This window comes from Trematomus bernacchii, unplaced genomic scaffold, assembly GCF_902827165.1.
Source record: "Trematomus bernacchii unplaced genomic scaffold, fTreBer1.1, whole genome shotgun sequence".
NCBI lineage: Eukaryota > Metazoa > Chordata > Actinopteri > Perciformes > Nototheniidae > Trematomus > Trematomus bernacchii.
In genome coordinates this window covers 4,614,864-4,759,042 of record NW_022987513.1, presented here as the reverse complement: position 1 = coordinate 4,759,042, position 144,179 = coordinate 4,614,864, and the positions used below count along the sequence as shown (strand labels likewise).

The window sequence follows — 144,179 nt, the reverse complement described above, 5'->3', positions numbered from 1 at the left end:
TTGTTTTTGAATTATTTTATTGAAAGAAATTCTCTGATATCATCTAATCATTTTTCCACTCCTCTACGACAGTAAACTTAATATCTCCAACACGTTTGAGGAGGTCCTCTTGGGCTTTGGTAAAAGACCAATTCATATATTTGTTTTGCCTTTTTCTGACTAATAAACAATTAATCATTTGACAGAATTATCAACATGACAAGAATCTGCAGCCCTAATTAATTGGCTAAAGAATTCACTTCATTAAATTCAAAAATGTTCACCGTTTCAATTCCCCATGTCACACTGCGTCTGGAAGGCCACCAGCCGGGGTGATGACACTCACAGCTGACCCTGACCTCTGACCTCTCTTAAAGGGGGAGGTGAGAACAGGCTTTAACAATATTAAGAGTGACACAGTATTTTATTATTCAAGTAACTGCTTCTGGCAGTTTTTTTTTTATTACATTAAATCAAGAAATGTTTTATTTTTGTTATAGGGATAACTTGCATTTAAATGAATATTCATATATTATAATATATGGTTAAAACCCAAATGTTAAAGAGAAATACCGTGAGACTTTTAGGGCTTTAGGAAACAGTAAGGAATGTCTCTTATCAGTAGTACACTAGTTACATGTATGTAAATGATACGTTAGATTAAAAATACATTCAATCTGAAGTACAACTATACAAAATAAAGTAAGAGGGAAATGAGCTGAATTATGTTGTCCATTGTCACATCTTTTGTGGATGATGTTTGAAAGTGTTTTTAGAGCGTGAGACCTAATGCTAAAAGAGCGTTGAACTTAAAGAGCACAGCTGTTATTATTAGATGACACAAAGTTAGACGTAACACTTTGCTAACCCAGAGCACCGCGCTCTGATCCTCCGTATGTCGAGGTTCTGCTATCAGAGGCAGAGGCTGCTCTTCTCATAACGTCATCTGCTTCATCTTTATTTTAGGCAAGATAAAATTAGCAATGCTTGGCCTTCCTAGTAACACTTGGCACAAAGAAGCCTAAAAATAATAAGGGTGAATATCTTTTACACCGAAAAACAAACTTTGATCCTGTTCTTTGACAACAGACAAAAAGAAAACGTCTGTCCTGTGCTGAAGGTTAAATCATGATTGAAATATAAAAGGGAATCCATTTAATTTAGTTTTGGGTTTGGGTACATTTGCATAATTTGTCAAACATCATGTTGTTAACAAAGAAGAAGTCACATCTTTACTTCACTTACTTCAGCAAAGGTAACAATACAGAAATGGACAATACAGTTCTAAAAGTTAAATGCATACTATAAGTACATGTTTTAAATCTGCAGAAAGTTTCCCCTGTGGCTGCTTTTATACATTATATATATATGTTAGTTTTAATAGCTGAATAAAACGTTTGGAAGTTGGAGTAAAAGTATATGTTGGCTCCTAATTGTAAGTGTAGAAGCAGAGAGAGAGGGAGAGTGGAAAGTGTTGGTGGAATGCATGAGACTGGCGAAACATTGGGATGTTTGGAGACGGGTGGTGATGTCATCAAAGTGCCCAAAAGGCATCAGTGACTTTTTAAGTTTCACCACTTCTGTACATGTTGATAAATGCTAATCAACATACTGCATGTTTGTTTGAGAAATGATTACAGATCAATCATTAATGTCACATGATTTATTTCTGGTTTGCCTTTGTACAATTACTTGCGCTTGAGCTCTTGAGAATGTGAATCCAAATAAATAATGTGCAACTCAAAGATGTAACTTAACAGAAAATGATTCAAATAAACCTGCACTAAGCTGTTATTCCCAATATCCTATATCTGAGAAAACCTTTCGTCTAAGATATTATTCACTCCGGAAACATATTTTTGTGCAGTGACTGGAAATGTAGCAGTGGAGACAATGAAAGCTCTGATTTGAATAGTGATTGTGATTCATGACTTTACAGAGCTGGCTTCAGGGGAGATAAATATGAGTTCACTGTTGTGAACTATTTGTCATCTTGCACAGAGACCTCCAGAGTCATGGCTAAATAGTGGGGCTACATTTTAGGGTTGCCTCTCATTTAAACTGTTCTTCAGGCAGACACACACAGAGCAGACACATATTGGTTAGTGTCTAGCTGGGTGTTTCTACAATTGATCACGATTGCAAAAAAAGCTGCCTCATTATCGCACACAGAATTACATTTCATGGTGAAGAGCTAGACAAAATAACTGCCTCAATGCAGCCAGATTGCCGAGAGCCCCCCCCCTCTCAGAGACTATTCACACAACATCTCCCACAGCTTTCACTGCAAAAAGCCACCTCGTAGCCTCTCATCACTCTAATTTCCCTGAGGCCTTTATGTATGAGGACGTTTTTAGAGATGGGTACAACACGCACTCAGTACAGTACAGCCATCCAAACACTTGTGCCGCCGCGTTTGCTTCCTCGCATTTCAGCGGTCTGTCTGTGATAAAAGCCTGTCCTTTTTCTATAGTTTGGTATTCGCAGCTGCCGCCTCAGTTTTGTCACTTTGGTTATGATGGCAAGTCGGTCAGAGAGCACTCTGTGCACGCTGTCTTTACGAAGGACACCCACCATTTAAAATCTGCGCATAAAACGGTCATTGGCTCTTGAAACATTATTTGTGGCTCTTTTTGCACCCACAGGCTGGTCCTACATATTTTGTCTTGTTAGACTACATAAGGCACTCCAATCAGCTAAACGGGGAGCGTGATTTACATTCACTGTCAGGTCTCCTCTCCTGCATCACCACTCCAGACGTGGCCAAGGTCACTTTGCACCCGAATCCGACAGATAGTCTGTCCAGCATTGGCTGTTAACATTAAGAGGAAGAGGCTCCATGCTGTCTCTGTGTATGACGTGCATGACATATATATAAATATATATATTACCTGGGACTCTGTCTGCATAGCAACTGGCTATTTGGGTAACTTTCTATGATGCCCATGTCTACTATGTATTATACACATACTAACAAAGCATTGTAATTTGCCCATACATAGCCCCATGCAAATATTCTAAAGGCTTAATAACACTAACCATAACACATTTTGTAATGACTTAAAGGGGCCCCTATATGCTTTTTGGGGTTTTCCCTTTCCTGTAGTATGTTATATAGGTTTTAGTGCATGTAAATGGTCTGCAAAGCTAAAATCCCAAAGTTCCCTGTCTTCTGAAACGCCTCCATTGGACTCCTTTGGTTTATTCCGTAACACAGTATGCAACAATTGCGCTTCTACTGGCAAGCACTCCAATTAATTGTACAGTACGTAAGAGGCTAAGGGGCGGGACATCTCTAAGCGGTTGACCAATCACAACAGAACCAGACAGCTAACCAATCAGAGCAGACTGGGCTCTGGTTTCAGACAGAGGGTGAAAAGAGACATTAAACCATGGAGACATGTCACAGTAGAGGCACAGAATACAAATATGAACCTGAAAATGTGCACAATAGGGCTTCTTTAAAGTTTCAGTTGGCAACTTCCTCAAAAATAAAAATGTGTCCTACTTGCTGTGACTGTTTTTATATCCTGACAGGAGTGCATGAGACCATAATTTGTGAAACAAAACCTTTTCCTCTGCCTCCAACTAGTGCCTCATATGTTTTCAGAAACCTAACTGGCATACTGTGTTTAAAATGAGATGGTTTGTGACTCTGTCGCCATGTTGAAAGCAGAACAACCAAAACCAAACACTGCTCACCGCCAGAAGCAAACTTTCACATTTGATATCTTAATAGTAGATTGAAACAAGTCTGGGGAAACTTCTGATGTGAGAAATAGGCAATGCAGCAGTCTTGATTCTTTTTTGATCCGAGCTGCATAGTGTGACAGTTTGTCAGCGTTTGGCAGTTTGATGGGAGTTCAGAGATTGACGCTGCGTTACAGACTCTCGGCTCTGATCGGATGCTCTATCGTGCACGCTGGAATATTGCAAATACTGTTAAGAGCACTGGGGGAGATAGAAGAACATTTATTTTCACAGATTATCTGTCTCCTGCAAGACTATCGAGATATAGTGACAATTTCCGCAAATATGTCAAAGATTTTGTAAATTGTTTTACTTAAAACCAACAATGAGCCGTATAACAACTGATAATCACATTATAATGAATCCTATTCATTGCAAAATGAAAACATTTGAATGTATTCTAACTATGGGAATGATAATAAACCTTTAGGAAGTGAGCAGCAATTGTAAAATAATAGGACACTTGACCTTATAACACATTACATCATCATTTATAATGTATTAGGATTATTGTAATGAAGGGTTATTCATTTTTAATGCTTATACTTTTTCGGTGCTATGAGTAAACTAAAACGTATGTTTGTAACGCAATATAGACACAAAAAATCACTGCTATTTGTCTACATGAATATTCCTCTGCAAAATAAGCTACGTTAAAGCATTCATTATGGAATAATACCCTTACATTTTATGACTCATTACAGTAAGACTGTGATATTTACCAGCAGAGCAGACAGCTGAAAAGGAAAGCACTGTGATCAGAAACATTAGCATGAGCACTTTTTATTTGTCCTAGATACAAACATTAAAAAGACATTAACAAAAAAACAGAATGACTTGTTTAAACCAAAAAATAAGATGCTAAAATCTGAATTAAGAGCACCATATGACATAAGGAGGAAAATGTGGTTTGTGAATTGTGTTTTGATGACAATGTTGTGGAGAGATAACGAAAAAGGATTTTAGAGACAACCTGTTGTTGGACAGCGTCAGGTGTTCCCTTTGTCCAGGCAAATTATCCTGAGACTCACTGATGAGTTAGCAAAAGCAACGCCACATTACCACCATTACTCCTGAGCTACAGGTCTGCACAACAAGTCTGACTGCAACCACCTAATTATTTTTTCATTAAACTTTTCCTAGCCTTCTTAATTAATCTATTAATCATTGAGTCTGTGACGTGTCAAGGAGTAGTGAGAAATCCCCCAGAGGAGTGTGATCAAATGTGCTGTGACCACCTGTGAAGATGGAATCCAGCGGGGTTCCTCCGCCTCCCAGCGAAGGGGTGGGGGAGCGACTACCCTGAGGCCCGCTTATTGCCCGCCACCCGCTACTTCCCCAGCGGGGGGGCTCAGGGGGCCGTCGGCCAGGAGGTCGTTCACCTCAGCAGGTGTGAGGGAGGTCTGCATGCCATCTAAGGTCCAAAGCGACTCAATGGATTTCATCTTTCACAGTCCTATTTATAGCCTTCTGTATCTGAACTAGCAACATCATATACAAGGTTAACAACAGGCTGATACATGCATGTGATGTTTATATTCCACTTAGTCATTTATTAGCCCTGACAAGAATCCTTATTAAAATATATTATTTGTATTAAGACATGTCTAAACTTTAAAACCACAATTGAGCTTTTTTTATGCTTTGAGCTTCAAATCACCAATAAATGCTGGGATGTATTGTTCGTGAATATTTATTTGATTTATATTCCGTTTTTGCAGCCCATTTCTATTAAATTAATAGTTATTTTAAGTCAAGAAAAAGTCTGCATAATGCCACGGTAAAGGAATCATTATGTCTTGATTAGTCCAGATATTCACTCTGCAGTGATTTAACAGAAGAGCAGCAAGTCCTCTTTGTAGAATTCAATAAGCAAATATTTGGTGTTTTGTGCTTGACTGATGATTGATTAATTATTTATACAAATCCAGATGCAATGAATACCATGAATACAGCTTTTCTAAAAGGTGCTTGTGAATGCATCAAAGCCATGCAAACAGCACAAGAATATTCCAGAACCTCAAATTCCTCTAAAACTGTGAGAGAGGCCCTACGAGGAGTTGCTGTCACACCAGCTGTCCTAACAAGAAAAAAAAGCAGACTGCGCAGAAGCTGTTCCCCTAATTCAGTTTGGATGTTAGCTGCTGATAGCGAAAAACAATTACCGCAGCTATACGCAGCGATTTCACCGAGTGCTACAAGAGGACAAATAACAAGCCAACAAACCCAGAACGCCACCCCGGATTAAAGTGTGTAACGATGAAATGGCCTCTGATGGAACAGGACAGGCCAATCAACCCGAGTGGACACGCTATACTGTGATGAGCGCTTTACAGTGGGTGAAAGAAAAACTCACCTCTCCATTATATACTTTGTTATAATCAAAGCGACACTGGGTCATGTGAACAAAAATGTATTTAAGCACTAGAAAAATGGTAGAAGAATTGTATTGAAAGAAGGGCGCACACACTGAAATACCTTCAGCTTTGCAGTGGTTTAAATCAAAGCTTAGCATTAAAGCTGCACCACGATTAAATTATCATGTGTGTTGCGCGTCTGCAAGATCACTGAGGGTTGTGATACAGTGATAAAAGAGCAAAATAAAGGGGCAGGATGAGGAAGGGAAAGGCAGATGTGTGAAGCGCTGGAAGAGCTTCTGTACTGTAGTGAGAGTGAGAAGGAAAAATAGGCCAAGGCTAATCCCCAACATTACAGCTCAGCATATGATTAGGGGGTGCCAGAGTTATTTTGTAACCAAGAATGCCATTTGATCTTAAAAATTATATAATATTTCCCCAATTGTATCTTTCTCATTGTTTAAACACGGTAAAATCTGAACATTACGCAAACCCCTGAAACTTGAAAGATGAAGGCTGAATATTCATGTTTTGGTTGGTGATGTAAACTGGGACAAAGCGTTAAAGCTCACATTGACTATTATTATTATTTGATTCCATTAAAGAATGCCAAAAAAGGACAAAAAAGCTATGAGTTTAAAGAGAAGAAATACAGCACATGTAGAGAATAGATAAACCTCTTTAATATTAAATAAATATATTTAAAATAATTTAAAGTAACTTGCACTATGCCTTATATTTTCCCATCGTAATGCTATGTGGATTCAATCTAGTATTGAATATCTACAATATTAAATCCCTGCCAAATGTTTTAGTTGCAACACATCTGATGGAAAATCCTTCCAGAATGGCTGTTTATTTTCAACAATGAAACAAGCCTCTCTCCTGAGTTCAGCTGTTGGCAGGTGGAGGGGTTGTTCCAGTTAGATACAAAGAAAAGGCTAACATGTATTCTTACTATCAGCTGTGATTAGAAAAAACCATTTGGCTGGTGCTTGGATGATGCTTCTGGGATGCATTCATAGCTGGGGCTCCTCCAGTTTTGTGATGTGAACAATGGGATGTTTTCCTTTTCTTTGTTGTTGATGAAAACACACTTTACGTGATGCAGATACATGATGTGCTGTTGGAATGTGACTTTGAGCTGCCTCTTTCTGCCTTGTCAAGCTGTGCTCACTTTACCCGCTAAAACACCACAGCTACTCAATACTGGACAGCTCTCTCTGCAGGGCTTGATGGAAAGTAGAAAGTCACAGTAAGTCAATATTTTAGTGTAGATAGTTAATACCGTAGGTTATCGACCCTGTCTCCAAAATCTTCTGCAAGTTTCCTATCTCACTAGCAGTCATATTTTTCCTGATTTCTTTAACCATAAACAAGAGGAAGTAATCTAGCAAGGACTGATTTTACACTTTTAAATGTGTTTATTGGTCTTGGGAAGTACCACTGAATATGTTAGAAATAAGCAATAAAAACCTGTTGTGGCTCCAGTGGGAGCTATATTAACCTGCCTCAAGACATTTTAGTCTGTTTGGGCTAGAAGTCTGAAAATGAAAAATATCCTGGGGTGTGCAGTTATTAAAAAGTGAGGCAACAAAACTCTCCTCAACATTCTGTTTAGGGGCAAGCTCGTATATCTGACTGGACTATCAGCAGCTAGTGTTGCATTCTGTTCATAACATACCATGACATAGTCCTCAGAAAATGGGTTGTGGACTAACATTTTAATTTGTGTTTGGCATTTTGGCCATCTCTAACTTGATATGTGCCTCTTGACAAAAGAAAAGGCAACTCAAATGTTACAATTAGCTTTTATGAATAGAAAACACATTTTATAAAGGATACAATTCTAAGTGAAAACATGGTCAACACCCAAACAACACCATGGCACTGTCTTGTCAATGAAAAGGTCGCATTGTTCTAAAGCAGATGCTTCTTTAGTGTCAATTATTCCTTTTGATGTGACCATCATTTACATAACATACACAAATGTTGTATTTGCACTTGCTATTGAGACCATCATCTAATTAGAAATATGGTAAACAAGGTACTAAATCAAATACGAAGTAGGTTCACTTTTTCATAGACTTCTATGCAATTTGACTTCAAATGCGTATGGTAACAGCAAGCTCCACCAATCGTGAATGAGAACAACATAATTAAAATCCTTGAGTCAGAATATTAACGGGATTTCTACTACAGGGAACTCCCCGTTGAGCTCTATAGACCCAGGGGACTCTTCTGTGTACCCTGGGGTCTCCAACTAAAGAAAACCTGAGGTTGCACACAGGGTTAACAAGGCATTACAGGTTTAATTGTGGGCTACTATCTGAAGTTATCTAGAGTGGGGCTTCCATAGGCGTGATATGATCTTTACTCTGGTAATTGGTAAAAAGTACAGTGGCTGCATGTTGCACTAATTGCAAAAGTTGGAGTAGAGGATGAAATCAACTAATCTAAACGAGGAGAGATGAAAGCAACGATAGCTTACCTTAGGTCAGCAAGGGATAATAAAGGAGAAAGAGTAAGACTGAACCCCCCCTCTACATTTGATCATTAAAACAGAGATTGGAATGGCCCTCCTAGTGGCTTAACTCACTAAAGCGTGTACCATGAAAGCAGCATCTCATTGTTGCAGCCTCCATTTTCCCTCAATCAATTCTGCCTCTCGGCAAGAAAAGAAATGTCCAAGATTACTGTTAAAAAATGTATGACTCACCTTTTAATCTACCAAACAAATGTGTTCTAACTTATTGTTCATTATTAAGACGGTTATTCTTAAGGGGCTTCTTAAAGTACATAACTGTGTTGCAGCCTCTTCCCACTCCCAGGCAGAGGTAATAAGCACTTGCAGCTAGCAGTCCACGCACACCATCACATTTATATCCTAGCACAGAAACCGTACTGCTGTTTGTGGCAGGATCCCTGACAAGCTCTCACTATTTATGCTGTTCAACCATCTGCACTGCTTGGGAAGCAGCACTGACAAGGCAAGTGCACTCATGTTGTCAGATGGAATGCACTGCAACATGTCAGCTCTTACTCTGAACAAGAGAAACATTATGTAGAGAATATACTAAAAGAGGGAGACAGTGATTCCACGCTGTACACCTGTGTGCCGTCCAGCCATCAGGAACATTTGAACTCACTTTGTGTCAGGGAAAATGGGTTCTTCTGACATTATTTCCATCAATTGGCACATTTATTTTTTGCTGCTCAAATGTCCAATTTGAAACAGAGGATGGGACTGACCTTTTCTTTACGGAGAAGGTTTTGGAATCCTATAACTGCATATTTCACAAAAGATGGACTGCTACTCCTACACATTGGGAATCATTTGCCCTGTCTCAAGGTCACAACACATATTTTGCTAATGATGCAATCACACCCATACAATTATTCCGAGTGCAATTATCCATGTGGCAAATAAAAAAAAACCTTGAGGCCTATGCATCAGTGATAAGGGGATAAGGTAGTGACTTCCAAGTAAAAAAAACGTCCCCCCCCCCCCCCCCCCGTGCTTCGGTTACTGCCAACTCTCTGAAGATGCTGATGATTACACTCTAACTGTGTTTGGCTATTAGCCCTGATCTGGATCTTGGACTGTTATTGCAATGATGAAAAGGGACAGTTTTGCTCACAATGTGTGCTTTTCACCTCATTAAAATATGTTCAACAAAACAAGGTAGCACATCTACGCTGCTTTCTTTGGAGCCCTTTGCAGGAGCTTTGAGATTTATATGTTTGTTTTTGTCCTATTTGTCTATGTTTAGTGGCCGAAAAAGCTGCACAATCCTTTGTTTATCCGCACCTTAGAGTATAGAACACAAGCAGTAGATTATAGGGGCCAGGCAAGAGATAGAGGAAAACTATCAATAAACTACGGCATTAAGATATACGGTAGACACGTCATGTATGTGATCACTTGAGGGAAGAGAAGAACAGAAGACACAATTTGAAAAAGGCCAAACCCAAAAGCGTAGAAAGCTGTATTTAGCGTCAGATACAGATATGCTTCCATTTAATCAAATGTACAGAATTAATTCACACTGACTATAAGAAAAAATCAAAAACTGATCAAAAAAACAATGCTTACAGTATCTCTTTCTCTTGATGTGAATTCTCACGAGGAGTCAACATCAGAAGTGTAATCATTAAATATTAGATTTAGTGCTGCTTTAAGCTAAATGCTAAAGTCAACTTGCTAACCTTTTCAACATAGTGATTAATAGCATGCTGATTTTTAGCATGTACAATGTTATTTCAGCAGGCTCACATTTGTAAAATAGCTCTGATCACAAAGTACAGCTGATGCTGACGCATAGAACGTCATTCAATTTGCAGGCATTTGGCATTTATTATTTTGGACTGTTGGTGGACTATAGACTCCTTCTTGGAACATGAATATCAGTACCACATTTCATAGAAATCCTCCCAATAGCTGTTGAAATATGTCAGTCTGACCAGAAATGATTGACTAACCAACATTGCTATCGATGAGGCTAAAACAGTTATGTGACACAGCAGGGTAACCATTACCAACCGAACATAATTACAGCAATTACAGCCAGTCAATTCTTCCAATTATTTAGAAATTGTGGTTTGTGATATTTCAAGGGGAGCTAAACCAACAATAGAAGCGGGCAATAACATGCATTTGGACTGAGAGGAAAGCTGCTGCCCAAAAGCCCCACAGGCAGTGGAGAATAAGCACAGCTATAGTGCCAGGTACAGTAGACACGAATCAGCAATTGCTCCAGGTTTTTTCCTTTCTTTTTTTACAACAAATAATTCTGTTTCTAGTGTGGGTTTAATAAGAGCAGTCTTGACTCCTGGTACAGTAGAAATTCCACATTGTCAAACCTCTAAGGTAGAGTGTTACTCATCCCCTACTCCACACATATATTCCTGGAGAATCTGATCATTAGTGGATGCCTTCGAGGGTCAAGTCTGCAATTCCCACCTTGACATTTCAACTCCATGGCTCCAGCGATAGTGAATTAAATTGGTGGCAAAATAGCTTGATACAGTTTATATCTGTGCCAAAAGAAAACATGGGCTGTCGTTCAATTTGAAATGTGTTAATCAAAATAATGTCCTGCAGTGTGATGGCACAGCTACCTCATTATCAAAAATATTCATGCATCAAATTCAGAGGACGGAGAGTCCTTAAATGTCGGATCATGTGTACGGTCTCAGATGAGAAAAAATTGTTCCAGGGAGCTTTTGTGAACCAGAGAGTATAATTAGCTACAGTCTTTCCATTCAGAAAACAGAGCTGCATTTCCATAAGTACTGTTATCAGAGAAGTAAATGCATTGAGATCTAAACAAAATAAGCACTTTTGTTAAAATTCCAGCAACATTGTGAGTCTTTGTTGAAATGTAGCAGCTTTTCTTATTTACTTGTTCTGACAGGAAAAACAGTGGACCTACATGTAAAAGAAAATATGGTGAAGGAATATCTTCTAGAACGTATAGAAGGACTCAGGGCCGTCCCTCCCTAAAGGCCGATCACGCAGTTTGCGTGGGGCCTCACCCTGCGGAGGGGGCCTCACGTCGCGGACGGGTCCTCATGTTGTTGAGGGAGCCCCAACTGAGCCGCAAATGCAGTGCACATATGCGCTTATGCGGCGCAAATAGTGTGGCGCGGCACGGTTTCGCCGCTGCGCCTGCGAGGCTCCACTGGCACGTCCGTCCGTCCGTCCGTCGACGATCGCGGAACAGAGGGCCTCATCATATAACTTTGCGTGGGGCCTCAAGTTGGCCAGGGACGGCGCTGGAAGGACTAGCACTTTATTTAGGGAAATATGCTTATTGCAAAAAAAAGATGAATAGCACTTTTTATCTGTTTTGTTTACATGAAGCCACAACCAGCTTGGAAACAGGGAAAAGCTAGCCCTGCTCTGTTAAAAACTAACAAAATCGGCTTACCTCTAGAGCTTACTACATAACACATTGTCTTTTTTGTTAATCCATTTAAAAGCGTTATAAAAAGTGTAAAATTGACATTCCCATTCTTTTCGCCATGCTAAATTGGCTGGCTGCTGGTGATATTCGTACTTAGCCTACACACGTGTGTGGTATCAATTTCCTCCTCTGACAGCTTCATGTTTTCTTTGATGTACAGTTTCCTTTCCATCAGGCACACCTGAGCTGCATTCAAATCTGGCTTAGTGAAGCTGAATTCACAAGTTTAGTAACAGAGAAATAATATGCAACTTTTTTAATAGAGCTGTTGTAGTGATCACTGATTCATACACTGGGGTTACATAATTCAATCCAGGAACTACAGGTTGGGGGTATTGTTTCGCACGGACACATATCTTGACGGTACCTCCGGGGTACCTACTGTGTGTGTGTCTCTTGCACTTTCTCTTGTCTCCTGTGCCTTCGACCCGACAGCATGTCGATTTCTGCTCCTCAATAAAGTGGGATTTGCACCTCCGATGCACCGCCTCCGTCTCCCTTCTCTCGGCACTACATTGGTGACCCTGACATAAGTCTCGCGAAGGATCCGAGACTGAATCGAGCACGGCAAAAAGCGCAGCTTTTCTCGAAATGCCGGGGATTTTTGGAGACCTCCGTAGCTGCCTCGTGCGCTCGGACTGTGGCTCGGTGCGCCCCACGGAATGGACGCGGACGACGCTCGCCGTTTCCACGGCTTTTCGGCTCTGGGGGACGGCAAGCCTTCCATGGGGCCGGTACGCGACCGCCGGGTTTGTTCGGGACATGCGGCTGCATGTCCGGCCAGCGACTAACGGCCGCCGAGATCAGCTAGCCACGACTGCTAACGGCTAGCAGCTGGCAACAGCTAACAACGGCTAGCCACAGCAGCTAGCGGCTGACATCCGACTGTTTTTTTATTTTTATTTTTGTTTTTTGTGGTGCCGGAGAGGAGGTTCGATCATGTCTGGTCGGCCTCGCGTGGATCCTCTCGCTATTTCGCCCACCTGTTTTTGTTCGTGGACGGGACGACCATTTTTGAGTTTTTTTCTGGTGCCTGAGAGGAGGTTCGGCCATGTCTGGTCGGCCTCGTGTGGACCCTCTCGCGTTATCACCACCTCGACGGCGGTTTCGGACGTCACACGCGGCTGCTTCGGCCCGTGGGTGACGCGCTTCTGGACCCCGTCTCGCCTCTTCCCTCGCCTCGGCGGTTTCGAACGTCACCCGTGCCTTCATCGGCCCGCGGGTGGCGCGCTTCGCTTCGGCTCACGGTTCGCCTTGACGGCGCCCCGTCTGGCCTCTCCCCTGTCCACGTCTCCCTCCTCCCGGGGACATGGCTCCTTCCTCCCGAGGACTTCGTGCCCGCCGCCGCTGTGCCTTCGCCTGCGGCCGGGCAGCGCTCCTCCCTGCTGGGGACCTCCGGGTGTTTCACGCCTGTCCCCACGACGCGACCCTCTCCTGCGGCCCCCTGACGACGGCCCGTTCCATGGCCCGCCCTCCTCGGCCCCTGTGGTGCTTCCTCCCGGACGCGGGGATTGTGTCCATGGTTGAATTCTGGGGGGGCTTGTGTAGTGATCACTGATTCATACACTGGGGTTACATAATTCAATCCAGGAACTACAGGTTGGGGGTATTGTTTCGCACGGACACATATCTTGACGGTACCTCCGGGGTACCTACTGTGTGTGTCTCTTGCACTTTCTCTTGTCTCCTGTGCCTTCGACCCGACAGCATGTCGATTTCTGCTCCTCAATAAAGTGGGATTTGCACCTCCGATGCACCGCCTCCGTCTCCCTTCTCTCGGCACTACACTGTCAATATATCCCTAATTACAATGTTGTTGTAATATCTAACGAAAACAAGGTATTATCAAATGGGTATTATTAACATGATATTAACATTTCACGTGTTATAATGTATAATGTGACACCCCTAGTTTTAATAATAGATAATCATATATTATTTATCAAGATTCACTGATCTTTTAATTGAGGATTTGCTGCTTTTCTCAGTTTTATATCAGATTTAACCACATATTTCTGGGATTTAGACTGTTGATAGAACAAATATAATGCCTTTTATTAATGTTTTTCTATTTTATGAAATGTTCAAACTAGAGGATTCCTCCATAATCAAAACAAAAATATTATCTTGACTGATAACGACCACTGTTCACAAGTATTGCTCTGCTTTTGTTCGGATAGAAACCACAGGATGACTAAGACCTACCACAGAGTTGCTTTGGTGCATTTAATATGCTTCACTGGACTTCTCGCTGCTGCACACGGACACACTGGCTACTGTCAAACCCACGCATTCCTCTGTGACACAAACAAACAACATTTCTCAATCCAGCATTTGTCTGTGATCTTGCAGCGGCTGTGCTGATGTGCTTTGAGTTGTGACATTTGAACCGGGGCTTTGAGTCATACAAAAAGCTCAGTGTTGATTATTGCACTGTTAGCTCTGACAGGTCCAACACATTGTGCAGCCTGCTGAAGATGGTGATTGTAGAAATGACGCCATACTGGTCCATTGATCAAACAGAGAAACCTAGAGCTGACAAAGATAATTACTTCAGAGCCTTTCATTACCGTAACTCCTTCAGTGATGGCAAAGGTCATGGCCCTTTTTGTCAGCCTCTTCCTGCCACCTTGTAGATCAATGCTACTCATCACACAGCCTTTATTGATTGTCAGAAATATAAAATAATCAATCATTTTCTTAATTTAATCAATCAAAGATCCAAATGGAGATGTATGTAAACCTATGGGAATTACAACTAACAATTGGACCCATATATAAATGGAGATTAAAGAGGCCCTATTATGCTTTTTAGGGGTGTTCCCTTTCCTGTAGTGTGTTATATAGGTTTTGTGTGCATGTAAATGGTCTGCAAAGGCTAAAATCCCAAAGAGGGAGTTCCTCTCCAACGCACCCCCCCCTGCCTGAAACACCTCCATATCGGTGTGTCTGCTGGCTTCCTCCAAGTTTACAGTAAAACAAACTGGTGGTGTGACCAATGGCCATTTACAATTATTAATACTATTACTATTATCAGCATTAGTCTATATTTTGGTTGAAACTAAGCCAGGAAAAAAAAGAAAAACATAAATAATAATAAAAAAATATATAAATAAAATCGAATTTTAAAAATAATTTTCGATTATGGAGACTGTAACGAATATTCGAAAAATCGAATAATCGCTGGCATCCCTACTAAGCAGTTGACCAATCACAACAGAGCCGGCCAGCTAACCAATCAGAGCAGACTGGGCTCTGGTTTCAGACAGAGGGTGAAAAGAGGTGCTGCAGCACAGGCAGTATGAGAAAAATAAAGACCTTTTTGAACATTAAAGCATGAAGACATGTCACAGAAGAGCCGCAAAATACAAATATGAAACCTTGAAATTAGCATAATAGGGCCCCTTTGTCTTTCAGTAAGTGTGTTTTACTACTCACAACCTTCCATTACTGTATATTACAAACTTATACAGTGCACATTTTCAGACTGTGGGTCCCACATAGTTGTTTCTCTTCCATAACAGGCACTTTCTGCACTTTTTTTGAATCTGCCTTTGAAGATGCCTTTGGCTGTTGATGAAACCGTGGCTTCATTTGATTCAAGCTGTAAACTGTTCACTGTCCAGCCTTGGTTGCTCAGAGCCTTGGTTTCCGCCGGCTGTCCTTATGCTTTTTCTTCCGTGCGCCTGTTCTAAAGTGTTTACTGCATCTTCCTATGGCACATTGAGCTCTCCAAAGAAAACAGAAAGCTGAATGATGGACTGCTGTGGAAGGGCAGGTCTTACAGGCAGCTGTTTGTTTCCTTTGGCATGACAGGAAGTTGATTTTGTATGCTTGCATTTCCCATTCCCTTGTGTACCCAGGCTGACCTAACTTGTGCTTACTCAATAATTATTTGTTATTTATTTTCCACCTAAAACGCCATAATGATGTATGGTTGTCTCTCATAACACATCAATATTTAATTTCTGTTGGTTTACTTTGAATTACTACTTCCATGCTCTGCGGCAAATGGCTATGCTGACAGTGCCAAGCCTATCCACAGCAAAACAAGAGTTGCAGCCTCTCAGGACATGCAGTATCTCCTCTTTCTAGAAAAGCTTATTTTTCTCTTCATCTTTTGAATTCATCACATTTGTCCTACTTAACGTGGGAAACAGTGTCTACAACAAAACCTATATTGTACAGAATCATTTCAATAATCCTTTTACTTTCAGTTGCCTCACATATGACCTGCAATTTTTTATTTTTTTTTTATTTAGCCTTTATTTATACAGGTGTAAAATCTCATTGAGACACAAGGTCTCATTTCCAAGAGAGACCTGTCAGTGGTAACACTACCACACAAAGTTACAGACAGACAGGATACTAAACACAGAGGCAACAATAAAATACAACATCGTAAAAAAAAGTAGTCATTGAAATCCATAGAAAGTAGTCAGATATAGCAGGTGCAAACACCCACAGATGATTTCTCCAGCTTTTTTAAAATTAGTTTAAAATCCGTGATGGGTATCAAACTGGTCAGCTTAAGTTCCTGCTGAAGTGTGTTCCAGGTCGAGGGGGCAGAGTATGATATGGCTTTTTTTCCAAGCACCGTGCGAACTGAGGGGACGGACAGAGTGATGTAATGTTGAGATCGTAGGCTATAGCTGTACTGTTTGTGTGATATGTAAGTGGATATGTAGAGGGGCAGCAGTCCAAGCATAGCGGTATAGATGAATTTGTACCAGTGCAGTGATCTGCGCATTGATAATGATGTCCAGTTGACTAAAGAGTACAGCGTGCAATGGTGTGTGAGGGGTTTACAGTTGGTTATGAACCTCAGAGCCCCATGGTAGACAGCGTCCAGCAGATGAAGTGAGTGAGCTGAGGCGTTCATGTACACAACATCCCCGTAGTCCAAGAGCGGCAAAAATGTGGCAGCTACAAGCCGTTTCCTCGCACTTGTGGAGAAGCAGGCCTTATTTCTAAAAAAGAATCCCAGTTTTAATTTCAATTTCCTTAAGAGATTGTCAATATGTGGTTTGAAGCAGAGATTTTCATCTATAGTGATGCCTAAGTATCTGTAGGTGTTAACAGCTTCAATGGGGTTATGCTGTGCAGACATGATGCAGGGAAGAACAGTTGGTAACCTTTTCTTATTGGAAAACAACATGACTTTTGTCTTATCTGAGTTTAACACCAACCTAAGGTGGAACAGATGTGACTGAAAAGTGTCAAAAGCAGACTGCAGACGTTCAAATGCAAGGGCAACAGTGCTAGCACAACAGTACACAACAGTATCATCTGCATATAGATGTACAGAGGCATCAATGCTTTTACCCACATCATTTATATAAATAGTAAAAAGGGTCGGTCCCAAGACCGAACCTTGAGGAACACCTCTGGGCACATTAAGAAAGTTTGAGGAGAGACCGCTGAATTTTACACATTGCTTGCGATTCGAAAGATAGTTTGCAAACCAACCAACAGCTTGGTCAGACAGGCCTATATGAGATAACTTCTGGCATAGAATGCCATGGTCCACAGTATCAAATGCCTTGGATAAGTCTATAAAAAGGGCAGCACAGTAGCTCTTTGCGTCCAAGCTTTCGACAATGTCATTCACTACTTTCAAAGCAGCCGTTACTGTACTGTGCTGCTTCCTAAAGCCTGACTGGTGAGGCGATAGAATGTTGTTCAAGCTTAAATATTCTTTGATTTGATCATTCACCAGCCTTTCAAGTACTTTAGCTAAAATAGAGAGCTTGGAAATTGGTCTGTAATTATTCATCACCATGGGATCACCACCTTTCAATAAGGGGAGAACATTTGCAGTTTTCCAAACATCTGGAATGACATTGTTTGTTATAGAAAGATTAAAAACATGACACAGTGGTTTGGCTATAATATCTGCAGCTAGCCGTAAGAAATAAGGGGGGAGATCATCCGGGCCTGCTGATTTTTTGGGGTCTAGGCCCTTTAGAGCCTTACAAACCTCCCCAACATTGAAGGGGTTGAAGGAGAAAGTGTGGCTACTGGAGGCATGACTATTGGCGATGGAGGGAGATGATTTACCAAAAGATAATGTGTCAAACAATATCAAGCAATATATGCATAATGGCATTTTGTGAGACAACAAGTGGATGTGCACATAATATAATCAGACATGCAAGTTCATTATGTTTTAAATAACCAACATTTGGACTGTTTTCAACTCATGGCTTAATTCAAGGATCTTAAGTTGTTATGTCCGTCTGTGTGCTGCAGGAAATATTCCCTGGCAGAAGTCAATCTTTTTGGTTTTCTCCATCCCAAAAAAAACTTGAAAGCATAGTTTCTGCTTCGTAGTATCCACATCACAACTGCAAACTCTTTGAAGCCTATAGCTGACTGGCAGATAGATTCTTTTTCAGTTATGCTACATGAAGCTCAAACCACCAGGGGCTGCCTGCAGATCTAAGAAATAGTTACTATGTGTTCCGATAAAAAAAATCAAATGCATTTCAAACGCATTTCCTTTATCCTGTAATGTGACTTGATAGCTTTCAACTCCGCACACTGAGCTCTGATTGGTCAGCAGGCGGTGCTTTCACTGAGTCGATCTCTTATCCTGGAACCATGCCGTTCAGCATAAGTTACCATGGAGATCTACCCCGGTAAGAAGAGAACAAGCGTCGTAGGACCGGAAAGCCGGAGTTTACCCTGAAGTTACCTCGCTAAGCGAAAATCCGGCTTCGTAGTACAGGCCTCTGTAGTGCTATTTACCCTATTCAGATTGTTTTAATGTGAATTTACACGATGGTTGTATACAGGGGCGGACTGGGACAAAAAATCAGCCCGGGAGACTCGACCATCCGACTGGCCCAACTCGGTACCGCTAGTCAATTGTCAACGGGGGGAACCAGGAAATTTAAGAAGACATTTTTGATGAGCAACTTAACATTTGAGCATCCATTGTCAAACTACTATTGACAATAGGCTTTACAAATTAGACTTTGAAAATTGACTAATTATTTAGTTTCTAATTTTTTATAATTTAAAAAGCAAAATATGTTTCGGATGGTGGGCAAGTTATGTATGGGTGTATGACGGAACATTAAGTAACAACAGCTTTGTTGATATCATAGTTGGCACTGGGCTTTGGGTACTGAAATTGTCAAAAATGCTAGCTAGCTAACAAATGATACAACTCAGCCAAGGTGGAAAACTTTAGAGAGGACATATTATAATTTAATTTAATCGTTTACAATGCACGGTAATGAACACTTAAAACATTAAAATGTTTCAAGCGTAACAGTGCCAGATTTAGCTTTCAGCTCATTTCCATCCGCAGTCCCATGATCATTTACAGGTTCAGATTTGTATTTTGTTCCTCTGCTGTGACATGTCTCCATGCTTTAATGTTCAAAAAGCTCTTTATTTGTCTCATACAGCCTGTGCTACAGCACCTCTTTTCACCCTCCGTCTGAAACCAGAGCCCAGTCTGCTCTGATTGGTTAGCTGTCCGGCTCGAGGCATCATTGGCCTCTTGTCCATGGGAAGATGCACATGTGCAGAAATAGGTCGGCGTAGTTCAGTTGACAGAAAATGGTTCCTTTATGAAACTGCTTCTAAAAAGGTCTGTTGTTTACCATGATGCAAAGGTCATGATTTACCATGTACTTCCCTCACATTGGAGGGAACGGAGGCATCTCTAATGCTGACATCTCAAACACACTGCAACACGCACCAAAACGTTACATTGATAAATAAAGGTTTCCCAAATGTTTTCAAATACTTTTTTTAAGGATTCCCTAGTCCCGACTCTCTTAAATATAAGGACCCAAAAGAGCTTAGTTTGAGACACGGATCAAGGTTGATTACTGTTACTGAGAATTTGTATAATAAGAACTGGCAGGCTTTACTGAAGCTTACAGACAACAATTAAAAAGAAAGAGAGACTTGAATGTGTCAAAAGTATTGTGCTTGTTACACTGATGGCAGACTGTGGGCCCTTTCTAACCCAGCACAGCAACAATATAAAAGTTCAGTGATAGACTGACAATTATTCAATAGTTGAGGAGCTAAGTAAACTAACTTGTATTCTTGTACAAAATATATATGAATAAAAGCACTTCCAATAAGTCTATTTAAAAAAAAGGTAATCTTTTTTCTGCAAAATTCTCAATCTTTTAAGGATCTCAAGGTTCTGTGGAAACAATGTTGATAACACTGGTGGGGTAGGTAATTTTGGAGAAACCAGCTCGAGTGCGCTAGAATTTGAAAATACACAGCCGGAAAAAATCTGCCACTTCCTTACAGAGCCCCTCCTCCAACACACACGAATGCGCACATGACCAATGAGGGCACGAGATAAGTTTGTGCACAGATGGAAGGCTGACAGGCAGGTAGGCCATCCAGTTATTTTAGCCGGGCCGGCTGAAATGATTGGTCGTGCTTTTTACAGTATTACGGCTTCCACAGATGACATTTTTTAATGGATTTTTTGTCAAAGCGCTTAAAATATTCATTGCTATCGGGATGTTAAGAGCATTCCATGGAATATAACAAAAAGTGTATCTCGAGCCGGTTTCTCAAACTTACCTACCCCACCTTTAAGGTGAGAGAAAAAATGTGTTTTGTCAATATTGCCGTGAGCTGCCCCTTACAATACAGATACAAAGTAAATAGGTTCATGAAAACCTGCATACAGCCACATTGTGAGAGGAGATATTGCGACAAAAATACATGTTGACATTTGAGAGACCTTAAGTTACATAACTGGCGTTACAGTTGAAATGTGGACAGCTCAATGTTAAAATGTGTAACTTGCAAACTTCTCTCACTGTATCTGTGCTGCATGTCATCCTCCTAATCCTTCCAGTGTGTGGAGAGTGAACAAAAAGCATGAATTTAAAATATGTTTTCATCATGAGGCTACTCTAAAATCACATTATTAGAATATGAGAAATGCATCTCGTAGTTCCCTTGTGTTTAACAGAGGAATTTATAACGAAGCCCGTCTTCCAACACTATTATAATTTTATGAGCACTGTCGATAGTATTCATCATTGTATTAACACAGCCATCAAATTCTTAGAGGTTTTTGCTGAATTTATTTCATTTAATATTAACATTAATCGTGCATTATTCATCAACTACTTGCTATTTTATTTAACTTCAGAGGCGTAAATACTCGGGATAACTGAGAGCTAGCCGCTGAGATGGATGTGACTACACAGATAGAATACTGGGTTAAAACTGCAGCATTATACATTTTTACCCCATGCGGTCCTTTTCAAGTTCCTTTATACTAAAGTAACACCCCAGTTTTTTAACATTTAAAGACAATCTTAAAGCTATTGCCCTTTCTAAGAATATCTATACCCAATGGGTAACATTTTCTCTGACACCCTTGTCTACAATGCATTAACAAAAAATCAAGAACTATATTTCAAAATACATATTGAAATGTCTAAAGCATTTGGAGATGATAGAGAGGTCAAATAGTTCCAACAATTAGGAGCAAGTATAGCAGAAATGTCCAATCATGTGCTTCATAATATGTTATCTATTTGGAGTATTGATTGCATTGATTCTATTTAAAGTAGTTTATTGCTGTTTATAAAGGACGTATAATGCTCATTTTCAGGTTCATATTTGTATTTTGTGCCTCTACTGTGACATGTTGCCTTTAATGTTCAAATATGTACACAATTTACATGCACAAAAACCCATATATAACACTACAGAAAAGGGAACACTGCAAAAAGCATAATAGGGCCTCTTTAAAGGCTAATGGATGACTGATTATATGCACTACATATATTTTTTTAATCAATCTTAATATCACTAGACAGTTACGAAAGAAGTCTTACATTAAACTGTATCTTATATTGATTGACCTTTATTTTCCTGTCATGCACCCAAAGTGGCGATACCTCATGAGGTTAAAGTAATAAAGTAAGTTACGGCATTTCTCCGGGGTTCCCAGCAAAACCCTGGACAGGCTCCAGTACATCCAGAACTCAGCTGCCAGGGTTCTCACACGCACCAAGCGCTGGCAGCACATCACCCCCACTCTCTTCAACCTCCACTGGCTCCCGGTCAAGTCCCGCATCATCTACAAACTCCTCCTCGTCACCTACAAGTCCCTCCATGCCCTCTCCCCTCAGTACCTCACAGATCTCCTCCACCCTTACATCCCGTCCCGCACCCTTCGATCCTCAGACTCCGGCCTGCTCTCCATTCCCCATTTACGCCTCCGCACCTTCGGGGACCGTGCCTTCAGGGTCGCTGCCCCAACCCTCTGGAACTCCCTCCCTGCTGAAATCCGTAATGCCCCTTCTCTGAACATCTTCAAATCTACCCTGAAAACTCATCTGTTCAACAAAGCCTTCCAACAATAACTCACTCCCCCCCCCCCCCCCCTGCAATGTAACACTTCCATTTCTGCCCCCTGTTTTATGTCTTTATGTCTTGTCCTTATACTGTATGTTTCTTGTTAAGCGACCTTGGGTTAATGAAAGGCACTATATAAATTAAAGTTATTATTATTATTATTATTATTATTATTATAGCTAAAGATATTTTTGTTTTTATAAAATACAGTTTCTCTATGTGGTGGAAAGGTCCAGCTAGCATAAACTTGTATGACATCACAACTAACTTTAAAAATAACTAACATCACAGTCTTTTCCGAATAGTTGTGAATAAGGTTTTTTTCATGACAGCCTCCCTGCATACCAAGAACACCAAGTTTGGTTGCATCGTGAAGCAGCACAGGATCATGTTTGTTTGTCATTGCAGCGAGCATCAATTGGTTGAATTAAGCAGTTTCACGTTAAAAATGAGTATATCTCTGGCCCTCTTCGCCTGCTGTTCTCCTGGGAACTTTCTGCAAGAGTCCTTCATTTACTTCAAATATAAAGTTACAAATTATCTAAAAAGAGAATCTTAAATGCAACTGAATACAAAAAAGAGGGATAAACCATACACACAACTAAATAAAAAAAGGCTATTATCTTGATTAAAAGTCAAGCTTTTTTCTAGATTAAAACAATGTTTAAGCTTTTGGGCTAGTTTAAGTACTTAACGTACTGAACCATTGAGTTGTTTTTAGAAATGTTAATGCCAAATAGTTACATAATATACCTTGAAACCTCACATTATTTTGACAATTTAGAGAAGTCGACCCTGTGGAATAAACTGCACAAGTACACAATATGGACACAAAGTGGATTTGATCCAGATCTCCAGAGAACTGTTTTTGAGAACAAATATAAACTTGTGTTGTGTTCTCGACAGCCCAAAAGGCTACAACAGACTTCTGGGACGAGCGGTGTTCACTAGTCTCTGGAAGCTCACTGTGTACATACATCTGGGGACGGGCGCGCGCGGGGGGGGGGGGGGGGGTTGTCAGTTTAAAGACAAAATGCGTTAACATAATACGTTTTTGGCTTCGTTTCAGCAGTCTAATAAAGGCCTGATTAAGCACTGAGAGAATGCAATGAGCTTAAATTAACGAGGTGATGGGATAGAAAATCAGCAGAACCCAGAGTGCCAAGAAGTGGGATTGAGAAGCATTGCTATGTGGCGACGTGTTTGGCCATGGGCAACTCTCGTCCTCAGAGCAGACACACATCTTGTGCGGAGAATACCAGAGTCCCATCTGGGATTATTCTGAGCTAATATGGTCTAAATTCAGTTTGCTTTGAGGGGTTTCATTTGCACGGCGTGAAACAAAGTGATAGTCGTTGTGTCATTATACATCTCAATTGAATGGATGGTGATAACCTTGGGTCATTTCGGGGCACACTGCCAAATGACCTACTTTGTCTGTGTGTCTGCTGTAGTAACGAGGGCTCATGGGAGACAGGGGAAAAAAAGGGTTATGGAGAGCGGACGGATTGATGGATGGAGCGAGGACTTGTTAACAACAACAATATCTTTCAAAAGCAATTAACGTCAAGCTAACAGTGTTTATGTGCTGAATCCCAAAGCGCACTGTGATTAATTAAATAGTTGACAATGATTTGTGACGCTATTTGATTATCGCAGCACTTCCTTCATACACAGCAACATTTTTCTGAAGCAATACATAAAATGCAAAGTGCATATTTCAATCAGAAACATTTCTGTCGTGAAGTGAACACTATTATTGTATAAAAAAATGTACGCAGTTATATTTGGCAACACAGACTCTCTGCGGCTCTCCGTGCCAGAATCCACACAAGTGGAGATCAAATCGGCCCAGAGGTGTTCAGAGCAGAGCCACGTATCGCAGAGATGTGTAATGCAAGTTATTATGAGGGACAGGCCTACAGAAACATACCACTGCAAGTGTATGGGATCACTAGGGAACCAGAGGAGGAAGAGACTGTGGGGGGGGGGGAATCCACACAACGAGCAGTGTGGCAGAACCACTGAATGGCAGAGGAGCTGATGGCTTAAATGAAGAGCTGACAGCTTCAATGAACTGCCTGGCATTAAATACCGAAGGTGATTAGCGCTAATGAGAATAGGCTGATAGCCAGCTGATGTGGCGTGCATAACTTGTGTTTGCTGCCTGAACTTAAGCTTTGTCTGTAAATATATACATTCAGCACATCATGTTCATGACTATCTTTATGCATAGTGATGAGATTGATTGCTCATTAATTAAAGCAGCTATCCAGCGCTGTCACGAGAGGGCTCCACAATGTGTAGTATATTCACGGATGATTCATCGGGCGACACAATGCGCCCTTCTGCAAGAAAATAACACGCTGCCTTGTCTTCATAAAAGACGAAGCGTTACGTCTCCAAAACATCTTGCATTTATTGCAATCAGCCCTGACAACCCTTGCACCTGTGGCTCAGACCTTACCACACACACACACACACACACACATACACACACACACACATCCAAAAACCAAAGCATGATTGTGAACGTTGGAAAGCAGCTGCCTACTTTTTCCAAACAAAACAGAAAAAAGGTCAAATTCATTACACGCAGAAAAATGAAAATGGGAGAAAAGCAAAAAGCAAAAGTAGGTGGTTACAATGAGATTGTTCACCTTAGACATTCAGATACACGTGTTCACAACATTTTTGCCGACAACATTTCTTGAGGCCCATGGGTGTCACTTGGAGTGACCGACAGAAGTATAGGTGTTATCAGAAGATAATATTCCTTATTCAAATCTAAACTGGAAAGACAACCTCTGGGTCTTAAGTCCTCAAATAATTTGACGACTGAGAAGACAGCGTTTCGACGTGAATTTTGCAGTAATGGTCAGTTTCAATCAATTTGTGAGTGGGAGAAAGTATTTAAGTACACATACTTATACTTCTTTATATATACTCTACTAGATTTTGGTAGCCAATGTTGTACTTTTCACTCATCTACATTTATTTTACAGTTTTATTTGCTTGTTCCTTTATAAAATAAGATTTTGACACAGAATACTTGGGATTTTTTAAATATTATTATTTGGTAAAGATTAAACCATCCAACATCATATTTAAGTCACTAAAACCATGAGTGGGTCAACAGAAAACTAATGCAATTGAGTTGTTTTTTTCGTTCAACAATATTTCAGTTCCAGCTCTCTAAATGTATAAATGCTGCTTTTGCTTTAAAATAATTTAAAATATATAAATATATGTTGAGTTTTCCTGCAATGAGTACTTTTACTCCTAATACTTAAGAACATTTTCCTAATAGTACTTTTACTTAAGTACCATTCTCGATACTTTTACTTGAGAATAGGTATTTTTACAGTGTGATATTAGTACCTTTACTTTCACTCCACCACTGGTTTGTGAACTTGAGAAAAACCTCAGCGACTTAATTGTTCCCATATAGTCTGTTGTATGCTGCACTTATATTTATCAAGTCAATTATTAAAATGAGCCATGGCTTTTTCTGCAAACAGCGTTTTCAAAAGCCAACAATTCTTTGTCCGCAAGCTGGGACTAATTAACAAAAGCAGCCAAGACGTACACATACCTCAGTGTCAGTTTTCCTAGAGTTTATAATTATTAGCTGGAGGACATGATTATGCAAGCTCAAGGAATTATTGAAAGGAAACTAACTATGAGGCACTTGGTAAGCGTAGAAAGTGTGGAAATGGCACACCGTGTTTGTCCATTGTAGAGCTCCTGCTTAGCCACATATACAAAAATAAATGTAAGACAGAAAAGCGGCGTGAAATGTTTTGCTTTCAGTTGGCCATATTTGCAATAGTGCTAGGAGGTTGCACATTAAAACAAAGAAGAAGATAACTTAAAGAAATAAGCCAGGATGCAGCAGGTGACATTGATGATATGGGCAGGGTACCATTTCGCTTTGGGGGAGTACGGATGAATTTTCTTTGGTTCGTGGCTCACAGGCTCTTTGGCAGAGCTGGCCGCCGCCTCTCCCTCTCCTCGCCCAAAGGAGCTCACAGCAAATCAAGTTTATTACAGCCTCTAATTACAATTAGAGTCTCAAAGGGCTTCACAATGAAACAATAAATGAAAACGATGAATTAAAATAGCACCGCCAACCTATACCCTTGGTGAGAGTGAGGGGAAACCTCTCCACGGTAACTCAATTATGGGGGTGAGGATGAGAAACCTCGGGGTGGACCTCACAGGGAGGTGAGTTGACTTTCGCTTCAATAAAAGCTGTGCAATAGGTGGTGACAGTCAAGTACTGTCTTGAAGTTCAAACTAAAGTCACAGGGACTGGGGAAAGGGAAGGTAAATCGCAGGTTCAAAGGTTTTAACAGCAGCCCCATTGAGCTGCGTCACATTTATATTATGCAAATGTCCAGGTTGCATAATATTGTGCCTCTAATGTGACATGTTTAAATGCTTTAATGTTCAAAAAGCTCTTTATTTTTCTCATACTGCCTGTGCTGCAGCACCTCTTTTCACCCTCTGTCTGAAACCAGAGCAGTCTGCTCTGATTGGTTAGCTGGCCGGATCTGTTGTAATTGGTCATCCGCTTAGAGGTGTCTCTCCCCTTAGACCAGGGGTGTCAAACTCAAATACACAGTGGGCCAAAATATAAAAATGGGTACTAGTCGAGGGCCGGACTGGTTCAACGTTTATTGCAAAACTTATTGAAATGAACTTATTGCACATATTAAACCTGGAACTAACAAAGCTTAAATTATTGCCTATAAAAACAACATTAAACATTAAATAATCAGTTGCATTAATTTCTTATGGCTCTATCTGCAGATTTTCCAGAGTCATTTCTTATGATTACATTTTTCCACAGGTCAACAACAGCTTAAAAAAAACTATTTCCCTCAAAGAAAAAAACAAACATGCCCTGTTGTCGCAAGAAAAAAAGTGCAGAAGGAAACATCCATTGAAACTCAGTGTGCTGCTCTGTGATGCTAGTCCAAGCCAGATACTTGGCATCTCATCTTGGGTGCAAGTTCATCAATGTTTGGGCTCAGGCTCTGAGCTGAGGAGACCCTCAGGATTGAGTGAAGGTGCAATATACCGGCGGGCCAGATCTAATAGTAATTAGAAATTATCCTGCGGGCCGAAATTAAATCCACCAAGGGCCTGATTTGACACATGTGCCTTTAGACTATCACGTACAATGTGTTGGAGAGCTAGCCAAGAAGCGCAAGTGTTATGTAGTGATGTCACTATGTAACGGAAGTAAAAGGAGTCCAATGGAGGCGTTTCAGGCAGGGGGGAGTGTGCAGGAGAGAAACTCCCTCTGGAGGGAACTTTGGGATTTTAGCCTTTGCAGACCATTTACATGCACACAAACCTATATGGCACATTACAGAAAAGGGGAAACCCAAAAAGTACAATAGGGCCCCCGAAACTTTCCTATTTACTCCTATGTTCCCCAATTACCAAATGTCCTACCTCTACTAAGGAACTGCAATAACTTAGATTGATAGCTACCGGGTAAACATGCTCTCCTCTTCCTGTTGTTATAAAGGTTGAAGCTTTTCTTTTGTGCCGTAAATCTAGGCTGAAACAATGCTTATAGGGAACCAAGACATTGTGCTATCAACATTTACATAACAATTATAAAAGCAAAACAAAAGTGTCAATGACCACTTGAAAAAACACTTCTGGTTTGAAAACATGGAATTGCTCCTTTGTTGTATTGTCTATATTAAATGAACTCAAAGGGTTACTATAAGTCACCTAAAGGTTTATGCTGAGCAGATATGATAACTCAAATCTCAGAGGACTTGGCTACGAAAGTTGCTCATCTATTACTCATGAACATTAAGTCTTTATTTTGTTTAAGCACTCTCTAAAGCAGTCTGATTTCATGAGCATCCAAGGAGCACTATTTTAAGGACTACCAGTCACAGAGAATATATTAGCACAAATACTGTGTAACATTTAACAGCAATATTGTAAATGTAAGGGCAGTTTGAACAGCATTCTGATGTTAATTTCCAAAGATATATATGTTATTAAATTGTTATTAAGCACACAGCATGCTCTTTCTCTCAATTGCCGTTCCTGTTAACAGGCAACCTTTATTCTGATTTAATGCTTGTCTGAGAACTGTTCAACCAAATAATACCATGAGAGCAACCTGTGCGCTATCTTAATATATAGTAAATACAGCAGGGTAATTAAATAGGATATGTTGCATGGTTAGCAAACAAATAAGGAGTCAGGATTAGATTATTAGATACCAAAAGGTAATCATGTTGCAAATAATCTTCAGCAATAAAGATAAGCATCATTTTAAGCATCAGTATACAACGACCACTTTAAAGCCGATTTGCACTTCAGTAATATGTAAAACTGGGGAATTGTGATTTGAATTTTCTCTTTTTTATTTTGCAGTACCATGGCCAGAATAAATAAAAAGTTATATTAAATGGATCACATTAAAGGTCAGTGCTGCATTCTTGTGCTCTTGGATGGTTCCTTTCTGAGTTGGGAATCTGTTCTTCTGACTTTAGTGTGTTCGGGAGCTTCAGTCGTACATGTAAATTAGAGACAGCATAGAAGCTAGAGAGAAGAATCTTTGAAGGTCTTTTATTTTTATTTTAGCTCAGAGTGTTTTCACTTTTTGACAATGAAAAGCACTGCAAGTGGTTCAGATGAGCTCGAAAAAGGTATAATCTTTCGTTGACTTTCTGTTCCGACATAATGGGCATTCATGTGAATTTTCACAGCTCGCAAATCAGTTTCTGATTATTCCAACACCATGTGAATGCAGCACTAATCCCAATGTTAAGGAAAATGAACCTTACTTCCAGCATGTGATTACAATGTGTTCCAAAATGTAATATGTTCTTTCTATGCCCATGCTTAAACCTTCCACCAAGTTACATTAAAATTGGTCCTGTCGTTTTTCCGTAATCCTGCTGACAGACAAATGGGAAACATGACCTCCATGGCAGAGGTAATTATCGAAATCCATGGCAGCTTTAATTTTTAATTTGAAATATGACTGAAATGTGACTGAGAGGTCACTCATTTGTCCAATTCTGCCAGTAGTAATATATTTAAATGTTTGTGTCACAGAGAACAAAATCAGGTCAGAAACTGCCTGCTGTTCACACCAACACACCTGGGAGTTGGCACAGTGCCGGCACACTGTTGTACTATTTACCGCTGCATGAGCAGGGGTGAGAGGTGCTTTGCACAAGGGCACCTTGTGATGGAGAGATGTCTAATTTTTCTTTCTCCTCACTTGCCCATATTTTACCCAGTTCCCTCTGATCAGACCACACACCAACCCAAGGTCACAGAGTGGGGAATGATCTGCTCCCTTTTCCTCCCACTGCAATGACTCACATGAGGTTGCTATATCACTGTCAGAGGCAGCGGCAACTGTCAGCCGCGGATGGACCTTGGGCACCTGCGTCAGTCCTGGCACCGCGCGGAGCCCACAGAATAAGTGGGCCCACTCACTGCTGTATCTCGCCTGGGAGGGTTTTTGTGCAAAAGGAGAGAGAGAGGTGGGGGGGCGGGGGGTGAGAAGAAAAAAAAAGAGTTCCCTCCAGCTGTCGACAGCATCCGTGACAAGCTGGTCGGTAAAGAGTGAGCCCTTTGCGCAAACGTCCACCTCATGTCCATGTGGGCATTGATCCGCGAGTGACAGATAACCGCCTCTAAATCAGCCCCCGGGTTCAGGGTTTGCCCCTCCTGACCAGCACCAATCTGAGATGGATAGACGGAGGGGGCGGGAAGGGTAGTTTGAAGAGGGCAGAGCTTTGCGAGAGGACGCCGATTTCGGCTTATTGTTTCACCGCTGGAGAAAAAGAAAGAAAAAAAACAAAAAAAAACTGTGGACAATAACAGCTGAGAGAGAAATCAGTCCGAACAAGAAGCTCATTAACTCCAAGGAAAGCCAGTCGGGAGAGAAGAAACAGCTAGAACACATCCCTTTATATCTGCTGGTGAGCTTATTATTATTTCTTTAAATGCTTATATCGGTGTTTATTATGGGTTACGCACATGTCGCTGCAAACATTGTAGTCGGGGATGATTGGAAACGCGCTCCATGACAATGTTTCATTCACATGCAACAACTGCTGTTTGTGTGAGGCTACCGCAGTGTAAGTGATGGTTTAACAGGTCTCCCTCGCATGTGGAAGTGGGGATGTGGCGCTGCATGCTGTATGATAGAGGTGTGCTCCGGGAAATAAGTGCTGTTATGGGCAGTGAAAAGCAACACATGTGGGGCTTTTTTGTGTGTGTGTTTGTGTGTGTGCAGTTGAGACAAAGGCGTTGTTTAAATGGCTTGACATATCAGGACAGTCAAATGGCTCCACAATGCGACACTGATGTTACTTTCCCTTAATGGCCAATTAAACGACGGCGCGCGTAACGTTTTTTTTTTCTCTTCATAAATAAATCCGCACATGCTTGACTCAAGCCCTCGTGCTTGTTGACCCAGCGTGCGCAAAATCCTGTCAGACACAAGCTACCGCAACCAGTGACAACACTGTTGAGCAGAGGCTAACTTAACCTTGGAACAAAAAGCCAGGGTCTGCCAGTTTGGTGCGTCTCCCCCCCCCCCCCCCCCCCACACACACACACACACGGAGACAAATACACACAGACACTCACTTTTAAATACAATGAAATCCAGCGTGTGTGTTTCCGAATTCACAAGTTTAACTGAAAAACAGATAATACATTTCATAACGACAGGAAAAAAAATAACATGTCCATGTTGCTACACGTTTTTCAGTTAAAAAGAATATGTGTCTTTTAATGATTAAACTCGATATAGCTTTGTTTAGCTGAAGCATAAAATAGGGAAGCATCAGTCTGCCTCATTAAAAAAAAAATATAATCCCTCCTTGAGAAATCTGTATGTGTCTTTGTGTGTTTCCACCCACCACTCTCTTCCTTCCATCCCCTCACCCCTCCTCCCTGTGGTGACCATGCATGCTATGTAGGGGGTTAATGGGCACATATGCAGCAATGTCAAATTGCAATGATGTTTCAATAACAAAACCAGCTGCATAAGCAAATCCGCCCCTTGAAAATATCAGGTTAAATTGGGTCAGCACAAACAAAACACACTCTGAACTACTGTTGTTGTTCTGTTTGTTTGCAGCCCAAAAAGTGTGTGTGGGCAGCAAATGGTTTCCACCCATGAGCTGGAGAAGGATTTCTCTAAAAAATGGTAATTTGTGATGCATCTGTGTGCACAGTGTGGAACAGTAATTGGCGCTTTTCCAGACAGGCTGTACACAAACAAACCTGTTGGTTCTGCATATTAGCTTCATAGATTTTCTGCATTTCAACCTAGGCCATTCTCTGTCATCCAGATCCAGGTTTTAAGAAGTATTGCGCTCCTGAGGATTGTTTTCCACTCTTCGCTCTGTCCTTTTTCCTGCCACATTTTTTAAGAAGTTCTTCCCCTGCACATGACATATTCATGTATTTACCACACCTCTCTTTTGATGTAATGCACAGTCATCTGAAGCTCCTCGCAGCCTTCTCCCCCTGCTGATATCTCTCAGTCTGCACGCTACAGGGCTCATAATGCGATGACTCCCAGGACTCATGAGTGTGACCACAAGTAAATTACTTTTCTCAGCCAGTTTCTTCATCTGCTGAGACATACGCGGCGGCGAGACCCTTTTTTCTCACAGCAAATGGCTGCGTGGTAGAAGGAGAAAAGCAAACTCAGATTTATTGTCCAGCAGGGAATGTGTCAGGCAGAGCAGATTCTGTTCAGGCGAGGTGTTATCTTTTTCCCAGAGTTGCAGATGTTGTGCTTCTACGACTCACTGTATTGTGAAGCTGCAAACATCTGAAGTGTCGTGATTGGAGGATGTGTTTGTAATTGCTTTTATTTGGATGCAGAGGCATCCAAATGAAACGGGTAGCATGCATAGAAGCAGATTGTTGCGAGGATTACCATTTTCATATTGTTCCTCGAGGCAGAGTAAGGCATGATGGTGCAGTAAAATGCAAAGCATCTCGAGCGATTACAAAATAAACGAGGCTAATGTCTCCTGGAGTGCTAAGGGGAAAGCACACTCTCAAATATTCTGCCCATAAATTAGCATTAATGTTAACAACATTTTGAGGAACCAAATTAGTATACTAAACAATAAGCTTACCCTCCACTGCTGTTTTAAAAGAAGCTTGTTTTGGAGGCGTCACTGAGATCCACCACACAGCTCAAGTGGACATGGGGCTACTACGCCATCAAGCCACCGTCTGATGGTGATTATGATCACACATGACAGGAAGTAATCACAAGAGCCCTGTAAGTATATTGAGGCCTCAGCCATTATCTTCTCAGTCATGACCACGAATATTTCAGAGGAAATTTACAGCGTGGCTCCACGAGGGGCAAAGATGATGAAATGTGGAACAAGGCGGGACAATAAGAAAGGCCACGCTGTGTTAATAGAGGCCCGGAGACACACTTACTTCACTTATCCAGCCCAACCAAAGATAATTTGTAGGAGGAAGTGGAGAAATTGAATATTTTAATGTTGTTGAGTGCTTTCGGATTGACCCCAAAATTACTCGTACATATTCGCTGCTTTCAAGAGTTGTACTCACCTCACTCATTCTCTGGCTCTCTGATCTACCATCATTTCCCCGTTTATGTGCAGGGGAGGCGGGAGATTAATCACGGAAGCTCCACTCACACAGGAATAATGTTGCCTCCAGACGCCTAATGATTTACGATCATTTCTCTGATTGTCACTGATCTTAATCATGTGCAAAGTCTCTCCCCCGTATCTGTCATTTGTAACGGGAAAGCTCCACAAACACACAAGTCGTACTACTGTATTTCCCTGGAAGTCTCTTAACAAGAGCGATTTTGTGTGAAAGCACATCTCGGAGATTTAGCTGCTAAACCGGCTTGCCAAAACTGCATAAAACATTTTCAACAAGTACGTTATGCTGAGAGCTAATCGCTGATGATTGTTTGATGAAACACTGTTGGAGTGGCCACAGTTGCACAGATGAAAATATCCTTGAGATAAGATCTGTAATATATGCGTTTATTGTTTTATACAACCGGCTTGTCTTTTCAAAACAAAGACATTTGTGCAACAGTTTTACATATTTTCCTCTAAAGGAATCCTTAACATTCATCACTTAACAATACCTGCTCAGGATCAATTTTCGGCGCAGATGTTCACCTTTTGTTTCTCACACGTTTGCAGAAAGAATGGAGGAGGTAATCGCCCTCACTGTACATGTTCTGCAAAGAAAAAGATCAAGAAAGAATGAATCAGAACTGGAATTCCATTTAAGCCTTTCAGATTAGAGCCTCTGTTAAATGTACATGCTGTAGGCATGAGTCATATGTTCCTTTTTGAATCCGTATGCAACTGTACAGTAGGTTGTTGAGAACACAATGCTACCTTGTACCTGCTTATTTTCTCCTACTCTTCCTAGGGGTGCATACCGGTTCCCGGTATTACCAAAATACCGGTTACTGGTGGCTACGGTAAACCGTACCGAAATCAGATCCGGTTTTCAATACTCACATTTATTATTATTATTATTATTATTATTATTATTATTATTTTTCTATAAAGTGAGGGATTATATCCTTAAACTCGCACCCAAACCGCCAGCCAATCAGATCGCGCGTCTTGCAAAGGCTTCGGTGATTGGCTTGATTGCCAAGCAACGCCCTTCACCTTCCTCCCGAAAGTCTGAGCCTTTCGGTTAGCTTTCGTTTTTTCATTAGCTCGATGTCAGCACGGAAATCTAAAGTGTGGCTGCATATGACTGCCAGTCTGAATGGTGGGGTCTGTAACCACTGCAAGAAGTTTATTTCTGGGACACATCCAACTTCTCAAAACATGTGCTACTGTCACATAACATCGGAGTACAGGAATGTACAGTCTTCAAGCCTGTGTTGTCAAACGTGTTTTTCATTGTTTGTTCAGTACTAAAAGGTTGAAGTCCCACAATTAATTTTAATATTCATTTGACATGTTAACTATATCATAAAGCGCTTCATGGGAGTAATTGCGGGATGATAAAATGTTTCCCTTATGCAACATGAAAGTATCACGATATGTATCGGTCGAGTATCGGTATCGTTCAGTGGTATCGGTATCGGTATCGTAAAAAAGTCAGCGATATGCATCCCTAACTCTAACCTTTTTTCAGGGTTTAACTTTGACCTTTGGTGTTTACAGTCAAAATGTCATAATCTGATCTGGGAGCCTAAAGGGTCGCATCACGATGGAGTGAATTGGCGGAATGTCAGCAGACCCTGAGAAACTCCTTAAAATGTCTGAGGTTGTTTGATTATACACATTCAAGACCTCAAATGGTGCTGAAGAAAGCCAACAGCTGTACTTAAAGCTACAAAACTGCTCGGAACATTGTTTGTTCAGTGAATAATGTGCATTAATTTGATCGACCGGCACAGAAAAGCATTAAATATTAGCCTTTTGATCCAAGTTGGCAGAGGACCAAGAGGTATTTTAGGCTTTAAGTCAAAGAGTGAGTTGTCAGATGTGGTTCGTGATCCAGATAAGCTTAGAAAAAGAGCTTGAAGGTTGTTGGCAAAGAGAGTGGGGGGCATATATTATGAATCAAGGTGCATGGTACAAATTGCAGTCAAGTGTGATGTGTGCAGAGGGGAATGGTGGCACACTTTATGGTGTGACTGAGGCTGCAGGCACGCGGGAATAGTCAATTAAACCTTCCATGGTTGCATAATCACAACCCCCCCCCCCCTCTAAATAAAAAAGAAACTGCCATTATTCTGCACCCACACATCACGCTGACCATCTTGGTCACAGGTTTACCTCGATTTCAATTAGAATGGTGATGCTTCAGGCACTTTGTCACAGAACACTACAAAAAAACAAGTTGCCCTCAGCTGTTGCCTCGGTAACCTGGTGTTTTTCGCCGGAGATATGGAGAGAGGATTATTGGGAACTGGAGGGCTTTCTGTGAGAAGAGAGAGGAGCTTTAATTGTCTTTACTTTTTTTTTTTTAATGGACCCGATTAAATGGTGCGTCCTGAGGGGTTAACCAACGTTGACACTGATCATTTTTACTATTGTGAAACTGAGCAGGATGTCAAAATATAATGCACCCAGTGAGGCGGAGAAGAGCACACACGTTTTTGTGGTTATTCTGAGACAGCTACAGTAAGTGCAGGCTTTACGATATATAATCAAAAGCAAAAACACTGAATATGATGTGTGTGATCCTGTTTTCAAAGTATGCAATGAATCCTGATCAGATTGAGTGTGTTCTCAACATATTCGTCAAAACGTGGAGGTGAAAAAGCATTTCATATAACTTCTATTTATATCAGAAGATGGCATTGGCCTCAAGATAATACTTTGGCGACAATCAAAAACCTTGAGATACAAAATACTGTGAGGCAGTGGAAAGTCAAAGTAGAGCTCAACAAATATTGCAAAATAAAAACAAGTCTGGCAAGTCCATGCTGCTCGTGTTTTTTATAGGATAATAACCTTTTTTTTAAAACAGCTATTTCTACATGTTACCCTGAGCTTAAGATATGTATGATACTGATTTTCTTTCGGTATATTGTGATTGTGGATCAGACAATCAATAAAGAAAGCAAATGAATAAAAATGATGGCTAGTTAGAGTGAGGGCTTTCACAACATCAGATTGGACAGCACAATTAATCTTTAACTTTGTTTTTGATGGATAAGAAAAAGAGATTGATGTCGAATGGATCTGAAAAGGCAACTAGATTAACTGATAAAACAAACAACCCACACAGCAACATCTCCCAAGTCCCAACACTATATCATCTGTGGACAGTACAGTGAGTGCCTGCCTGTGCAGAAGTCCACAGTTCATGCCATGTTTAGAGCTCTTCATCACACCGTCATACAGAAAGGTCAATGTACATTGTTTGATGGCGAGGCCTAAGCAGGGGACTGCAATTTCCTTACGTAACTCCATCCTACTGAACGCACATTCCTGCACATACCGCTCCCTTCCTTATAGGTAAACTCCCTACAGAGGCCACCGTATCATTATTCTCTGTTATCACAGGCTGGCAGATGATTGTGGCATGTTAATGTGCGTATAGCGTTTGGCCACCCTCATGCTGTCTCAGCCTACTCTTTATTGCACAAGGTAAAGCACAGGAAAATGCCTTTCACAGAGATGGTTTTACATCACCCTTGCATTGCCATGCTCCAATACGATGTAGGTGTGATGATTGCTGTTGAAATGTATCTTTGAAATGCACAAGGGGATTTTACAGTTTAAATTAAAGCATAAGCTATCACTGTCAAGAACAATAACTATCAGATTGTCTGCATTTGCCACAGGAAATCTGTTAGTCAAGGTTATAATGACTGACTAACCTGAATGCCTCAACAAACAGAGGGAGTCATGGGGATAACAAATGCTAAACACCGAGATGAGAGAAGGCTGCAGGGAGGCAGGAAGAGTAAACATCAAAGATTAAGGCCTTAATTGCAATGCTACTATGCTGGAGGCTTGTTCCTGAGCTGAGGGGTCCAGACAGCAACAACATGGACACCTTTAGTCTTCAACCTTGACACAGAAAGGCTCAGGCGACTTTTGTTTGAGGATTGTTGTCACAGAGAGGCTCTCAAGTTCAAAGTCAGATTGGTGCCATGTCATTCAAAGACTAAAAAACATTAGCAGCTCTAAAAATCAATGAGAGACAGACATCCAGTGAAAGATGCTAAAAACAGGAGAGATGAAGACCTGTCTATTTGCATTGGTTTTAATCCTCCTTGCAACTTTTTCACCACGTTACAGCATAGTCATGGTTAAGACAGATAAAGAAGGCATTGCAGTATTGGATTAGACTTTGTAAGTGCTAAACATTTGACAAAGACGTCATTTAAAATCTTATTTTACACTGCGAATTGTAATAACAATAACACTAGGAAGTGGTTCGGACCCTTAAAGCACTTTTATCGCCAGACAGTTGTGCTTTTGATAGACCCTTAAAGAGCATTGTAGACATAATATCCATCTACAAAATATCATTCAAATATACGAGGTTTACCTGGGTGTAACCAGCCTTGCAGAGGAGCTTTTATTAACATTATGTATTGCCTGAAAATGTACTCTACAGACATGAACTGCAGCTTCTCATGCACTAACAGCAGCTGCATACAGTAACATATTTACAACTGCTATGGGGCATACCTATGAATAATGATTCAATCATTTGGTACTAAAGCCGGGGCCGTGCATGAGTTCCCATCTCCTGAAAATATCTGTATCCATCTCCTGATGAGTGTTAGTTAAAGAGGAGAATAGAAGCATAAGAGTGTAACAAGGTATTCTGCAGAAAGACTATCGCACTACAGCTACAGATGAGGATGTCACATTACTAAAAATGAAGTAGTCGATACCAGTACCAGTGGAATTCCACATTCCTGAAACCTCATTTGCTACCACGGCGAATAAACCAAATCAAAACAATAAATCCTGTAATGTTCCTTCTTTATAGCGTTTTCCATACAGGTTTTTGTTAGGAAGTTAAACAGGTCGTACTTCCCTCTCATATATATTTACTAGATTGCTGTGAAAACATCTACAACTAACAGTGTTTATCAATCTTTCGAGTGAATGAATGCAATGCAATGCATATACAGTATGTAGAAGCACTGTTATTGTTAACCATTACCAACGATGAAAATGTATCGAATGTTGGCATAGACTGTATAAAGAAGTATCCGTTCGCTGGACAACCCTACACTGTAAAATGTTTGGCTGTAAAATTACAGTAAATTACTGGCTACTAGTTGCATGGATTTCACAGTAATTTACTGTAAATATTTCACAGTAATTGACTGTAGATATTTTACAGTAAATTAGAATAAAAGTACAACTAAATACTGTGACTTTACAGTTGCCATGCCCATGGAATTACTGTGATGTAGCAGTACAGAGCTGTGGTATTATGGTACCTTGCTCTACATAAATTACAGTAATTACCTGTATTTTCACACTATTACTGTAGAAGTAATGCAACACAGTAGCCATTTACTGTAAATATACAAATGTAAATAATATGATAATATATTGTAAATTTGACTAGTTAACTGGGATTTTACCATAACTACACAATTCAATCAGCTCAATCAACAAAGAAAAACAAAGAAAATGCCCATTTCAACTTTGTATTACTCCATTGAAGTGCAAAGTACATTTCACAGTGTCTTGGACATGTTGTTACGGCCCCAACCTCTACTCCGCGGTAGTGGCTCGTGCTGAGACCCGCAACATGAAAGAATACACGCAATAACCGGTACTTGGTAACGAGCATTTATTGATAATCAGCCGTTTGCTCACACAAGCGAAACGGGAAACAAAAAGAGGTCTAGAGGACTGGCCAAAAGGAACAAACAGAAGGAGGGAACCCGAGCCAGCCACACCACGGGCCGTAGGACCCAGAGCCCACCCCCCCTAACCAGAAATCAATTATAAACCCTATGGGAAATAAAGCCGCGAAAACTGGACTACCAGGTCCTCCAGGCTAAACATAAACACATCTGCAAAAATATGGCCTAGAGCTCAAAATGGCTAAGAGGTATTCTGGAGAGTGTCTCCCGGCATTAGGATAGGCGAGACATCCTTCTCCTCCAGCTTCTCTTTATATATACACGGCTGAGTGGAATTTGGAACACCTGGGCAGAGGCGGAGCCAGGGGCAGACCATGTGCACCTGGGCAGAGGCGGAGCCAGGGGCAGACCAGGTGCACCTGGGCAGAGGCGGAGCCAGGGGCAGAAAACAAGGAGGGGAGCAAGTAATGCTGCGTTCACACCGGACGCGATGCGATGTTTGGGGGCGGCGCGATTACATGTAAAGTCAATGCAGAGACGCAGATGGACGCGAATTCGCTCCGACGGTGCGCATGAAGCGGTGGACGCGGCGCGAATCACGCGATTGAGGCGATTGAACGGTGCCGCGTTAAACGCGAGAGTTTAATTTTTTCAACTCGAGCGTCAAATTCACGTGACGTGTTCTCGCGGAAGCCAATCAGCGGTGAGGATCTCAGCCGCCGTCACTGACGTTCAACCACACAACATCAGCCGTTAGCTGTTAGCAGTTAGCACACAGAGCTCACAGCTCCTCATATCTGTTCAGAAACTGGACAAAAGTTAAACAAGTACAAACCACAGACTGTCTGTGCCATGGCGAATACAGTCGCTGCTTTATTTATGTCTGTTGTATATGCTCATTCCACACTCATAACAACGGCCTACTAGGCCGTTGTTATGAGTGTGGAATGAGCATATACAACGTTAGCTTAGCCTGGTCGACCCGATCTTCATTCAGAAAACAAGCATTTTAAAAGGTGTTTTGCCTGCCGTCTTGTCTGCAGACTTGTCAAAGCATTAATTCATGGTTGTTACTAACCGGTATCAGTATGTTGTTACTTCGGCATCATTTAGAAACGTGTATTACAATTTAATCACGGTAAAATATGTTCATTTGTTGTAGTTGTAGCTCCCGAGCCAGCGCGTCTTGTTTGAATGATGCGAGTAAACACAGCTGGCAGCCGCGGTGAAACTCCAGCGTTTAGAGCGATGCGATAGGAGCGATTAGAGCGAAGCGAATATTCGCATCGCATCCGGTGTGAACGCAGCATAACACATGTCACATCGACTCAAAGTCAACCATTTTTCTGAAGAATGTTCTGACATGGGGGTTTAAATTGCCATGCCTCTTTTTGGCTTTCGAGCCCGTCTCAGGATTAATGCCCAGGAAGCACTGAAAACAATAAGCCAAGACAACAATTTCAATTTTACATAGATTTATATGTTGCATCGTTTATTTTAAGGCACATGCAGCTGTGCCCCTTTCAATTTAAGTAAAACCTGCACCAAAGAAAGAAATTAGTATTTAAAGCCAAGCAAGAGCGATAAAAGCAAGAAAATCACTTAATTTGTTTTGTTATCACAGAGGATGGTCTGAATACAGTATTTTACTGTGAAAAAATACAGTAACATGTTGTGAAATCCTGGTAATCATTTATCCTGTACATTCACAGTAATTAACTGTGCCTGTATTGATTTCACTGTGAAATTCAAAATTACAGTATTATATTGTGAACATTACAGGTAAAGACTGTAAAGTGGTAAAACAGTAATTTATTGTAAAATATTACAGCTAAATATTGTGAAATCATGGTAATATTTTACAGTGTAGCTACAAATACCAGTCAATTGTTTTTGTTTTTATCAGAAGGGATGGCAGCCTAAGGCCACTGACAGTCAGAGCCCAGCTTTGCCTTGATGGGTGTCCATGAACATCACACACAGGCGAGGGGAACACTTTTTCGGCCTCCGACATGCACCCTGAACGACTTTGACTTCCTGCCAATAATGTGAATACAGCTCTCTGAGAGGACAAATGACGTGCAGCTGTGTCTCCTGGACAACCTGTCACATACCCTGGAGGATGTTCCCCAGTCCTGCTTCAAATGCATGTAATTGGATGGTTGGAGCGTAATGGGAAAATCTAATGACCTTTGTTTGAGTGGAATCAAACTGAGATGATATGATGATGTTGTGGGACACGATTCATGATTGCAAATGCGTTTTTTGCTTCGGACTGCAACCAATATTTATTTTCATTATTGATTAAGTTTCAGCTTTTTTTGTGTAAATTTGGTCTACAAAAACTTTAAAAAAAATACAAATGTTATCCTAGAACACAATGTGAAAATCATTCAATTGATTGTTTATGCAACCAAAAGTCAAAATCCCAAAAGAAAAGACTGAAAATGTTCACAATAAAAAAAGTATTTTGTTTTGAAAAATGACAAACAATGATCAAATCCATTACTGACACATTTGTTATCGACTAATCATCGCAGATTCTGTTTTGTTTGGATATCATGCAGCATCATCTTATAGATCAATATATTTACATTGTTTACGTTGGATTTGGTAGCCATTTCATCATTATTCCTATTTATTAATGGTTCAGAAAGTGTAAGAGTATGAAGGATGATTTTATGACCTTTTAGCCATCTCTCTCATCATTATTGACCTTCTGGGGGAGGTTCTTGTTGTCCAATTTGTTCTGGTCCCTGGGCGGTTCTGGTCAATCACTTACAGTAGAAGTCACTTTCCAGTTGGTGACAACATCTGTACTGGCCAAATGAAGTCATCTAGTGAATCATTAATGGCCTACGATCAATGGCTGGCTGCCTCTGGTCAGTTGATTTGTCCCTTCATCTAATTGTTAGTTATATATCAGAGCTCAACGGGAAATGTTTACAGAGTTCCTGAACTCAGATTGTTCAATTTTCCAATTCAAATGAACTATTAATGTGCAATAGTTGTTCCTGTATTTTAAGATGCCAACAGTATTTAAATGGCATGGGTAGTTTGTTTACTCAGATCCATTGAGCCTGAAATGGCCTTATAATACAAAGTGGTGTATGAAGCTTCAATTAAAATAAGAAATGTATTTTTATGACTTGATATTTCCTATTACTGTTGGCTGTCTTTATGCAATTGCTTCTATTTTCAATGTAGCACACTTGAAAACTACCAACCAGGTGCACACACACTAAACCTTTACAAGTCGGTGCTTTGTGTTTAGTGCCGTGTGTCAAGTAACGCTCAGGGTTTTAAGAAGTACGTTTGCAAGTTTTCAATAATGGATGAGAAGGGAAAGAAGAAAACAGCCTTTTAGTGAATGCAAAATCCATAGAAGCTATTGTTGGAGACTTACTGGCACAGAATGTTATGATATAACAATAAATCGTTTGAAACCAAGCAGCACATCAATTCAAAACAAGTGGCGCATGTTAAAAATTGACAATAGTTAAAGGGGCCCTTTTATGCTTTTTGGGGTTTTCCCTTTCCTGTAGTGCATAGGTCAGTAACAGGAGGTCCTGGGACTGGGTTTGGACCCCAATGCCAACCTATACGGACCCGGACCTATAATCAATAAAGGATTATGGGATTTTCATTCTATTTGAACCGGTGCAGACAGGGGGCGAAAGAGAGTGAGCGATATAGGGAGTGAAACACAGAAGAAGAGACGAGTTAGCGGCAGACGGGGAGAAAAGTACGTACACATGGCGCTCTCTAAGAAGAGAAAAGTGGACAGTGAAAACTAGGGATGTTCCGATCACCTTTTTTTGCTCCCGATCCGATTCCGATCATTTGATTTTGACAATCTGCCGATACCGATTTTTCCCGATCCGATCTTTATGCAATGCATTAAGAGGAAAAAAAAGGTAACAGATAACGGCTGGTCATCCAACGCGATGAATTCAGCTATCTTGGCTGTTATATTTTTGGCCTTTTCACTGTTCTGGGGTAGTTTCTCTTTCCTTTTAAAAGTCTCTGAAAGTGTCGGTTGTTTCAGTGCCGTTACCTGAGTGGCCGCTGTGTACTCGTCGTGTTGTTGTTGGTGGTGTTTGTATTAGATTGGTCATGTTGAACGTAGCTCTGTTCTTTCCACCACGCGGAACCTCCGCCTTGCAAACATTGCATCTGGCTGTTACACTGCCTTCGCTTTCAATTTTATAATACTTCCAAACTCCTGACATTTTCTCTGTCCCGACTCCCGAGGCACCAGCTGAACGTAGCCTCTTGTTAGCTTACTGCTACTATTAGACACTGCGCCCACTCTGTTGCCAGATTTGAGAGAAATAAGCAACCAGGTCTATGAAAACAAGCCCAAAAGAAGCAACACATACATGATGTTGTGTAATTTTAACCCAAAACTAAGGCCTCAGGATGACTTTAAGACGTGAACATGGTCATTTTTGTTTTGTAACATTAAATAAAATGTATAAAAATATTTTATAAAAAAAAAAAAAAAAAAATCCGATCCCCGATTTTTTTCTCCCGATCCCCGATCACGTGAAAATCACGTGATCGGCTCCGATCCCCGATCACGTGATCGGATCGGGACATCCCTAGTGAAAACAGAGCTTTCAACCCAAAATGGACAGACTCATTCATGTTCATCCTGCCCACTGGGAGCGAAAAACCAGTGTGTGTCATATGCTCATTAAAAGGGCCAAATGCCACTATGAGACAAAGCACAACGTTTTTAACCAAACATACCAGCAGGACAAGCTAGAGCTCAGTTCTCTCACTGAACAAAAGAAAGTGGGGGAGTGGGATATAAGAGGGACAGAAAGAGAAACTGTCAAACTGTTCAATTGTTAAGATGTGTTGAGACTGATATATTCTAAAATTATCTTGGACTGTTAAGTCAAGATGTGAAACGGTTAAAGGAAAAGGGAAACTCAAACTGCTGCAACACTTTAATTTTCTAAAATCAAGCACTTTATTTTAAGATGCACAATTTTTCAAAAGCTATTTTATTTATTTTCTCTATTTTATTTGTAAATGCAGCAGGAGAAGAACATTATATACATCTACAGTATTATATATCCGTATAGTTCAATGTAAAGTTCAAGGTTCAAGGTTCTTTATTGTCAATCTGACATAGCTACAGAGTAATTATGCAGTTGAAAATCTTATGTCACAGGCTTCTCCAACAATGCAACATAATAACATAACATAATAACAATAAGAGCATGAGCAATACAAAAATAATAATAGTTATAAAAATGAAATAAAGTTATGATGTGGAATAGTGCAGTACGAGTCTATATACAAGTTATTGGAATGATATATATATATTAGGTATTAGATACATACTACTGAGTAGCAGATGAATGTTTGATGTTGTTTCAACAGTTCAATTTTTAACAGTCTCACTGCCCGCGGGAAGAAACTGTCTCCGAATCTTCTTGTCCTTGCCGGGATGCTGCGGTAACGTCTGCCAGACGGCAACAGAAAGAACAGTTTGTGGCTGGGGTGATGGGGGTCTTTGATAATCCTGAGGGATTTCTTCCTGAGCCGCTGGGAGTAAAGGTCCTCCATGGATGGCAGCTCCGTCCTGGTGATGTGCTGTGCAGTTTTCACCACCCTCTGTAAAGCCTTACGATCGAGGTCGGTGCAGCTGCCGTACCAGGCCGTCATGCTGCCAGTCAGGATACTCTCTATCGTGCACCTGTAGAAGTTGCAGAGTATCCTGGAATCCATTTTGAACCTCCTCAACCTGCGGAGGAAGAAGAGCCGCTGTCGAGCTTTCTTGGTGATGGTGGTGGTGTGAAGAGACCATGTCAGGTCCTCAGTGATGTGGACCCCAAGGAACCTGAAGCTTTTGACTCTCTCCACCGTAGTCCCATTGATGGCGATGGGGGCGTGTCCCTCTCCCTGCTGCTTCCTGTAGTCCACAATCAGCTCCTTTGTTTTGCTGATGTTGAGATGGAGGTTGTTATCCTGGCACCAAGATGTCAGGTTTTCGACCTCCTCTCTGTACGCCGTCTCGTCATCGTCTGTGATCTGGCCGATGACGGTCGTGTCATCAGCAAACTTCACGATGGTGTTGGAGCTGTGTGTGGCCACGCAGTCGTGGGTGAACAGGGAGTAGAGGAGAGGGCTGAGCACGCAGCCTTGAGGGGCACCGGTGTTGAGAATCAGGGTGGAGGATGTGATATTTCCCACCCGCACTGCCTGGGGTCTGCCCGTCAGGAAGTTCAGGATCCAGTCACAGAGGGCGCTGTTGAGCCCGAGGTCTCTGAGCTTGATGGCCAGCTTGGAGGGCACAATGGTATTGAATGCTGAACTGTAGTCAATGAACAGCATTCTCACATATGTGTTCCTGTTCTTCGGGTCCAGGTGTGAGAGGGCAGTGTGGATGGTGAGGGCTATGGCGTCGTCTGTGGACCTGTTTGCTCTGTAGGCAAACTGCAGGGGGTCCAGAGATTCAGGGAGGGAGGAGGTGATGAATAATTTGACTAACCGCTCAAAGCACTTCATTATGATGGAGGTGAGTGCTACTGGGCGGTAGTCGTTGGGGCAGGTGATGATTGTCTTTTTAGGGACAGGAATGATGGTGGAGTGTTTAAAACATGTGGGGACTACAGACTGCAGCAGGGACCTGTTGAAGATGTCTGTGAACACCTCTGCCAGCTGAACTGCACACACCCTGAGAACACGGCCAGGGATGCCATCAGGTCCAGGAGCCTTGTGTGGGTTAACCCTTTTAAAGGATTTACACACATCTGCCCTATTTAAAACAAAAGGGCAGTGTAGCTCCTGGTCCCACTGTACCTCCACAGCCTGGCTGCTCTCAAAGCGTGCAAAAAAACTGTTTAGCTCATCTGGGAGAGATGCGCACGCAGACACTCCCGCAGCACCCCCCGCTGCTCCTTTGTAGTCAGTCATTGTCCTTAGTCCCGCCCACATATTCCTAGTGTTACAGCCTTTGAAGTCAGATTCCACCTTGTCTTTGTACTGTCTCTTTGCATTTTTAATTGCTCTCCGGAGATCATACCTAGACTTCCTGTACTCCTCCAAATCTCCCGCTGTGTGCGCGAGAGTGCGCGCTTTCAGTTTGCCGCGCACCTCACCATTTACCCAGGGCTTTTGATTTGGGAATGTCCGTACAGAAACCTTCGGTACCACGTCATCGATGCATTTCCCAATGTAGCAGATGACAGTGTCCGTGTGTGTATTGATGTTATTGTCTTCAAACACACTCCAATCCGTGGAAGCAAAGCAATCCTGCAGTGCCTCATCTGACTCCACGCTCCATCGTTGTACTGTCCTTGTTACCGGTCTGTCCCTTTTAAGTTTCTGCTTGTACGCAGGCAACAACAGTAGTGAGATATGGTCTGATTTGCCGAAGGGAGGGCGAGGGAGAGCCTTATATCCATTCCGGAAAGGGGAATAAACATGGTCCAGTATGTTTCCCCCGCGCGTCGGGAAGTTGATGTGTTGGTAATATTTTGGCAAAACCTTCTTCATGTTGGCGGTGTTGAAATCTCCGGCCACAACGAACGCCGCATCTGGCCGTGAAGTCTCGGTTTTGTCAATAATCCCAAACAGCTGATCGAGTGCCGTGTTGTTGTCGGCGAGTGGCTGCGGCGGGATATACACTGCTGTTATCACAACAGATGTGAATTCCCTCGGCAGATGGAAGGCCCGACATGAGATCATGAGGTGCTCTAGCTGTGCGGAACAGTCCGATGAAATAATCTTCACATCTGAGCACCAGTTGTTGTTAGTCATTACACACACACCGCCTCCCTTACTTTTCCCCGAGTTAGCAGTCCGGTCCTGACGAAAAATAGAGAATCCATCAGGCACAATAGCGGAGTCCGGGATAGCGGGGTTGAGCCAAGTCTCAGTGAGAATTAACACGTTACAGTTCTTAATGTCCCGTTGAAAAGCAATCCGGCTTCTGAGTTCATCTAGCTTATTTTCAATGGATTGAACATTAGCCAGAAGAATACTCGGAAGAGGGGGCCGATTCTCACGTTTCCTCAATCTGACCAGCAACCCGGCCCGGGATCCCCGCTTTGTCCTCTTCTTGCGTCTCTCAGGTAGAACAGCAACAGGTAGCCATGGTGAATGTCCATTGTTTGTCGGAGGGTTATTATTGTCCACGAAGTTTCGCAATTGGAGAAGTTCCTCTCTGCTATATTGTATGGCAGAGTAGGTGCGGTCGGCTAGCATGTTGCGAACCATGTTAAAAGTAAAACGGCAAAAGTAAAAGAAATATGTACAAAATACGAAAATGGGCAAAGTTGGAGAGGAGCACATAGACGATGCGGCCATCTTCACCGGCGCATCATGTTATTTTGTGAAACAAATATGGTCTAAATTTATTTTAATTGTACTTTCTTTATTTGATTTGACAGTCAGTTGTTGATTACATGCAGACCTTGATACAGCTACTAGGCTAATATATATCACACTCATTCATAACACAAGTTAGACATTATGATGTTCCGGACCTTTGCTTGAGGACATTTTCTCCAACTCGACCCAGCTGAATTTTTGTTAAATACCCTGCTGTACTGGCGCTTCTATTGGCTAGCACTCGAACATATTGTACGTGATAGGCTAAGGGGCGGGACATCTCTAAGCGGTTGACCAAAAACAACAGAGCAGGCCAGCTAACCAATCAGAGCAGACTGGGCTCTGGTTTCAGACAGAGGGTGAAAAGAGGTGCTGCAGCACAGACAGTATGAGAAAAATAAAGAGCTTTCTGAACATCAAAGCAAGGAGACATGTCACAGAATACAAATGGCACAAGCTGTGAATCAGTTATTAACATTTCAATCAAGTATTTTCAGTTTGTGGAATAATTGATTAATCAATTGTTTCTGCGGAAGTCTCCCCAGAATCTAAATTCTTTATTGATTGGGCAGAGCCATTTTGTGTGTGAGTGGTAAAGTGTGTTTAATGTGTGATTTATTGGTATTTCAAGTACCTTCTTTTGTGATAATGAGTTTAAACATACAAAAGCACTGAGGCCTGACATTAACAGCAGACTGCAGTGAGCTTTAGTTGCAATATGATGCATGCTGGCAGGTCATAAAATACTTAATAATACACTGCAGAACCATGTGGAAAAAAAGAGCACCACACCACTATACATGTATTGATCCACCAGTGTTGTCAATGATTAAATACCTTGGTGCATATTGCCACTGGGTTGTTTTCAGATATACTGTATGTCTTATACCGTATATTTCTATGTGGGTTCCAGCAGCGCCTCCCTGTTGTTTTCTTCTTCTGAACCACAGACCTCTGAGCTAACTTTGAACTCACGGAGACAATGATAAGAACATTATATTCACTGTGAAAAGTGCCTCAGTAATTGAAAGTTCTTTCTGTGTTGTTGGGAGCATAGGCTGCTGTTTATTTTAAGACCAGACTGTGATCTCACCAGTTTACTGTATACAAAAAAATAAATGAGAGCAACCTAGCTTTTCAGAGGCAGATGGAAAAACCACTATATATGACACATTTAAAAGATATGATTGAATGTGGGTTCCTTGAAAGTAGTCTAATCTGTTACTTTTAATTAAGACTCACTTTGTAATGTAGAAAGTTTGGGTAGGTAATTAAGCCTAAGTAAAGTCTATTTAGCTTGACAAACTGTAATTGCACAATCCCTCAGCAGTAAGAAAGCACCATTTTCCTGATAAATGATTGTTATTTGTCGAGTGTTTCTGCTTCACAATAATGGGTTTAAGAGAGTATGACGTTGCTTGGCTTTTCTTTCCACTGTGTGAAAAAGTTCTCCTGTACAGTATGTGAGTTTTGTTGAAGATACAAACTGGTACCATCGAAAATACAATTGCAATGTGGTGTTTATAAGAATCAATCTTAAAATATTGTACAAAATAGCTTGAATGTATTATTTCGATGCATGTATATACATTTGGAGCACACTTTGGCTCTTTAAACTTGTTTAAGCCAGCAGTGTCAGGCATCAATTAAGCCTGCTGCCTACTGTGAATGTGGGTCGATAAGAAAGTTGTTTCAAACATGTTGCTTACAGGAATCAATTCACTGTTCGATGAGTCACTTGTCCTGCAAATCTATTTGTATGATTGGTGTTGAGCATAAAGACAGCTGGGTGACATGATGCCAGATATCTGTACCAGTGTTCAAAGTGTGATGAAGAATGTAGGAGGTCTAACCAATGCCAATTAGGATGCAGCTATTTTGTAACTAATTTGGATGCACTGCAGAATGTATTGGGTTCTTTATTTGCTACAAACTTCAACCAAGTATCTTAAAAATGGAGGCAGCACATATTTCTTTAATCCTGCAGACAGACAAACAGAGAACCACATTTAAAAAAAATAACCTTCTTGGTGAAGAAAAACATTCTCCTTTTATCTGCTCCGTGCTTCGGATTTGTTCAAAATGTAATCAGGTCTTCCTTGGCCCATGCTACACCTTCCCCCGAGTTTCATGAAAAGTAGGTTTTCCGTAATCCTGTTTACAGACAGACAGAAAAAACAAAAGCACAACCTTCTTGGCGGAGGTTACCAGATTGCAGAAGTACTGTAGTTTATCAGCCTTTGCTTTATACAACAGAGTAGCATGAGTGGTGCTAACTGAGGCTTGCTCACCCTGCTGCAGTCAGTCACACTTGCTGTAGTTGTGTTCATCACAGCCCAACCAGCAACTCCACCAGAGTGATAACTTGCTGCACCAGCAGTCAAAGTGCCTTTGATCACCAGAGTCACTCTCACCACGGTCTGCCAGCCTCTGGAGCCCACACAGAGCATCAAGAATTCTGCCCTTCACGGATACTCAGTCACACTTGCCACAGTTGGGTGAATGTAGCCACAATCCAAGTAGCCAGGTGCTGTAATTCAACCATAGTTTCACTCATATTTTCGCCGTTCAGCATTATGCTCGCCAGAGACGTGCTTACCTCAGTAACAATCAGTCATGCACACTGAAGTTCTCCACAGCCTGAGCAGCTGGCACTTTACGCTACATGAGACCAAGCAGCCATAGTTGGAGTCACACTTGCCAGAGGCACCCTCACAGCTGCCATCATTCACACTAAGTGGGATCCTACTGGCCACACAAAAAGCCACAGTAAACATCTCAGCCACAGAGACTCACGGCAGGACCCAAAGCTGATCCCAGCCCTGTTCAGAGTCACGCTCACCTCATTCACACCAGAGGGAAAGGGAACACTATGAATTTATTTATGTACCAACATTCATGTATCAAATTTAAATGCGTCTTCCTTCTATCTGTAGGGTGTAATAAGAAGGTAATAAAGCTTGATGTGTGTGCGCCTCGATTTATGGGACGCACATTTGCAGCGTAAGGTCTTTTTTGAGGCACAGTATCTGCTCTTGAGATAAGATGAAATAGTTCTTGCAAGCCTAATGTATTTCAGGGAAGAACACCAGCAGTAATATCCCTCTGTGTTATATGGGGAAATGGGTGGCCGACTCTTGCCTCGGGGATGTACGCCTACATTTCTGGCTGAATGACGATAAGTTAAAATATGAATTGCCTATTTAAAATTCAGTCAAAGGAGGGTATTTTTTCAATTAATGGACATTTCCACACATATGACACTTAATAACCCATTCAAAATGTGAAAGTGTATCATATTATGCTGATCTCTGCATTTAAAGGCAATATTTGAATATATCCAATGATTATTTAAGACTGGTAATGTGAAAATGTCCCTTTGTATTGGTTTATTTCATATTTTCTGAATGCAGTTTTTTTTTGTCTAGAGTTGCTGCTCTGTGACACACTTGTGAAATATTTAGTAGGACAGATTTTTTCCTAAAACCCATCAAGTAAATGCTGAAGAGTCATATAAAATACATTCAGTCATTTTCTTAACATGAATCTGGGTTTTAGTTGAGCAACGGGTCAGATCAAATCTATCTCAATAAATAAAATGAGCTTGTTGCTTTTGAAGAGTAATTATTCAAGGATGAACAGTATAACAATTTGAGCCATACAGTCTCACTTAAGAGACTGTATGGCTCAAATTGTTATACTGTTCATCCTTGAATAATTACGGTATATAATTTTTTTGAAAAGGATAACAAAAATAAAAAAAGAACACTTACTGAGCACACTTCCGTCTAAGTGGCAAAGACTAGCTTAAGAGATTCAAGGTGAACTGCAGCACGGATGTTTGATTAATGGTTAAATTATTCTGTTGGGCCAGTGTACTGCATGTGCTGGACTCTCCTGCTCTTTGTATGGCTATTACCAGAGAGTGGAACCTTGCATTCCAATTACAGTTGGGCTATATAGCCGCCATTCATGTTCATAATGGCTATATCTTCTACTTACACCGAATGGCCAGCCTGCCCATGAATACTTTATCCGTTAGTGTGATCGATAGCTTCTGATCAAGCCCCTTAAGTTGGATAGATTCAGTTATGTTGTATAAGAACCCACTGACTTCTGAAACAAGCACACAGTAATGTGTTGTAATATTTTCAGAAATATTTGGGACTTGGACATTGCCTTGAATGATCTTGACTGCAGTGGTCACTGTTTTGATTTCATGACACTATGACCATGTTTGGTCTACTCAAAAATACTTATACACCAATACTAAGCGTCCAAAGGCCCTGCTAAAGATACAGATGCAGAAAATGTTGAACTGAGGATGGCTTTCAGGAAAAGTCAGGTCGATGAACGAATTGAATTTCCATTTCATTACAACCCATCCAATAGTTGTCGAGACATTTCACTCAAACCCGCAAATGTCAAGCTCATCTTGGCGATACAGGAAATGTTAAGGGGTCATTAGGATTCTTTGTCTAGGGACCAGGCATGTCTGTACAGAATGTGCTGCCAGTCCATCAAACACAGGTTGAGATATTTCACCCGATAAGTGGAAACGTTGACCTGTTAAGGCTCTCGAGGAAAGAGTCAGAGGAAAAAAGGTCTGGACAACACCTGTCCTGTTCATGCACTGACCGTTTTGTTTGAGCAGTGATACAGAGTGATATATGGAGCATTTGATTGATGGCAATGGCATTGAATACCCATCGGAGAACAGTCCGTTTCATGCTCTTGCACCGTTGTGCCTTAAACCTTGGATAAAACTTAAGACTAAAAGAGCAAGATCAAATTGGACAGATGTTTGCACTGTGGCTTCCCATCCTGTTTCTCGGATGACTTTGGACGACAATCTGCCAGTCTTGTGAATGGACTTTATTGGAAAATCCATGCTGCTACATTTTAAAGTTCTCTTTATGGTCCAAAAAGCTGTGATATACTGTAATTCAGGATGGACTAGATTAATGGAACCACCACTAAAAAGGCTGGTGATGCATTTTATATTTCATGGGTAGCTCAAATATATCAAGTTGGTTTTAGGGGAAATGACATTGTGAATTTCATTGTACTATATTGATGTTTACCTTTATGGACCAGCCAAGCAATGGCTGCCATTTTGTCCTTCACCAATTATTGAGGCCCACCTACCAAAACATTAAATGAATGGTTCATTAGTATAAGAAGCTGATTTCAGAGTGGTTTGGAGGAGCAGCAATTGTATTTCACATAGCACCTCAAAACCCCAATGTGACATGGAGAGTTCAGCTCATTAACAAAACTAGAGAGTGTGAAAGTTTAAATAGTGGAGCCACTGTTGCCTTTGGGCTCGTCTTCAAATGTCTTGTTAGCAATATACTTCATTGGATACTTAACATAAAAAATGAACAGGAATGTGACCTGTTCAATGTGATTCATTCATAATTTACTGCCTTCTGGCTTGAAGCCAACATTCCTTTGGGATACAAATGTGATGGAGCGGAGACTTTAGTGTCTCACTTTGAGGACAACAGTTTGATCTTAGTCATGTTATGAACCGATACATTTTTTACACATAATTAGTCTGGGAACATAATGACATACGTTTTAAATGATTGATTATGATAATTTTCATATTATTTATTTTGAGTTGTATCAAAGTGAAACTCTATTTCAGTCGTGGCATTTCATCTGGTGAAAGCTTTTTCCATATCACGATGTTTCCTTTCAGAAAGCCCATTACTCAAGATTGATAGGAGACCGCTGTGATATCCAACTTTTAAAAAATGTTATTAGACTTTAGGTCAATGACAGTTCTCCGCACCCATTTAAACCAAATCGTTTTTTCGTTAGTACTCATTTCAAATGGATTTATTTCCCTGATTTTTATGATTCCAAGAAACTCATACTCGCGCTGGTCTAACTTCTACAATAAAAACCCTAACAAGGAGTTTTATGGGGCCCGCAGACCCTCCTGGCCAGCAGCTCACCAAGCATTTTATTAACCACATTGTTCCAAGAATCAGACACCAGTCAGATGGCTTTAAATGGTCCAACAAAATGAAGCAAGTGAGCGTTCAGCAGGTTAATCATAAAACAATTAGTGCCATGCAAACAAGTGGAACATGCTGTTAACCATGAATAATGCACGCACCCCTAGGGCCAATTAGTGGGGGAGCATCATCATTTTCACATATGATTTCTCAGGTAATATTACTTAGACACCACCAAGCATGATAGTGACAAAACCTAAAGGGATTATGCTGTTTGCACACGGCCAGCGTGGCCTCAAGCTAATTCTAATCCACTGGTTCATGTCCTAAGGGTTCCGTATTATCTCATATACATTGTTCACCCTTTTTCAGTGTATTTAGAGCACTGTGTAGTCCACAGAAAATTCCTGTGTTCTCTCTACACTGACAGAGTATTGCATGCTGTTTCCATCCAACGCTTTCCAATCCCACACTCATCTGTATTCCCATAGCATCCTCACAGCGGCAGGTTACCGCGCTGACCTGCAATATCATTCCCTGCACACGGCTGAGCTGTGTCAGTGCCACTGTGAACTGACTGTCTAAACATGCGTGTCCATGCAGGCAACAAGGGAGAAGTCTCGCTACGTTCAGTCTTTTGTAGAGGCACTGTCATGGGAGGCATGCTCTAACTTCAACAGCTCTGTTCTTACATTTATCTGAAAGATGGGCACTTCACCATTTGCTTTTTCACTCTCTTTTGCATTGATGATACTTAACTGTCAATGCAGGCGCAATACTTTATACTGCGTTGTTTTTATGGAAGCAGTGGCAGCAGAAAAAGATATTTTCAGATGTGGCATGACAAAATATGTTTTTTTTTGTACTCATACTCAGGATCAGTTTTAAATGTCACAAGGAAGAAGAAGATGCACAATACTGATATGTGAAAAGGTTACTTATTGAGTGGCATGTAACAGATGTTTAAGGTGCAAAGCTCAAATCTTCTACGAGCAGGCATTTTATTCTGTCTATTAAAATGTTTGATATTCAAATTAAAGAAAGGCGGGTCAATGACTACTCCTTTTGGTCAAATACATAGACACATCCTACCCCTGATGCATTGTTCCCATTAGATAACGTCCATTTCCTTTTTCCAGCTGGTATAGGAGAGTACCAAGAACAAAAAGTAACAATTGCAGACTAATAGTAAACACTACCCTCCAATTGCAAGTATTGAAAGACAACTCCATTCAACACAAATAAAACGTTACATTTAAAAGGTAGCCGACTTCTTGTTGACCCCACCACCAACTTGGCCATTTCTTTTATCATGCAAATTCTCAGGTTCATATTTGTATTTTGTGCCCGAACTGTGACATTGTACATGCTTTATTTTTCTCATACTGCCTGTGCTGCAGCACCTCTTTTCACCCTCTGTCTGAAACCAGAGCCCAGTCTGCTCTGATTGGTTAGCTGGCCGGCTCTATTATGATTGGTGAAAAGTTTAGAGATGTGCCGCACCTTAGCCTATCACAAACAATATAAGCGGAAGTGTTACTGATGTCACTATGATACGGAAGTAAACAAAGGAGTCCAATGTATGCATTTCAGGCAGGGGGGGGGTGAGTGCAAGAGAAGATCCCTCTGGCGGGAACTTTGGGAATTCAGCCTTTGCAGACCATTAACATGCACACAAACCTATACAATACACTACATGGGAAAACCCCAAAAAGCAGAATAGGACCTCTTTAAGATCAGACTATATATTGGTGTACCTAAAACCGTACATCTCACTTCTAAATCCCTTCCTTCTTGTTTCTTATTGTAAGCCAGCTTGGTTACCCCTCCTAATGGGCAAAGACTTTGTTCCAGCAGTAATCATAATCCTTTGAGGAGATGCAGGACGTGTCACAGTGTGAACTGAGATATTAATTTCCCCTCCATGTGGAGCCCCGCTCTGCTGGCCATGTAATGCTATCAGCTTTGAAGGAATCTTGTCTGGTTAAGCCTTTCACAAATGTTCTTTTTGACATCCATTTTCTTGCTTAGACTTCAATTTTTGTTTATATTGCAAGAACATTTATTTTCAGAAAAAGGAGCATCCTGCATCTGTTCAGTTTACATTCATCCGCTGGTGTCCTCATGTGAACTGTGCAGGTTATTCATATGTTAATTAATAATTGGTGTATGACTACATTTATCATCCTACATGTATAAATGATCTTGCAGGTTAATATTAGTCACAGATTTTAACACTTCTTAATTATGTTATTTTGGAGGATACTAAATGAAAACAGCAATCTTTTTGTATTGCATTTTAAATCTAAAGATAATGAATGTTTTTCACTAGCTCCACCAGGCAAGCAACATTATTGTACTGTAGATTTATTTTTCATTATTTCCTCTTCTCATTCTCTTGTCTTGTGCAAACAGTGACTTGTTTTGTCTTGCTCTCAAGCTCTAAAGCTTACCATGTATCTTACTAGCTGTAGAGCCGCTGCTAATGATGTTTTTGTTCAGTTTCTCTGTTTATTTAATGATGATGTTGAAACTGCATTAGCGGAGAATTACTTGAGCCAGACATTTTTTCCTCTAATCATATTGTCTTTCCTCTCCTTCCCTATGGCATGTGTACCCTAAACTACAGCAAACAAAGCGGACGTATACTTTATTCTGTATGCAGCCTATTTACTTTGCTCTCATTAGGTGAACCGCTAATTCCTGACATGCAGATTAAAAGCAGTATTAGCTTTGTCATTAAAAGGATTAACACTATGTAAACTAGACAACAGTGAATGTCTGCAATCTAAATGGAGCAGGCATTGAGTTGGCAACAGTGTAACAAGGCCTGAGGTTAAACATGTGCACAGGTGGTGAGTGCTCGGGAAAGTATTGCTCTTCACTGGGATTCCTTGATCAACTCTGACAGATTTCACCAACAAGGCACGTTCCCTGTACCTGCTTTAACAGCTGCTTTCCAGCTCATTGTAATTCATGGCTGTAGTGACTGGTATGCAGATCAGTAGGAGTTTGGTGTTCCGTGTCTCTAATTGTTGAAGTCACACTGATTTACATGATTATTCTATTTATCTGATGAGATCTCTACCTCCCAGCAGTATGTAATGAAGGCTACTGCAGGGATGATTACCCCTAAAACATTACAGTTTCTTTATAATCAAGTGTGATTTTAATAACATACACGTTTTATTCCCCAGTTAAACTCCTCCAATTAGAATGAATTAAAAGTCAACCTTGAGGCACATTAGAGAGTATTTAAGAACTCTAACATGTTCTTTAAAATGTTAGAAATCTTGGATCTGGCCTAGTCCCACAAAACTCAGATTCAGAGAGAGATTGAGCCGTACAGGTTTGACTTGGATGAAAAGTCTGTTGTGCACCAAAATTGACGACTATAAGACGTATCAGAACCAAATTTCACTTTATTTTGTTTATGTTGTTTGTTAGCTCATTAGCTTACAACTGGCAGTCGCTAACAGTGTTACTGGGTGTGAGACAGAGATAACTGATTGGTTAGTTGGCCCGCTCTGTTGTGATTGGTCAATAACTTAGAGATGTCCCGCCCCAGAGCCTATCACGTAAAATGTGTTGGAGAACTAGCCAATAGGAGTGCAAGTCTTACATAGTGATGTCACTATGGTACGGAAGTTAAAACAAGGAGTCAAATGGAGGCGTTTCTCAGGCTTGTGTTGAAGATTGTTTTTCTGTCAAAAAAAAGTGTTTGGATTTAGACAGCAATTTCTAACTTGTGATGTACCTAATCTAGCTTATGTGACATTTAAACAGCATAGCTTAATGTGAACACACCTCTCTAGTGACAACCCTTGCACATATAGTCAGTCAGACATTTAAGGGGACAGGGATCCTTACTGTATTTAAGAACTGATTTAATAATTAAAGTGGACCTATCATGCTATATTTGAAACATATATTGTAGGGCCATACCTATATAAAACATGTCTGTGAAGTTTTCTTTTCAAAATACCAAACAGATCATGCATTTTAGCCATGCCTCATTTCGCTCTATTTGCTCTTTTCCAGCCCTGTTTTTGCAAGGGCTGATTCTGCTTTTGTGGCAGACTACAGCGACACTTACAGGCCTGGCATATGTACTACAGCGTCTCCAGCGCTTTCGAGCTGTCTCTCATTCCCCTGATAGGTGGAGAGTTGCCCATATAGGCGGAGCACCCCTTTTCTGACGTCAGAAAAATTCAAATAATAATCAGCTCCGTTGCAGCCCCGTTTTTAGAGATTTGGGTATGGTGACACACCGGGGACACATATTCATGTATAAAAGACGTACAAAAGTGCATTTTGCATGATAGGTCCCCTTTAAGTCAACACTCTTTATCAGCCTGTCCTCCTCCAAAAAACGACCAAATAGGTAGATTGTTCAGCAGCTTATTACGACCAAAAGTCACGTTTTAAAGTTTAGCACCTCTAGTGGTCGTGTAAGAAACAATAATTTGCGGCATATGCTCGCGTTGATTGCAAACGCTCCGGAGGGTCGTATATTCACTAATAATGGACTCGAACGGTTCCCCCCCCCCAGAACTACACATGCTGGCTATTGTGTTTCGCAACATCTATACATAGATGGACGTTATCTAATGGGAACAATGCATCAGGGGTAGGATGTGTCTATGGCACGTCTCTAATGGGAATTGTAGTTTTAAAAGATGTTTTCGTATTTCCCATAATTAGAAGTTGCCAGTATTAAACTGTGTACATCCCTGGAGGTTTAGGGGATACGAAACACAGTGGTGTTATCAAATTTAAAACATATAATTAATAAATGGGTGAAAATCGCTTGTGTCCATAATGGGCAGCCTTAATATACCCACATGACAGCTAAGGTCAGAAGAGCTTTATTTAACAGCTGGTCTTATGTCTGTGACCCCTCCTGTTGTTAATTGATAAGCCTGAAACATGCACTTGTCAAGGTTCAGAGGCACATTTTGCAAATATGGCAGTAGCCATCGGTCATCTTAAGATAAGATAAGATAAGATAAGATATACTTTATTGATCCCAAGTTGGGAAATGTTTTTGTTACAGCAGCATGTACTACTTTGTTCTACTCCACTACAATTCAGAGGTTAACCTGGTATTTTTACTCCACTACATTTATTTTAGTTACTTTGCAGATTCTGATTAATGATGTGAAATATATACAACCCTTAAAGCAGACTTTAGTTACACCTGAGTAAAATTCAGGGAAGGTGATTGTCAAGTGCCAAAATAAACTATGCAATATATTAGACGTTAAGTACTTTGTCAGACTTAATATTTATCTGTTGATACCCCCAAAGTTTTTTTCTTAATCAAAAGAAGACCTTAAAGTATTCTTTTATGTTTAAATAAAGCCTTATTAGTTTGTCTGTTTTGCACATCCTCCTGTTAATATCTTTGGACGTCCTTCACTAGCTGTTTTATTGTAGAGATCACTACAGTATCTTCTTGATATTTTCTATTCTATATTTCTATCATTGACCCTCTACTTTCCCCCTATTTTGTATGTAGGCTACTCTTAATATTTAAATGTTTTCATCAAATATAACATATTCAACAAAAAAAATCAATAACGTGCTTTAATTGTGGTTCGGGTTAAAAAACTGTCAAGTTTACAGTGTAAACACAATAAATTATACTTTCCAGTATAAGTTCCAGTTTAGTTTATGACGGATTTATTTTGTTATCCACACATATATTGTTTTGATATTTGTAACACCAAACATGACCCAGTGGTCTAGTTAATAAAACATAATTGTTGGAAAGAGGAGTTGGAAAGGTAGTTTCTGAAGATGTTACAAATAACACACAGCATACAATGCCATAATAACTTTGTATTATTAATGTAAGACACTTATGTATGTATAACATCTGAAGATGTGTAGTTTTATTCATGTTTTCACATAATTTTACAGGATATTGCTATATTATTTCACATATTGTAGTTTAACACATTAATATCTGATTTGTAAAACATCACAGACAGAAAGGTATATCCGTCATTTAATGGTAAGCTATTGAAATTCTGAATCCATAGATGTGTCTCCCATCACCCAAAACCCCTAAATATTCTCTCAACTCAGTATGTACATTCACTGGACGTGGATTCTAAAAGTATACACTTCTTGCTAGAAATCTAATCAAAAAGCATTTTAATGGCCAAACTATCCTACAATTTAGGATTTTCCAGAGAGGGTTATTTGTGAATATACGACCCTCCGGAGCGTTTGCAGTCAACAGGAGCACTAGAGGTCGAAAACTTTAAAACGCGATTATAGGTGGGTAATAAGCGCTTGAACAATCTACCTATTTGGTCGTAATAAGGGCTTGAACAATCGACTTGGTCATATGAGTTGGAGGACTTGTTGCTCTTTATTGAGCTCCGTTGATACCAGTGTCTAGGGACAATCTCCAATCATTCCTAAGTTGTATACTTTACATATCTGATAAATGGATATCAAATAGAGTAGATTCAGCAGAATGTCTAAAGAGAATTACACACGCTGCACCCTGTGTGCAAACGTGCTCAACTGGGTGAGCATTATAGATCTGAACCATTAGCAAGTTGACAGGTAGGAACTGTAGATGCAACCAAGGTGTTAGCCAAATCAGCTTTATCCAGACACAGAGGGGACGGATGGACCCATCTAACAATCCAACCTCACTTTAACATTAGATACAAATGGACTGGAATATACAATACAGGCCATGAGGAGTGCTTTATGAGGCCATTCCTAGAGCAGCCAGCCATCATGGTTTTATGGAAGCCAAGGTGGCATGTCTGTGGGTTCAATCGTTACTATAAATGTCACTTCTCTGCAGTTTGTGTTATTGTTTCATCACTCATCTCTGGTCCACTGTTGCACATCCTTTCAGAGAGCTTACGCTCCTGAAAACCTTGCCTTGTCAAAAATCAAGTCACATTCGCTGTCACATGCAGTGACAGTGACATGAATGTCACCATCACATTCTTGTACTCGCAGTTTACTTTGGAAAAGGGTTTGAGCTCCTTCCGAACATCAAATTGCAACTGTTTTGACAGTTTTTGGAATTTTAAGAACTCTGGCCTCATTTTGGAATCCAGATTTCTGTTATTTTCTCTCTACTGTCAGGTACATTATGCACACGCCGTGAAAAGACTGTGAAAACAACTCCATCTGTTATATTTGTATTAATGTATTTATGCTAATGAACAACAGCAGTGGATTTTAGGAGGTTTTACAGTTCACCACCCTTGTAAATGTGCAGTTGAAAGGAGAGTAAGCCTTTTCCATGTATATATTGGCAAAACAAGCAGGGGAAAGACTTTATTCCTTAGATTCCTGCCAAGTTTATCACTAAACATTCATCAAGTCACTTCACCTTAAATTCAGGAGATCAAATATGTTGAGCTCTGATTAAAATCGCCTATCAGGACCACTTTAGCTTGAAGTTGTATATTACCTTTCAACACCTGGGAACAGTATATTTATACTGGAGATTAATCAGCCAAACCTTGGCACAGCACAATGACAATGACAGCATGGAATTTATTTGTCTACGCCCTACTAATGGCAACAGAGGCTTACTGTCATGTGTTTCTGTGTGTATAATGGATGTTACTCTCATAACATGTCCGTGAGGAACAAAACTAAATCCTTACAAATTGTCACTGCTGTAACATAATAGCGATGGGCCCCATTGGAAACAGTTTTGCCTGGCGACTGAATGCATAGATCATTTGGCGGTGATGAGGCTTTATGATCATAATCACACTCGTACCCAGAACATAGAGAAAAATGTTCCTCGCTCATTAGGTCCACCTGGGTTCCTTGTGCAGGGTGCTATACAGTACATCTCTCATCATCAACATCCCATCAACATTGCAAGCTCCAAATGTATGCATTTAAACAGGTTTGTGGATGTGGATGTTATTTAACACTATTGGTTATATACAAGTAATTGAAAGGATGTTCAAATGTATAGATGACTGACTCTTAGGTTTTAAGTGGTGGAGTTTTTCTTAATTATCTGGTACCTTTAGCCCACAGACTGTATCAAATAAGGACTTTGAATTTTGGTCACAAAAAAATGTCCTGTTTCAGTTAAGCTTTGAAAATGAATTGATCGTGAGCCCTTTTTCTGTTCTTTGTTTTTACATTTACTCGTCTAAGAAGCACAAGATCCTAATTCTAAACTGTTTATGTGACTGCAAAAATGACTTACTGTTATACTGTAGTGAATACAATTGTTTTTCCACACAATTTCCCCCAGCCAAAATAACATTTTGTACGCATCTGGGTGTATTACAGACCATTTGATCACTGTTAGATGCTCACTGCATGACCATTGCATGAAACCAAACATGATAGGATTAAAGGCTATTTTTAGTGAACAGCCACTTGGATTAAATTGCTATAGCGCTGTGTCCTAAATTCAACAATTACTGCAGTCTACATTGTTTCTTGGCTGATGAGGTCCACATTACATTTTTCTGTGTTTTCCGATCATCCTGACCATTAAGGGCACCAGAGGGCATTCATTTGCATAGAAAACATACTATGGACTTTATAATACAACTACTTGATGTTCCTTTAGGTCATGATTGACAAACTATAGACAACATTGTCACCACATGACGTATTTATATGAACAATTTAGGCTCTGACTGTTTTTGTTTTACCTTAATTGTTCAACAAATTCTTCAGTATAGTGGTGCAGTCAGATTATTCAGCTTATTTCCATCTAAGGCATTTATAGCCTTTTAATTCTGTCAAATGTGATTACATTACTCATTGCATTAAGAAAATGCTTTAGCTCTACTGTCACCGTAGGCGAGCTATTTTTAATTTGGCAACAAAAGCACCATGTCTTTTTCCAATCCTTCGCTTTCTCGGTTTCAAGCACAGTCTGAGCTACAGGGACTGCTGCATGACAGGTATTGGTAAATTAGATATAAAATTGTAAAAGGCGTCCGGAAGCTATATTTTTAACGCCTTTTTTCCTATGGAAAGACTTCCTTTACAATTGTAAGAATGCTGTCTAGTAAACTTTCTGAGTGATAATGCACTGAAGTTTTTAATTGGTGCTTTGGTAAAATGTACTGAATAAACAAAACGGAATGTGATAGACGATGTGTATATGGACTGACTAATGAGCATTATACATCTTCTCTTCTGGTCTTTAGTCATTACATTACATTTAGCTGACGCTTTTATCCAAAGCGACTTACAATAAGTGCATTCGACCAAGAAGATACAAACTTGAAGAAAACAGAATCATATAAGTAAATTAGGTTTCATAGAGCCAAAACATTTTAAGTGCTACTCAACTAGCTTTAGATAAGCCAGTCCTTTGTTAGTATATAAGTGCTTTGTTGGTATGTAAGTGCTTAGTTAGTATATAAGTGCTTTTTATTTTATTTAGTTATTTTGTTTTGTTTTTTGTTTTCTGTTTTTCATTGTATTGCTCGAAGTGGAGTCGAAAGAGATGAGTTTTCAGTCTGCGCCGGAAGATGTGTAAGCTTTCTGCTGTCCTAATTTCGATGGGGAGCTCATTCCACCATTTTGGAGCCAGGATAGCAAACCGACGTGTTTTTGCTGATGGGAACTTGGGTCCCCCTCGCAGTGCGGGTGCAGCGAGCCGGTTGGCTGATGCAGAGTACACGTGCTGGGGTGTATGGTTTAACCATGTCCTGGATGTAGGAAGGGCCAGATCCATTCACAGCATGGTACGCAAGTACCAGTGTCTTGAAGTGGATTCTAGCAGTTACTGGAAGCCAGTGAAGGGAGCGGAGGAGCGGTGTGGTGTGGGAACATTTAGGAAGGTTGAAGACCAGACGAGCCGCTGCATTCTGGATGAGCTGGAGAGGTCGGATGGCACATGCAGGTAGACCAGCCAGGAGGGAGTTGCAGTAGTCTAGGCGTGAGATGACGAGAGCCTGGACCAGAAGCTGTGTCGTATCCTCCTGATGTTGTAAAGCGTGTATCTGCAGCAGCGGGATGTTGCAGCGATGTTTGCAGTGAAGGACAGTTTGTTATCTAGGGTCACACCCAGATTCCTTGCAGTCTGAGTCGGGGAAACAACAGAGGGGCCGATGTTGATTGTTAGGTCAAGAGTGGGACAATCTTTTCCTGGAAGAAAAAGCAGTTCAGTCTTGTCAAGGTTGAGCTTGAGGTGGTGAGCAGACATCCACTGAGAGATGTCTGCTAGACAAGCAGAGATGCATGCGACGACCTGGGTCTCTGAGCGGGGAAAAGACTAAATGAATTGAGTGCCGTCAGCGTAGCAATGGTATGAAAAACTATGCGGGCTAATGACAGATCCGAACGAGTTTGTGTACAGAGAGAAGAGGAGGGGACCGAGGACAGAGCCCTGAGGGACCCCTGTAGATAATTGACAAGGGTCGGACTCGGACCCTCTCCAAGTTACCCTGTAGGTGCGGTCTTTGAGGTAGGAGGTGAGGAGGGAAAGTGCAGAGCCTGAAACTCCATGTTCTTGGACAGTGCGAAGGAGGATCTGATGGTTCACCGTGTCGAATGCAGCAGACAGGTCCAAAAGGATGATGACAGAGGAGAGGGAGGCTGCTTTAGCAGTGTGCAGTTCCTCAGAGACAGCGAGGAGAGCAGTTTCTGTGGAGTGACCTGCCTTGAAACCAGACTTGTGCGGATCAAGAACGTTGTTCTGATGGAGATAACAGGAGAGTTGTTTAAAGACACCGCGTTCAAGTGTTTTAGACAGGAACGGGAGGAGAGAGACAGGCCTGTAGTTTATAATATCGGACGGGTTGAGAGTGGGTTTCTTTAGGAGAGGGTTTACTCTTGCCTCCTTGAGACTGTTTGGAAAGTGACCAGAAGTTAGAGAAGTATTGATGAAATGGGTGGGAAACGGTGGAATATCAGGAGCGATAGTCTGAAGGAGGTTTGAGGGGATAGGGTCCAGAGGACAGGTGGTAGGACGGTCAGAGGTAATGAGGGTAAGAACCTCACTTGGAGAGAGAGGGGAAAAGGAGTCCTTTGAAACTTTACTTTTTTATCTGCCGAGCACATTATTAGAGTCTACCAATCTCTGTCTCTAATGAGAACTCTCCCTACCTTTCAACTCTACTAACTATAATGAGTAGCCGTGTTATGACTGAACCTCAAGGCGTAGATGGATCTAATGTCCAAAATATTTATTCATCCAGGACGTTTAAAGCCTTAAAGAAGACACATACGCAAAGAGTTTCCTCATGTGAGTGGAAGTGGCTTCAATAGGTGGCAATATGTCAGGAAATTAGCAACGCAATTTTCAGACAGACATAAGAACAAGGAAATGATGGCTCTGACTCCAGAGGGCATCCTGTAGTATTTATGGAGAACATTAAATGTTTAAAAGAATTGGTTTTAACACAAACCCGGTTTAAACAGAGAGAAAGAAAGAGAAAGGAGGTTGAAAACATTAAAGCCGAACTGTATGAGCATAGAAAAAAAGATCTCACCAAGCCTGCTGTCTAGCATCGTTTGTTGAGCAACACTCGGCCTGCCCTGGAGCATGACACCTTTTGAAAGGGAGATGAAAGCTTGAATTAGGAAAAAATAACATTTGAGCTCATTTACATGAACTGTATTCTGTTTAACTGGCAACACTTTTCTTTTTTACTCTGTTTTCTTGGAATGCATGTCAGAAAACCCGACTTCCTTCAAACTGTTTGCACATGTTACTCACTGGAACCGTATTGATCTCAGTCCCATGTTCCCTGCTTCAGTATTTCTCAGCCAAAGGTTGATTGCATAGAAAGTAGATGGATGGCTGCTTTATTTATTGCAACAAGGACACACAGTCAGGTTCATAATGATGACTGTAAATATTTGTATATCAATAACACCTCATGGCTCTGAGATTTATGAAGCAGTATATCAATGTATATTGGGTCTTGTCAAATCCTGTGTAAGTGCATTGATTGAAATTGTCAACACGTTTGATACATTATTAAGGAAAAAGCTAACAGAATAACTTATGGCTGATTTACATTTTCTATATGCAAGCATAGTCATTTTGAGTGATGGAATACATGTTATTCCCATTTTCTTTTAACCAAGCCTGTGTGACTGCAGTTCTTAGTGGCAACCTCTCCAAAGAAAGAAGATAAACCATTTTTTAAAATATTAATATTGGTTTGTTGTACTAACAGTGTGGCTTTTTTGGCCTTTAAAGGTAGGATAGGTAAGTTTGAGAAACCGGCTCGAGATACACTTTTTGTTATATTCCATGGAATGCTCTTAACATCCCGATAGCAATGAATATCTTAAGTGCTTTGACAAAAAATCCATAAAAAAAAAAAAAATGTCATCTGTGGAAGCCGTAGTACTGTAAAAAGCACGACCAATCATTTTAGCCGGCCCGGCTAAAATAACTGGATGGCCTACCTGCCTGTCAGCCTTCCATCTGTGCACAAACTTATCTCGTGCCCTCATTGGTCATGTGCGCGTTCGTGTGTGTTGGAGGAGGGGCTCTATGAGGAAGTGGCAGATTTTCTCCGGTTGTGTATTTTCAAATTCTAGCGAAACATAATTTTGCTTTTTCCTGTAGTTCTATTTATCAATCTAAATGTGAGTATAGAGTGTTAGACATATCAATTATAGAGATGTCTTCAACTCTCCAATATAATGGAACTAGATTGCTTGTGGTTCCCAAAGTACCAAATAATACATTTTACAAACTCAACACCAATGTTTCTTTCCAGAAATCATGATCTACTATAGTTACAAGAGAGTCCAAAGACCTTGTTGTTAGCAGTTAGATGAAGAAACAATGTATTTCTTCTGAACTTCACACACCAACCGTATCAAAGCGCAGGAGGAAGCATGTATCGACACACAACAATATATTCTCTTGATCTATCCTGAGCTAACGTCTCTCAGCTGAGGATGACGCCATTAATGTTTACATCTGGCGTTGTAGCAAGCCTTTCGTCCATAGATGCACGGTGATTTCTAGAAAGATACATTACTGTCGAGTTTTTCAAATATACCTTTTTGAGCCTTGGCGCACCAATAGTGCCATTCAGTTCCTAACCCTAACCGAAGGCTGATATCAACAATACTTGCACCAAAGCACAACTGTTGAGACAACAAAGAATATGCCTTTTTGATATTGAGGTAAATTCTCCCTTTAGAGATGTTTGGACTGGATGTCTTCCCATTTCACAGAGCATGCAACAGTCAACAGCTGTTCAATGTGATACACAATGAGAAAGTAAGGCTAGTAATAATGATGTTAAATGCCTGAAGCAGTGACATCAAGGTCTCATCTAATTTAAGGGGCTCTATTGTGCTTTTGGGGGATTTCCTTTTCCTTTATTGTGCTCGATTGGACTCCTTTGTTTACTTTGTAACATAGTGACATCTCTACATAGCACTCGCTTCTATTGGCTAGCGCTCCAACACATTGTATAATAGGCTATGGGGAGAGACATCTTTAAGTGGTTGACCAATCACAACAGAGCCGGCCAGCTAACCAATCAGAGCAGACTGGGCTCTGGTTTCAGACAAAGGGTGAAAAGAGGAGCTGCAGCACAGGTATGAGAAAAATAAAGAGCTTTTTGAACATTAAAGCATGGAGACATGTCACAGTAGAGACAGCAAATACAAATATGAACCTGACATTGAGCATAATAAGGGCTTCTTTAAAACAAAGTTTTTTCCACCATACGGTCACCTCTTATTCCTCACACATACAAAAAGAAGAAATGTGCTGGTAACTCAGGGTTCTTTGGCTCATGAGCATCACTGCCAGTGTAAAAGACTTATACGATGCGGATGTTGACTTCACTTTGTTTTCAGCTACAACCAATATTAAGACGGCTCTTTTAAAGTGAGCGCATCACAAACAGAGTGTAGAGGGATGGTCACAGGTTGCAGCATTATTAGTGCAGCCTCCTATTTGAACACTAACTTGGAGTGTATGTTCACATCCACTCATTTGTTTACTCCTCCTGTAATGATCAGCGCTGCACAGAGGCACTGAAAACACCGATTCCGAAAAGTGTTTGATCTCCTCTCTGTTCAGTGGCAATAAAAGGAGGGGGGGGGGGGGGGGGGGGTGTGTTGAATTTCAGAAAAGCACAATGAGAGCCTTTTAAGTATGACACAGCTGCAAACACTACATGTGTGAATGCTCGAGAGGCCTGCACCCCAATCATATGGTTTCCTTTCCCTCATTGTGCTGGTGTTTTCAGGCTGTATGCATGTATTTTTCATGAGAGGTCATTCAATTTTTCTGTCAATTGCCAGACTGCAACTGCCTTGTATAATTACCAATAATGACAGTGTTAGGATGCAGTCGCTAGGCAACATCTAAAGAGTGCAGACATAAGGATGAAGGAGATTGTGTACCGCTATAGAAAGGGTTTATTCCAAGGTTTTATGCGCTGCATTATCATGGGAGTGTTTGGTCAAATCGTGTTTATGGGCTTCTCAAAATCTCTGTCATCTCTCTCATGAATACTGAGGGTGGTGTGGGCGTAGGCACATGCACAAGCACTCACAATGAATGGATTTAATAGTAAGTATTTGGTTTGATTTGGTTCAAGGACATGTAGGTTATTGAATATTTAATGTATTCAGTTTGAGTTAGTGTTGATTATTCAAGCACACATCTGTGGTGGTAATAATTCAAAATAAAATAAATATAGATGATTAAGGGATTGTGCAAAAATGATAAGTGTAGTAAGGGGGACTTTACTTTATGTTTTACCTTTATTATACATTTGTACAACTCTTCCCTAGATTCGAGTCTTAAAATAATGTTTAGATATGAAACAATACAACAATCTTTTCAATTCAATGTTCCCTTACCATAGATGTTAAGTAAAACATGTACACATATCCTTATTTGTAACATATGCCTTCATTTTTTTTTAAGTAATACAAATATTTTTTACTTGAACATGAGAAATGTGGCACTGGTCTATTTTAATTATTTTATTAGGAAGAATATATTATATATTTTTTTTTTTCCTCTAATGTCTGGAAGAGCTTAATAATAAATTGTCAAATCATATTTAAAAAAAATGTTTTGTGAGTTGAGATTGTTTTTTCTTTCTTTCTGTCGTTATCAGGATCCCCATTGGCACTAGAAAGAGCATTGGCTAAATGTATTAAATATGATATAGCCTCATATAAATTGTAGTTCCTTAATCGAATAAACCCAGCATCGGATCGAAGCAGAATGTGATATTGTCATATATCATATCGTGCTAAATATTGGAAAGATATCATAATGATTAAACTTGTAATTTGTACCTAACAACAGTACAACTCCTTTAAATACATAGCAAAAAAAAGGTATGCAAAATTATGTATGACACCTAATGAAACATGAGGTACCACAACGTGAAGATTGAATATCTTTATAGCAGTAAAGAGTGAAATAAGATTTTTTTTTATTTAACCTTTATTTAACCAGATAAAAACATTGAGATAAAATCTCATTTTCAATGCTGACCTGGCCAAGAAGGCAGCAACGTTACACATAACACATAACACAAACAGTATAGCGGTATATAGTTGAACACCAGCTCTGTGGCTGTGGACAGGCTTAAGCATTGTAATATCTCTGTTCCACCAAGGGCCCAAATAACAAAACTAAATATAAATTACACCTGGTGTCCTGCCTAATATGATATAATATATGGTTGTTGACAATTCATCACAGGTAATACAATTAAAAGATTCTGAGTCGCATAACCAGGCATGTAACCAGGTGCGTTTAGGATCAGCAAATAAGCCCCTCAGACAGGTGTGCCAAACAGCGCGCGGCAAATATTAGAATCTGAGCTAATTACTGTCGGAAAATGTCTAGTGACGTGCGGGAGAGGAACACAGTGATACATGCAAATGACGCTTCAATGTCTTGTTGTTCGGCTGAAGGACAGGTGGAAATGTGTGTGTGTTTAGGAAAAAAGAAACCCCAAAAAGATGTGTGAAGCAGACAAAGTCAACCTTTTCCATTACAATGATTTGCAGGCGTTGTGGCAGCACGTGATGTCACATGGTAGCTCATAAACGTGACTAATAATTTTTCTCATTTAGATTTCATTTTAAACGCTGTTTGATTTATGTTTTCTCATATAAGAAGACACACAATATGATTTATGTCCCTTAATAAAAAAAAGACCAATAATATGATACGTTTGAAAGCCACATGCTGTTGGATATAAAAATGTCAGTATCAGTTTGAGATGGGGCAGTGACCATCAATCACAGAACTAAAAAATATAAGATATATATGAGAAGACAGGTTAAGCAGGGTGCCGTACTACAAAAAAAGGAATATTAAGGAAATCAAATATCAATTGGTCGAACATTTTATTTCACTTCTGCATTTACCTGTTAAGCTATGACATTTGTTGTTATCGTTTTAAGCTGTTTTCAAGCTTTTATCAGTGAACACTGTATGACATAATCTCCCTTTCCCTCTTCTGTCTTTTCTACAGGACCCCTCTGTTTTAACAGATATGGCTGCTGCACTGTGGAAGATTAAATCACTGCACATGGGCTTGTGGATCTTCTTCCTGCTCGTCAACCTCCTTCCTGCAGCCAGGTACGACAACAGCCTATTGTAGTTGCAAGTTGCAACACAGTCTCACTCCCTGATAGTCCAATAGCGACGCTTGGTCAGGGTCCTTTGGCGTGCAGTTGTGACGCACCGAGTCTCCTTCAGCTTCATAAACGGATGCAACGAGCTTTCAACTGATTGCAATGTATTCCCATCGGCGGCGGTATTTGACGCTCAAGGAAGCACCGCATCGGTCCATGTCGGCGGCAGTTAAAGGCAATGTGAGCGTCCATTCCCATTGGATAACGGAGAATTTTACACCCGGAAGTAAGTATTCTCCTTACTGTCGATTGATTTTACAGTGATATCTGCACTACTCATCAACTCAAAAATAGTTTCCGGTCTATTCTGAGACCAAATCACTGTAGATAAATAAAGAACTGAGCCAGTTTCAGTGCAATATTTAATGCAACTGAACCATTTATTACAATGCATTTATGTGATGACTTTCAAAGAGTAAAGCAAGCACTAGCTGAATAAAGTATGATTTTATCTTTTACGAAACGTTTTTTTCATATGGAATACAATCGGAGGTCAACCAATCACAGAGCTTGAGGACTAATCACGGGGTTTGTCGAGCAAAGCGCATGGTGTAGTCTCAAACAATAGCTGAGGATTATGGGTCTTCGGCCATCCTAAACTCCGATACAACTATTTGTTTCTCAGAGTCGAAGGGGAAAAACACAAAAGCATTGCACACAATTTAAACCAATCAATGTTGTGTAATTAACAAGGATAATCTGGTGTTTTTCAGTTGATGAGTAGTGCAGATATCACTGTAAAATCAATCGACAGTAAGGAGAATACTTACTTCCGGGTGTAAAATTCTCCGTTATCCAATGGGAATGGACGCTCACATTGCCTTTAACTGCCGCCGACATGGACCGATGCGGTGCTTCCTTGAGCGTCAAATACCGCCGCCGATGGGAATACATTGCAATCAGTTGAAAGCTCTTTGCGTCCGTTTATGAAGCTGAAGGAGCCTCGGAGCGTCACAACTGCACGCCAAAGGACCCTGACCAAGCGTCGCTATTGGACTATCAGGGAGTGAGACTGTGTTAGTTCACCTCTCAATCCCCCCCCCCCCCCCCCCGACTCTGTCCCTCCAGCTGATTTTCTTGTGATGTGCTTTGTATAATACTTTTAATAATCAGTCTCACTGCTGCAGCAGACATAGTCTAACAAACGCCATCAGAAGTTAAATCTATACTGTAAGCACAAAATCAAGAGAAGTTTTTTTTCCGTTTTTACACAGAGAGATAGCCTTATCTGTGACTTTGGCATATTTAATTATCCAAACCTCTTTATTGATCACAATTGGCTGTGAAAATCTTTAGTATTGAATGATCCATTCAATGCAAAAGGTTTATCCATTATTTACTGAAGTCTCAGGATTTGAGACTTCCTGGACCTCACTGTGACTTTCACAGTTTTGGACAAGGTTTAAAAATAGATCTCATCCCACCTTGTCATGATTAGGCCCAAAAAGAGCAAACACAGAGTGAGCTCATGCTCTCATGGAAATGTAACTCGTACTCTGCACCGGTCTGAATTTCACTGACTGCTGAATTAATGTGCATTGTGCAGCACACCACAGCCCTGACTTCACAGCATGTCTCCCCCCCCCCTGCATCCCGTGCACATTTCTTAGTTTGTGTGCTAGTCATCAAATAAATATATACAGGACAAATCTCTGGAATGTATAGAAGTCATTCTAACCACACTGCTTGTAATTTCAAATGAAGAGATTACATAGGTTGACATGTTGGCATTGATAAGGTGTTATGTTATGGTGGGTAGTGTAAATCACTTAAAGATTTTGCACGCTGTGAAAGGCGAACCTGGAAGAAGCAGGCAGGGAGAGAAATCAGAAGAGTGTGACAGGGATTAGCCCAGATGTCTTTGTCGTTGTGCCACTTGGCTCTCCTAGCTTGTTAGGCACACACAGAGTTCAAATGACATACATTAAATAGAAATGTGTGGTCGGAACACCATTGGTCCGGTACTGTTTTTCATGGTATGGGCTGGACACCTTGGTAGCATTGAAGGTAAGTCCTAATGATACAGCGATAAGCTAGCCACATAGCTCGCTATCAACAGTTTGTGGGAAACCCTTTCTGTTCCAACTGAGGGTGTAGGAAAATCATTCCTAGCATTCGGTGACATTTCAGCTAGGGTATTCAAAAAAAAAAAAAAAAATGTATTTAATCTGAATGATGGCTTGTTAAAGTATAAGAAAAATATGTTGGTCAAGCTCAGGATATTATGTTTAAAACATTTATTTTACCATCCCCAGTCATCCCCTGTTACTGTGAAAAATAGTAACAGGGTGGACATGTTATGCTAAACTTGGCTATTGGTACATGTGTGATGATAATCAAGCTAGCACTTGGTGACAACAGAAACATATATTTGACAGATATATTCACCATATTTTCTAAATGTAAAATAAATGATCAGTTCCACTAAAAATGAGCATAACAGGGTGGACATGTTATGCTTTACCGCAACAGTTAAGTTCTTTAAAACATTAAAAAAACGTTGAAGGAAGAACGCATTCACTCTGTTTCTTGAAGATGATTCTCCCACTCAAAATGTATCCTTCTTCTTCTTGAGTCATACCAATAGTAGAATAGTAAAGGGGCGTGTCCAGAGGGATTCAAATCAGAGTATCAGGGGGGACATTCAAACAGGGGACACACACTTTAAAAAAAACTTTAAACAATAAAAATGAATTAATAACAAACATTTACATTTGGTGAGGAATATTGGCAGAAGGGTTATACAACAGTGACAAAAATGTAACATTTGTTTGTATTCTCTTAAGGATTCTTAAGAGAATTCTCTAACCCTCTCTCTTTGATTTCTTTTTTTACATCTGTTACAGAAGTTGAGCAAACATGATTTGGGACACAGCAATTTGGCCTACTTGTGTGTATCAGAGTAATTATTTAGAATTTAGAATATCCTGGGTAAATATAAATAACATTGTTGTTTTATGGTAGAGGGGTATACACATTTAAAACCAAGCTTTTAAAAAATAAGCATTAGAAATGTTAAATACAAAATATATGATATAATGTGGTGGGGACCTAAATGGCACTGAATGCTAGGAATGACTGATACATTTGACTGTATTTTGTCTTGGGATAATGTATATTCTCAAAAGATTTTTCATTTATAGTTTGCAAGCCAAGATTTGTGTTTGAGGTTTAGTTATTATGTTATACAATGACAGTTTTCAAGAAAACACTAGCTTAGAACACAACATATCCTCACATGCTTAGTATTGGCAGATTTTTGCCAATACCCTGCCATAGTTTCAACATAACAATGCACAGTTGTCTTGGTTTGGTGGTGAAGAAAGGCTTGCACAGAGCCTTGACTTCAACCCCATCCAACTCCTTTGGGATGGATCCAAACGCTGACTTTGAGCCCGGCCTCATTACCCACCATCAGTGGCCGACCTCACTGGTGACCTTGGGGCTGAACAGGATTCTCCCTGAAGCCTGCTTCCAACTTTTTTTGGGAAGCTTTCCCAGAAGGGTAGAGGGTGATGCAGCATATTAATGCCCCACTGTTTTTGGAACGAGATGTTATGTTTAGGTGTCCACATCTATCTGGATCAGAAGTTTTCAAACTGAGGTGTGTGAAATAAGGAAGGAAGGAAGAAGAGGGCTGCAGTCAGTTTAAAGAAGATATGCCTTCGTCCTAGAGTCGATCAAACAAGCAACTCAGCACATACATTCAATGTGACGAGCACTTTCTGAAAATATCATTGTTACCGACAAATCCTTATCACTTTGAGAAAAATGACATCTTTAAGTTTTCTTAAGTGTGAACGTAAACTAGTAATAGTTGTCCATACATCCAAAAGCTAACAGCTAATTCGAACAACATCAAGAGTACCAATCTTTCATTCTAACTTGATGCATGTGTGAATAAAACCCACAGAACGTCAAACATAAAGGATATATAAATATATACATCATACCTAACAAATTGTTTATTGATTTGTGTCTCTTTTATAGGAACAATTAATTTACAACATCCAATACGAAGGTTTATCTGAAACAAGCTCAAATACCATAATGAACTTAATCCATCAATTATTATTATTGTTATTATTGTAATTTAAATAAAATGTTATACCCGGAAAATCAAATACAGTGAAACTAAATCACAGGTTTGAAGGGATTTATGTGGAGGGAAGTCCAGTGACAGGTGATAAAACTGTGTGCACGCCAGAAGTAAAGGGCGTTGTTTATGGTGAAGCTGGAGTGAACGAGGACATCCCAACTCATACCTGAGGACTCCTCTGTCCTTGCGTCTCTTCCTCGTGTCTTAGCTCCGCCTCCGCAAGACGCGAGTGAGGGAAAGGAGGAGGCAAAATTATCATTTGGGATGAACCTTGAATTGTTGGTCAAGACATTTTGAGGTTATATAAACTAAAATGTACACCAAACATGTAGTATCGCGTGACAACAGACACACCTACTGTTCTAACTTCTACTTTCACATTTGCATTTACAGATAACATTTCTAAAGAGAACATTTATATTTTCATAGTTAAAACTGCATTAGTACTTTAAGCCTGACCTTGGTTTTGGTTTCGCGGTATGCGTGAGGCCGGAGAAGATTGATGATAGAATTATTGGCATTAGCATTCAGGATGTTAATGATCATGGAAAGTCATTAGATGTGATGAGAGCAGCAATTAATAATGGAAATGTATAAAGTGTTGACACATTCAGACACAGAAGATTGTCATCACACCATTTCCAGCAGGGCCTGATCGGTAAATGCAATTCATTATGCATGAACCTAACACAGGCTTTTCACAAATGTTAATCTTTTTGGAATTACTTGAGACATGAGGTAGTGCACATATGCAAAACACTGGCACAGCAGTCTTCACTTCACACATGTATTCAATTTAACCTGTACTAAATCAGAGTTCATTTGAGGGAAAGACATTATTGTGCTGCCTCTCCAGAAATCTGAACCAAACATGGAGTTCCTCTCGGAAATGTACGTCTAAAAGTGAAAGTAGACATTAATTGTCCATCAAAGTTAAAGTTGCTAGAGTTTGGAAATAATCCTCAGAACGTCGGCTTGCACATATTCCCAGAATATCTGCGTATCAGCAGAGCAGTTTCTGAGCAGTGCCACCTCCCTGATGCTATCTGCGGGCTCCAAATCAGCTTTACTACAGTCGAGGCAGGAGACTTTCCTGATGGATTAAGGTGTAACAGACAAATCCTCCCTATAAGGGTCTGTCATTCTGCTCGTCACCTCATTTCCTAATTTCCAGCACACTGCGAGACAGGGCTGATTAAGCTATTATTCCCAGGAATCCATGTATTACATATGAATGAGAAGGGCTGTTTTTATTTCTATTCGGCGAAGGGCTTTCGCTGCCTTTAGCTCCTTTAGCTCGACTCGCTTCCAACCCCCCGCCCTTCCCCTTCTCCAGTCAACACCTAACAAGTGTGGACACCCGGGCTGTCTTGTTGTCTATTTTGTTTGTTATCCATCGCCGAGCTGCTGGATAACGTGTCACATAATCAATAGCTATAAGGATGAGAGTGCTATATGTACACTTTGCTTATGGATTGAAGTGAAGTTGCCAAGGCTCCCCTTGCTTTCTCACCCCATCTCTTGCATGAATAATTCAAAGTGTGGCAGAGAGGGGCATCACTTTGAGAGGCGACCTGGTCAACAGATAACATTCTGTTTCGGTAGTGTTGTCAAGGTTAATGTGTCACAGGTCTGTACAAGGGCAATGTATTCATGGCTGAGGCACTTTGCTGATTGAATGACCGGGCAAATTATTCCTACTTGAAGCCAAAAGTAAAGAAAGTCAAAGGTTTACGAGATGTAACTCATATTAAAGGGGGAATGATCGGTGAAAATGTGCAACCTGCCACACTTAACGACATAAACAACAATTATATGCATTACATTTAATGAAGTTGTATCTTTTTAACCGCAAGCTTTACTGCAAAGGGTCACTGTGGAATTAAACCCTTTTTTTTATTATTAATATATGTCCACAAAGTACGAGAGCCTGATATATTCATCGACAATATTGGAAACTGCATGCACACACAATATATTCAGGTAGAGTACAGTAGAGAGAGATATCAGGAAGAGGTTCTGTAAGATCTAATGGAGGCTCAAAATAAGTGGCTGATTTAAAAAATGTAACCTTGGTTTCCACTTACAAATATAAGTAGTTTGGATAAAAGTTTTTCAAGCTTATGAGTATGAGCTTGAGTAATTGGAATGAAGAATAAACCTTTGAATATATTATTAATTAAATACAAAAATCATGAAAATGTAGTACTCTTAAGTTGTATCCTTTTTTAGTTTTGTCACAGTAATTATGTTTGAGCCTTTATTGATCTGTTTGGCAATTAGTTCCTTTCAATACTCCTGGAAACCTACTAATCAAAAACGTTGACTTCTTAGAGATATAATGCAAGTAGCAGCAGTAGTGCAATGGGAAACTAGTGTCCCAAATTCTTTAGAAATGTCATTGATCTGCTCACTAATTACATTTGAGCTTCAGTCAATTTTCTATTGATATAGTGAACTTCCCTGCAATGATTTTCAGTAACCAATTAGTGGACATCCCCATCAGGCACCAATCCAAATGAATCTGAATTGGATTTTCCAGAAGGCGTCTACACATTGAGCACGGACCACTAAGTCATGGGAACACTCATTGCACTAAACATCTGACACCTCTCCGAATGGACCCCAAAGATATGAACAGAACATGAGATTGGTTTGGTTGATCCAACGTAGCTCAATCCGTATCTTGTGCTCGATGTTGCCTATTTATGATGTTTCATTTATTCTTCTTTTCCCCCCTCAAGGGAAATGGCTCTGACTCACTTTCCATGGAGCATTGTCTACTAAACACAATCATTTCAGTACATCCCATATATTTTGCCACCGGCAACATCCGCCCCCGACTCTTTCTAAAGTTAAATCTGTGTCTGAGGTAACGCTATGGATAAACAGTCCATTCAATACAGATTAAAAGTCTGATTTATAGGGTAATTTCATGTAGCTAGATACCATTTTGTGTTGCTGTTAGCAAAACAAATACATTTTGTTGCAATCCTCACTAACTGCATTACCCCCACTCCTTTCACTGCAATGTTCTTTGGTTAAAAACTACTAGAAGCTACTAGAATATTCATCCCAATCATGGACTGAAAACCAACACTTTCCAAAAGTTGGATCATAAAACGTAAAAACACAGAAGCAGTGCAGTAATAAAGGAATTTAATATCACACAAACCAGCTGTGCTGCATATTTTAACAGCTTGAAAAATGTGTCAGACTGCTTTGGCAATTGATCAAACAGCTTTTTGTAGAAGAGTCAGTTTAATCATTCCTATAGGGTGGACGGTTGTGATTCTCCACTCCATTTTGGCACAGTAAGGAAAGTCGATGCTGGGGTTTTAGTTTCCTAGAAAGAACCAAGATAACCACAAGATCCATGCACTTAAATGAAATGATGTTAATAAGCAACTATCAAAGATGTTGGTTCATGGTATTGATGTAAGGCTCGTCCTTTTTGTCTAACTAATCAAACATTTTTGGTTTCAGTTACAGAGGAAAAAGTGGAATAAGATGAATGCAAACTGAGCAGAGGGGCAAATATTGGTAGGCCTTGCAGGGTGATTTTATTCCAGATAGTAGTTTGGAATAAGCTGGACACATGAATCCAAGTAGTCAGAAGGCATCTGAGACTTGGAGGACTGCTTTGGTCTGGTTTATTAGGTTGTTTTTTGGCGGATTGTAGAAATGTTTTTAAAGTACCCATTAATCCTCATCTGCAATACGGAGAGAAAAGGAAGAAAACTGCTCGGGTTTTTAAATACATGTTAGACAGTAGAAACTGTTGAGTGTGTTTGATTAATTAACATATCATGGCCCAGCATTAACAATAAAGCTTTATTTTCAGTGCACTCATGAGTTTATTGAAAGCAAAACACCATGGAGCATGCATTACATGTTCTGTTCTGTATATCACTAATAAATGCATTCTTCAGCACACCAGGAGACAGGTAAAAGACACATTTCCAGGTATTTATTTGTTTCCGCATTCAAAATAGAAGGCTGCATAGAAAATGATCGTATGAAAAAACAATCTACATAAAGAAAGGGTTTCAATTCCTCATATTATTCTCGTTTTGATCCGAAATCCTTTTTTTCCTTTGAAACTTGTCCGAATGAATAATTAGGATGTAAACAAAGGAGTCTAATCGAGGCGAGGGGGGGAGTGTGTGGGAGAGACTCCCTGTGGAGGGAACTTTGGGATCTGAGCCTTTACAAACCATTTACATGTACTATATAACTATAACACTATATAGTGTACTATTGTTCATTTTGAATGAAATAGAATACAATACATGTGTTCTGATTATATACAACACACTAGAAGAATGGTGAAGACCCCAAAAAGCATTATAGGGCCTCTTTATGCTACATTATATAGTAAAGATCCTTAGGCATACTAATGAAGAAGACATTGAAGACCAGGTATGAGCAGTGCTGCTGTTAGATTCCTGTGATTGCATTACTTCACAGTTCGTACTTGTACCTGAAGCTCCACCACCTTCCTCCGAGGTGTCACAGGTGGAGGTGCAATGTGTGCTGTTGTCATATCGGTGTCTTAACATGTTGCCTCGAGTCACAATGTGGGAAATGTAGATGCCAGGCTTTGAGAAGGAAGAAGATCCACTGGGATGAGATGATGCTTCTGCTTCTGCTGCTTCATTTGTGATTGATTGATTGATTTTACAATGCAAAAATGTACGCATACTTGACCTACTATGATGGTTCGTATTTTCATTATTAACTGAAATAATATGTTGACAACCACTTCTGATAACTGATTAATCTTGGGAATCAGTTCTCAAACAAAAAGGAAAGCGCTTAATAATATCAGTTTCTCGTCTCTAAGAATATGCCTTTTGATGTGTTATTGAACTGAATTGAATGTGGTATTGGCAGGCAATATGAGGATACTATTACATATGTTATCCCATCACAAATGTGTTAAGTGTTTGGCAAATGTTACATTATTGCCTTTTATAATTCCTGGATTGATATTGAGATTCCATTATGTTGAGTGTGTTCCACAACCTGAGAGCTGTGGTGGTGAGGCTGTGTGTGTGGAAGGTCATCTGAATGTCCTTCGTGTCCCAATGTGGCTGTCATGCTGAACAGACTGCTGTGAGGGACACGCTTTTACTGCAGAGGCTAATCTGGCAACACCTCAATAAATTAAGTTTTAGCACCTTTATATGGAATGTGTTCATGTAAATTTGCAAACATTTGCCATAAAAAGGCACATATTTCCCCTCACATCCATAAATACAAACACACTTCCATATATGTATTTATATTAGAGCACACCTGTCAGCAATTTGCACTAGTTCAATGGAAGCAGGAACATTTACATCTCCTTATTGGTTGTAAAAAGTCATTTCAGCTGGAGTCAGCAACCAAAGAGAGAAATCAAGTTAAGGATCATCACGATCAAAGATGAAGAGAGTGTGATACCGAGATGGAAAAATATGAAAGCATAACACTGCTGACAGCGCTGTGAGTGATCAGAATGAAGAGCTTTAATATCATCAGCCTCTTGTTTCACAAAACACCAAACGCCATGACACACGCAGCCAGATGGGCCATGCAGATGTTGGCAATAAAAACCCAGCAAGACCCTGCTGTGTGTGTCCTTTACCTGTGGCTTCAGGATCACTAAATCAAGGCACTTTAGGTAATATACACAGGAAATGTACGCTTTCTCCCTGGCTGGGGAATTACATGGAGTGCAGTCTGGCCTGTGTGGCCAGGATTTATGTGTAATTTCAGCACGGCCCTATTTGATGTATTGGATTCTGTTGGCACCCGCTCCACTAGCTGTAAGAACGCTATTCCTTGGAAATTGTAATGAGATTTTGAATTTAGAAAAGGGTCGAATGTCAGGCTAGCTCTAGAGTTGTATTTAATCTAGCTTTCCTTTGGCTTTATAGGAAATTATTTACCATATAAACTCATCTGGACCCGTCCTCTGCCATGAAAAATAACCATATCTTTTAAAGAGTCAGCCTTAAAGCGCTTCATGCTATGGAGCATGGGTACAGTTATAAATGATCTCTTCATTGCTGCTGATGCAGGTGATTGCGCTTTTGTAATCCCTGTAGATATCAGTGCGGCGTGTGACAGCGAGAGCGCGGCTTTCTTCTGAAAGCGCCTCGGAAAGTATAGGTTGGTGTCACAGTCGTGGATATCACACGTTTCAGATCATATATTTATGTTAGATAATGTCCTGCTGCTGTAGGGACGCCGTTGTACTATCCAGCGTATTTCATTGGCGTGCTGCTTTTTTATCTGTTTCCTCTTGCAAAACGTATGTCCTTTAATCACAGTTACATCATTTTTAAATAGGTTTGTTACTTTGTCAAATGTTTAATGAATTAGTTTGATTAAACCTTGCTGCTCATCTATTCATTGGGCCTGGACCTCATTTTCTCATTAGGTTGAAATAATTGTTTGCAATGCTATGATTGGAACACTGAACCTAGCCGACTTGCCTCTCATTATTTTTCAAATAACATTCCTCCAGGTTTTCATTTTGTATATACGCCGAGCCGTACAGATGATAGGTCAACATTAATTTGGCAGTCTGAACAGACACCGCTAAGACATTTCTTTGCCCTCCCACTGACCTTGGTTGTCATGGCAGTGAATTAAAGCTAGTTAAAAGATCAAGGACAACAACCGAGGCGAAAACTGTTGTCAAAAAAGACAGAGGCTGTTACAGCAGTGGATTGGGAAATTGAGACTGTGTGTGGGAGGAAAAAGACAGGGTGAATTGAATAAGAAAAGGATGCATTGCAGGAGTAATTACACAGCCGTGAAGTTAAAATAAAGACAAGAATATGAACTTCAAATTACTGTACATTTCAGTCATTACCAAATACATATATACGTAGGATTTATTGGTGTATGACAGACATGTGAGTGTTAACACTGGCAATATACTGGTATAGACTATACAAAATATAATGTTGGCAGCATGCAGTGCCTGTGCAAAACAACGCTTATTTGGATTGTCATAATGCTTGGCTTGGTATAATGCCGCTTGCAGCTTTCTAGAGAAATCGCTCAAACAAACACCTTCATTCTCGATGGGGTCGGCCAGTGATAGAAGAAGTGAAGAAAGAAACCAAACGTTCCATTTCGATATGAATTAACCAACAGGTACGTTTTAATGCACAAAGAACATACCAGTGATATGTAAAGCATATATGTAGTGCCTTCTGCTCGTCAGTGAGGATGTTAATGTAAAATATGATTATGATGAGACATGAGAGCCTATAACAATATCTCTAAGAAATGAAATGTGTAGGTTATACATAATGGGTATGAACTCAAGGGAAGTGTAACAGTTAGCAAGCTAAATGTTTTTTTTCTTAATAGTATGGAAAAAAGTAACGTTACACATTCACTGCTGCTCTGAGAGGAAGGTGCTCTATGGAATCAAGCCATGCAAAAAGTTCTGCAAATGTATGAACAGTTTGAGCCAGAGTGCTATTCAGGGCTCAGAGGGAATGTATGCCTATAGTTACAACACACCTTTTCGAGGGCACTCTCACCGGTGAAATACACATTTCTGTAACTGTACAAGACTGACTTCAATGTGGAGCTGAGACTGCAAAGAGCTTCAACAAATTACTGAGCCAACATCTACAAAGTCGCAGATGCATCTTTTTTCGTCCACATCATCAAGTACATGGCAGAACAGCAGTGTTGGACAATTTGTTGGTGGTAGCAGCTGGAGATTAACCTTTTCCAAATGATTTTATTTTCCTCCTCTTGTTCCACTGTCTGAACAGTGTGTCTTTTAAACACAGTCTCCAACTTTTGGCTTCTAACAGTGATCAATGGGCCAAGAAGTCCTAATTTGGCGTCCACCTCTTGCTTTAACTGGAAGTGTTAAACAGATGGTTCGGGAAGAATTAGCTGGCCATGGCTGTCGTTATTGCTGAACAATTGTTGAAAAAACCTTTTCCCTAGTGGAAATAGTTTTAGCACTCCTCTTCTCTGAGTAAGAAGGCCAATGCAAATCTCTTGGCACTGTCTGAGATGTGTAACGATGTGTTCCTTCAAATCAATACAATGGATAAAAGAAGTCGACACTCAAAACAAATGTTCCCAGTGGACACCTAACCTAACATCTCCTGAAAACACACATTACATTGGAGGTGGTTTGAGCATTGCTAAAAATGTCCCCCAGCTCCCTGTCGTAAGAAGTTTGCCAGGCATCGCCTACTGGGAAAAGGCCTGTGGGCCGACCCAGAACATGCTGCAGGGACTGGAGCCCAGCTGGCAGGAGAGAGCTGGGCCCTTAGGAAGAGCTGGAGGAAGTTACAGGGGAAGGATAATAATAACAATAATATTATTAAGATGCTTTTATTTATGACCCAGAGTGATTCATGTATACAGTAGTATAGGGGCATAAGTGCTTGAATCTAAAGTAAGGCAAATTGTGTATAACTACAAAAGTTAGTTAGTGAGTGGATATTGTGTGAACAGCTTGGAAATGTCATATTCAACATGACAAACTAAAACACACTGGCACTGTCAGGCATCATGAGACGCACCAAGTGCCAATAGACAAGTCCAGAGTAATTGTACACTATTACTACTTTAATCAAGTAGAGATATCTATTTGACCTCTGTGTTAGCTTAACACCATGTGTTGACAGACACTTTGTACATTTAAAGGCAATCTCCAGATATATGGCTTTATCGTTCTCGCCATTTACTTTAATTCGACTTGAGGATTGAGAACCTCAACAATTCATAGACACAGACGAAAGACAGTCACCGCTAAAGGTAAGGAGGATATCAGTCAAGCTTCCACACAGGCAGAGAAGAAGAGCTGTGAGCAAGCAAGTGCACACAAATGTTTAGTTTTAAGGGCAGCAAGGCTGGGGATAGGGCAATAGTGTGAAGGTGGCGCATCAACGTGCAACACCGGTGTCAGGCCACTCGAAATGTCCACATATTGCTGCTTTCAAAGTTTAATTTATTCAAACTTTGACCTTGGTTGCCACTGGCCTTTCGAAGTGATATATATGAGATAAAAGCTGTATATATAGACACTTTTTGTCTACCGCGCTATCTATTCCTGTGCCTCTATAGCAATTTGAATAGCTCTGAGTCTATATGTACTTTATGATGCATGCTATCGTCAAGATGCTAACATTTTTTATAATGACAAAATGAACGCCGTGATGCTAATTTTTACCATGTTCACCATCTTGGTTTAGCATGTTAGCATACCATAATTGGCTCAATAGCCCTAAATTTGTCACGACCTCGATACAAACTGATGAACCCAAATGCACGACCCAGAGACAAAGGGTGTTTCTCAATGTCGAGGAAGGCTGCTCCAGAGCCACTATTTCAAGCATACTACATCATCTAGTGCCGCCGAAGGACTGTTCCAATGTCCAGCATACTTGAAATCGCGCTCCATTTAAGGCAGGGCCTCGCATATGACGCACACCTGCACACCAGTTAGCCTGTTCCACAATTCTTCGTTTTCCGAGGCTAGGAAGGATTCTTGCCTCGCTTCTGAGGCAAGTGACTCGGAAGACATGTGCTACCAAGCAAGCGTCCTCGACATTGAGAAACACCCAAAGCCTTGAATGTAACAAAATGTATTTTTGATTCCAAAGATCAGGTAATCCCTCTTAACAGAGTAGGTACTGGAAATAACAAAAGGCGCTCACAAGGAAGAAAAAACTAAGCATAACAAAAAGAGAACTTAAGAAAAACTTAAGCCTACAAAATTAACAACAAAACCAAACCTGACATGAGTGAAAGCGATCCTTTCTGAGCTGAGGCATGGCACGACCATTCGGGGAAACAAACAAGACGAACTGACACAGGACAGGGGAGAGACAGGACTATTTAAACATGAGGTGAGTGGGAACAGGTGGAGACAATCAGGGCAGACACTGATGATGGCGACACACAAGGGGAGGAAGAAACAGGGCCTGAAATGAAAGACAAGAGGTAAGTAGAAAATAAAACAGGAAATGACAGACAAAATACATAAACATAACTAACACATTTGACGAGACACAACAAAATTCAAAGTATAGCTGAGGTTGATGGGAATGTTACATATATAGTGCAGGCAATTCATCGTAGTATGTGTTTTAAACTGATGATGGTTTAAGATTAAAAAGTGAAGGGATCATGAAGCTGATTAGAAGTAATCCTGTATGGAACATGATCCATACTGTGTATATACATTCATCAAAGACATCCCATTCTTCTGTAGTTAAGATAGACGATTACAACTGCACTGATTATCTACATTTGCAAGAGCTTGTTCAAGTGCTTTCCCATATATTACATAAGTTCCAGCTTTTACAAATCCTCCGAAAAGAGAAAAGTTATTTTTGAAGCTTCTCTCAAATCCTGGAACCAAAGTGGATGAAAGTAGTAACATGAGCAAGTTTGTCCTAGATGAACAAATATAGATGTGACAGTTGTCCCTAGAGTAAGCCAAAGCTACTGTACGTTAGCAGCTATCACATCCCCCCTCAGTTTCTCCCTGGTGCACATTATCTGCACAAAACAGGCACGTGGAACTGGCTAAAGTGAGAAGCAAACAAAGAAGAATCAGTCATATTGTGAAGGCTTTGAATGTTACAAGGCATCCACTGGTAAGAGACAATATGCTGCATAATGCGCCGCTGCATAACATTATCAATATATTGTTGGTAGACTAGGAGAGATAATGAGTGGGAGGACCTGGTGAGGAAGATTAGTTGTGTTGTAAAGGTTAGCTCCTGCATGAATTTAAGCTCTGAATTTACTATTTATTCATCAAGAATGTGCCAATTAGAACCCCCCTCCCCTGTGCCTTTTCCCTCATTGTGAGATTTACATGACAGGAAGACTAAATTAAATATTTGTTGCGACACATATAATAAATAAACCAGTGCCCCTTAAAACCACAGTCAAGAAAAAAGTCATCAGCTTCCAATATATCTTCTTCACGAAGCTCCTAGCAGCCTCACTAATCCCTTCCTTTCGATTTCGGTCGCCCCCGGCGCGCAGCAGGAAGACAGTTCAGCGAGTGCGCCGTCTGGGCACTTTAGTGGTGGATGGATATCAGGATTCTTATCAGTCATCCACGGCTCACACATCGCTCCAGAGGGGGTGACGCACATTCAGAGAGATGATGTGGTTAGGGGGGAGGATGCCAAGGCATTTCAGGGGGTGCCCACTTTGAATTCAAGATGCATTAAGCAGACAAATGTTTGTTGGGCTGCGAGTGAATCAGAGTTAGTTTATCCCTCAGAGTTCAACAATATTCATCTTTCAAAGCTAAACTTAAAGGTGGGGTAGGTAATTTTGGAGAAACCAGCTCGAGTGCGTAGACTTTGAAAATACACAACCGGAGAAAATCTGCCACTTCCTTATAGAGCCCCTCCTCCAACACACACGAACGCGCACATGACCAGTGAGGGCACGAGATAAGTTTGTGCACAGATGGAAGGCTGACAGGCAGGTAGGCCATCCAGTTATTTTAGCCAGGCCGGCTAAAATGATTGGTCGTACTTTTTACAGTATTACGGCTTCCACAGATGACATTTTTTAATGGATTTTTTGTCAAAGCACTTAAGATATTCATTGCTATCGGGATGTTAAGAGCATTCCATGGAATACAACAAAAAGTGTATCTCGAGCCGGTTTCTCAAACTTACCTACCCCACCTTTAAGAAGTCCTACATTTATTAAGAATTGCACTTCAATAAGCATGTCAAAATTAAGCTTTGTACAGATAAGGAGTGAAAAAGTAAGCTGTTATATTAACAATAATCGAAATCACCAGAATCTCCAAACCAACTGTCAGTGAGTGTGTTATGATATGTATGCTTGCTGCTAATGAATTCCAATATAACATGTTTAAATATCTGTTTTTTTCCTGATGGTATGACTAGGTGGCTAAAGTTTTTGCTAGTCACTATTTATAAATAAAGATGCTAAGTGGGTCTGACAGGTTTGTAAATCTGTTGAGAAAGTCACGAAGTTAGCGGTAGATCAAGAAATCCGATATTCGAGACTGGTTGCCGATTGACCGGTGCATCTCTTGTTTCTTCACACAGAGCTTAAGTTATTTTCAACAAAGCCTTATCTTGTTTGGCCATGTAGGTCAAAGCTTATGGTATCCTTCCACCTCCTGGCAAAAATCCAACCAATAAACCAATTGCTATCCTATCAACTAAAACTGCCTAAGCCCATTAGCTACCACTGAAGATTGCTTTCTCAATGTCCCATTCACCGCCCCGACATCCTCCTTTAAATGGGAATGCATCACATTAAGGAGGTAATACCATTTCAGAGGACCTTGAAGGTGGTTGTAGCCATGCTGCCTACGTGACAGAGGAACAGTGCGTTCGCCAACCACGGTTTATGACTCTGGTTTTAATTGGTCGAGTTCTCTGCTGGCCTCTCTTGATGTCCCCTCAGTGCTCTTTTCTTTAGCAGATAATGAAATGTGTGCCAAGTCGTGTGTATAGAGGATGTAGTTTCAGTCTGCTGAAAATATTCGCCATCAGAAGCTGTAGGATAAAATATCTGGCCAGAGAAGTCAAATCAGTCCCTGAACTTGGGACATTACACCTCCTCACTAATCTAGCTGCCATCACTGTCAGCTATTGAAGCACCTTCACCCCCACCCTAACAGCTCTGGTTACTGCTCACTTTGCTCCCCACTCACTCAACACCTCCTCAACACCTCCTGGCTGGCAGCAGTTACCCTCATGACCTGAGAGACCACCTCTACAGAACATCTCCCCTGGCCGGGCCTGCCTCACCTGTCAGACTGGTTTAGTGCACTGACCTTGGATCAGATCCATGCTATTCACTCTGCTCAGCCCACACACATAAGTGCCTGTCTTCCTACAAAGTCGGGAAATTCTATGAAGATACAATGCGTATTATAATGATATGCTGATGGCCAGAAGTAGCACTCATTCAAATTTACAAAAGAAAACACTTAAAATGACCTTGTTTCAAAAGAAAAAGATTCCATGTTTGAAAAGGAACTGCTTGAAAAGCCTTTATAGCCTGCTACACAACTACATACTCAATGGAAATAATATTTATGGACAAAGAGCTATGTTGTCCCCGTGTCTTTTCTTGTTTGCAGACAATAGCTGCTTCTCAGAATTTGTAGATGGTAACTGTTGTCAACTGCAAATCAGCCACGTAACATTGAGCTAGCGCAACATTGATGCTACACAACAGGTAAACATCTGCCATATAGTCAGGGCGAATGTCATCATAAATTGACGATTGCAGATTGCAGCCAGCAAGTTTAACGTATTCCGATGTTTTTTGACGTTGTTACTCACCAACCCCAGTCAGTCAGCAACTTTACAAAACAGGACTGCCACAAACCGGCCACTCTATGATCCGCAACATCTTCAACATTAATGAATACCATTACGGCAAAAGCAGACTCGCGCGACATGAAAGGGTGGACATTTATTCAGAGACTATGTTGGTACATGCTACGATTTTTCAGACCATGTAAACTTGTGTGCACTAATAAGCATTGCACATTTCCATAGGATATAGATATAGATAGAGTGCCATTGATATCAGCAGAACATTGCAAATCTGATGCGGGAACGACTTCTAGAGAACACGGCCAATTAAGAAACTATATTTACTGAGAAACACTTCAATTCTGATTGAATAAACTTCCCGTGAAATTATATTTGCACACACAGTAAACATTTATTTAAACTTTCCATACATATCTTATCCTAATTTCCCCTGTGTAGTGATCATCTGACAATCAAATCTGAATATACTGGCTTTTAGGTTTATTACTGCTTTACACTGCTACCATAAATGTGAATGTGTTCATTATAATCCAAAAATGAAGCAAGTCACGTACTCATGACTCAAAGTTTTTCATGTCAGGCTTCTAAGTATATCAAATTGAAAGTTTTAAAATAACATTAAAACATGTGTCGTTTCCTGAAGTCAAACCTGCCTCCGGTCAACATTGTGCACTTTTCACTGCTCCATTTACTCTGAGGTGTTGGTGGATGAGGCGGTGATTTTCCTGTCACAAATTGTGGAGCATGACTTGTAATTTTGGTACCTTTAAATGTCAAACTCCTGCAACACCGTCTACAAAAAGATACAAATGTGTGAAAAACGTCTACACAAGTTGGTTTCCTGCCTGTAGCAACGAGTGACCTGTGCCAATCAGCCAATCAGCAGTCACTTGGGTGCAGTTGTGGAGCAAAGAGAACCATAATTAACAATTAAACTACATGACAGATTTACTCAGATGCGTCTTGGGGCCTTTTGGCAACACAGTTTTTCAGGCTTGCCTCACACAGCATTTGTTATCTCATGATCAAATACAACCAGTTTATATTTCACTGTCAAACTTTTCAATTTCACAGCGATCGCACAGAATAATGCAATCAGACAGCATGGTAGTTATTAATAATTAACATTATTTACCCATGACCAATCTGAATAATTTATGAAGGTGGGATAAGTAGAATTCAGCATCGCATTGAATTGAGATTTGATATACACAATTGTTTGTCTTTAGATCTCCAATGTTTACATCTACACTACCTTTACGTTGCTCCTTTTGCAACTTTTCCCTCAGACAAACATTTAACAATGATGCAGAGTTTGTTCTTTTCAGTCTATTTTTGTGTAAATAGTTCAGGAATATAATGACTGTTCTGCCCTTTCTTCTCTTATCAGGCAGTATTAAAACATGTGTGGATAATGAAGAGGACTAAGGAAGTAAAACAAGCGGCTGGCATGATAATGAAACCTGTGTGTTTTAACAAAAATGATGTTGAATTCAGATGGAATGTCCCATTTTTTGCCCTCATCAGGGAATTTAAACAGCTGGCCGATACTGGAAGACATAGGCACATGTTTATGTGTGTCAGAGAGTGTGTGTGTGTGCTTCAGTAATGCACACAGACACAAGTACTTTGTTTTTCAGAAGTGGATATTTTAGTGTGCAGCAGACATTGTTAGAATGGGTTTCAAGGGACTAAAGATTTCTCATTAATTTTTGAGTTTCCTCTTGTGCCATCTGAGGGGCCACAAAGGCTTTTTGTTTGATATATGATTCATGCAAAGTGAGACATTAGTGCAGTTTAACTCGTCCTAGCCATTTCTGAAGCTTTTTGTGTATTCTGTGTCAAACATACATATCTGTCACCTTTTTTATTTGTTAAGAAAAAGCCAATACAAATGTATATCTCTCACAAATTATGAGTACACTGTCTATTCTGACATATTTTCGGCAGAGCTTAATAATACTCTACGGTACAATTTGACACCCAGAATACATCAAACTGTGCCTGGCTTGATGAGGTGAAAATCGTGAGCTTGCTGTAAAAAGCCTTAGTCTCAGTGGAGATATTGAGCCTCAAATATCTGACATCATCTGACAAATCGTTAGTACTTCCTTCTTAAAGTTATAATCCCTAAGACTGCAGCACTAGCTGAACTTGGTGTTACTGTGGTGTTACTGTGGTAACACCAAGTGGGGTCTGATATTACACTCCTTGCAGCTACTTTGTAATAAAAATACAACAGAAGAGCGGCTGATATCTGTTTACTGTGCAACCAAACAATGTTTAAAATGGAGGTTTTTACACAACAGCTGGACATGGTAAGGTTTTTGTTTGCTGAGAAATTAAAAGGGTGCAGCCTGTTGCATCTTTCTCGTGTATCCTGTTGCTGCTTTACAATAACAGTAAGACTGTCCTTCACATGTTAATCTAAAGCAGCCGCAAAGACTATACAGTATGTAGTATGATTTTCTCAAATGTACAACACAAATGTAATACAGCTCCTTGACTTGGAAAGCGAACGGTGAGACTGTTATCAATAAGATATTATTTGGATTACATGCATGACTTTTACTGTGAATCCATCGAGGGGACTTTTAAAATGAAAAGTTTTTAATTGCGTGTTAATTACACTCAATGGCCACTTAATTAGGTACACCGGTTTAACTGCTTGTTAACGCAAATATCTAATCAGCCAATCTCATGGCAGCAACTCAATGCATTTAGGCGTGTAGACATGTTCAAGATGACCTGATGAAGTTCAAACAGAGCATCAGAATGGAGAACAAAGTTGATTTGAGTGACTTTGGACGTGGCATGGTTGTTGGTGCGAGACGAGCTGGTCTGAATATTTCAGAAACTGCTGATCTGCTGGTATTTTCACGCACAACCATCTCTAGGGTTTACAGAGAATGGTCCGAAAAAGGGAAAATATCCAGTGAGCGGCAGTTCTCTGGGCAAAAGGCCTTGTTGATGCCAGAGGTCAGAGGAGAATGGCCAGACTGGTTCAAGATGATAGAAAGGCAAAAGTAACTCAAATAACCACAGTAACAACCAAGGTATGCAAAAGACCATCTCTGAACGTACAACACGTGGAACCTTGGGGCAGATGGGCTACAGCAGCAGAAGACCACACAGGGTGCCACTCCTGTCAGTTAAGAATAGGAAACTGAGGCTACAATTTGCATGGCCTCATCCAAATTGGACAATAGAAGACTGGAAAAATGTTGCCTGGTCTGATGAGTCTTGATTTCTGCAGCGACATTCGGACGGGAGGGTCAGAATTAGGCGTAAACAACATGAAAGCATGGATCCATCCTGCCTTATATCAACGGTTCAGGCTGGGGGTGGTGGTGTAATGTTGTGTGGGATATTTTCTTGGCATACTTTGGGCCCCTTAGTACCAATTGAGCATTGTTTAAACGCCACAACCAACCTGAGTATTGTTGCTGACCATGTCCATCCCCTTATGATCACAGTGCACCAATCTTCTGATGGCTACTTCCAGAAGGATAACGCACCAAGTCACAAAGCTCAAATCATCTTGAACTGGTATATTAAACATGACAATGAGTTATTGTACTCAAATGGCCTCCACAGTCACCAGATCTCAATCCTTTAGAGTGCCTTTGGGATGCTTGGGAACAAGCGATTGGCATCATGGACGTGCAGCCGACAAATCTGCAGCAACTGTGTGATGCTGTCATGTCAATATGGACCAAAATCTCTGAGGAATGTTTCCAGCATCTTTTTGATTCTATGGCACAAAGAATTAGGGGCAGTTCTGAAGGCAAAAGGGGGGTCGAACCGCCGTTGTTATTTCCTTGATGCGGTTGGCATGGGTAGCAGCTTTTCAATTAGTCATAATGCACATTGTTTACATATTACCACAAGAGGAAATTCACACAGTATTTCAAGATTGATACACAGGTTTTAGGTGCAGTTCATTGGTCACAGAATGAGAGAAGATGTAATAGTTCTTATTGCAGTGGGGAAAAAAATCAATGCTTTGGTGTTTTTTGACAGCGAGTTTGTAATAAAAGGGATTCAACTGATGGTAGGGGTAATTATATTGAATGATGTATTGAGTATGCGCGGCAGACTGTGCTGTAACTGTTATGGATGAGGTGCTCTCGATGATGGTAAAACTGAAAGAAGAGTATTTTTTTACTTTACGTTTATGTATTAAATAGGTAAAACAGTGTTTGTTGGGCTTTTATAGTGTTGGGTGTGTAATGATGTTACATGCGAGGCTGTTGTCGATATCTATGCCATCAATTTGAATAAGTCAGTGATGGTTATGGGTTCTCCTGAGACATGTAAAGGGGCTTTGGGGAGGGGGCCGAGCATGAAATCTATAATGAGTCCTTGTGTTTTTGATGTGTCGAGCTGGAGGTTGTGATGAAGGCACCAAGTGGCTGTTTAGACTACCTGCTCACGCTACTGGTCTTGGTTGTTGTTGGTTTTGAGACCAATTATGGTTGTGTGGTGCATATTTAAGAATGGGGCTTAGCTACAGTATGAAGTGGTTTGTGTAAGGGTAGAAGATGAAACCCTTGGGGGCCGCCTGTGCTGTGGCTCAGTGGTAGAGATGAAAGGCAATTTATCTTAAGCCTCTATATTCTCCTCCACAGAAAGCTCCTGGCGCAGTGACATATGCAGGGGTCAATATTCATGTCCAATAAAGACCGCTGCATATGCCACTGGATCAATAAAAACGTACCTATCTGTTTTTAGACTTCATAAATCTTCATGTCCTGATGTGTTGAACTGTACTACATGGGCTGCGTTACAATGTAAGGGAAATGGATATGTTGGTATTGCCCACATATACCTGTGTAATAGCCACTTAGCTACACTGAAGCCATTTGCCAAAATGGCTGAAATTGATGTTTGCTTTTCAGAGTATGCATAAGTGTCATTTTGAACCCATAAACACCCCAACGTGATGATGATAAGTACAATATCATACATTTTAAGTAGTGACCTGAGGTTGTGGTTGTAGCTCAGATGGACTGTTATGTCTAGTTGGTATTATAGGAGAGATTAAGCCACAGAAAGCCATTTGAAGAGGCCTAGTAAAGACAGATTTGCTGTTGCGAGTGCAGGCCTACTTAAGAGCAACAATCAGGGAGAATTCGGGTCACTCTTCAAGCACATCATTCCTTAAAGCTTCCTCTTTGCCGAGCAGCCCAGTTCTGTGTCTGAGGACACGGACTGCTTGTTGATGGGGATTACTTGGATATTATAGGTCAGCTCCTCGGGGGATTTAAGTTTAATTAAAGAAGCTACTCATTAACTCATCAGTGTTCCACCTACAGTATAGTGGCCTTTTCATCTCACCACATTATTGTTCTGCTGGGGATTGTGGGCCATGTAAATTAATAACTAGTGGCTGATAGCATATGATGAATCTTCTAACAAAATGCTCCTTCTTGGGGAAGAATTCATTATCATAAATGTACTGTTTTTTTTTCTAAATACGCGAGTTCCACTGTGTAAAGAAGAAATGAAAAGAACAAACACAACCAGTAGTTGTTTTCCAAATAATAATTCAAACCTGAGGCGCATCACTTGCATGAGATTGAAATACTTGATATATATATACAAAAAAAAGGAAGGTGTAATAAGACTACATTAGAAGTTCTAAAATGGAATAGCTTATGTTTACAGTTTTGGATAATGTTGAATGTATATTGTATCAAAATGTGTTCATATTTCCAAAGAAAAATACATTTTGGATCATGGTCTGTATGATAATTGTACTCATCTTTATTATACTGACAGTTGGTATACTGTATGTTGTGTTTTAATAAATAAATCATTGATATATCTTTTTGTTTGACATTTAGACCTGTGTGTTTACTGTTAGAATGTAGATCCATTGTTTAAAGGCTGATACAAATAAACAGCAGAGACACTGAATGTTTGCAATTTCCCCGGTGCTCCAGTGGAACAATATATCCGTTTTTATATTAAAGTTTTTATTACACTTTATATGATTTCCATCTTTTCACTCCACCCTTCTGTCTCCTTTGTTTCCCACAGGGCAGTGGTTGGGCACAGAGAGCCATTGCCTGATGATAGTAAAGACAATATCACCATTTTCACCCGGATCCTAGATCGGCTGTTGGATGGATACGACAACAGGCTACGTCCAGGGCTGGGAGGTGAGCAACACTACAGGATGGATAAATCACACACTGCGTCACTGTTTTAGCTCTTGGAAAAAAGAAAATGGATGATTGGGGAGGACACATGAAATTGTGCATCTCTCACTACAAGTCATATACACTTTGATCTTTGATAAACGCTGCTGCAAACAGACCTGTCAGTGCACTTTGTGCAGAACATGTTTGGCCTTAGTTGGGAGTCTTTGTTTAATCATGCCCGAATGGCAAATAAGCACATGTCAGTGGAAATCCCTCTAATTGATGCCATTTCATCCATTGCACCCCCAGGATAACGAACTGCATAGTAGTTAGTCCACATGCTCAAGCAGGCTTTGCCATTTTTCAGCCAGCCAGCTGGAATGGTCATTTCTGCTCTGCTGCTTAATGCTGGCGCCACGAGCGAGGCTATCAGGCTGCGGAGCCACCAGGCTGGATGACCCGGACTCCATGACAGCAACCGCAGAGAGGAACCAGGCACAAGACGTTAATGTCAGACTCTGCCTCTGTGCCGAGGTTCACTTCTCCAAGGGCCAGGAGCTGCTGAAGCCTGGGCCATTCAGGGCTTTCAGTCATGAATGTTTCCCTTTGTAGAGCAGCGGCTGAATGTACAGGCCTGAAACATAGCAGGCTTCCATCCAGACCCCAGAGACTTACAAAGGCCAGTGGAAACACAGGAGCAACCATAATAAGAGAGAGGCTTGCATTATGTGTCTTTTTATTTCCAGGAGATTCTCATTGAGCCACTAACACTGGTACGAGAGGACTGAAATAATTCAGCTTGGTTGAAATATGACACTTTATTCATTGCACAGCAGAGCATTTGAGATTCAATTATGATTAGACGTGTTTACTTTAATTTATGTTACACGCTGAGGTAAATGGTAAATGGACTGTACTTATATAGCGCTTTACGACCCCTCAAAGCGCTTTACATGCTACATGTCATTCACCCATTCATACAGAGCAGTGTACCTTACTCTAGGAACTAACATTCACACACATTCACACACCATCGGGAGCAACTCAGGGTTAAGTATCTTGCCCAAGGATACATCGACATGTTGACTGCATGGGCTGGGATCGAACCCACAACCTTCGACGACCGCACTCCCTCGCAGCCACAGTCGCGGTCAGCTAAGACTTATATAAGCAGGTGTTTTATGGTATATGTTTGTTTGTGTGTTTTCATGCTGTGTGTTTTTATTCCTTTTATTATTAACTGTGAAGCTCTTCGGATGCTGCTGTTTCTGTAAAGTTCTATATAAATAATGTTTATTGTTATTATTGCGCATACCAACAAACTGTGGGGTCTGTATAATGGAAGCAATACTTTAAAAAAATGTGGCAGTTCTAGTCTAACTCTAGTTGATATAACATGAGCCTAACCCTGGAGTAGCAGGACAGCATGATCGCATTTCAGTTGCAAATGGATCTATTCAAATCAGAAATCCTTCCTTTGTTTCAAAGTAGGGACATTTACATCGTTACAACAGCAAAGGGACCATGTAGATTAAAGATGGAAATACAATGAGCAAGGTCACATTAAGAGACAAACAAATACTTTTTCTCATTGACTTACATTGGGAAACGGATGTCTGTAAATCAGTATGTAATCAATTATATATTGATTATTTTTCTTATTTAAATCATTAGGTCCAAAAAGTTGTAAAATGCTAAAAAAGCCAGAGTTTGTTTCTCTCTTCATTTAATCGACTTAACCGAGACAGACATGTCGTTGATGTGACAGAGACGATCAGAGGCGGGGCTTAACGAAAATGCAAGTGCGCAAGCTTTATGGGCCCGGATAATTTGGTTACTTTTTATACTCGAGAGTCAGGTCATGTTGCCTTCAAACACCACTAAGCAACTTTCAATGGAATCAACCAGGCCCGCCTTCAACGCTGTATTCAGCTCCCTTTATACATCCACGGTCCATCTGCTTAAAGACACAAGTTGATTGCCTCCTAAGAAGGGCCGAAACACTCAGTCAAATCCAACAGCTTCTACACATCCATGGATAAGGCTACCAATCTTCCTCCTGTTGGCCACACACCTGCTCCACCAACCACATTCCCAGTGAGAAACAGTCATGTGGGACCAATCTCAGACCAACACACTGGATAGAAAGCTGGAGCAAAAAGTCCCATTTAAATTCATTTTCAGCAGCATCTATTCGCTCTGCCCCATGCTCTGGTGCATTGTTGTAAACAGAAACAGGGGCATCTCATTCTGCCTCCCCGGCCATGCAAACTGCTGACTGGGTGTTGTGATAATCACACATTTGTGAGAGCTATTTGTGTCACAGCAATGATTAATGTGGATGTGGATCTTGTCTCTCAAGGGGGCCCTTTGCCAGAGGATTGGAGACTTCACCTGTGGGTGGTCAGTTAGATCTGGGACACAGTTAGAGTCGAGGATCCAATCACTTTTGGAGAAAGGCCTCATCACTCTGTAGTTGTTGCACCACTGGGAGCAGCCATTTGTCTCACAAATGGCCCAAAAGGCTGCTTCACACATTGGCCCTAAGAAGCTGAATCAGCGCCCACTGAAGAGGGCACATTTTGATCTGTCACGGCTTTCATTTTGTGCCCTCCTACATGCAATATTCAAATCAATTGTGAAGTATTTGGAAACAATTATTCCAGAGCTCATTATTATCATATTAAAAAGTCCTGACTAATTTACTGTATAATGATCAATTGGGTCATCGTTACAGTATCAAGAATAGTTAATAAGTCATCGTGACGGAACAAAAGCAGTCGTTATGTAACGCAACGAAACATGTAATTATGATTAAAGAACTACACTGGCCCTATAGGAATATACAGAGCAGACAAGCCTGGTAACAGTCATGCCGGATTCATACTACAATAGACTAAAGAGATTATAATGTGTGCATAAAATGGTGTAATAGCAGCAAAGTGTGCCCATTATGTGAATTAAAGAACACACACACAGGCTCATATTTAACGCTGACTGCTGCATATTACTCCCGAGCCAGTAGGCCCGTAGGGATTGTTAAATGTTTTTGGGGCAGGCTAACTAAAATGATTTTTGGGTCAAAAGGGATGTTTTCTCTCCAAAGATGCACACTTGGGCCTGCCAAGAGCACATTTTATGCTGTATTGGACAAAGCTAGTTTGAGCCAGACAAATGGTAGTTTTACTAATTTGCTTTCAAAAGCATCTGTGTAGCTGCTCAAAGCACCATTTTACCCCGAGATTGAAGCTGAAGTTCCTTGTTGGAATACTTGGGATTATTATTACCAATGCTGTCTGGCAATGCTTGTACATTTTAAGGAGATTTCGAATGTTCTTGGTCCGGCATTACGTTCTAAAACCTGCGATCTGTGACATGGTTTTGACGAGATGATACAAAGAAGAATCAGGTATTAAGCCGTCCACAATTTCTCCACCGAGCGTGCATAAATCTACCATGAAGTGTTCCTCTAACCCTTGATTTCGGTGGAGTTTTTGTGAAGCGGCTTAGTTAAATGCCAACAGGCAGACTTTACCGTCATGTACACAAACAATCAGCTTAACAGACGGAGCTGCAACAAAGCTTTTTGTACACACACTTCACTGTAATGTTTCCCTGGTCCTTGTTGTCTGTTCCCTCAGAGAGTGTGACAGAAGTGAGGACAAACATCTACGTGACCAGTTTTGGGCCGGTGTCGGATACAGACATGGTGAGTCTGTCTTTCTTCTCTTTTCTTCTCCTCACTTTATGACTCATCACATCTAAGCAGGTTATTACTGTTTACGTTACTTGTGATTGTTTAACTTTGACTCAAGTACTTGGAGAGCATTTGTCATTGAGTAGCTTCCTTCGCAGAATAATAGAATTTAATTTCTGCGAGGCTTGCACACATATAAATGAAAATGTTTTGCTGTGTCCATGCATTGTTTTCCCCACTTAAATATTTAGTGACGATTCATTTTCATTGCATACATTCAGTATTTTAGCAACCTTTCATTCAAGACTGAAAAGAAAGCACTTTTTTTACATTTCAGTCGGATTTACTCTACTTGGTGTGGCAAATAATGAAAACAACAAAACAAAAACACTTTTTTCAACAATATTTCTGATTCAAAAGATCAAGTAATGTATCCAAAAAAACAACCAAAGCAAAGTCTTCCACAATCTCACAGCTATTTTAATGCAATATTCCTGATCTAGAGAGTGTTTACCCTAGCGATATATTTTCTATACATGTTTATCTAATGGCACATGTTCCTCTACTGTCAAGCATGCAACCAATCCCTTCTGGGAAAAAGTTGTTTTAAGTGCACATTAATGTGGCAATATTGCTGTTTGATAATGGACAATATTTACCCCAACAACAATTGTATTGAGTTATATAGTCAAATACAAAAATCAATACTAATGTGATTCGCAGCCGTTTGTCTTGCCGCATTTAGCAAATGTTGATTTCCGTACTCGGATAAAAAATTACTTTAGGAAAATAATCAACTTTAGTGCAGTTGTACCAGCGGGGACATTTATGTAATTACATTGTATTACATAGCTATGTTGTTTGTAGTCAAAGTGCTTCCTTTTTTTAAAAATGTCTATTCTGGAGAAATTCCATTGAGCCCCTGATGGCCTGCTATGAACAACAGATGCTGGAGATGGCTCTGGCTTTGTCTTGGGACCTTATGCGGGGTTTGACATGTTTGATCATGCGGCTCTAATTGACTGCCCAGAGCAACGGGTTGTTTCTGTGGCTCAGCACTGAGTTGGCTCGACAGCCTGTGTGACGTGGAAAGATTAGTGGGTCTTGTAGAACTTTGAGTATTTTGGTCTCACCAGGGGGCTATTGTCACGTCTGTACACATAATCTTCTGAAAAAGGCTATTTCTGTTACATTAAGTCCAATTCGTGTTTTATTAGGCTATTGTTTTGATTTAAGGCAGCGTTTCTCAAAGTGTGGCGCGTGCCCCACTGAGGCGCAGAGATGTGATAGGTGGGTCGCGAATGGACGCGATGAATGGGAGATTATTTTATTTTATTTATTTTTGGACCTCAGGCCGGAATCGAACCTGGGTCCTCGCGGGCGGTAGTGGACTGTTACAGCCGGAGACTCGCAACGGCGGTGGACTTTCACAGCGCCGCTGCAACGGACCCGCCGGAGCCGCCGGAGCCTCGCAACGGCGGGTGTTTGCGGCGGCGGATGCGATACCGGCGCTGTGAAAGTCCACGGCCCACCTATGCCAGAGCCAGCGGCCCACCGAAGGCAGCAGCCCACCAACGGCAGTGGCCCACCGGGAAAAGTCCAGAATCTCCCGATGGCCAATCCGAGCCTGCTCACACACACACAACTGAAACCAAAATCATTTACAGACATAGGCCTATGTAAACATCTCTCATACACACATGTGAAACGCTCACACACACACACACACACACACACACACACACACACACACACACACACACACACACACACACACACACACACACACACACACACACACACACACACACACACACACACACACACACACACACACACACACACAACAGTGTTGCAGTCGAGAAGAAAAGCAATGTGGAGCGGCACCTCACCACTTCATAAGGAGTTTAACCGTGACACTTTTCGAAATCCCGTTTGTGTCCCCCCACTTTACAAATAGGTCTATGTTTATTATTATTTTTTAACACAAGCCATCATCGCCACGGAAGAGCACACAGCCTCTGTGAGAGAGAGAGAGAGAGAGAGAGAGAGAGAGAGAGAGAGAGAGAGAGAGAGAGAGCACACCTTTATCTATTTAATATAGCCTAGTTGTAAAAAATAAAGTAAGATAAGAATAAACAAGTTTAAATGATTTGTTATTGGTTGTGATCATATTCTAAAGATGTTTGGATTATTGAAAAGTATACAGCTCCCTTTCATCTGAGTGTTGAGAGCTGTATCCATACATTCATGTTGTGCTCAAAGTGCTCCAGATTGATGCATTTCTCTTCAACATTTAATAAAGGAGGTGAGGTCCACCCCCAAATAAAGCAGGTTAAAATAATTAAATGTAATACATTTTCTTTTAGTAAACACTGCAAACGGGTCCCACAGACCCAAACAGCACACAAAGGTTAAAGGTAAACATATAATGTTAAAATGTGCTAAATATATACACTGCAAAAAAACAAGAAAAGAGGAGTAAAAGTAGCTCACGACTTGTTTTATTTTTTGAAAGTAGCTCTCATCCTAAAAAAGGTTGGAGACCCCTAGGATAGAACGATACCTTTGACTATTTTAAGCTTGGCCTACCCTTTTATTGGAGCGATGAGGAACAGGTGGGGCTTGAAAAGGCCCACCTGTTCAAAGTGGGGAATGACAGAAAAAGTTTGAGAACCACTGATTTAAGGTCTATCATTTTTTGATTAAAATGTCAATTTCTGAGTTCTTCTAGATGGATTACCTGTTGCATTTACCTGTTACCTGTTTGTTGAACTTGTGAGAGAAAACTAAAGGTGTTTTATTCGTGTTATGTTGGTGTTATGTTGGTGTTATGTTCTCTGTCAATATTTGACAAATGTTTCACCCCTCGAGTAGTAGCCTATTTTTGAGTCCACACAGCTCAAATTTCAAGAGCGTTATGTCAAGTAACAACTTTTCCAAGTCAGGTCATAACTGTGGCAGAGACCATATTCAACATTTGTTATATATAAACTTTTCACTCGCCTATTCTGATTAAGGGGCTTGTACCATTTTCAAATCGTTCACACACTCACAAACTAGGTAGCTTACATTATATAGCTATATTTCAAAACTTTATTATATTTACCATTTCATATTAACTGCACTGAAATTCCGGCGTGATTGATTTATAAGCCTACAAACATTTATCATTCCAACTCTGGTTGACATGTGGCCAACTGAATAGAAAATATATATGTTTCCTTTGATTACATAGCTCACCTGCACTGTACAATGCAGGTCAATAGAAGAGTGAGGAGAAGAAAAAAAAACTATATATTGCACACCCAGAGGTGTACATTGGAAAATTGCAGTTTCTTGATTTACTATTTTTCCTTGCAAGTCATTCATATCTCTGTTTATCTTGGGGGGAAAAATACTTAGATTTATCAGTCAGTGTTTTATATGCTTGAATAAGGAGGGCCCTGGACCTTTCTCTATGAAGTAACATGTTACCATTAGGCAGTCCAATAAACAACTCAAAACACTACAAAGACATGCAAAAAGAGAAACAAAATGACTTAAAGCTCCCATGTCATGCTTTTCCGGTTATTACCCATCCTCTTGTGTGTTATGAAGGTTGTTATGCATGTAAACGGTCTGCAGAGTCAAAAACCCTCAAAGTACACCCTGTAGCGAGTAAAACTCTAACACAGAAAAGGTCATGCGGTACCCGGAACCAAATGGACCAATCCGTGGAGCCGTTACGTTAAGCCCCCGCTGATTGGTCCAAATTGACCAATCCACGGACTTCCTCACACACACACACACTCAGTGCAGGCAGCTCTGCTGATTTCTCCTCCCTGGCTGCAGGCTGATAACAGACAGTTGGGATTGCGGCGAAATTCTCTCTGCAGACCCATTCTCACAGCGTTTATCAACCTTTTTCTTACTCAATATCAAGCCACACTTATTGTTTTTACTTCGGCTGTGACTTTGTGTGTGCTCAGGATGAGTTTGGCTGTGTTTCGCTATGTATCCTAAACAAGGAAACAACACCTCCACGGAGCTCAGCGCGATTCACAACGTCCCGACCAATCAGAGCACACTGTGCCCACAGGGAGGGTGGGGGCTGGAGCTATTGGAGCTACAACGAGCCGTTAAAGGCAGAGAGTGAAATTCAGTGAATACAAGTAGTTTACAGAGATGCTGTATGAGAAACCAATGTGAGTTTGGAAGATTGCACAATATAAATCTATTCTAGTAGACCTCAACAATGGAATTATGATCAGTGGAAATGGCCATGACATGGGCCCTTTAAAGGAGTATTTAAACATATAGAAATGGAAGCAAAACAACCACAAAGACATGCAAAATATCGACAGAATGACCAGAAAGAAATAGCCACAAACAGAAAATGAAATGAACACTTAACATGTAAAAACAGTCTGGAAGTCTTATTTCTGTAGCTGGGGTGGTAGCCATTTAAATCGTAAGGGGCAATTGTTTATTATCCATCCATGGCTGTCAGGTTACAAAATGGTAGATGGTAGATATTCTTTCCGAATAAAGAAAATGTATTTGGCATTTAGTACACTAAATAAAGACGGAATATATTGTAGAGAAATGGCTTTAAACATGAGTCTGATCACAGTTTTACTAATTGAATAATATTTCACCATTGAAAGTCTCTAACTGGCCCCTGCCTTTGAGAAACAATTTCTCCTATTTTGAGGACTCAGCTCCGACCACAGTATGTTAAACTAGATTTGAGTGAGTGTTTGCTTTTTTTATTGACCTTATTACAATAGATCTTGTTCAGCAGATATTACCTTTGGGGTCTCTCAGGGCTCAATGCTAGAACCAATTTATTTGTTCTCTTCACATACTCCACTTGGCAATATCATGGATCATCGCACAGAGTGCACTCAGAGTCTCACATGATGGCTGTACAGGATATGCTGTACAGGACATGCTGTACACTTGTGGTCATATTTGAATATTGAGAGTACAGCAGGTGCGTTCCATCTGCTGTCATTGCACTATGTCCTATGATCAATACTTGTAGCTGTCAAGGAATTCTAGTGTTCCCATATGTGAAAACAAAAAAATCAACATATCGAATTTTCTTACATTTTTGCATCACTTAGAGTTAGATGATGTTAGGATTTCACTGATCATTACCCAGGAAAGGCTCTGGCCCCAGGCTACGCTGCATTTTCTGTCTATCTGTACATGAACACTGCATAAACGCTTCGAGCATTTTCTTTTAAGATTTCCCAAGGTCTAGCATCACTAAATGATCAGGCTTAGCCTTCAAGAAGCGTCACACTTCAGAACAGACTTTGTATCTTGTTAACACATTGCAAGTCTGTAAATATATTCATAGCAATGTACACTACATATGCTTCACATCTGTTCTATACTGTATGTGGAGTATAAAGCAATATCGATTTTGATTCATATTTTCCATGTGTACATTGAGTGAACACATCAAAGAGGTCCGCCGGATAATTTGACATGTTAATCAGTGAATAACCCTTTGTAAGCATTTCAGTTCAATCTTTATTTTACAACAATGCAAAAGTAAGAAGATTCATATGTGCACTTGGGAAAGGACGAGATTGAATTTAAATGATAAAAACTCAAGAAGAGGATCCTGGAGAACTTTTGTTATCGAGTTAATCCAACATATTCTCACGTCTTGTTTTATATCATGGAAGCAAAGTGAATATTAAAATATAACTTTTAAAATGCAGAGACTATTTAAGAAAGAATAAACTCTGTGTTTCTATTTTTGTATCTTTTATTCATGCAGGGGGACCTTTTTATTTGGGATCAACTTATTTAAAATGGTTTGTTTTGAAATTGAAAATCACGTGTCCCATCTGTGATGCAATAAAAATACTAACAATGTCATTTAAAGTGATTCCAGTATGTTTAAGTGCCAAAAAGCATATTACATTTGAGTTTTTTTATTTTATTTAACATATTTTGATTTATGTGGAGAACATTGAGATCACATACTCCCATAAATTATTCTGACGTTATCTGCAAGAAATCTTACTAATATGATAGTAGAATTTAATAGAGCTTCCATGTTAGATTTCAGAATATCCACAGTAAAAAAAAAAGGGTTCTGAGACCATCTAAGCAGAGGAGGGAATCAGAAAACAAAATTATACAGTACAGTGAGCAACTGTGGATAGTTTGCTGCACTAAATAAGAACTGTAGGTCTCGACTCTGGACTTCAATAATGAGTGGCCTGAATCTCTGAGATGTGCATCCGTTTCCAAAAGGCAGGGCATCCTCAGAGTGAGTGGGTGGCTCGGATTTTCTTTTGAGTTTAAAGAATAACAAGCATTAGCAAGCGCAGAGCAGCACCAGGTGTTTTGATTGGCTGAATGTGTGCTGCACTGAGGGGCGAGTTGTTTAAAAAGTATTTGGGCTTTGAGAACACAGAGTTCTGGTATTCAGAGTCAATGAAAGCGATTCTACAGTAGGTCAGGGTCGTGCGTTAGTGTTTTCTGGTTCATGAGTTTCCCAGCTACGGAGTTCAAAAGAGTTGGATGTGATTTTTGGAGTGTGGAGCAGGACAGCCGCAGAGTATTGGGCATTGAAGTAAACTGTTCTGAGAAACTAAAGCATGGACCGGTTTTCTAGGTCAGTGAAAGTAGAGGAAATGACTAATCCTGGGGGTCTTTCAGAGGTGGAAAGAAACTTTTAAAGAAATTTCCCTGATGTGTTCCCCAGAGGAAAGTTCTGTATCAGAGACAACTCAAGTTTAATTAAGGACTATCTAGTTATTAAAATAAAGTGAGGAAGCTGTATTGTTTTGTCTACTTCTTGTTATGTTGTTACTGCGTCATTGTTTGGTCAGAGCTAGTTTACCTCCAGGTTCCTTTAACGTGTAATTAAAAAAACCTTGATAACTCAATAAAAAGCTTTTAATTGAAAGTAATTTCTCACAATACACTTATTTACCCACATAAATGCTACCATTTCTTTTGATGCACTGCAGGAAACTAAAGGTACTCTCAATGGTAAATGTATCAGCATTTATTTAAATATGGAAACAGAAGAACTTCCACATTTTTGGCATTAATTAGTTACCTTGAAGCTGTCAAGTCATGAATAAATGTATTTAACACTCACTAGATTAGATCTAACGGATAAACATGTATGAATGAGAGCATAAGAATCTCCATATTGCTCGCTTTTTGGGGGAGAAAATTCCCAAAATAAATTCTGACCTACACATGGGGCATATTGAGGAATCAGGGAAATCACCAGAGTTATTATTTATCCTCTGGATTTCATGGCATCCATCAGTCAGTTGTTCAGATCTTTCAGCCTGGAATAAAGTGATGAATCGACCAACTGCCATTGCCATCCCTGAGGACTAGCTGATACCATGGCTAAAAATGTGAAGCACAAAAGCTTAGAAAAACGTATAAAACTAGAGGTTTCCTAACAGAGCCGTCTCCTTACCCTAGGCATCTCATACTTTATGTTGTGAACATCCAATGGGCCAATTATCCATCTCCTTTACCTCAAGTGTCCCAGAAATGTCTGCTTCTCACTCACTCGCTCAGCCTTCACCCCCATACCCCACATCTGCCCTTAGTGTCCCACTATGGCAACAGGAGGGAAGCTAACTGCGTATCACATTGAAACTACAGTATTACGGCGATAACAAGGCGCGTTGTTCAGAGTCGTGTCCGACCACGGCAGATTTGTGTCACACCGAGGCCCAGAATGTGGGTTACGATCTTGATGCTGATCTCTGGTAAGTAGGTGGATGTGTTTCCCTACCTCCAGCCTCCCTTTCCTCATTTACTCTCTATTCTCCGTCTCTGTTCCTTCACCCTGCCCCCTCTCTCTGAACGTCTACCGATCTCATTCACATGTATGCATTGTCACAGCACATTTACCCATGGTGGGATTTGACAGGTCTGCTCTGAGGAAATGGGAAGTGATTGAAGCTGTCACAGAAACTATTTTGACAGTAATATGATTATGTCAGTGATGTACAGATTTAAAAATTGTTTTCACAATCCCTGTATAAAGATTTTTTATCTGCACTCATCAGCACAGCCTAAATTCTCAAGGTCTTCCAAACAGAACAGATGGGGGTTTGTGTTACTAAGATTTGAAGGTGATCTCCTGGATTGTGCATCAATCATGTCGACCTTGTTCAAGTCAAAATAAGCCCCTTTTGTGCAAGAATTAGAAATGTGACTTATAGATTCACTCACACTCTTAAAATAGGGCTCCTTTCCCCCCCCCACCCACACCATACATGTCCCTAGCTTCACAACATGATTCATGTGCAGGGTGGGAACAACTTGAAAGCAGACGAAGCACCATTTCACACACCATAACACTGGCACCCAAGGCAGGAAGTGATCTTTTTTTTTGTTGGATTAAGAGCAACCTATTGTTTTTGCCCTAGTTTCAACGTCATCTTTTTCAGAGCATCGAGAAGATTATCCCATTGCGATCATATCTGTGACGATAAATGTTAGGAGCAAATGGTGCTTGTAGGATTGAACTTTTTTACTGATGCAAGACTGATAGACATGGATATATCATACAAATCTTCATAGGCCTCCCTCCTTAAGACCTTTCTTCATCATCTCAATTATCACCGATCAATTAATTTACTTGCAGTTTCATCTGATGCCATCATTAAATGTTATACGTTGCGCAACATAAATACTGTTCAGATTATTTTCATAAATTATTTTTCGCTTTTTCAGTGGCACAGACTCTATGTACTTTTTGTTTGCCACTTTCTGATTCTAGGCGGATTATATGTGTGGAACAAAAGGTTACACTCTGAAGTGTGGCACAGTGCTAAGTGCTAAAAGATCTTTATGCCTCAGAAGCTGATGAAGGCTGAAGATAATTGGAGCGGGTATGGGATTCACAGCTCATTGAAAGTCTCACACAGGTTACACTCCCAGCCGTGAAAGGTGAGCAGCCCGCAAGAAGCGAAGCAAGAGAGAATAATTGACAACCCGAGAGTAAGAAGGACTAGTAATTAGACTAGACATTAATCAAATCTTTGACTAATCAGTACAATGCCCAGAGTGTGGAGTTCAGAAGAGCCAAATCGCATGGATGCACTGCCTCCAGGAAGCCATGTATCATTGCCACACACCTGCTAATCAACAGTTTTATCTCTGGTCTGCTGTGTTCTGTCAAAAACAACTCGTCGTTACATATATCACAGCATTTCTTCACAATAAATTGGGGAAAACGGCTCTCTCGCCCAGTATATTTCATAAGGGCCACTAAATCAAACTTGTCAAACCAGTCGACCGATGTAGATAAACAAAACGTGTAGATTAAGACAGAAACAACGGACAATAAAACCACAGGGAAGAAATAACTTGAAAACTCAATACCCTCGACTCAGTGACTTATTTGGGATTTTTTTCAAGAAGAGAGTGTTTTTGTAATTTGTTGGAAAATATATATATATATTTTTGCTTTTAATAGGGCAGATATGTAGTTTCATTATCCAGATAATTCTATGTAATACAATTAGGCCTGCATATTGGCTGTACTCTTAATTAGCAAAAGACTCATATGTCCAGATCAGTTGAGTAAAAACCAAATTAAAACTAAAACATGATGACATTATTAAAATATAACTTGTTAATTGAAGATAAAGGCTGCATTAATATTCCATCAGATATTAGACATTACCTTCCTGCCATTATCAGAGAACCAGACAACGTCTGGACTCATTTAGCCCAGTCTGCTGAACATCCTACCTTAACTGCACCTTATCAGCCTTCCCTATCATTTTCCTCATTTCTCTTCATTCTCTCAGTAGCTGCTCCTCACCACCGCTCACACTTACATATAAGCAAAGGAGACATTTTGAGTCTGTGTGTGACAAGCTTGTTCTTTCTCTTGTTTCATAATCCCTATTTTTATATCCGTTTGTTTGTGTGTTTGTTTCAGCACTGAAGTGACAATTCTTCAGTACTTAAGAGTGTTCAGTGATCGACCTTTACTTGAATACATTACAAATCTATTTAGTCATGGCATTCAATCTATTTCTACATCATTTTTGGATTATACAAATAACCACCAAGACAGTTCATCTAATCAACATTATTTCTTAGGTAGTTTGCATTTTTTTCTAAGGCGACTCATTTTGATGTATATTTTAAGCAACCCACTCTCTTCAGTCTGCGTACAAATGACACAACTTTACACATTGGAAATGCGTGCAATAGATACGCAGAAGTCCGATTTTGCGTGCATATGATACGCTAACCATTCCCATTGTGATCTGAGGCCGAGTTTTGCGTGCATATGATACGCCACGTTAACCCACTCTCTTCAGTATCTCAAATACGTTTATTTTCTACATATCTTCTAGAAACATATTTTCTCCCACGTTACGTTTGTTATGAACGTATCTTAAATACGTTTATTTCCTACATATCTTTGCCATTTATTGTCTTGCTTATAATAATGATAATAGTCATTTATAAATATCATTTTAGAGCACACATTTGAAATTCGAGAATCGGCTTGATATATGGTTAAATTAAAATCAGTAGGCGAGGCTGTAATTTCGCCAGCTGTTACTCTCATGAGCGAGGCAGAAAATAATAATTTTATCATGCCAAAAAGCTGCTGTGTCGTTTATTGCACCTCAAACATTAAAACAAATCCAGAGTTACGTTTTTCTGTACTTCCTCTAAGAACAAAGGACAGTTTAGAGCTCTGTGGCTTCAGGCTTGATCGCCATTCAAATGACAGCGTTGGTTTCCCAAAAAGTGGGCGGGGCCGTAAAGTGACGTAGATTTTACTCTCATCTATTATTCAAAACCATTCTATTTATTCTAACGTAAATTACATGCCAGTGTTTTATCTTTTTATTTAGCGATTTGTTTTTGCATGTTTAACTGGGAATGTTTTCATGTTGAACCGGAAGTACGTCACTTCACTTTGTCTTCTTCGTCCCTTTTAGTTCCAGACAATGCATGGCTCAGCGTAACAGACTGAACAGCGACCCCAGGTGTGTCTACATTGGAATTACATCTTCATTACTGAAGGAAAAATACTTTACCTAGTGTTTGTTAACTGGGTTTTTAATGCAGTTGGCTTTTCTTAATGGTTACAATATTGCTATGAGTTATATCTGAAGCAAATTATGTTTCTGAAGATGTGTAGTCAATTCCACCCTTCAATGTAGCATAAATGTGAACTCTCATTACAGGAACAATACCGGAAACAGACGATGATAGAAAAGGACTTGTAGTTTTTAAAGATATTACTGATTTTCTTTGAATATAAGAATGTAAATACTGAGTTGAGAGAATAGTTAGGGGATTTGGGTGATGGGAGACACATCTATGGAATCACAATTTCAATAGCTTACCATCAAATGACGGATATACCTTTCTGTCTGTGATGTTTTACAAATCAGATATTAATGTGTAGAAGTAAAACATGAGAAATAATATAGCAATATCCTGTAAAATTATGTAAAAACATGAATAAAACTACACATCTTCAGATGGTATACATTCATAAGTGTCCTACACTAATAATACAAAGTTATTATTAGTATGCTGTGTGTACCTTGTGTGCACCGCCTAGTGGTTAAAGCACGTTATTTAATTATTTTTGTTGAATGATGTTATTTTTGTTGAATAATGTTATTTGATGAAAAAAATATTAAGAGTACATACTTTCATAGGGGGAAAGTAGAAGGTCAATGATAGAAATATAGAATATAAAAAATCAAGAAGATACTGTAAGTGCTCTCTACAATAAAACAGTTTAGTGCCGGATGTACAAAGATATTAATATGAGGATGTGCAAAACAGACAAACTAATTCACCTTTATTAAGACATTAAAGAATACTTTAGGTTAAGGTCTTCTTTCAAATAAGAAAAAAGCTTTGGGGGTATCTATCTACACATAAATATTAAGCCTGACAAAGTACTTAACGTCTAATATATTGCTTTCCTGCAATGTTAACTATGTTGAAGCACTTATTTTAACTGATATTATACACATTAATTATACTCTTATGTATGTAGATAGAATAAGAAATGTGCAGAATATGACAGTTTAATGGTGGAAGTATACACACATATTGATAGATGTCTTGTAATGCACTGTTGAGGAACCTGTGACCCAAGTTTTTCATTCATTGCATAACTACACCGTAGTTGTGTATATGATATGTCAATAAACCTTTGAAAATCTTGAAATCTTGAAAGGGATGTGCAAAATAGCAATTATATACAGTTTTTAATTAACTATTAGTAGAGAATAACGAGTAATGAATATACTTTATAGAGATCTGCAGATAAATGTTTAGTCTTCTCAAGCACCAACTACCAAATATCTCTCCTGATTGTTGGCACTTGACAATCACCTTCCCTGAATTTTACTCAGGTGTAACTAAAGTCTGCTTTAAGGGTTGTTTATATTTCACATCATTAATCAGAATCTGCAAAGTAACTAAAATAAATGTAGTCGAGTAAAAATACCAGGTTAACCTCTGAATTGTAGTGGAGTAGAATTACAAAGTAACAATGAGCTGGCATGTGGGTATATATTAATGCTGCGCATTATGGACACAAGCAATTTTCACCCATTTATTAATTACATGTTTTAAATTTGTACACACCAATTTGTTTCCTATCGCCTAAACCTCCAGGGGTGTACAGTTTATACTGTCAACTTCTAATTTTGGGAAAAACAAAAACGTCTTTTAAAACTACAATTCCCAGTAGAGACGTGCCATAGAACATGTTGCGAAACACAATAACCAGCATGTGTAGTTCTGGGGGGGCGTTCGAGTCCAGTTTTGGATAGTCTGCCGTGGTTTCGTTCCATTTAAAATAGCTGTTTGACGCTCGGCGTAACCTTGGCGCACTGCCACTCCAACATCCAATCCCAGAGCTTGAAGATTAATCACGGGGTTTGTCAACGGGACTGTAGTCCCAAGCGATAGGTGGGGATTATGGGTAGTGTAGTGTCTTCGGCCATCCTAAACTCTGATTTTTTTTTCAGATATCATATTGCATTAACACCATATCCCAACGTGCATTGCGGCTAAAACATCCCGAGCTTCAAGCTGAGGATCTTGGGTAATCAGTTTACCGTCTACGTCTGTTTCCGGTGACTTTATTTACGGCTAAAAAGCATGCTAAAAAGCCCAAGATTATAGAATTAAACGAATAAATAAAAACAAGGATAATTGTGTGTTATTGTTGAGTAAATAACAGTGTGTTATTTAGAAAAGAATAACAAATTAGAAGGAAAAAAAGATTAAAAAAAATACAGATTTCATTATTCTGAGGCTCTGAGCCACATTTCTTTTCCTCACAGACGGCAAAAAAAGTCCGACATTATACGATTTAAAATAAAAACAATAATCGTGGCTTGGTATTGAGTAAGAACATGTTTTTATGAACCATACAGCTTCTGGTCTACCAAGAGCCGACCGGACAAAAATAAGTGGTGCAGGCACGAAACGTGGCGTGTCATATGCACGCAAAACTCGGCCTCAGATCTCAATGGGAATGATTAGCGTATCATATGCACGCAAAATCAGACTTCTGCGTATCTATTGCACGCATTTCCAATGTGTAAAGTCGTGTCATTTGTACGCAGACTGAAGAGAGTGGGTTGATTTTAAGTGTTAACTGTGCACTTTGAACCTTACAGTATGTAAAAGCATAAGGCGCATGTGCCCACTGGCATATTTTTGTAAGGGAAATATTTTTTAAATATTGCTTAATTACACATTGTGCAGACAGAGCTCGTTTTTGGAGTCATGTTGATTTTCACCTGTCCAACATGCATCCTCCTTTTAAAAAGGGAGACATATTTGGCTCTCTTTTTTTGTAAACAGCATTTTGTTTTGGGCAGGAAGTGCCAAGTGGGTTTATCAGAGCTTTGTAGCTGAAAACATATCAGCATCTGGACATGATGCTGATAAGAGCGGTGAGACGTGAGCGCAAACCAGAACAGTAAAGCTGTGGGCCGGGCAGATACCAACAGGATGAGCAGGAAGTTGCTGAAACACTGCAGAACAGAGGGGAATTGCAGAGTCAGCTGATCATTCTCTGTGGGTACATCACTCAGTGACCCTTTTCACAGTTTCCATACGCATATGATGCATTGTTAATCAAAGAATATTGATCGTACAAGCTTTAAAGTCCCACTTTTATTCCATCCAGGGAGGGATGTGACATGCTGCTCCCTTCTTTCTCTCTCCCCTCATATCCATAATATGCGTTCCAATAAAGGCAGGATGCCAAAAATCTATATACAGACATTAAAAAAGGCATCTGCGAAGAGTGATTATGTATTTATGAATCTATTTGTAACAGGAGGAGCCATAAATGTGTTTTAAAATGCCATTTAAATAATAGTTGTTTACTACAATAAACCCATTCATGATCCTCGTTGCTATAAAATAAGATATAAAAAAAACTAGTATTGGATAGAGGCTCGGCTCTGTCTCCTCTGTCAAGGAGAAATCAATCACTAGTTCCTGGAGGAACACCAGCTGGCATTTGAACTGATTGTGCCATTTGGCCTTGTGTGGAGATTGACTATGCCTTTTCCTCATCCCTGTCTTTCAATCATCAAATGAATTATGTGTGTTTACAGGAGATTTCTGTCCAAAGGAAACAAACAAATGATGGCTTTGCCCAACTGGGACAAGCCTACTATTGTGTGTTTATTCATCACCGGATGTTTTACACTGATTGGGATGAGTTCTGGCAATGTTGTTGGATCTCATAAAGAAAAGGCGAGAATAATTAAGTGCATACAAGAGTAATACTGTGGTAATGGGGATTTAGATGGTCCAGTTTCATTCTGTGCCAGGAAAAGACAAACTTTTCCGTAGTGTTGCTGGAAAGTTTTGGTCGCAGACACAGGACAAAGAACAATACATCACCAGTGTGGTCCTAGGGCCCATGTGTGTGTGTTCATTAGTCTTTCCTGGGACCTGGAGAGTCCTTTGTTGTCCGCATTCGCCATTTAATTCATGACCAAAGTCAACGTGGTATAATGAGTTCAGGCAGCACCAGAGCAAATGTAGTTCTTTACTTCCACCCTTGAAAACAACATACTGTTGTTATTGTACTTGATGTAATTGTTTTGATTATTCATTTTTACTTAAGTGTTTCTATCTGGAGTATTTAGGAGTACAGAGTACAGCGAATACTTTTCAGTAGCAGGGGGAAATGGTTTTGAAGTAGGAGGGAATATCAAAAGCATTTTAAAATGTTTTTATTAAAAATGACTTGATTAGAGAACTTTAAAATATATTTAATTACATCTTTATATCCGTACCCCTTTTATGACCCACTCCATACAGAGGGCACTGTATATAATTGCCTCAGTGGCAGCGTTTGGAGACTGGCTGAAAGCTTTTCATTTTTCTTGTTTTGTTGAAAGAGCAGCTCTGAGGCTCTGTCATTGGGAGCTCGCCCAGAGGTGGCTCATTGATTCTCAGTAGCATGCACGATGCCAGATGGCCCCCTGCAGCCTGCTTCTCAGGTCTGTCTTCACCTATATGTAGAAACAATAACAAGAAGGATTGGAGTGTGGGAAATTGAGAGAAACCACACAATGTATGATTTCAGATGTTGCTCATTGAAGGTTTCCCCCTATTCATAGTGGAGACGTCTCTCTCACAGTTCACAATGAAGATGGAGACTGTGAGGGCAATGGCCGCCAGCTGGCTCATGTGTAGAGCTGTTCATCATACTGGGATGCCAGTTTCCTCATATGTTCAGCTGGTGCATATCCCGAAACATATCTCTCTGCCCTCTCTCCTGCCTACACACATCCACTACTCCTGTCCACTAGTCCAGACGGTTACAGTTGATGAATAACATTTGATAAATGTTTCACATCACAAAGATTTGATAACGCAACTAATAAAAACATTGAAATATTTGAGTTGCTCCCATTACATTACTTCTGCACTACATTAACCAACTACCTCTCAACTTGGAAAAAAATAAATAATCTGAAAATGTCAATCAGAAATATTTTAATACAAAGATTTAGCTAGCATATTATTACAGACGTTCACAGTATAATAATTCACAGAGTTTGCTCACCTTACCTATCGTTAGCTGGAACATTAATACATGATATATTTTTTATAATAAATAATTTGTTGTCCATGACCATCAAAAGTAAATGTTTGGCACGCAGTGCATAGATTACTTTTCATTTGATTATTTATTGTAGGTCTTTTTGGTTTAAATTAAATGTGACTGAGCTTTATTATACTCATATTGGCTACTTAAAGTAAGGCGTGATGCTTTTGTCTTTTAATCTGTATTCCAATATTCAACGCTATTTCACTATTTGTGTAGATATTGTAGACACTTTAGACATTGCTGAAGAGAGACTAAATAAATAAGAAACATAACTTGATAGGTAGAAAAGAACTGAAGAAGGGGTTAAGGTAAACTGTCTAACTCTTGCTTTTATCTATCTGTGATCTGTGGGCTTTATTAAGAACACTTGAGGACACATGCAGTGTAAATGTTTTAGGGACTTTACGCAGGCCACCAGGAGGTCAATTCAATCAATTAACAGATGCAACCCTGCGCTGTTTACAGAAGCTCTGTTGATGTGTTGAGTGGAAACTGGTCACCTTTCCTGCTGAGGTTGATGGCTTCCTGTTGTTCAAATCACTAAGAAATGACTTTATTGTTTTTTTTCTCACGTAAAAAAGCACTCACAAGTCACTGGTGAGCTGTGTTGCTTTACAAACCATTTTACTGTATGAGCAAAAGCACAAAGCGACTGATAGAGAAACACATAAGGCGTGCTTTTATTGATCACCAGTAATGTGTACTCTAGCGTGAGATGCGCACAGCTTTTTTCTATCTCTCTCCGTAAAGACAGCTGCGTTCAGTCTGCACTGCCACTGTATGGAGCGGATGAGGGAAGTCTGTTGCTAGGACACCAAGTCCTATTGAATGTATGATGAGAAATATATTCCCTTTTGACTAAATATCCTGAAATCCTTTTATTTATGTCGTTTTATGCGTTGGTAAAACACCAAAACACTTCGTTGCTTGTAAATATAACATAAAACAGTTGATTACAAGATTTCTTGCTGAGGCTCATCTGTGTCAAACACTTCATTGTTACCAGAGTGGTAATTACATGATGCAGGAATACATAGACTTAAGAAAATGTATTCTACAATAACTGGTGTGACATATACTTGTGTACGTGTGTGAGTGTGAGTGTGAGTGTGAGTGTGAGTGTGAGTGTGAGTGTGAGTGTGAGTGTGTGTGTGTGTGTGTGTGTGTGTGTGTGTGTGTGTGTGTGTGTGTGTGTGTGTGTGTGTCAGGTATCCTGGATGTAGCTGGCATATGCTGAACTTTTCTTTCTGTTGAAGCTCTGCGTTGATGACAGATGGTGAAGCATGGTGCACACCTGGGCCATTAAAAATGATAACTCTCAGAAAACATTTCCAAACTCAGCTAACACAAATGATGATTCCACCAACAAATCTTTTGACATCTGTAATCAATCATGTAAGAAAAAGCACTTGAATGTTCTACTAAAAGGATTTGTTAGCCTTTAGTTATATTCCGGTTATCTTTGATTTCTTTCCCCTTTATTCCTTCTGACATACTGCATTTAAAAATATTTGGAGTATCGGTCATAACGATGACACGTCAACCGGTTTAGCATACAATCATCTATTAATGTTTAGGGATTTATTATAACATCTTGCCAACAAAACTTTTGCACCCTTTTTCTCTCAGGAGTACACCATCGATGTCTTCTTCCGCCAGAGTTGGATGGACGAGAGGCTGAAGTTCGAAGGGCCCATGCATGTGTTACCCCTCAACAACCTCCTGGCCAGTAAGATCTGGACTCCTGACACCTTTTTCCATAACGGAAAGAAATCGGTGGCCCACAACATGACGACTCCAAACAAACTGCTGCGACTAGTTGACAACGGCACGCTTCTCTACACGATGAGGTGAGAAACTTATGAGGTTGCAACTCTTTGTTGAGTATTGTACTTTAACAGATACAGGAAAACATTCCTGCCCACTGCAATAACTCTCTATAATAAATCACCTCTGGCTGGCAGAGAAGTCTCTGCTCCATAGCTTCTCTTGGAATAAAACCACACTGTCCATTTTACATTTATATATTCAGTTTAATATTTAATATTCCATCTGTCACATACTTATGTATATATAATACCTTGCTTTATATCTTGTTATTGTTAATTTGTAAATTCAACATGTATATTTTCTACTTTCTTGTTTATTTCTTGTCTTTTAATTGTTATTGTACAATGCCATGTCTTTATGCTGCTGCAACACAAACATTTCCCAAATCGGGTTCAATAAAGTACTATCTTATCTTATCTTATCTTATCTTATCTTAACAAGACTAGAGTCTGCAGCCCAGTACACAGTAATTATATGAGCTAAATGCTAATGTAACTGCATGAAATTGCACCTAAGGAAAGTGTCAACATGTCGATAAGCATGTATTTTGTTGGCCATGTTTTCCCTTTTGATTTAGCGCTTTAGCATGCTAACATTTTCTACTTTACACAAAGTGCAGCTGACGCAGAGGAGTTTGTTTTCGGTGCTTTGACACAGAATCTTTAAAGTGAATTGATTCTGTTGCCATTCTCTGTCTGGTAAGCCCTTAAGCTTAAAACCAGTGCTTGTGTTTGCCTATTATACTTAAATGAACAGAACAGCTTGAACAAGCAACACATATGGTAATGGTAAAATGTAATGGAAGGATATGATTTCTGTGATCAATTGCTTAGAAAAAAGTGAACTCCCTATGCACTTTGAAGTGGAGTCATTAGCAGCGGATATCTGGATCATTTCTGATCATCCCATCTGTCTGATTGTCTTTCACATACAGACAACTCAATGAATAATCACTTGATCAAAGAGTGCCATTGTGCATATGTCGTGCTAAAAATAGACTGATAGTAGCATCAAGTCAGCTTGCACCATTATTTTCATGACTGAAGCAAAAATGATGTATTAGTTTGAACCCATCTGTTCATCTACTGACAATCAGCCTTTGCAGCAGAGCCTTGAATCACTGAAAAATAAATACTTCTATGTTGCTTGTCCACAAGGTCATTATTAATTTTCAAGGGTGAAAATGAAATAGTGAAAGAATTTGATTTCAGTCCCAGAGCAGTTCTGCCAAGGCCAAGAAAGATATATTACATTGATAAATATCATAAGGAATGTTTTACTTAGATAATCAAGTAGATTTGAAATAAGATGAAGCAAAGTATGACAAACATCTGCTAGACAAAAGCAAAAAGTCTTTTTCAAACCAGCTTATCTTTACACACATCTGGTTTAAAGCTACATTTTCTATTTCAATTGGCCCTAGTATGCAATTTTGGGGATTTTCCCTTTCCTGTAGTGTGTTATAGGTTTGTGTGCATGTAAATGGTCTGCAAAGGCAAACATATCCCTCCAGAGGGAGTTTCTCTCCCACACACTCTTTGGGTTGCATTTGCAAAGGGGTTCATTTGGACCCTACGGTTACTTTTTGTATTAAAAAGCTACAAATGATTATTCTTGTCGCCGTTTCAGTACGAATGTCAGATCAGCCTAGAAATTAAATGAATTTCATCAATTACTAGCCGTTTTAGGTGCCGTTTGACAGGCAAGGGTAAATTGCTAACATTGGCTTATGTTATATTGCAATAATGTGCGTATAGCTACTGAGGCACTTATCAGTAATGAGGAAGCATCATAGAACAGTCAAGAGGATGTTAAAAAAAGTGCAACACAAGGAGCTCATTTGAAACAGTAGGTTTCTCGATAGAAAAGGTCTGTGAAGTTCTAACACTAGGCTGATAAAACTAGACAACATGAAACTGTTTACAATGGTGAGATTCATTTATATCAGCCTCTTCAAAGAGTATACAAGTTTACTAGTAGTCATGTCAAATCTGTACACAGTACTGAAGCATGCAACATATGGTATATCTTATACAAGATGAAAAAACTGTAGAAGTAATGAAGCTAAATTCAGCATAGCCGACATGCTCAGATATTCTGTCCCCACCCCAGTTGCTCAAATAACCAAGTACTGAATTGATGCATGGGCTATAAATGTAATTGAGTTTAAAAAACTCAGTTTGTGGTCAATTTCGTACCTCAATCGACTGCACAATGGCTTTATGGCTTGCTGTTTGGTTCCAACTCAGCGAATGTAATAACCATGTTGATTAAACATGTACGAGTGAAATAATATGCACCATTTCTCTAGTTACTTACACAGTGAATTTTTTGGCCATCAGACCAAAAACGGGGGGTTACGTATTGTAACCCTAGTTATATAAGCACAGGCGGAGCCCTCTACTGGACTCTATGGGTACTACTCTCAACCATGCTATGCGAGCATTCAAACACTGAGTTTGTATAAACGTAGCCGGCCAATCAGGGCGAGCCTACGCAGGCACACAGTATATAAGGCGGCCACGCCTCCTGATCCTGTCATCCTACACCCTCTTCAGCGAGCGGCATAGGAAAGACGGGGCCCCTAGGTAGAGGGCTCCGCCTGTGCTTATATAACTAGGGTTACAATACGTCCAGCCCTGTATAGGGCTTACTGCGCACCATGTTTCCCGGGTCCCTAAGGAGCATGGGAAAACATAAGTGCATTATGTCCAGGGGGGGGTCAGATACCTACTGACTCACAGCACCACCCCCCCTCTTGGCCGAAGTCAAGGCAAACAGCAAAGCTGTTTTCAATGATAGTGCCTTCAGGGAGGAGAGCTCCAGAGGCTCAAATGGTTCTGTGACCAGAGCCTCGAGCACCAACGGCAGATCCCATTGTGGGGTGGAGACATGCACTACTGGGCGCTGTCTCCAGACCCCCTGCAAACGCGCCATAAGCGGTTGACTAAAGGCTGACCTGCCCCCCCAATCCCTCATGGCAGGACGAGATGGCTGCTGCATACACCTTAATTGAGGAATAAGCCAGCCCCCTGTCCACCAGTATCTGTAAATAGGACAGAATAGAGCCCAACGTACACGATAGAGGCTCTAGACTCCTTTCTTCACACCACCGCTGGAATCCCAACCACTTCGTCCTGTAACAGGCTGTGGTGGATCCTGTTCTTGCTGCCTGGATAGTCTCAATAACTTTGTCAGATAGCCCCACCTGTCTCAGCCTGTCCCTCTCAGGAGCCAAGCCTGGAGAGGTTGGCCCACAGTGGGTAACGCCCCTATTGCACCTGCTTCCTGAGACAGCGCCCCCCAGACCTGAGGAACCGTCCGATGGGCTGGCCCACCATCATCTGTGTCACCTCTGCGTACCACGGCACCGAGCGGCGACCTGGGGCTAACAGAATGACTGACAATCGTTCTCGTCTCACCCTCTCCAGGAGGGGGAGAATGAGACGCAGCGGTGGAAAGGCGTAGAGCAGCTTTCTTGGCCATAACTCGTGTGCAAACACTTGTCCTGCGGAGCCAGGGAAAACCATAGGGTACAGTGGCTGTTGCGCCGGTTGGCGAACAGGCCACCTCCGCTTTCCCGAACTGCCCAGATCTGCTTCACCACCTCCGGGTGAAGCAACTGTCACTGATGCTGTGATGTAGGAGGTCACCCGCCCCAGTGGAGTTCCCCTCCGCAGATGCTTTGGGGACCCCCAGTATCGGAGGTTGCTCTCCACTGAGGGGGGGGGGGATGGTCACCAGACGTCGTTTGTGCCTCTTGGGATCTAAACGAAGGCCGGCAAACCACCTCTGGAGGCGACGCATATGCAGTAACCCCAGCCGTACGACGAGGTGAGCAGCCGCCATGAGACCCAGAGTCTGCATGATGGTCAAAGCTGTCACCGTTTCCCCCTGTCGCAGTCTGCAAACTGCCTGAAGCAGGGATGCCTGTCTGCTCTCTGACAGGGTGGCACGTAGTCTGCCTGCATCGAGCGAAATCCCCAGATTAGAAAACCCTGTGGTCACACATTTGCTGAACGTGCGTGGGGATAGGGAGTAGCCAAACAGTAGTCTGGACTCGTAGGCTACCCCCTGGAAGGCAAAACGCAAATACTTTCTGTGCTTTGGAGCAATTTCGACATGAAAGTAAGCGTCCTTCAGGTCGATGGTTGTGAACCAATCGCCCGGCTGCCGTAGTTCCAGTAATAGTTTCTCTGCCCAGCCTGCTGCCTACTGGCAGCAGATGGGCTGCCACGCTCTGCCGCCATGGTCATCACCAGGGGGAAGTCCTGGCGGACAGACCTGGGCAGTGGGCTTCCATGGACACCGGACCCGGAAGTGCCCGACAACGAGAAGTCCTCGTCATCCTCCTCCCCGGAAAACGGAGCCATCCGCCCCGCTGGAATGGCGAACGTGAATGGCGAACGTGAATGGTGAACGTGAATGGCGAACGTGAATGGCACCGCCTCGGCCATATCCTGGTCCCCCAAACACTCGAAGCAGAGGTGGTGGGGATCCGCGCCCGCTATTAAGCCAGGGCACGAAGGACAGGCCCGGGTCTCTAGAAGTGGCGACTCCATGAAGGTATGATAACTTCTTTCTTCTTCTTTCAAACGTTTTACTTTCTCTGAGGTGTTGTCCTGCTCGCTGAAGAGAAAAGAGAAAAGGATGACAGGATCAGGAGGCGTGGCCGTTTTATATACTGTCTGGGTGTTTCTCAATCGCAAGTACGCTTGCTTGGTAGCACATGTCTTCCGAGTCACTTGCTTCAGAAGCGAGGCAAGAATACTTCCTGGCATTCGGAAAACAACGAGTGGAACAGGCTAGCAAGTGTGCAGGTGTGCGTCATATGAGAGGCCCCGCCTTACATTTTCCGGCACAGATTTGGGGAAATTGGTCCGTGCGCAAAGCATTGTGGGGATTTTAAGGACGCGAAGTCTACCCATGTGCAGCCTCGAAATTTCCCCCAAACCAAGGACGTGGCCTCGGTAGATTTCCAAGTATGCTGGACATTGGAACGGTCCTGCTGCGCCACTTGATGACGTAGCATCCTTGAAATATTGGCTTGGAAGCCAATATCCTCGCGATTGAGAAACGGCCTGTGCCTGCGCGCGCATTCAGGTAGGCTCGCCCTGATTGGCCGGCTACGTTTATACAAACTCAGTGTGTGAATGCTCGCATAGCATGGTTGAGAGTAGTACCCATAGAGTCCAGTAGAGGGCGGAACCTGTGTGAGATATAACCCAGAACTCTCTGTAGATGTTTCTCTGTTGTCGGTCAGCTGAGCTCTTGTTATCACTGGTGGCTGCGTGAGGGAGGACAGAGTGAATGTTTGTTCTCCCTCCAGTTGTTTCAGCACAAATACTGCACACCATACATATATTTATTATATTTAATCATACATTATACTATATATGTATTCATTATTAAAGCATATTCCCTTGTATATACTATATATTGCCCTATACTTTATTACAACAGGTAATCTTATATTTATTCTATATCCCCAGCTAAATTATACTGAACTATGTCGATACTTCACACTGTTTTAATAGATTCTATTTTTCTATATTAATACAGGCAAACACTAGGAAGTATTACTTAACATATTCTTGGGTGGTTTAATATATGGTAGAATGTTACTGTACACTACATGTACTGTACTACATGTACACTCAAGACAGTACTAACCAATTATTTCAAATACTCAGCGTTTGTATATGTGTACTGTTTGCATTTAATTGATATTGTATAGTTCTTAGTATTTTATTGTATATAGATTAATTTTTTATGTATTTATTTTTGCTGCAGCACTCTGGTATTAAGGCAGTTACTTTGTGGCGTAAAAAAACAATTGAGTCATTGATTTTCTTCTTCAGGAAGAAGGGGCAAATAAAGATCATGTCTGACATGGAATGTTGGTGTATAAAAATGCACCGTTTTGTTTCTGGTGACTTCGGTCATGATGTGTTTGTAACCATACCGCCTCTCCCTGTGTCCCCTCAGGTTGACCATCCATGCCGAGTGCCCCATGCACCTGGAGGATTTCCCCATGGATGCACACGCCTGTCCTCTGAAATTCGGAAGTTGTAAGTCAGTCAAGATGGTCACATCAAAACAGACTTTGATATAAAATTGCATTGCGGAAACAATAGTGATTGTTCTCTGCAGGTGTTAGGAGCCTTTGCTGTCATAAAAACACTTCAGAGGATTAAAGTGCACTCACCATCAGGAATACACTACTAAGGGAAGTTTTTCTTCTCACAATACAGTTAAAGTCAAGCACTGGCTAGAAGCCAGATTCCCCTTGATAACTTCCTTAGAACAATTCCTACCCAAGAGTCTACAGCAGTGGTCACCAACCTTTTTAAGCCCAAGATCCCCGACCTCGGCCTTGGTCAAAGGCGAGATCTACCTATTGCAGAATTGAGTGAAAGACAGCCCAGACAGTACTTCCAATTTGAGGCCTTTTATGTAGGCTAATTGCATCTGAATTACATCAAATCATTTGGTGCAACTTCCAATTTAATTAAACCAAGAACACAACATAACCATGTCAAAAAGGTCATAGCTATTATTTTAAGTTTAATTAATTCCTTCATTGCAATCCTAAATATAAATGTATGTAGCTTATTCCATTTGTTGCACTCCATAGTTAAAATACGTAGTATATTGATGTTCTCCTGGTGAGACCTCAAATAATCTTCGTAATATCTATCAAACTATAGATCCTACACATCCACTGGACGTAGATTTTAAAAGTACAATATACACTTCTCGCTAGAAATCTAATCAAAAAGCATTTTAATGACCAAACTATCAACTACAATTTCCCATAAAAAATTAATCGGTTGTCCGCCATGTTTTTTTTCTCACGCTAGGAAAGTTTTCGATCACGTGACATGGACACCGGTCATTAGAAATTAATAGGAACAAATATTGTATGCATGTCACGTCTTGAGAGGGTTATTTGTGAATATACTACGTCTTGCCCTGTGGACCAACGTAGCTATTACATTGGGTTGGAATGTCATATGTTTTGCCGTTATTTTGTGCTGATAAGTGATCTCTGTGTCGCACAGATGCTTACACCAATAATGAGGTGATCTACCTGTGGACCCAGGGGAGGTCTGTGGCTATGGCAGAGGAGAGCTCCAGGCTCAACCAGTATGACTTACTGGGACATGTTATTGGCAAAGAAACCATCAGTTCCAGCACAGGTACGCTACATACTATTAGCTTAGAGAGCGAATTGAAATTAAATCTAATTTGGTGTGTTTTCAACCAATGGTTTGGTCCTAAAACAAATACACCATATTAAGCTTTTGCAGCTGCAGTGTGTTACACGTGTGAAGAGACTGGACAGCAGCAACATGTTCAAGCATCCTGGCACATCACATTCTATCTTGAATGGAGTATACAGCAGGCAGAAAACCGACTTAGTGTGTCTTGGGATGAAAATTCTTCCTTTGAAAAATAAACCCTTATCTGTGTGTTTACGTAACATCTGTGGTAAATTAAATTGCCTCCCTTCTTTTCTAGTGACATATACGGGCACTTTTTGTTTGTTTCCCTAAAGTAACAGTCTGCACTTTCTCCAGTGTCTGTCACTTTGGATTCAGCATGCATTATTTGGGTCCAGTGAGAAAATGATGACTTCTAGGTTTTTGGGGATTATTCAGCATATTCACAAAGATAATATTAGGAGTTGTGCCAGAGGTGAACATCTTCTTGCCTTTCTGTGTTGTGTTATAGCCCAGAATCAACCTCAATAAGCACAGTGTTAAAAAGGAAAGTCTGCCAGCCTATGCTCATGATCACCACAATAATTTGGTTTTAAATTCAAACTCTATTTCCCCATTGGCAAACGTAAAGCTTGTGGTAAAATTAACATGAAGGGAGGAAAAAACAAGGTGGGCTGGGGACTGACATACTCTAGTAACAAATAAGAAATTCACAGCAATTATCTGATAATACTGTAAGTGTTCAACCACAAGGTGCTTATACTGTTTATAAGGTGCCATTATAAAAAAGTTGTAAGTTGAAACCTAATAATGATAGATCAGTAGTTAACATCAATATCCAGCTTTAGGTAACAGTGCAAAGGAAAATGTGCTGAAGGACTGATTACTGCAAAGCTATAGGCCGAGATAAAAGGTTGCTTCAGCGGGGCAGTTAGTAATTACTGAAAGAGTGCATATCTGACGACTGAGCCACACTGGCTTTCCATTTTGAGAGATTTAACCTCTGTAGTGAAGCTGTTGAGGCAGAAAGTGTTTTGAAAGCTGTTGAAATAACAGCACTTGTAGAACTCTACAGAGTACACTGTTCCTTGAGCTCATCGTTATTGCAGTGCTGTTATGTGGTTTAACCGTAAGTCAAGAGAATTGGAGAGGACCAACTCTGGCTACAAGTACAACAAAAAATATCTGAGGGAAGGCAACATGATTTCTTTCATAAACTGGGTTCAGCTTGTGGATTTGAAAAAAAATATCTAATTTCTTTAAAGTTCAAACCTAATGGGCTGCAGTGAGCCAAGGGGATGGGAGGATTTGAGCCAGTTCAGCTCTGGTGAGAGTCTGCTCAGAAAGAACACCTGAGGGAATAAAAAAAGGATGTTTTTCTCATATCTTTGCTACAAAAGATTATAGACGCGGCAAAGCCAGCTGGTGCTTAAGGGAACAATTGCCGTCATCAGTAATAAAATCTTAGCTCCAGGAAATGCTCAATATCGAGGCACGCACATGTTCTTCAAATCTGCAGCAAAGAGAACGGAATTGGAATATACCTGTGCATTTAGAGGAATACTCCAATTAAAAATTGAGATTTTTTGAGAATGAAGGGCTTGGCATTAGCTTGCGAAAAACGTTGTGAACTGCTCCTGGAGGACGAGAGACCTCCACAAAGGTTCAAGCAACTAGCATTCCAGTGCCGTCTTTCCAGCATTGACTTTTGAGTATTCCTTAAAAAGGCAGCATTATAACCAACATTCAACCGCGTATACCTCAGCATTTCCTACCTCACCCTTCTATTTATCTGACTATGATGATGTCCGGAGAGATTTGTTGACATTTAGGGGTAACAGCCTTTTTTTTTTACAACCGTATGTTCCAAACCTCTAGGCTCCTTTTCCTATTAACATTTGTAACTCAACTCAGGGTTTTTCTCTGATATGACATTCTCCTTGGTTTTCTAGTATATGAATAGTGCAGGTGCTGCTACTGTATGCCGTGACCTCTAACCGCTCTCCCAAAAGACCTCTGTATCCTCTCTATGAAAGCCTAAGCATGTTGCCATGTTGTTTCCATCCATTCAAATCGCACCCTTCTGCTATTGAAAAGATGCGGGTTTAAATTGATGTTAAATAAAGGTCAGTTACTGTATGGTATTTTTTTAAATACAAGGTGCCCATCAAAAGAACCTTTGGAATATATGCATATTGCATCTTTGAAGCAACACTTTCTATGTTTTCATATGGTTATAATAGCTCAAATAAAAAAAGGGCTGAAGACAATCCTATGAGCTACATGGATGATGCAAATGTTCTAACTTGAATAAATCTTACTTTAAATATTTCAGCTTGTGTTCCTCCCAACTGGGCATAGCTGTATTAATAATAATAACCCTGTGTTTCTCTCCATCTCTTTCTTTGTTTCTCTCCTCTCCCTCAGGAGAATATGTAGTGATGACAGCATATTTCCATTTGAAAAGGAAAATTGGCTATTTTGTGATTCAAACCTACCTCCCGTGCATCATGACTGTCATACTGTCTCAGGTCTCCTTCTGGCTAAACAGAGAATCGGTTCCTGCTCGCACTGTATTTGGTGAGTGCCGTCTTGGGTTTATGATTCAACTTTTACAAAAATGCACTAAATGATTGATTGAACAGCTTAGACAAGTTGCTGGAGCTTTTGAATTATGAGGTAAGACGGAGCAAAACAAATGAGCGGAGCTGCATTTTGTTCACATCATCAGATGATTCAGCAAACTGCAAAACAAGTGGAGGGCTTAAAAAAAAAGGTTCCCCTTGCAAAGCTCCAATTAACATAACGATGTACAAAACATAGCTTGGTGCATTAAGGTGCACATGGGCATGAACGAGTAATTCGTTTTTTTCCAAAGCTTTTTATCAAGGTATTGAGTTCCTCCTACCTCTGTAGCTGCAACAAACTACTTATTTAAAGATAAGTCAAAGCAAAATCCGAAAGCATGAGATTTGTAAAGTGTGGCAGGTGATAGATGATGTGTTGCATCTCTTGAAGAGGATGCTGGACTCGTCTACATCAACAGCAGCCTGACGTCTTATTACTCACGCAGCTCTAGGTCTTTTAAAAAAGAATCCACATCTGACAAACAGACATTCCCACCAAAGCGACCACAGACTCTTAACAAGGGTCAGATAACTTGTTTGCAGTGGTGGACAACAGAAATGAGTTGGAAAGGAAATGGCAGGGGTTCATATCCTGACAATTTACAAAAGCAGGGTCCAATGCACAATCATTCCCAAACAAAAACAAAGCCTAACCGCAGTAACATCTCTCAAATAAGGAACAGACAGCTCTCAAGTCCTGCCACGCATTCAACAATAGCTCACATTTTAAATATCAGATCATTCATTTATGCTTTTTTATCTCCCATCCCTAGTTTACCCATTTATTACTTATTTTATCATAATGTCTTATTATAATTTTTGTGTACTTTGTTTTCCCTTTTCCCATCCTTTATGCATATTTCATCATATCAAACGTGCCATTTTTAACAGATTTCCCCTAAAACACTTGGTAATTGCAGTAATTTAAGTCACAGACAGCAACTGCAAGTTATGATAATCATACTACTTAGGCTACTCTAATTCTTATTATGTTTGTCTGTCCATGTGTGTGTCCATGTGATGTGTGTGTCCGTGTGTCTGTGTGTGTGTGTGTGTGTGTGTGTGTGTGTGTGTGTGTGTGTGTGTGTGTGTGTGTGTGTGTGTGTGTGTGTGTGTGTGTGTGTTTTAACAAAATATGTCCCTTTTTAATGAAAAGACCAAAACATTTAAACAAATGCAACCTTTCCAAAGCTATTCTTTTTTTTCAAAAAGGTGCATATGTGACACGTGTTATCCTCTCTTTGTGCCTCGATTAATAATAGATGCAATTTGTCCATCCAGCACCATTCACGTTGGGAACATTGAGTCTGCTTAGATGTGCCCGTACTCAGAGATGAAATGTAATTAGCCCTTCCCCTTCAAGTGTTGTTGTGCTGCATAATCTACGGAAGTGCCCCTTAACCCCTGTTTGTTGTATAACTTGCATTTTGATTAAGAAATGAAGCACACGCTTTATACAGAGTAATAGGGGCCATTTTCCATCATGCCATGGAGGAAATAACCGCCTGCAACATATACCTATTGCAATGCATTCTTCTGAATAACCATAAGTCCTTCAGTTATCCACACACACGCACACGCACACGCGCGCACACACACACACACACACACACACACACACACACACACACACACACACACACACACACACACACACACACACACACACACACACACACACACACACACACACACACACACACACACACACACACACACACACACACACACACACACACACACACACACACACACACACACACACACACACACACCTAGAAGAACAGTTTTCCTTGAACTCACTTAGATTGTCCTCCACATGTGGAGAGAAGCTGTAATCAGTGTCATTTTCTCAGTGGAATGATTGAAGCGTTATCCGTGAAGGACACAGTTACCAGCAGTGTTCACATCTGTTTTACTCGTTCACACAGTCACATTTATCAGCTCAAATAAAGCTCTGCTGTGTAACCATCATCGACAAATACGATCCTTTATCTTTTCCCTTTTAAATTGTATTTTTAAGGAATGATACAATTGTATTTTTTTGGGGGGGGGTATAACGTTTTTTAGATATGATGTTTAATTTATACCTTTAATTATTTATGTCCTCATATGTCCACCAGAAAAAGTGATAATTTACTAACTAATATAGAAAAGATATGCAAAACACGCCACTAGAATATAAATAATCTGTCCTTTAAAGAAAGTGACTATCAATCTTTGCATCACATATTCTAATTTCTCAAGCATGACTCAGTGAAACGGGTACACCTCCCTGTTCTGAAACACAATGTTCATTTTCAGAGCCCACTTTATGTGTTGTCAGATGAGATAGGTTGGAACAGATGAAGTGATTGCTTTTATGTGTTTGGATGGGCGAACAGTCCGACCCACATTTCATCCCCTGCCTGCAGCACTATATGTACTGAATGTAAAGGCCAGGATGTCAAATGAGTTGTGTAGCTGGGGGTCTGTTTCCGCCAAAACTCCTGTTTTAAAGCTATATTTGTTGCCAACCCTTGCACATAAACGACACGTCAGAAGGCTTTCACTCAATGTATGCAGAGACAGAGCACATTGCTGATTGCCAATACCAATATACATACATCTAATAGCAAATATTATCAAGTGTCTTATTTAGTGGAATTTATATATTATTATTGAATGCCTACTGTTATCATCATGGGCCATTGACAGATGCAGACGTGACAAAGATGTTCAAAATGTATATATTCACTGTGCAAAAGATAATATGCAATATGTATACCCTTTACCCGTCTATATCAATTATGTGATAATAGCATTGTAAAAAGTTATCACATTTTTCAACTTGGGTCCTATTAAAAAGGGGGTTTCTCTTGTCCATTGTTTGTTGCTGTGGATGTTTTTGGATTTGCAACTTCAATAGACACTTATTGTTTAAGGGTATTTTTTTCTGAGCGAAAATACAAATACATACAATGTTTATGCACCATTGAATTTTGTTAGTGGCATGCATCTCTATTTTCTGATTTCACATAATAGATTATGTTAAGTTCTGAAGTGCAGTTACATTTTCATTTGAATCCCAAGAAAGATTTTATTAATTGAGCTAATTTGGATAATTCCAGCTTTTCTTAAGCTTCTTTTACTTGGACACGACACACAATGAAAGCATCATGGCAACACCTTTGCAAAAACTGAACCCAATAATGAACTTTCCTTGAAGTGTTCTATTTACTAATGTTGTCATTTTATCCTCAGGGGTCACCACTGTCCTAACCATGACCACCCTGAGCATCAGTGCTAGAAACTCCCTCCCTAAGGTGGCCTATGCCACTGCCATGGACTGGTTCATGGCAGTGTGCTATGCCTTTGTCTTCTCTGCCTTGATTGAGTTTGCCACAGTCAACTACTTCACCAAGCGCAGCTGGGCATGGGATGGGAAAAAAGAGGGCATGGAAATAAGGGTGAGTGATTCTTATTTATATATACTTTTCTATGTTTTTTTTAATTTATTTAATAGATATGACACGACCACACTTTTTCTGCTGAACCAACATTAACAAACTAATGCATCATCCTAAAAAAGGAAATGTAACAGTTATACAGAGTTGCTTTTCACTTTTGTTTCTGCAGATAAGTTGTTGATTTGTTAACCCTGGTAACAACGTACTCAGTGAGTCTTCATTTAACACTCGGGAAGTGACGTGGGCCAATTGCACTTTGGAAACAGTGATAGAAAGTCCCCTCCTTAAAGCAGCCTGGAGTACTCTATAAATACTATAAAGAGAGCGTTTATTTATTCATTAACAGCCAAATGGAACAGGGACAGTGAGGCGAAACTGTGGGAGCAGAAGGAGAGGTAAACTCCCAGAGACACTGGCCCTGATTTACGATGGCATCATACGTTTCATTCTAAAGTTAGAGGAGGCTCCTTCTTCCTGACAAAACATGGCTCCTTTACATCTGGTCTGCACAAGTTGATTAGACAGTGTTTGTGGAAACACTAGTTAGTTACCTGAGGCTGAAATTATATTTTAGGCTTAAAATGTAATGAATCGTAGCTTGAAGATTCATAATGTGTCAATACTTTGGGCTGTTGGTGTTGTTCATAAAGGGCCGTGAGTGCAAATTGTCGTTTGACTCAATTCAAGGAAGGGTCTTATGTGGAGGACGCATTGGTCCAACAACATGCCGTTCTCCAAAGCTATAATGAAGACACATAAATAAAACCTTTTAAGTCCCTCAGTGCTTACGTTTAAAAGGATGATGTTTTATAAGTTCACAAGTGGCATGAAACAGTATCAGAGCGGGCACTGAGAAGCAATGAACACAATTAAATCACTTGGTGCTGTTATAGCTTCAAAAGGGCTCGTTCTTTCTAGTATTGAAAGGAACAAATCAATTATTTTCCTATTTTCGTATGGCTAGCATGATTGACAGAATCAGGTGTTGGTAGCGTGCTGTGGTTTGATTGACAGTGCTGAGAAGTAGACTAGAAAATGTGTTTTCCTTCTGTCAAAAAATATAATACATGTCCTAAATAATAATGAATGGCCTGCCCAGAGGTTTTTAGAGGTCAGTTACCTTAGCAGAACCTCGCCTTAACCTAAGAAGACCTCAAAGAACAGCATCAAATTACAATTTATAAACCAGTGGGGTTTACAAAGTCACGCTGATTACTGAGAGAGCTTGAAAACACAGCCATATAAGATAGCAGTACAAACAATCAAATCAAAGGATGGTAGATATAAGCAAGACAAGTTGCTAATTGTAGATCTAAATATGATGAATTTATTCCTGAGGCAATGTTATGTATCGGCACACATGAACAGAGGCAATATAGAAACTACATTAGAACAGTGGTCTCCCTGATTTGCTGTTATGCTTGTGTATATACACATGATGAAACATTCCTTTATTGTAAATAGTGCTGATCTAAAAGCTGCGGTTCTGATCCTGCAAGCACATAAAAGGCTACTTCTATCAGCCTCAGACACACACAAAAAAGAAAGAACTGTATTCATTTTACTGCCACAAATCTATTTTCTGCTACTAATGTACAAACTGTTTGACATAATCAGTACAGCTTTTCCCAGTTCCGTTTTTTTCCAGTCTGACATTTGGTCCTCTGAGTGATTTGGTAGAATTGTATATTGCTGCCTTGGAACATTTGAGTCGGTGAGGATAATTTGCAGCGTTATTTTGCAGCAGCAGAGTGGAGAGTTTTTATTTCCCCCCCTTCTGATGCCTCGTCTTAATGGCAACAGCCTGGGCTGCGTTCTCGGGGGCTGTGCTGAGCATGCAGTTGTCATGATAGATAAAAAAGAATGGGGTCACAGAGGGAGACATGGCACTCCCATCACACTCCCCGCTAGAATGAGCTACAGGAAAGTAAAGGGATCAGACTACTGCATTTTCTCTTTTTGACATATATACACACACACAATAAAATAAATAAAAGAAACCTATAGGAGGAGAACCTATAAGGAATAAGAGAAGTTTCAGCTCACTAAGTCATTTGGAAAATACTGTCCCCAGTTAGAGGCAGGGCTTCAGCCACCACCCTCACCGGAACAAAACGATGACTTCATCGCCCTTAGGCTCTTTCTTTTTTAGGACTGAAATGGTGAGCTGTAGACGTGTCGATGTGCAGTCAATTACTTGGCTGGTTATGGAATTTCAATGCCATTTTCTCCCTCCTTTGTCGCCCAACGTTCTGTTTGACAAGCAATCTACCTAATTAAAGCCCTCTTGCCGGCTGAAGGTGTGGATATTACAGAAATTAGCCGGTGGGGAGTTGGAACGAAAGCCATCGTGTCCTCGGCACTCTGCGACACATGATTGGACGGTGTAGGATATTATAGGCTGGTTCCATCAGCAGCAGAGGCAGGGGCATGGGCTCATTGTGCAGGGGGTTTTAATGCTTGCCTCACACCTGCAGCACAAATCACTTCATATTCAGACATTTCAACACAATAGTTTGTTTGGAAATGGCGGGGACACAGCCTGTCATTATCATTCCTAGCTGTGACATTTCAGCATGACGCTGCTGCTGCTGCACTTTTCTAAGCGACAAGCAAAGCTCAACCAAAGTTTTTGCTGTAGTTATATATGGAAATTCAGAGAACAAAAACAAACCTAGGCTGCCATTTCTCAAGACCTGTTATAATTCTTTTTATACGTTTTTCACATCCGTTTTGTTTGAGCTGGAGTTGTCAGCTACATTTATGCATTGCACAATAACTTACTGTCTGGCAAGCACTCTCAGACTGCTGTGACTAGTCGCCGAACAATTCATCGAAAATGTATACCGATCATGATTTTGACTTCCCACAACTCAGTAAACACGGCGGATCTCGCCATTGACGTTTTAAATGCATGCTCCGAATATAGAAAACGTAATTTCAGGTGAATAAGAACCCAATTTCAAATATTATATTTATGCAAAGAGTTGTTTATGCTGCCAGATTTGCAAAACTTTGGTAACACTAAACACACACACCAACAGGAAAAGGGACAACATCGTGGCTCCCTATGCCCAGTCTGCACACTCAGCCACCCACATGCTCACATGAGGCCATTAAAACCACCAACACCCCATCTCCAAATGTAGTCAGGGACTGACTGTCACAAGGTTCAGTTACACACACACACATGCACACGCTGAGTTTCAAACAGCAGGACACACAGTGAGGCATAATTGCCCCCAGGCTACTTAATCAGACTCTCAGAAATTCTGATTCAACAATTTGCAGAAGTTACAAAGACAAGGTCAACAGATGCATTGTATTCATGGGGTTATTTGTGCCTGCAGCTAGCCAAATGACTTTGAATATCATGCAAGAATCTTTGGCCGGAGCTAAATAATGTACTGTGTCACATTAGGTTTATAACAACATGGACATAGCCCATACCACACATGGTTTACCCAACAATTAGACCATATCACTGACTGCGAGGACAGCTCAGACAAATAGAGAATGAAAAACACTTTCCCTGGCTTCTTTGTCAGGTAACAAATAAAGGACATAATGCCTTAAGAGTTGAGGGGGCAATGATTAAGGTCATAGAGTACACTATAGCGGCAATTCACCTTTCCTGCTGATGTCAGCCATCGCCATGATAGAGGATACTTATAGTGGGGTGTGGAAGTGGAGGGATTGATATCCTGGGAAAGTGTCCGGTTACCCAAGGGGAATCAGTGTGACTCTTTCTCTCTCTGTACTAATTGACTTGAGATAGACCCCCTTCAGGCAGCGGCTCGACATTTCTGTTTAATGCAATCAACTGTCTGACTGCGCGCTTTGTTAAGCTCTTCACAACCCTTGCTGTTTTTGCAGAGGAGCTTGAAGGATCATCCTTTTTCTTTTCTCCAGCTCACTCGAAGAGGAAACACTGATCACACTTCCCCTCACTGCAGCCGTGTCCATCACCTCAGACAGAAGCTTAACAGCAACTTGATAACATCATTGTGATGTCAACTGCTAATATAAGCCCACTGCTTGTCACATGTGACATTAAAAGTGGTCTTTCTATGTCTTATAGAGACACATTGGTCTATTCAATGAACAAACATATAGCTTCTTCTAACATAAAGCCATTTTTATGCATCCATTTAGGAGGTTTTGAGAAAATTCAGAATAAAGACCCAACAAAACATTTGGTGAAGAGCTGTGTACGGAAAGACATGCACCGTGAAGCATTTTGGAGGAGGGGGAAAGAGGGGACATTAGTTATGCTAATTTAAAGAGATGGAGTCGACGGAAAAGGAAGGAAAATTAAATGAAGCTGAAAAAGTAGAGCAGAAATTAAAGCTGGGCTCAAAGCAAAAGTTAAAACAGGGAGCATTGAGAGAAGAAAGCACTCTGTTACGTGACACACAGTGCTTTCGTTTTGCTGCAGATCTTAAAGTGGCCACAGTGGGAATGAATGGTGTGAAGAAAATTACTCCAGTACAGGCTCACACAGGAAACTAAAACAGTGCCCGGTGATCAATCTTGGTGCCCTACTTGTTCTCTCCTGTACTAATTTTAGGCTGACAGGATCCTCCTGTGATGCAAGTTTAGCCATCTCAGTGTACAGATTTAGCAAATAAATTCTGTCTCCCCGTGCGATTTCAATATGAAAGACAGTCTAAAGTGTCTCTCTACTAGAAGGAAGAAAGCAGTTTCTCCAGACAGCTTTTTATCACACACAGCCATAGTTGCTTCTTTTTTTTAAATCACAAGCTGTTGAAGCTGGCTGAATGCATTGATACAGTTTGTCAGACATGTTTTAGGCACTGTTATTTTTGCATTGTTTCCATCCAGCTCTGTGCTGCCATATACTGTTAGCAGTATCAGACAGAAGTCCAGCCTAGCTCTGCATTGATGCAGAAATATGATTGTTCCTATTTTTGACACTTATTTTAACTAGCCTTGACATTTGTCGTGAGTTATGATCATGACAGGGTTTTTTTGCAATCCAGATTTGTATGATGCAGATTAGAATTGACCATATTAATAGTGTAAAATGTTAAAAGTACTTCCAGCTAGATAGTGATGAATAGAGTATGTAAGTTGGGTAATTTTAATATAATTGGTAAACTTTTTTTCTTTTCTACTTTTCTTTTCAGGAACCGTTTCAGGCTAACATGGCCAGGATTAACGATATGGTTAGGCTTTTGTTTTGTTCTTGTGTGTGTCGTGTCTCGTGGTGTTGCTTCTATTTCCTCTTTATGAGTTCAAATGGAAGTATTGTTGAGTCTGGTGCTTCGCTCCTGACAACCTTTACCTTTATTGCCTTTTTTCATTTCAGAGAAGAGAATCTGCTACATTGTCCAAAAAAGCAAACAACACATTCAACATTGTTGGAACCACCTACGGCATCAACGTGGCTAAAGACCAAGGTTTAACGACCGTTTCCAAGAGTGCCACTCCAGTCCCCACCAGACACTCCTACCTCCAGGATGACTGTTACGAGGAGGCCAAGAAGTCATACAACCGTGTCAGCAAAGTGGACAAGATATCGCGCATCATTTTCCCAGTTCTGTTCTTCATCTTCAACTTAGGCTACTGGGCCACATATGTCAACAGAAAGCCCGCTATGATGAAAGCAAACAACTTAAACTGAATTTGACCAAATGCTAGGCTTGATCTGGTTTTGTTTTGAGGGTAGACAGGTTTGCAGGAGGCCAAGTTCATCACATTTTATTGTGTGTGTATGTGTGTGCGCCTGTTTCGTGCATTGTTTTTTTCTTAAGAGTTTGATATTTTGCACGTCTGTTTAGATGGAAGGCACATTTAAACAATAGTAGATTCACATATATTAGTGGACGTTGGAGGGAGCACATTTCTCACATCAGACTGTGTTTGTGTTGCATTTATTTGTTCTCCCCTCCTCACTTATCTCTGGCACTGTTCCCTGTTGTCAGTAACCCAGTGTCCCTTCGCTGTATCCTGATTGCTTGCCGTTTTGTAGAGTAGTCAAATTGTGTTTTCACTATGTTTTGAAATGTTTGCGCTTTGCTTATAATAAGTTAGAGCAAGCATGCATTTGAAGTTTTCATTGTAGCTCATTACCAATGATAAGGTTTTGACATATCCATCAAGTTAACAACATGCATGCACGCACACAGACACACAGTTATCGTCAGAAAAACGCCAGAAGAGCCATTCATTGGTTGCCCTGCCCTGCTCTGTTAGCCGGGGCAGCCTGTATAGTTCCATAGGAACATAATTAATAATCGTCAGGGTCTGGCCTTCACCTCACGCTGAATCGTAACAGACCCAATGCAGTATCATCTGGAATTGCTATTGTGTCCCACGAGGCTGCCTGTACATTTTCTAGTCCAGTGGCTCTTACTGTTTTAACTGGCCGAGTATGCTCAATGGCAAAGAAGCTATGTGCCTTGGTGAATACACACATCATAAATTATAAAAGGCTTTGACACGCTCACATTTGCATTAACAGCACACATATGCACAACAGTCTGTGTGTATTTTACATGCAAACATTTACTGGTGTCCACAGGCTCCATGAACTGCGAGTATGTGGCTGTGCCCCGCTCACCTACGGCCCATGGGCACAGAGTGTAAAATTGCCCATTAGTGTGGAAGGCTAACAGACCACTGCCTGTGAAAAGATGAAGATATTAAGGGATCCAGCGTAGTCTAGAACAATTACCATGTGCATTTATGTTTTGGCTCATGGTGCGGCGTCACTGTGAGCCAGGCATAACAAACTACCACCATTACCTCAGACTGAAGTGGGATTCTGAATCGCAGTTTGTTATATGTTTTCCATGGAAATACAAATAACATTAGATGTTTTATACATTAAAACATACCAGACCCTATTTATTTCATGTACATTGTGGGCACGCACCCTGGTGCTTTTATTTCTTTGTTTTCTCTGCATCAGTGTTTTTGGCTCCATTATTATTTTTCCGCATTGTCATAAGAACATTTTTGATTCATGTTGTATTTTAGCCCTTTTATACTTGATTGTGTAAAGTATTGGTGTTTATTTGATTGTCTACATATGATGTACTCTTTTTGTGTTTTGAAGTAGACAACAAATGCCAATATGTCACAGTCATACAGTATTTCTAAACACATTTCGGAGACATTCTCCTCACTGGAGACCATTATTCTGCAAAGAAAAAGCTGTGAAATTGGTCAACACAATTCAAATACAACTAAATGATTAACTAAATGTAAGTTGTGTCATTACATTGTTATGTAAAATTGCTTTTAACAATTGGTGGTTTCAAAATGTAAGATGAAATGTGTCTCCAGCTGTGGCATCTGTCTCCAACTTTTGTTTTCTTTTTCTTAAATAACATCTGTATTTTTTGTTTTGTGTTGAACTTGTGTTTAAAACAGACCTTATATTATTCTTAAGCAATTTCTGTTGGTGTTATGCCGGATGCACTCTGGATATTTAGCATTGTCTCAATTATAGACTCTTTGATGACCACTACATTAACTGTTCTTAAGTGGTAAGCAGAATGAGTGAACTATGTTGTAACCTCTTTAAAAAAGGTGTAACAAAACATGTACAATGTAACAGTCATAGGTTAATGCATGACAATCTGTACACGTGTATGTCTGCAACCTCCAGTAATGGTGTTTGTCACACTGAAATAGGGCTTAGTATCAGTGTTTCTGTAGTTCATCCCAGTTAGTCATCAATTACCTACTCATAACCTCAGTCTCATCTGCATAAACACACTTAAAGTCCAATTATGTGTGCATATTGATGTGATGCTAATCATTTAAGGCTGGCACAGACTTCTGAAAGTGTTTTTACCCTCGTTTGGTTGCACACAGATTTTAGGCTTAGTTATGTACAGTACACTACCACACACAGAACTGGCTCTACATCCATATCAGTTACAAACGTTAAAATACAAATTCAGTTTGCATTTGAGTATGGCAATGTGTTATCAAACTAGTAGAGGATATTTTAACCATTACATCCAATTAAAACCCATTAGGATAATTCAGCACTTAGAAGGCATATTGTTCACCCTTTACAGACTTGCATCAAAAATGGGACTGTAAACATCTCCTGGTAAACCATTTTCATATTCAAAAGAAAAACACGGGCACAAACTGACATGATAAATCGTGAAGCCATAAACTCTGGATGGGATTTTTTAGGTGCTCATACAATTGTTATAGTCATATCAAATTCATAATGTGTTTAATGGCCTTTCTAAATACTTAACAGAACTCAGACATCATGCTGCTGACACAGAATGACTTTCTGAATCCAGTATATTTCATGAATTGATGGATTCATGTCGCAAAACAGTGATACACATCTGCTGAGTGTTTAAAGGCGACTGTCTGCTGCTATTTCAGGGTCTAATGACACAAGAGCATTAATGTTAATGTATAATTCTCTGAGTACTGTTATTGAGATACTGTAGGTAAGTGAGAAGCAGCAGCTGCTAAACATCTCAGAAATAATATAACCAAGAGGACCACACAGCTTGAGTCATTTGACATAATCAGTAACTTGTTTGTGGGGACCAAAGAAACTGTTGTACTGCATGTGTGGTATGACTGTTCAGTACTGTAAAAGGGATCTAAATTCATTTCAACCACATTGTTAACGGAATATTGTGGGTAACTCGTGAAATCTGCATTAAAACACATGTATAGCCTTGACACAAAACTAAGGAGCAAAATACATATAGGACGGCAAAAGTGTGATCTTTGTCAATATTTACTGCCGTTTCTTCACTTTCTCCATCTCTGAGGAATGATGAAAAATGGTTTACCAGGAGATATGTTTTTTTTGTGATTTGACAAATGATGTGAATGTCATCTTTCCTACTCATTATGCTGTATGATAAACCCGCAGGTCTTTGCGTCATACGATCACTTCGAGCCATTTGCCTACATTTTTAGCACAACACAATATGCAGGATAACTTTCTTTATTCACACATCTTGGTAGCAAAAAAAAGGGGGGGGGGGGACACTTCCAGAGCCTCAACCAAATCATGTGCCCTCTCCAGCTAAACAATCTCTTTCCTCAAACTGATAACTGAATGGCCATAGAAGCAGACAAACATGCAGTAGTGCAAACATTAGGGATGATTGATCAAGATTAAAAAGAAAATAATGAAACAGTATTTCGATGCATGCATAACTGGCACATAAGGTCAAGTGGTATTTCAGGAATGATTTTGTAATCTTTGTTAGTTAGGGGTTTGATAAGAAGGACTGCTGTATTGTTGCTATTGGTTTGGTTATGATTGTGTTATTTGTGTGGTAAATCCTTTCCTCACAGGGTCGGAGTTAATTTCAGTAGAAATATGTCATCCTATAAGAAACAGTATATTAAGAGTATATTACTATATGAATCTATTTATGCTATCCAGTACAGCATTAAATATTATGTTTTATACGACATAACCTCTGCAGCATTGATGAAAATCTCTTGATGGGTAGAAAGCAGTAGAAATAGATTAACTGAACATAATATTATAAACTAAATGGCAACAATTCTAAATGCTCAGAATAGTGATACCAAGTTGTGAATTTGTAGATATTGTGAAATCAATTCCAATAGTTTATGTGAATATTGATATGTCACGTGATTTATTTTTACATCTGATGGGTACCGCTGTCTTACGTTGCGCTCTGTAACATTACGTGTTATGGCATTTTCAAGACGTACAGTAGAGATAATATTCATCAAACTACTTATAACATCTGTACCCTGTGTGCACTTTTCAAACCCTACTGTGAATTAGCAGCTGTCTGCAAGCAGAGTTGTACACACTGTGTTCTCTCTCCAGCAATTTCACTGCATGTCCCTACGCATTGAGAGATCAAAGACTTCCTCCACAAAGACAGCTCCGGGAACATAGTGGACTTTGTGTTTTTGTCGGGAAGTTGCTCTCTATATGCTCAGTGACTGGACTCTGTATGTTGCCCTCGTCATGTTCTTACTGTATGAGATGTAGCAAATGCAAATGGGGATTAAAAGGACGTTGTATTTTCTCTCGGGAGTTATGAAGACCCTTCTTGGACACATTTTCAAAGAGGGGTGGACTCATCCAATGTTCCTTTAGAGGCTCATTTTAAAAATCCCTTTTTTGTGTTTCTTTGTGTCACTGTTTGGTCTGTGCATGCAAGTTGTTCTGTTTGTGCGGTGATGACAATTAGATTTTTTAAGGATAAAATCCATCAGGACAGTTCAAGGAGATCCTGCAGGGATACATGTTGCAAGCATGCAAGCATTCAAATCAAAGCATAGCCAATAACATGTCTCTGTAAAGTGTGATATCAACACAAGCAATTCATATAGGATGGACATTAACCATAGAGCAGGTTAAACAGCCAAGGGAAAAAATGAAAGCTTAAGATGTACACAGTTTAGAAACACACCATTTCTATGTCTTACTAATGCTTTTGGTTTCTGAAATGACAAAAAAAATGTTGTCCCAAAAGTATGTTCATGGTAATTATTTGACTAATTGAGTTATCCTATGACAACTCTCATGTTGTCAGAAAAGTGGTGTAAACATGTTTTAAGGATGCACTGAGGAACCTTTGGCCAGAAGGAGCTGCAACAATTTGCTGATTTCACTTCAATAATTATTACGCACTACAAGGTTACAGCAAATCCTCAAAGCCCTTCGTTGTGAGAAAAGTGCCAAAAATTGCCCAAGAAGCTTTAGTTTTCAAAACAGGAATAATATCAACAATATTAATAGCTAAACAGGAGATTTACAAACTGCAATGAAATATACAAGGAGATCAAAGAATCATAACAAAATAAATCTTCCCGAGTCTGTATGGAGCAATGAACAAGGCAGAGGGCTTTCAGGGTGAACATTACAGAGAGTTCCCAATCAACAGGGCTGCGCTACTGTCTACAGACTCTGAAGGTTACTGTTGCTGTTTGGCTGCGGTCCAGTCCTCTCTGCCCTGTAGGTGCCATCAACTGCACAGAAATGCCATTATATTTAATACTGAAGAAGCACCTCATTTTTCTCAGTACTCCTGGGAAAATGAGCTCTCTAAAGCCCCCACATGGTCATATAAAGGTTGTTTGCTTGCTTATGCTTGCTATGATAAATGAAACAATCCATTATACATTTAGTGGCTGTCGTCATAGCTCTATAGGAGCATATAGTGCTTTGTGTTTGTGAGCTGCACCACTGTTGTGCTAACCTCCCTGATCTCAAACATAGAATCAGTACGCACATTTGAGAATGTAATCACAATAAGACATGCGCACATTCATTTTTAATGAAGGCGAAGGCCATGCTCTACTGGGATAATAGCTCTATTAGCATAACATGCAGGATAGAATGTGAATTCTCCAACACAAATCATTGAATTTGTTTGGTTTGTAGCAGATGGTTATTAAGTCCTATTCCTATAACAAAATGCGAGAAGTAAAGAAAAACAAGGTCATAAAAAATTATTAACGTGATATCATAATTATAGTTTATGAAGATAGAGGGAACTTAGGCAACAAAAACTAATGCAATAATAACCACACATTAACAAATATGTGTTGTTACATAAGCAAGATCCTAACATCACAGGATGCTGGCTCTTATTTCTAGAACAATGCCAAGTTATGTTAATCATTCATGAATGGGAAAAAATCTTAAGCAACTGTTTGTGTGTAATTTGCACAAATTGTATTAACTCATTACCCAAGTTATTATGATAAGCTAATAGATCCAAACTCTTAACATGCAAATAGTGGGCTTCTCTCCCTGACCTGAATTTATTATTGTAACAAAAAGTTTAAAAAAACGTATGAGTGTGATACGGGGCAATCCTGTCAGACAGAAATGACTCTCCCCCGTTATTTTCAACCTTTGCTAAATCATCATTTAAAAAATGTCTGAATTTCTTTTACCAAGGTTTATGTCTGAGGCTACAGACAAACTGTTCCCATCCCGCTGTACAAGAATTGCTGTTCTTTACAGTGAATAAAGATAAATTGCTTTCACGTTGCTGTTAGTGTTTGGTGAAATACACAACTGATTTACGTTAATGAAAGACATTACAGAGAACAGTGCAGCCCAAAGACATCCCCAGTAATTGTCTGGTCCAGCGAAAGCTACTCAGGGGAGTCTTCAATCTCACAGACATGCAGCTCTGCACAGGGGGTGACACCATTATGCCGCTGCCAGCTGGGGGGCACTTGATGTAGTTCAAAAGGTGCAAATACACATCTTTACATTTCAGTATGCCAACTCACACGGAAGAGATTTAAATGAATGCAGAACGTACAAGGTAAGATGTTTTGCATGTAAGCCCTGGCCTTGTCATTTCCTGCAAGCAGGCAAGTTCAGCACTTGGTGTCACTTTGCAGAAATAACAGAGTGATAATAATAAACTCCAACCCATCAAACCCACACCCTAACGCCAGATTTAGTAGAATCCACTAAGTGAGGACACCAGCCACCATCACGTAACAAAACACCTCAGAACATTGCAGGGAATAAACTGTGTCTGAATGACCAGAAAAATCATAATCCAGAAATCCACTGCATGCAAAAAGGCAGACAATCTCAACTGTATATCTTATATTATCGTATCGTATCGTATCCAACTCCCATGAGCACTTAATGCACACGGTTTGCTCATTCATTCTATTGGTCCATTTGTGATAGGCTTTCTGGCTTGTTAGGCCGTGACCAGCAACTTGAACAAGGAGCAGATTTAAAACTCAAAGGCTACAATGAATTGTCAGGAAACAGCTGTGACAAAACCTGAATAGCAGAAAACACACAATGATAACATGCGATGATGAAACCAAAAGGAAGAGGAGACAAACGAGATGAAAAGACTGTTTAACCAACCGGGTAGGTTCAACACAAAGACAGGCTCAGGTGTAGAAGCGAAAAACATGATTTACTGCACAGATTTTAGGACGATCGCCAGTAAATATAAGAAGGGGGTGTCTTTTGTGGTTGGGCAAGATAGAGTCAGAGACAATGGCATTCAAAAACTGTTGCAGTAAAGGAAATATCGATCTTCCAGTAAATTGAAAATTCCACTTTAATCAAATAATATGTAATTGCCCATCAACAAAATTGTGGCTAGTGAATATGCTGAGTGACGAGTGACTTTAAAAACCAATAGCCATAATGGCTAGTGATCAATAAACTTAATGTCAATCCCTAGGCAGAGAAAAATGCATCCAAGCAGAAAGATATAGGCCACAAAAAGGCTCAGGACTTTAGATACAATCATAACCCATTACTTTGAGCTTGTTTAATGCTGAGCTGAATATGAATGTGATTGTGGGAAACATTTTAACGTGACTAGTGTCTACATTGTGTGTCCTTCAGTTTTCAAACAAATCCAACATTATGAAGAAAATGATTATGTGGATGAACAATCACATTAAGGCCTACGTCATTAAAAGGCCCATTACTACTAGGGATGCCAGAAACTGACCATGATCAAAATCGAAAATCGGACAGCCTTGGCGAATATTAATCGATTATTCGACACCCCCCCGGTGTCGAATAATCGCAGAGCTTGCATTTGACTTCATTTGCACTTGTCAGTTCGAAGTAGTTCCACGAGGAACTCTTCTGTGGACGTGCCGCACTGTTCATCTTTAGTTGTGTTCTCACTGTTCTGTCGCCAATAAATCAATCGCACGTGTGACGGAGAGGGGGGGGGGGGGGGGGGGGGGGGGCGGGGTCGGTGTGTAGCAGGCTGCAGCAGCAGTCTGCACTCTGCGCTGCCTCCAAGTTTACAGTAAAACAAACTGGTGGTGTGATCAATGGTCATTTACAATTATTAATACTATTACTATTATTAGCATTAGTCTATATTTTGGTTGAAACCAAACCAGGAAAAAAAAGAAAAACATAAATATTAATAAAAAAATATATAAATAAAATCGAATTTTTAAAATAATCTTCGATTATGGAGACTGTAACGAATATTCGAATAATCGAATAATCGCTGGCATCCCTAATTACTACACTAGAGTATTCTAGTAAGCCAAAAGCAAAAATCCACCAAAACAACAACAAGCAAGAAAAGCTGCAAAACCAATTTAACATAAAATATGTTTAACATGCAAGTCATGATGGAGTCGAATAAAAGTATTCATACCATCAGTATTTAGCTTATAAACAGCATGAAAGCAGAACAACAAAACACAGCAATCACTCCAAACTGGTCAATGTTAGCATACATGCCAAACTTTCCAAATCCAAAAGAGGTAGGTTTGCGCGCGGCAAATGTGCACGCCCAAATTAGGTAATCAGAAGAAATGGAACCCCAGCAGTGGCGGTTCTACGGGGTGGCAGCTGCCACCTCAGAAAAATGCCTTGCCACCCTAGTTGCCACCCCAGTTGGCAGCTTTGTTTTGAAAGAAAAGTTGTGGCTCATCGGACATTTATGAGAGAAAGTCTCTAATGTCCGAGTGCAAGTGAATGCAGCACAAGACGCAAGTCTTGTAACCCCTCCCCCGGCCCTGGCTTGAGGCTGGAAATATGATTGGCGGCGATTTCATTTGAACGGGGGGACGGCGCAAAACGAGAAGCATTCGGACTCAAGTACACGGAAGGAATGAGGTATTTGCGGTCTACAATGACACAGAAGAGACTGTCAAGTTTGGCTGTACTCAGCATTGAATCAAAACCCACTAAAGCTTTAGATCTTAATAAGTTTGTGAGGTGTTTTGCTGAACAAGATGGAAATCGCCGCATTCAGCTGTAATAGGCATGCCAACTTGATGCTCTGCTCACGGATGACTCGATGAGCATAAAAAACTGTTAAGATGATGACCTTACGTGTGTATAACATTTTTCTTCTTTGTGGGGGTCTGCCCCCAAAAAACACTTTTAAGTCCTGAGAAAGTCAAATAAGACGGTGTGTAAAACTACACTGCCCAGCCAAATAAAGTAACCACTTTGATTTAACTAGGCCAGTAGGTAAGGACTTTCCACTGGATAATAACTGCAGCGATGTATATGTTTTAGCTGAATACATGTTTTTTAACCCAAACTGATGCAGTTAGTCACTTCTTTAATGTTTGTTCTTTCTGATGTAAAGTCCAGGTTGTAACTGTTTGCAGTAAAGTCGAGGGGCGCTGAACTGTTCTTTTGATATATGATAGTAATTACTTGTCTTTCAAATTTGAAGGAGGGTGAGCAAGCATCTTGAGGAACATTCATCATTAACTCCTCCAAAAAATATAGTTTATTCAATAATAAATGAATATGTGAATCATAACAGCGATTGACAGCTGATAGGAATAATATGATTGTTAATAGTATCATATTAATTCAGACAAACATCGACGAGACAGTTAATTAATGTACTTATTGCAGCAGTCTGCATAGATTTGGTACCCCTGCTGGACTAAGAGTGAAACAAACTCATTCAGTTATTGTTCAGTTAAAATTCATTCAATTATGTCTGCCACCTTATATATTTCTATTTAAGGCTTTACTGATGTGCCACAATAATGTCACCTAATGTTATTGAGTTAAAATATAAATATTGTGGCTTTCCAAGTTAACATTGATTGATATGACTGCGATTAAATCAGCATATACTTCTGCCAGGGGATGCCACCCCTCAAATTCTCCTGCCACCCTCTTGCCACCCCATGAATATTTTTCTAGATCCGCCCCTGAACCCCAGTAACATATATTGCATAATTTTATGCATTTTTCAGAAAAAGGGGTAGTTTGGTAAACAGTGACATCAACGACATGTTTGGTCTGTAAAATGCCCGAAAAGTAAAAGAATGGGAGATAAATATCTCAAAGTCTCCACATTTTATTATATTTGTATTGTGTTTCTGGTCCTCTTTCAGTTGAGACAGTAGATGAAGGATGTGTCAGGATGTAGAACTCTTGTGTGAACA

The 144,179-nt window shown here is 40.3% G+C and overlaps 1 protein-coding gene across 3 annotated transcripts; it reads left to right on the top strand.

Moving 5' to 3' along the window:
- The first annotated feature begins 29,990 nt into the window (after positions 1–29,990).
- gabra3 (gamma-aminobutyric acid type A receptor subunit alpha3) lies at positions 29,991–134,609 on the top strand. Of its 3 annotated transcripts, XM_034152333.1 has the most exons (11): positions 29,991–30,399; positions 69,559–69,665; positions 93,203–93,324; positions 96,948–97,015; positions 114,774–114,994; positions 120,963–121,045; positions 122,039–122,176; positions 124,628–124,780; positions 128,071–128,276; positions 133,427–133,465; positions 133,609–134,609. In XM_034152333.1, exons 2-11 carry the CDS (start codon positions 69,580–69,582, stop codon positions 133,921–133,923), a joined length of 1,431 nt encoding a protein of 476 aa, XP_034008224.1. In that variant the 5' UTR covers positions 29,991–30,399; positions 69,559–69,579; the 3' UTR covers positions 133,924–134,609. The 3 variants fall into 3 exon arrangements, with proteins under 3 accessions (XP_034008224.1, XP_034008230.1, XP_034008239.1); XM_034152339.1 differs by lacking the exon at positions 133,427–133,465; XM_034152348.1 differs by lacking the exons at positions 122,039–122,176; positions 124,628–124,780.
- The last annotated feature ends 9,570 nt before the right edge of the window (positions 134,610–144,179 follow it).

Bases quoted from the DNA above. Each gene is read 5' to 3' on its own strand.
- gabra3 (XM_034152333.1), top strand. From the start codon at position 69,580: ATGGCTGCTGCACTGTGGAAGATTAAATCACTGCACATGGGCTTGTGG. The intron at 93,325-96,947 runs GTGAGCAACACT...CTGTTCCCTCAG, and splicing joins GCTACGTCCAGGGCTGGGAG to AGAGTGTGACAGAAGTGAGG. The intron at 122,177-124,627 runs GTACGCTACATA...CCTCTCCCTCAG, and splicing joins AACCATCAGTTCCAGCACAG to GAGAATATGTAGTGATGACA.